At 47.9% G+C, this 144,179-nt stretch overlaps 1 protein-coding gene across 2 annotated transcripts; it reads right to left on the bottom strand.

Moving 5' to 3' along the window:
• Nucleotides 1–41,028: 41,028 nt before the first annotated feature.
• Nucleotides 41,029–123,949, bottom strand: LOC140106986 (aspartate dehydrogenase domain-containing protein-like). 2 transcript variants are annotated; one of them, XM_072131576.1, is made up of 8 exons: nucleotides 96,467–96,528; nucleotides 89,651–89,724; nucleotides 73,158–73,302; nucleotides 67,357–67,441; nucleotides 67,129–67,278; nucleotides 57,082–57,308; nucleotides 44,055–44,212; nucleotides 41,030–41,380 (listed from the first exon to the last, which is right to left on the bottom strand). In XM_072131576.1, exons 2-8 carry the CDS (start codon nucleotides 89,700–89,702, stop codon nucleotides 41,343–41,345), a joined length of 855 nt encoding a protein of 284 aa, XP_071987677.1. In that variant the 5' UTR covers nucleotides 89,703–89,724; nucleotides 96,467–96,528; the 3' UTR covers nucleotides 41,030–41,342. The 2 variants fall into 2 exon arrangements, with proteins under 2 accessions (XP_071987676.1, XP_071987677.1); XM_072131575.1 differs by lacking the exons at nucleotides 89,651–89,724; nucleotides 96,467–96,528 and adding an exon at nucleotides 123,837–123,949 and having other exon boundaries at nucleotides 41,029–41,380.
• Nucleotides 123,950–144,179: the final 20,230 nt, after the last annotated feature.

Here is a 144,179-nt window from a genome sequence, read left to right as displayed (position 1 = left end):
GAGCAGATACATGAGGAGACATGGTGACTACATGATCTCCTGTGGTAATAATTCCTCTATATATGATATATCAGCCATGTCTGCAGTGTGTGAGGTGACTGGGAGCAGATACATGAGGAGACATGGTGACTACATGATCTCCTGTGGTAATAATTCTCCTATATATGATATATCAGCCATGTCTGCAGTGTATGAGGTGACTGGGAGCAGATACATGAGGAGACATGGTGACTACATGATCTCCTGTGGTAATAATTCTCCTATATATGATATATCAGCCATGTCTGCAGTGTATGAGGTGACTGGGGCAGATACATGAGGAGACATGGTGACTACATGATCTCCTGTGGTAATAATTCCTCTATATATGATATATCAGCCATGTCTGCAGTGTATGAGGTGACTGGGAGCAGATACATGAGGAGACATGGTGACTACATGATCTCCTGTGGTAATAATTCCTCTATATATGATATATCAGCCATGTCTGCAGTGTATGAGGTGACTGGGGCAGATACATGAGGAGACATAGTGACTACATGATCTCCTGTGGTAATAATTCTCCTATATATGATATATCAGCCATGTCTGCAGTGTATGAGGTGACTGGAGCAGATACATGAGGAGACATGGTGACTACATGATCTCCTGTGGTAATAATTCCTCTATATATGATATATCAGCCATGTCTGCAGTGTATGAGGTGACTGGGGCAGATACATGAGGAGACATGGTGACTACATGATCTCCTGAGGTAATAATTCCTCTATATATGATATATCAGCCATGTCTGCAGTGTATGAGGTGACTGGGGGCAGATACATGAGGAGACATGGTGACTACATGATCTCCTGTGGTAATAATTCCTCTATATATGATATATCAGCCATGTCTGCAGTGTATGAGGTGACTGGAGCAGATACATGAGGAGACATGGTGACTACATGATCTCCTGTGGTAATAATTCCTCTATATATGATATATCGGCCATGTCTGCAGTGTATGAGGTGACTGGGGCAGATACATGAGGAGACATGGTGACTACATGACCTCCTGTGGTAATAATTCTCCTATATATGATATATCAGCCATGTCTGCAGTGTATGAGGTGACTGGGGCAGATACATGAGGAGACATGGTGACTACATGATCTCCTGTGGTAATAATTCTCCTATATATGATATATCAGCCATGTCTGCAGTGTATGAGGTGATGGGGCAGATACATGAGGAGACATGGTGACTACATGATCTCCTGTGGTAATAATTCTCCTATATATGATATATCAGCCATGTCTGCAGTGTATGAGGTGACTGGGGCAGATACATGAGGAGACATGGTGACTACATGATCTCCTGTGGTAATAATTCCTGTATATATGATATATCGGCCATGTCTGCAGTGTATGAGGTGACTGGAGCAGATACATGAGGAGACATGGTGACTACATGATCTCCTGTGGTAATAATTCCTCTATATATGATATATCAGCCATGTCTGCAGTGTATGAGGTGACTGGGGCAGATACATGAGGAGACATGGTGACTACATGATCTCCTGTGGTAATAATTCTCCTATATATGATATATCAGCCATGTCTGCAGTGTATGAGGTGACTGGGAGCAGATACATGAGGAGACATGGTGACTACATGATCTCCTGTGGTAATAATTCTCCTATATATGATATATCAGCCATGTCTGCAGTGTATGAGGTGACTGGAAGCAGATACATGAGGAGACATGGTGACTACATGATCTCCTGTGGTAATAATTCCTCTATATATGATATATCAGCCATGTCTGCAGTGTATGAGGTGACTGGAAGCAGATACATGAGGAGACATGGTGACTACATGATCTCCTGTGGTAATAATTCCTCTATATATGATATATCAGCCATGTCTGCAGTGTATGAGGTGACTGGAGCAGATACATGAGGAGACATGGTGACTACATGATCTCCTGTGGTAATAATTCCTGTATATATGATATATCGGCCATGTCTGCAGTGTATGAGGTGACTGGAGCAGATACATGAGGAGACATGGTGACTACATGATCTCCTGTGGTAATAATTCCTCTATATATGATATATCAGCCATGTCTGCAGTGTATGAGGTGACTGGGGCAGATACATGAGGAGACATGGTGACTACATGATCTCCTGTGGTAATAATTCCTGTATATATGATATATCAGCCATGTCTGCAGTGTATGAGGTGATGGGGCAGGTACATGAGGAGACATGGTGACTACATGATCTCCTGTGGTAATAATCCCTCTATATATGATATATCAGCCATGTCTGCAGTGTATGAGGTGACTGGGAGCAGATACATGAGGAGACATGGTGACTACATGATCTCCTGTGGTAATAATTCCTCTATATATGATATATCAGCCATGTCTGCAGTGTATGAGGTGACTGGGAGCAGATACACGAGGAGACATGGTGACTACATGATGTCCTGTGGTAATAATTCTCCTATATATGATATATCAGCCATGTCTGCAGTGTATGAGGTGATGGGGCAGATACATGAGGAGACATGGTGACTACTTGATCTCCTGTGGTAATAATTCCTCTATATATGATATATCAGCCATGTCTGCAGTGTATGAGGTGACTGGGAGCAGATACATGAGGAGACATGGTGACTACATGATCTCCTGTGGTAATAATTCTCCTATATATGATATATCAGCCATGTCTGCAGTGTATGAGGTGATGGGGCAGATACATGAGGAGACATGGTGACTACATGATCTCCTGTGGTAATAATTCCTCTATATATGATATATCAGCCATGTCTGCAGTGTGTGAGGTGACTGGGGCAGATACATGAGGAGACATGGTGACTACATGATCTCCTGTGGTAATATTTCCTGTATATATGATATATCGGCCATGTCTGCAGTGTATGAGGTGACTGGGGCAGATACATGAGGAGACATGGTGACTACATGACCTCCTGTGGTAATAATTCCTCTATATATGATATATCAGCCATGTCTGCAGTGTATGAGGTGACTGGAGCAGATACATGAGGAGACATGGTGACTACATGACCTCCTGTGGTAATAATTCTCCTATATATGATATATCAGCCATGTCTGCAGTGTATGAGGTGACTGGAGCAGATACATGAGGAGACATGGTGACTACATGATCTCCTGTGGTAATAATTCTCCTATATATGATATATCAGCCATGTCTGCAGTGTATGAGGTGACTGGGAGCAGATACACGAGGAGACATGGTGACTACATGATCTCCTGTGGTAATAATTCTCCTATATATGATATATCAGCCATGTCTGCAGTGTATGAGGTGACTGGGGCAGATACATGAGGAGACATGGTGACTACATGATCTCCTGTGGCAATAATTCTCCTATATATGATATATCAGCCATGTCTGCAGTGTATGAGGTGACTGGAGCAGATACATGAGGAGACATGGTGACTACATGATCTCCTGTGGTAATAATTCTCCTATATATGATATATCAGCCATGTCTGCAGTGTATGAGGTGACTGGGGCAGATACATGAGGAGACATGGTGACTACATGATCTCCTGTGGCAATAATTCTCCTATATATGATATATCAGCCATGTCTGCAGTGTATGAGGTGACTGGGAGCAGATACATGAGGAGACATGGTGACTACATGATCTCCTGTGGTAATAATTCCTCTATATATGATATATCAGCCATGTCTGCAGTGTATGAGGTGACTGGAGCAGATACATGAGGAGACATGGTGACTACATGATCTCCTGTGGTAATAATTCCCCTATATATGATATATCAGCCATGTCTGCAGTGTATGAGGTGACTGGAGCAGATACATGAGGAGACATGGTGACTACATGACCTCCTGTGGTAATAATTCCTCTATATATGATATATCAGCCATGTCTGCAGTGTATGAGGTGACTGGAGCAGATACATGAGGAGACATGGTGACTACATGATCTCCTGTGGTAATAATTCTCCTATATATGATATATCAGCCATGTCTGCAGTGTATGAGGTGACTGGGAGCAGATACATGAGGAGACATGGTGACTACATGATCTCCTGTGGTAATAATTCTCCTATATATGATATATCAGCCATGTCTGCAGTGTATGAGGTGACTGGAGCAGATACATGAGGAGACATGGTGACTACATGATCTCCTGTGGTAATAATTCTCCTATATATGATATATCAGCCATGTCTGCAGTGTATGAGGTGACTGGAGCAGATACATGAGGAGACATGGTGACTACATGATCTCCTGTGGTAATAATTCCTCTATATATGATATATCGGCCATGTCTGCAGTGTATGAGGTGACTGGGGCAGATACATGAGGAGACATGGTGACTACATGATCTCCTGTGGTAATAATTCCTCTATATATGATATATCAGCCATGTCTGCAGTGTATGAGGTGACTGGAGCAGATACATGAGGAGACATGGTGACTACATGACCTCCTGTGGTAATAATTCTCCTATATATGATATATCAGCCATGTCTGCAGTGTATGAGGTGACTGGGGCAGTTACATGAGGAGACATGGTGACTACATGATCTCCTGTGGTAATAATTCCTCTATATATGATATATCAGCCATGTCTGCAGTGTATGAGGTGACTGGGAGCAGATACATGAGGAGACATGGTGACTACATGATCTCCTGTGGTAATAATTCTCCTATATATGATATATCGGCCATGTCTGCAGTGTATGAGGTGACTGGAGCAGATACATGAGGAGACATGGTGACTACATGATCTCCTGTGGTAATAATTCCTCTATATATGATATATCAGCCATGTCTGCAGTGTATGAGGTGACTGGGAGCAGATACATGAGGAGACATGGTGACTACATGATCTCCTGTGGTAATAATTCTCCTATATATGATATATCAGCCATGTCTGCAGTGTATGAGGTGACTGGGGCAGATACACGAGGAGACGTGGTGACTACATGATCTCCTGTGGTATTAATTCCTCTATATATGATATATCAGCCATGTCTGCAGTGTATGAGGTGACTGGGGCAGATACATGAGGAGACATGGTGACTACATGATCTCCTGTGGTAATAATTCTCCTATATATGATATATCGGCCATGTCTGCAGTGTATGAGGTGACTGGAGCAGATACATGAGAAGACATGGTGACTACATGATCTCCTGTGGTAATAATTCCTCTATATATGATATATCAGCCATGTCTGCAGTGTATGAGGTGACTGGAGCAGATACATGAGGAGACATGGTGACTACATGATCTCCTGTGGTAATAATTCTCCTATATATGATATATCGGCCATGTCTGCAGTGTATGTGGTGACTGGAGCAGATACATGAGGAGACATGGTGACTACATGATCTCCTGTGGTAATAATTCTCCTATATATGATATATCAGCCATGTCTGCAGTGTATGTGGTGACTGGGGCAGATACATGAGGAGACATGGTGACTACATGATCTCCTGTGGTAATAATTCTCCTATATATGATATATCAGCCATGTCTGCAGTGTATGAGGTGACTGGGAGCAGATACATGAGGAGACATGGTGACTACATGATCTCCTGTGGTAATAATTCCCCTATATATGATATATCAGCCATGTCTGCAGTGTATGAGGTGACTGGAAGCAGATACACGAGGAGACATGGTGACTACATGACCTCCTGTGGTAATAATTCCCCTATATATGATATATCAGCCATGTCTGCAGTGTATGAGGTGACTGGAGCAGATACATGAGGAGACATGGTGACTACATGATCTCCTGTGGTAATAATTCTCCTATATATGATATATCAGCCATGTCTGCAGTGTATGAGGTGACTGGGGCAGATACATGAGGAGACATGGTGACTACATGATCTCCTGTGGTAATAATTCTCCTATATATGATATATCGGCCATGTCTGCAGTGTATGAGGTGACTGGGAGCAGATACATGAGGAGACATGGTGACTACATGATCTCCTGTGGTAATAATTCCTCTATATATGATATATCGGCCATGTCTGCAGTGTATGAGGTGACTGGGAGCAGATACACGAGGAGACATGGTGACTACATGATCTCCTGTGGTAATAATTCCTCTATATATGATATATCAGCCATGTCTGCAGTGTATGAGGTGACTGGAGCAGATACATGAGGAGACATGGTGACTACATGATCTCCTGTGGTAATAATTCCTCTATATATGATATATCAGCCATGTCTGCAGTGTATGTGGTGACTGGGGCAGATACATGAGGAGACATGGTGACTACATGATGTCCTGTGGTAATAATTCCCCTATATATGATATATCAGCCATGTCTGCAGTGTATGAGGTGACTGGGAGCAGATACATGAGGAGACATGGTGACTACATGATCTCCTGTGGTAATAATTCTCCTATATATGATATATCAGTCATGTCTGCAGTGTATGAGGTGACTGGGAGCAGATACATGAGGAGACATGGTGACTACATGATCTCCTGTGGTAATAATTCTCCTATATATGATATATCAGCCATGTCTGCAGTGTATGAGGTGACTGGGAGCAGATACATGAGGAGACATGGTGACTACATGATCTCCTGTGGTAATAATTCCTCTATATATGATATATCAGCCATGTCTGCAGTGTATGAGGTGACTGGGGGCAGATACATGAGGAGACGTGGTGACTACATGATCTCCTGTGGTAATAATTCCTCTATATATTATATATCAGCCATGTCTGCAGTGTATGAGGTGACTGGGGCAGATACATGAGGAGACATGGTGACTACATGATCTCCTGTGGTAATAATTCCCCTATATATGATATATCAGCCATGTCTGCAGTGTATGAGGTGACTGGGAGCAGATACATGAGGAGACATGGTGACTACATGATCTCCTGTGGTAATAATTCCTCTATATATGATATATCAGCCATGTCTGCAGTGTATGAGGTGACTGGAGCAGATACATGAGGAGACATGGTGACTACATGATCTCCTGTGGTAATAATTCCTCTATGTATGATATATCAGCCATGTCTGCAGTGTATGAGGTGACTGGAGCAGATACATGAGGAGACATGGTGACTACATGATCTCCTGTGGTAATAATTCCCCTATATATGATATATCAGCCATGTCTGCAGTGTATGAGGTGACTGGGGGCAGATACATGAGGAGACGTGGTGACTACATGATCTTCTGTGGTAATAATTCCTCTATATATTATATATCAGCCATGTCTGCAGTGTATGAGGTGACTGGGGCAGATACATGAGGAGACATGGTGACTACATGATCTCCTGTGGTAATAATTCCCCTATATATGATATATCAGCCATGTCTGCAGTGTATGAGGTGACTGGGGCAGATACATGAGGAGACATGGTGACTACATGACCTCCTGTGGTAATAATTCTCCTATATATGATATATAGGCCATGTCTGCAGTGTGTGAGGTGACTGGAGCAGATACATGAGGAGACATGGTGACTACATGATCTCCTGTGGTAATAATTCCTCTATATATGATATATCAGCCATGTCTGCAGTGTATGAGGTGACTGGAGCAGATACATGAGGAGACATGGTGACTACATGATCTCCTGTGGTAATAATTCCTCTATATATGATATATCAGCCATGTCTGCAGTGTATGAGGTGACTGGAGCAGATACATGAGGAGACATGGTGACTACATGATCTCCTGTGGTAATAATTCCTCTATATATGATATATCAGCCATGTCTGCAGTGTATGAGGTGACTGGGAGCAGATACATGAGGAGACATGGTGACTACATGATCTCCTGTGGTAATAATTCCTCTATATATGATATATCAGCCATGTCTGCAGTGTATGAGGTGACTGGAGCAGATACATGAGGAGACATGGTGACTACATGATCTCCTGTGGTAATAATTCCTCTATATATGATATATCAGCCATGTCTGCAGTGTATGAGGTGACTGGGAGCAGATACACGAGGAGACGTGGTGACTACATGATCTCCTGTGGTAATAATTCCTCTATATATGATATATCAGCCATGTCTGCAGTGTATGAGGTGACTGGAGCAGATACATGAGGAGACATGGTGACTACATGATCTCCTGTGGTAATAATTCCTCTATGTATGATATATCGGCCATGTCTGCAGTGTGTGAGGTGACTGGGGCAGATACACGAGGAGACATGGTGACTACATGATCTCCTGTGGTAATAATTCTCCTATATATGATATATCAGCCATGTCTGCAGTGTGTGAGGTGACTGGAGCAGATACATGAGGAGACATGGTGACTACATGATCTCCTGTGGTAATAATTCCTCTATGTATGATATATCAGCCATGTCTGCAGTGTATGAGGTGACTGGGAGCAGATACATGAGGAGACATGGTGACTACATGATCTCCTGTGGTAATAATTCCTCTATATATGATATATCAGCCATGTCTGCAGTGTATGAGGTGACTGGGAGCAGATACATGAGGAGACATGGTGACTACATGATCTCCTGTGGTAATAATTCTCCTATATATGATATATCAGCCATGTTTGCAGTGTATGAGGTGACTGCGGGCAGATACATGAGGAGACATGGTGACTACATGACCTCCTGTGGTAATAATTCCCCTATATATGATATATCAGCCATGTCTGCAGTGTATGAGGTGACTGGGAGCAGATACATGAGGAGACATGGTGACTACATGACCTCCTGTGGTAATAATTCCTCTATATATGATATATCAGCCATGTCTGCAGTGTATGAGGTGACTGGAGCAGATACATGAGGAGACATGGTGACTACATGACCTCCTGTGGTAATAATTCCTCTATATATGATATATCAGCCATGTCTGCAGTGTATGAGGTGACTGGAGCAGATACATGAAGAGACATGGTGACTACATGATCTCCTGTGGTAATAATTCCTCTATATATGATATATCAGCCATGTCTGCAGTGTATGAGGTGACTGGGGGCAGATACATGAGGAGACATGGTGACTACATGATCTCCTGTGGTAATAATTCCCCTATATATGATATATCAGCCATGTCTGCAGTGTATGAGGTGACTGGGGCAGATACATGAGGAGACATGGTGACTACATGATCTCCTGTGGTAATAATTCCTCTATATATGATATATCAGCCATGTCTGCAGTGTATGAGGTGACTGGGGCAGATACATGAGGAGACATGGTGACTACATGATCTCCTGTGGTAATAATTCCTCTATATATGATATATCAGCCATGTCTGCAGTGTATGAGGTGACTGGAGCAGATACATGAGGAGACATGGTGACTACATGATCTCCTGTGGTAATAATTCCCCTATATATGATATATCAGCCATGTCTGCAGTGTATGAGGTGACTGGGGCAGATACATGAGGAGACATGGTGACTACATGATCTCCTGTGGTAATAATTCCTCTATGTATGATATATCAGCCATGTCTGCAGTGTATGAGGTGACTGGGGCAGATACATGAGGAGACATGGTGACTACATGATCTCCTGTGGTAATAATTCCTCTATATATGATATATCAGCCATGTCTGCAGTGTATGAGGTGATGGAGCAGATACATGAGGAGACATGGTGACTACATGATCTCCTGTGGTAATAATTCCTCTATATATGATATATCAGCCATGTCTGCAGTGTATGAGGTGACTGGGAGCAGATACATGAGGAGACATGGTGACTACATGATCTCCTGTGGTAATAATTCCTCTATATATGATATATCAGCCATGTCTGCAGTGTATGAGGTGACTGGGAGCAAATACATGAGGAGACATGGTGACTACATGATCTCCTGTGGTAATAATTCTCCTATATATGATATATCAGCCATGTCTGCAGTGTATGAGGTGACTGGAGCAGATACATGAGGAGACATGGTGACTACATGATCTCCTGTGGTAATAATTCCTCTATATATGATATATCAGCCATGTCTGCAGTGTATGAGGTGACTGGGGCAGATACATGAGGAGACATGGTGACTACATGATCTCCTGTGGTAATAATTCCTCTATATATGATATATCAGCCATGTCTGCAGTGTATGAGGTGACTGGAGCAGATACATGAGGAGACATGGTGACTACATGATCTCCTGTGGTAATAATTCCTCTATATATGATATATCAGCCATGTCTGCAGTGTATGAGGTGACTGGGGCAGATACATGAGGAGACATGGTGACTACATGATCTCCTGTGGTAATAATTCTCCTATATATGATATATCAGCCATGTCTGCAGTGTATGAGGTGACTGGGGCAGATACATGAGGAGACATGGTGACTACATGATCTCCTGTGGTAATAATTCCCCTATATATGATATATCAGCCATGTCTGCAGTGTATGAGGTGACTGGAGCAGATACATGAGGAGACATGGTGACTACATGATGTCCTGTGGTAATAATTCTCCTATATATGATATATCAGCCATGTCTGCAGTGTATGAGGTGACTGGAGCAGATACATGAGGAGACGTGGTGACTACATGATCTCCTGTGGTAATAATTCCTCTATATATTATATATCAGCCATGTCTGCAGTGTATGAGGTGACTGGGGCAGATACATGAGGAGACATGGTGACTACATGATCTCCTGTGGTAATAATTCCCCTATATATGATATATCAGCCATGTCTGCAGTGTATGAGGTGACTGGGAGCAGATACATGAGGAGACATGGTGACTACATGACCTCCTGTGGTAATAATTCTCCTATATATGATATATAGGCCATGTCTGCAGTGTGTGAGGTGACTGGAGCAGATACACGAGGAGACATGGTGACTACATGATGTCCTGTGGTAATAATTCTCCTATATATGATATATCAGCCATGTCTGCAGTGTATGAGGTGACTGGGGCAGATACATGAGGAGACATGGTGACTACTTGATCTCCTGTGGTAATAATTCCTCTATATATGATATATCAGCCATGTCTGCAGTGTATGAGGTGACTGGGAGCAGATACATGAGGAGACATGGTGACTACATGATCTCCTGTGGTAATAATTCCTCTATATATGATATATCAGCCATGTCTGCAGTGTATGAGGTGACTGGGAGCAGATACATGAGGAGACATGGTGACTACATGATCTCCTGTGGTAATAATTCTCCTATATATGATATATCAGCCATGTCTGCAGTGTGTGAGGTGACTGGAGCAGATACATGAGGAGACATGGTGACTACATGATCTCCTGTGGTAATAATTCTCCTATATATGATATATCAGCCATGTCTGCAGTGTATGAGGTGACTGGAGCAGATACATGAGGAGACATGGTGACTACATGATCTCCTGTGGTAATAATTCCTCTATCATAGCTCCCAACCGTCCCGATTTTGACGGGACTTTCCCGTTTTTCGTACCCCTGCCCCGCGTCACGGGCAGCTATGATATTGTCACGGATTCTCCCCCCAGGTCCCGCTGTGTCCCGGCGCTGTGTCCGCATAGTAAATACTTTGAAAGTCTGAACTCACAGTACAGAATGGCTTCTACAGACATCGGGAGGGAATCCTTTTCAGAGAAGTGTCGGGCTTAGCGCAGAGCAGGGACCACGTCATCAGCTTCAGATCTGTCCATATATGGTCACTGCATCTCCTAGGGTTCCCCAGAGCAGACATCGGGCAGGGAATCCTTTTCAGAGAAGTGTCGGCTTAGTGGAGAGAGCAGGGACCACGTCATCAGGTCAGATCACCATCTGTCCATATATGGTCACTGCATCTCCTAGGGTTCCCCAGAGCAGACATCGGGCAGGGAATCCTTTTCAGAGAAGTGTCGGGCTTAGCGGAGAGAGCAGGGACCACGTCATCAGCTCAGATCTCTATCTGTCCATATATGGTCTCCAGGTCTTCCCCAGACACAAGCTCTTTATATAATTAAATTACATAAAGTTTTGGCCAGGCTGAGATTCGAACCTGGGACCCTGTGCACCATAGACAGGAGCTTAACTAACTGAGCTATAAGCCCAGTGATACAGAGCTGAGGATTTCTGGTAAGTAAGACATGTTATCTGCCATTTACACTGTGACACAGACTAATGCACTGATATATAGAGAGGGATCTTCTCAGAGATTATTATTGTAATTATTGAGACTATTATTATTATTATAAATTTTATTATTATGGAGATGATTATTAATAATGGTAAAAATAATAATAATCATCTCAATAATAATAATAATAATAATAATAGTCTCAATAATTACAATAATCTGAGAAGATCCCTCCCTATATACCAAGGCAGTATATAGTTCTTAGTTACCAAAATTCTCCACTTGTTAATCACTGAGGTTATAGCTCAGTGGGTTGAGGCGCTGTGTTATTATTGTACATGGACACTGCAGGTTCTGGGTTCAAATCCCAATGAGGATAATATTTTTTTTTTTTTTTTTTTTTAAATTATGATTTTTATTATTTTTAATATGGCTAAAATTTGGGGCGTGGCCAGGGAGTGATTGGGGGTGTGGCTTAGGGGGATCGCCGCGGCACGCTACGCGTGCCGCCATTTTGTCCCTCTTTCCTTTTCCCAAATGTTGGGAGGTATGCCTCTATGTATGATATATCAGCCATGTCTGCAGTGTATGAGGTGACTGGGAGCAGATACATGAGGAGACATGGGGACTACATGATCTCCTGTGGTAATAATTCTCCTATATATGATATATCAGCCATGTCTGCAGTGTATGAGGTGACTGCGGGCAGATACATGAGGAGACATGGTGACTACATGATCTCCTGAGGTAATAATTCCTCTATATATGATATATCAGCCATGTCTGCAGTGTATGAGGTGACTGGAGCAGATACATGAGGAGACATGGTGACTACATGATGTCCTGTGGTAATAATTTCTCTATATATGATACATCAGCCATATCTGCAGTGTATGAGGTGACTGGAGCAGATACATGAGGAGACATGCTGACTACATGACCTCCTGTGGTAATAATTCCTCTATATATGATATATCAGCCATGTCTGCAGTGTATGAGGTGACTGGAGCAGATACATGAGGAGACATGGTGACTACATGATGTCCTGTGGTAATAATTCTCCTATATATGATATATCAGCCATGTCTGCAGTGTATGAGGTGACTGGGGCAGATACATGAGGAGACATGGTGACTACTTGATCTCCTGTGGTAATAATTCCTCTATATATGATATATCAGCCATGTCTGCAGTGTATGAGGTGACTGGAGCAGATACATGAGGAGACATGGTGACTACATGACCTCCTGTGGTAATAATTCCTCTATATATGATATGCAACACCCTCGCCGATGCAATGGCGAAGGAGTGTTTGCGAATACGTCCCACAGCACTACATCACACCACATAGTCCGTATAGGACACAGGGGAACATTGCAGTGGTAGATCCTGCCTGGTAAGGCAGGAGTTAAGTGTGTTATGTGATGTCATATGTGTTTGCCAATCACATGTATTACACTCTATCTCTGTGAGCTGAGAGGTAATTGGAGGAGCAGCCACCACCTGACCAGTGGGAGTCAAAAAACCGCTGGCCAGGAATGTTCTAGAGAACACTCTGAGTAGTTCCAGACAGACCAGAAAGTCTGAAAGCCAGTCTAGTCAGTCAGACCAGGGCGTCTGAACAAGTTAGACAGAGAGAGAGAGGAAAGGGGTATCATCCTACCTTCAAGGGTGATACCTGAAGCAATCCAGGATAAAGCTGAAGCATCCTTCCAGGACACAGCTACCTCCCGGCCTGCCATTGCATCCAGGCTGGTGATCTATATCCTGCGGCTCCCTCCAAATACCTCTCCAGCATCCCACCAGTCTGTTAAAGGCACGTTGCTGATGTTCCTGTCGGTTCCCAATAAAGAACTGTAAGTTGTTTTTGTTCAACCTCTGCCTCCGTCTGGTCCCTGCTACTACGGCTGTCACCATCACGGGCACCCTGTCCACCACACAGAGACTCATACTCTAGATACAAAAAGGGTTGCCCTAGGGAGATCCGCTATAGCACCCTCTCCCTCATCATTTCTTGCCAACACCACGCTGCTGGAGACCTGCCAGGCTGTAGGACAGCCCTCCGGTCCCCCCCTACCAAGCACCGTGACACAAGCGTGCTTAGGCCGCAACCGCCAGCCACTCAGGTACTGGGAGCCCACGCTAACCATTGGAGACACTGAGTTAACCAGACAGGGCGTAGTGGTGACACGAGTGCCCGAAAATGGTAACTTCCCACTGGTACTGGGTACCAATGTCCTCCGCAACTGCTACCCTGAAGTGCTGAAGGCTCTCCACGACTCCCTGCCAACAGTGCCCAACGGTTCCCGGAAGGTAATTCAGGAGACTATGCAGGTTCTAGCGGCGCAACAGAAGTTTGCTGGCCCTAATGGAGATCCCCAACCTGTCCGCCTTCAACCTGGGACTGAGACGTTAGTATGGTGTCGAGCCTGCATGGGCGTTCAAGGTCAAGACTACCAGGCGATAGTAGAACCTCTACCAGCTGATGAAGACCTGCCCATTCTAGCCGCCAGGAGCCTAGTCACTGTGTCCCGAGGACAAGTACCCATTCGACTACTAAATGTGGGAGACTCCCCAGTGGATCTGAGAAAGTACCAAGCCGTAGCCACTCTCTTCAGCGTGCATCCTGAAGACTTGGTGGAAACCTCTCTGTCTGCCTCCCAACAGTTGGAACTGAAGCAAAGTGCTGAAGGTGAGCCTGCCGAGCAATCCTGGTGGCTTGAGCTCAATATTGGAGACGACGATTTTACTCCTGCAGACCAAGTACAAGGTGTCCTGGATGTCGTTATGAAGCACCACCAGGCCTTCAGCAAACACCCATTGGATTTTGGGCAGACTACCCTGATCCAACATACCATCCCTACTGGCTCTCATCCTCCTATCAAGGAACGATACCGGCCCATACCTCCAGTCCGCTACCAAGAGGTGAAAAAGCTGGTACAAGAGATGAAGACAGCCAACGTTATCCGGGAGAGTCACAGCCCATGGGCTGCCCCGCTGGTCCTTGTGAAAAAGAAGGATGGAACCCTTCGATTCTGTGTTGACTATAGGAAGATCAACAATATCACCCACAAGGATGCCTATCCTCTGCCTCGAATCGAGGAATCCCTCGCAGCCCTAGGGTCAGCTGCCTACTTCTCTACCCTGGACCTGACCAGTGGCTACTGGCAAGTGGCCATGGCGCCGGAAGACAGAGAGAAGACGGCTTTCACCACCCCAATGGGCCTGTTCGAGTTCAATAACATGCCGTTCGGGCTATGCAACGCCCCAGGCACATTTCAACGGCTGATGGAGAGATGTTTGGGTCATCGAAACTTCGAGACCGTCCTACTATACTTGGACGACATCATCATCTACTCCAAGACTTATGAAGACCACCTCCACCGTCTGGCTGAAGTCTTCCAAATCCTGACCCAACATGGGTTGAAGGTCAAGCCATCCAAGTGCCACCTGCTACAACCTAGCGTCAAGTACCTGGGACATGTGGTGAGCGCTCATGGAATTGAGCCAGATCCAGAGAAGATTGCAGCTGTCCACGACTGGCCTACCCCATCAACCGTACGGGACATCAAAAGCTTCCTGGGATTTGCCAGTTATTACAGGCGTTTCATCCCGAAGTTTGCCCAGCTGGCGGCTCCCCTGCAAGAGCTTCTAAGGGGCCTGCCAATAGAGAGCCAACGTTCCCGAGTATCCATTGAGTGGACGGCCGAACGAGAAGCTGCCTTCCAGATGCTCAAGCAACGGTTGACTGAGCCTCCGGTGTTGGGATATCCAGACTACAGTCTGCCTTTCACCCTATACACTGATGCCAGCAAGCAAGGCCTAGGGGCTGTACTATCCCAGCTCCAAAATGGAACTGAAAGGGTCATAGCCTACGCCAGCCGTTCCCTCCAAGAACCGGAGCAAAACGACCAGAACTACAGTTCCTTCAAATTGGAGTTTCTGGCGTTAGTCTGGGCTGTGACCGAAAAGTTCAAGGACTACCTGGCTGCATCATTCTTCACTGTCTTCACAGACAATAATCCCTTGGCGCATCTGAACACCGCTCGTCTTGGAGCACTGGAACAACGGTGGGCCTCCAGACTTGCCAACTTCAACTTTACCATCAAGTACCGGGCTGGTAAGACCAATGACAACGCCGACGCTCTGTCACGTCTCCCTGACCAGTGGGAGGGACCCTCCACGGATGCTCAGTGGGAAGATGTGGAGATGCCAGCGTTCTATGCCCAGTTTGTGCGTCAAGATGCCCAGAGAGTTTACTCCTTACCGTCAGAGGCAGCGCCAGCTACTCTCCAAGAAGAGTCAGAGCCCCCTGCGGAGAAGGACCTCTGGATAAGTCTTCAGGCGGATAGCCGCGCCATAGGAGAAGTAATGGACTATCTCTCTAGTGGGCGAGTACCTGAAAGAATCCGCCGCAGAAGAGCTGATGGAGAACTGTCTCAATTGTGGCGTCAGAGAAAGACTCTGAACATGCATCAGGGTCTGCTAAAGAGAAGAACTCTGGACCCTACCACTTATGACCGGCTGTACCAGATTGTGATTCCCAGGAGGGACGCCAAGATAGTACTGGATATGTACCATGACCAGTCCGGACACTTTGGCGCTCAGAAGACTGAAGCCACCCTCCGAAAGCGCTTCTACTGGGTCAACATGAAGCCCGATATCGAAGCCTGGTGTCGGGAATGCCCAGCCTGCGCCATCGCTCGAGGGGAGCGACACAATCAAAGGGCCCCTCTACATCCCATTGTGAGCCAACGGTCCTTAGAGATCCTGGCATTGGATCATGTGAAGTTGGAGCCCAGCAGATCCGGTCACAGTTATGCTCTCACGATCATCGACCACTATACCAAATTTGTGGTTGCAGTACCTGTCAGAGACCTATCTGCAAGGACCACCGCAGCGGCCCTGTGGAAAAGCTTCATCCTCCCCTATGGCTGTCCGGACCAGATCCTTACAGACCAAGGAACAGCATTTGAGTCCCAAGTCTTCCAGGAGCTGTGCACTCTATATGGCTGTAAAAAGCTGAGGACCACAGCCTATCATCCCCAAGGCAACGGGCTTTGTGAGAAGATGAATCAGACTCTAATCAATATGCTGAGGACTCTGACCCCTGCAAAAAGGGCTGACTGGCCAAAACTGTTGCCCGAATTAGTGTACCTGTACAACAATACCACTCATTGCTCCACAGGATACACCCCGTATTATCTGATGTTCGGGAGGCACGGCCATCTCCCTGCGGATATGACCTGGGACATGGAGTCTCCTGATTCCCAGTCTATACTCCCCCAGACTGACTGGGTTCACGAACACCAGAGGCGCCTGGCGGATGCCAGAGAAGTTGTGGATCTGCGGTTGGAAGAGGCCCGGGAGAAACAAAAAAGGGACTTCGATCGTAATGCCTGTGCTGAGCCTTTTGCCCCAGGAGATCGAGTGTGGCTGCGCAACAACCATCCTACCAGTAAGCTAGATGGGCGTTGGGGCGTGAGCCATACCTAGTTAGGGACAGTCTCTCCCCTGAAGTCTACGAGATTTCAAGAGGAGATCGTCCACCACTCCAGGTACATAGGAACCGGCTGAAGAGATGTCTTCGTCCTTTTGCCCCTATGTCCACACCTCTCACCTCGACCCCCAACTTACAGACCTCCTTGTGTTCACCTACCCCCAGTTTCTTAGAACTTGTGACTGTGCCTCAACTCTGTTTTGTTGTTTCTACTCCAGTAAGAGGTACCCCGGAGAGACCATCATCTCCACCGCAGTCTCCAATACTACTGCCTGTGGAGGATGATCCGGCTCCAGTGTCTGCAACCCCTGAAGCATCAGAGGCAGCTGAGACTCCGACTCCAGCGCCTGACTCAGAGGAGGACGATGAGGAGGTTATCTTCTCCAGGCCGGAACTTCGGAGGTCTCAAAGGGAGACAAAAGGTAAAGCTCCTGCGTACCTGCAGGAGTATCAACTGGTGTCGCACAGAAGGAGGAGGCAGGTACGCTTTTCTGACACCGAAGTACTTACCACCGAAGAAGATACTGAGTAATGGTGGGCTGAAAGCCTTACCAGGCTTTTGTAAATATTATTTCTGCTATCCCAGTTGGGCTGAACGCCCGCTATCCCACAAGAGCCAGAGACTTTCCTGGGACTCTCACCCTTATTTATTTCAGTCAAGAGACATACCTTGAACTGCCCACTGTCATATGCTATGATAGCACCCCTTCCTCTGCCACAGCAGAGATTCCTTCAAAGGACTCTGTCCCTCTCCACCTAGAGGAGACCCTTTGCATCTTTATTGCACTTTTCCCACCTCAAGGGCTGTACCCAGAAGATGGACTTTGATCTTAAAGACCTTCTGTGAGACTTTTGCCAACCTCAAGGAAAAGTTGCTGCTTTATTTATTTTTATATTGCACTAACCTTTTATAGGCTTTTCAGATTGTAGTGTGGCTGTGTCGGACCGTCGCTATGTAGTATAATGTTTAATTGTGTCACATATGCCAATGTAATGCATATACACACTATATATTTGTCGCTAGGGAAGAAGTGTTTATATAACAAATATACAGGCCCTGGTGCAAGGAGTGGATTACAGTACATGACACCACACCTTTCCTACTGTACAGTTTGGTTTAATGGCGTTAGCGACCAACTGTCATACTTAGCATTTACATATCCGTGTCTTAGTCCGACACCAACCCAGGTGCCTGTCTCCAGGACCATGGGCGGTTTGTCCCTACATATCCTGTAGCCTGCACTTCCCAGAAGTGCCCTTAGCTACCTCTGCACCCCAAACCATCCGTAGTCGAGCCGAGGGCGGCTCTTTCAATTGCCCCGGGGGTATGCAACACCCTTGCCGATGCAATGGCGAAGGAGTGTTTGCGAGGAGGAGGAGGAGACCACCTGACTAGGGATTAATTAACCCTTAGTCAGGGGAGGAGTTAGTGAAGTTCAGGCCCAGCTTCTGACTGAGAAGCACCACCTAAGGGCAAATGCTCTGCACACAGGCCTCAGCAACTACACACAGAGTGACACAGGACAGACAGGACCAAGCTGCAGCTTCCAGCATTGGACCAGCTACATCCCAGCCTGCCCCTGCATCCAGGCTGGTGACACAACTCCTGAGGTTCCTTCTCCAAGATCACTCTAGTACTGCCTTTGTACAGAATCGTTTAGCTTGTTGTTGCAGTTGGTTCGAATAAAGAACTGTAAGTTACTTTTATGCACAACATTGCTTCTGTCTGGTCCCTTCTACGGCTGTATCACCACCAAGGGCGCCCCATCTATCTACCAGGGACACATACTACAGACTTTAAGGGCTACTACAGGGAGAACCAGTACCACAGCCTCTCCCTCATCTAATTTCTTGCACACACCACCCGCTGGAGACCTGCCAGGCTGTAGGACAGCCCTCCGATCCCCATACCAAGCACCGTGACACTAGCGTTCCGAGGCCGCAACTGCCAGCCACTCCGGTATTCTGGGCCCACGGCTGCCTGCAGGTTCTTAGAATGGGATGTTGCAAGTAGCGTCACGAACAGGATTTCTACTTCTGTGCCTTATACTGGCACTATAGACTGTCCTTTATTTAAAAAAAATCTACTGTGCTGCCTATCCCTGCTGCTATCCTGGTTTAGGCCCAAGTGATTGTGTGCATTTCAACATTGACTGTGTTATACTGCTGCCACATGCTGTCAAGCTCCGCTCCAGCACTCAGGAGGTTATTCCCTGCAACAAAACTTTACCAGCTCTGCTACATCCGGCCCTGCAGTGCCTGAAGTGTTTACCTCAGGAGATGCTAGGTTAATTGGCTCACCTCCCAGGGAATAGCGCCCATAGCAACGGACATTGTGTAACCCCTCAGACTTCACTAGGCTAGCCCAATCATGTCAGTCCAAGACAAAGACACAGAACCGGGGCCATTCCCGTCCCCCTGCTCCTCCTCAGGGTATCGGAGCATGTTAAACCCACCGTAGAGCCCCTTCAGCCCTGCTGCAGCCAGTGTCACAGGGGCTCCCACCATTATGCCTCTGACTATGCCCTACTATCTGGGGGCCCCCTGGTTACCCCACTATGAAGGAACCAGCCTGGGCGTCTTCTGTTGAGACTGTCATTCTGAACTTATGCCAAGGGGACTCCTCTGTGGGTGACTATGCAGTGCAATTTCGTACTCGGCTTCTTAACTTTCCTGGATTGATGCATCCTTGGACACCACGTTTAAAAAGGGACTGTCTAGTCAGATCAAAGACTGAGACCGCTTCTCTGAAACCAAGGAAGATCAGAGGGTTGAACTAGCACAACCCAGAGTCCAACATTTTTCCCGTCTGGCTCCAGTTTGCCAAAGATGTCCTATGCCGTCTCCTACATCTGCTACCGAAAAGCCCATGCAGGTGGGTAAAACCTGGTTAACACCCCAAGTAGACAGGGAAATCTCTGCCTCTACTGTGCCAGCTTGGAACACTTGATCCAGTCATGTCCTGTGCGTCCTCAGCGTCTAGGAAGTAATTCACACTTAGGGTTCCTAGCAGGAGTGTCCCTCAGCGTCCCTCAGCTTTGCAACCAGTGATCCTGTTCCAGTCTTGGCCTTCCTGGACTCTGCAGGGAATTTTGTGGATGCTGCTCTGGTCTCCTGGTATAATTTCCCTATGGTTCGTTTGGAGAAGCCACTGGTCATCTCGTCCGTCACTGGGCAGATCCTCTGATCCAGTCCAGTATCGCACCGAACCAACCGCTGGGATACTTAGTGCCTGTCTCGCTGCCTCTTGGCTCTCCCACCAGTGCCTGCCAGGTCTTCTTCTGAGTCTTCCAAGCCATTGAAGGGTCTTCCTGCTGTTTATATGGACCTTGCTGACGTCTTTTCAGAGAAACAAGCCAAGACTCTGCCTCTGCACTGTCCCTACGACTGTGCTATAGAGCTGCTACCGGGCACATCTCCTCCACGAGGTCTGGTACACCCAACCTCCGTGCCCGAGTCTGCGGCTATGTTGACCTATATCAAAGAAGATCTGCAGAAGGGGTTCTTCGTGGCCAAGAAGGATGGCTCCATCCATCCGTGTATCGACTACCGTACCTAAATAAAATCACGGTGAAAAACAGCTACCCGCTACCCCTGATCACAGAACTTTTTGACCGTTTAAGTGGTGCCAAGGTTTTCACCAAGCTAGATCTCCTTTGGGGGAAGTTCTTTGGACTGCAATGTGCCTGCAGTGTTTCAGGAATTTGTCAATGACATTTTCAATAACTTGCTCTACACCTGTGTCGTAGTCTACCTAGACAATATTGTGGTGTTTTCTTTTGACCTGGAGTCTCATCAAGTCCACATACGACAAGTTCTTAGGCGCCTAAGGGCCAATCGTCTCTATGCCAAACTGGAGAAGTGCCAGTTTCAGCAGAAGAGTCTTCCGTTTCTCGGACACATCATCTCCGGTGAGGGCCTGCAGATGGATCCAACCAAGTTGTCTGTGGTACTTCAGTGGCCTCGCCCAGTAGGACTTCATGCCATACAGAGATTCCTGGGTTTAGCAAATAACTACCGGCTGTATATACCGCATTTTTCCTCTCTTGTGTCTCGTGTCAGAACGCTGATCCTTGGAAGCATTTTCCAAGCTTAAATCTGCCTTTACTTCTGCCCCTGTCCTTACACGGCCTGACACTGAGAAACCATTTCAACTTGAAGTGGATGCTTTCTCTATAGGTGCTGGAGCTGTTCTCTCCCAGAAAAGGCCCAAAGGTGAAACACTCACTTGTTGGTTTCTCTCTAAAACCTTCTTCACTGCCGAGAGGAATTACTCCATTGGAGATCATGAACTTCTGGCTATTAAACTTGCCGTGGAAGAATGGCGCTATCTTTTGGAGGGAGCTTGTTATCTGGTCTGCTTATATACAGACCACAACAATCTCCTGTACCTCCAAACTGCGCAGCGCCTCAACCCACGACAATCTAGCTGGTCCCTTTTTCTTTTCACCCTTCAATTTCCTGATCCACTTCCGCCCTGCTGAGAAGAATGTCAAGGCCGATGCTCTCTCTCGTGTCTCCGATGTTGTCGGGGAAGAACCAGCTCTGTGGCATGTTATCCCTACTGGAAGACTGATTCTTGCTGCTCTAGTGGATCTGCGGCAGCTCCCTCCTGGCAAGACATATGCCCGACATGCTTTACGGAAAAAGATAATGACTTGGGGATATTGTTCTCGAGTGGCTGGACATCCTGAGGTGCAGCGCTCAGTTACCCTTATTTCTTGTTACTATTGGTGGTCAGACCTGGTAAAAGATGTGCGGTAGTTTGTGGGTTCCTGCACCTCCTGTGCTCGTAACAAGCCATCTCGCCTAAAATCTGCTAGTCTCCTGTTGCGGTTACCCAGTTGCCTGTGGACTCACGTGGCCATGGACTTTATTATGGATCTACCATCTTCCTCTGGGAATTCCGTCATCTGGGTGGTAACTGACCGGTTCTCTAAGATGTCTCATTTTGTTCCGCTGCCAGGTCTGCCGTCAGTTTCTCGTCTGGCCAGTCTGTTCTTCCTCCATATCTTCTGGCTACATGGTCTTCCTCTGCACATTTTCAAGATTCTGCCATTCCCTCTGCAGGTCAAGCTGTACTGCCCCTCTGCATACCATCCTCAGACTAATGGGCAAGTAGAGAGAGTCAACCAAACTCTGGGTTGTTATCTTCATCATTTTGTCTCTACTTGTAAGGACGACTAGTTCACTCAGTTACCGTGGACAGAGAGAACAGATAGAACAAAAGAATGCATATATGTGACATGACCGCAGAAACACGGTCAGGCTTAGGTTTTCACCGTCAGCTGCGCTGGGCGGCTAAACGTTCGCTGGTGTGCCCAGGAAGGCCACATATAGAAAGAAGGGGGGGACAAGGTGTTTTCCAAGAGGAGAGAGAAAAAGGACTTGGGGGAAGGTTGGGAAATGGGGTGGGGAGAGGGGGGATAAAGGAGGAGGACAGAGAAGAGTGGGAAAAAGAGAAAAAAAAAAAGAAAGGAGAGAAAAAAATAAAATAAAGGGGGGGGGGCCGGGCCACAGACAGGGACCGGTAGGGTGGGGTTGGGGGGTTATGGGATTTCCAGGCATCCAGGGCAGCCACTGGGTGGGCGTCCATGTAGGTGGGCTCACTATTCGCCAGTGGCCAGGACGGACCTGTACGCGGTTGATTGCCTGAACTGAGTCCAGGGAAGCCAGGTCTTGTGGAATTTCTCAAATGTGTCATGAATTGAGGCAGTAAGTTCTTCCATGAGCATTATTTCATTAACCTTCGAAAGCCAGAGGGACACAGACGGGGCAACCGTTTGTCGCCACAAAAGGGGAATGCATGATCTTGCCACCATAACGAGGAAGCAGAGAAGCGAGCGCTTGTACACCTGGAGTGAGATCTCGCTATGTTGAAGAAGGAATAAAGCCGCATCAAGGGGCAGAGTGTAGTCATCAATCTGCCTAATCGTAGATTGGACTGCGTCCCAAAAGGGAGTCAAAGTGGGACATGACCAGAAAGTGTGAAGGAACGTGCCCTCCGCCGCCCCACACCTCCAGCATGTTGGGTCCGCATCTGGAAACAGGCTATGGAGTCTGGACGGGACCCGATACCATCTGGATAGCAATTTGTAGTTACCTTCTTGGAAGCGTGAACTGATAGATGACTCGTGAGATAGAGAGAAAATTCCCTCCCTTTGCTATTGTGTAAACGTCACTTGGAGATCTTGTTCCCACTGGGAGATGAAGCGAGGAGGGGGTTGGTTTTCTGGACATTGTAAGATGTTATAAGTAATGGAGAGGCCATGTCTCAACTGTCCGGTGCCCGAGCATATAGTTTCAAAGGGAGTAAGAGTATCGTCGTAAGAGTCTGGGGGGGGGGGGGGTAAGGTGTGCAGGAAGGACTGTAGTGCGAAGGTGCGCCAATGAATCAGAACCGAAACCCCTGAGGATTCTGCTATGTTTAGAGGGGATCGCCAAGAGTTGTTTGCTCGGAAATGTGAAACATTACAAATGCCAGCTGTCCTCCAATTGCGGAAGACCGGGTCTTCCAACCCCGGAGTGAATTTGGGGTGCCCCAAAATAGGGGACATGGACGAGTGAGCGGAGATGAGAGGGCCTCTAACAACATCTGAATGGCATACTTTTAGAGTAGGCTATATAGTCGGGTGGTTGCGCAGTCCGAGTGTCAAGGATTTGTCGAGCCACGGGGTGGCAGATAATGGTACCGTTGAGGAGTGCTGTTCAAGGGGTACCCAGGATTTACTTTTAGCGTGGCGACACCAGTCAATCACTCTCACTAAATGTGCTGCCCGATGGTAGGATCTGATGTCCGGAAGAGCAAGACCCCCCCGGTCTTTGGGTCTACATAAGACCTCCCTTTTCAGTCTCGCCGGTTTTCCGGCCCGTATGAATGAATGCTGGATGGCTTGGATTGTGCGAAAAAAGACCGACGGAAGGCAAATGGGAAACGCTTGAAAGAGGAAGAGAATGCGGGGGAGAACGTTCATTTAGAAAATTGCGCAGCGTCCTAGCCATGTAAAGGTGTTTTTACCCCAGGAATCGCAATCTGCTTTTATCGCCTTTAAGAGTGGAGGGAAGTTTAATCGATATAAGTCTTTGGGGTCCGGGGGGATCTGAGTCCCCAGGTAAGATAGTGCCTCCGAAGACCACTTGAAGGAAAATGCCCCTGCTAGATGGTCCCTCTCAACGGAGGACAAGGTCACAGCTAAGGCTTCTGACTTCGAGAAGTTTATTTTAAAATTCGACCATCAAGAGTATTCATGGAGGCATTTCATCAAGTTGGGGAAGGATGCTCTGGGATTGGTCACAAAGAATAAGAGATCATCCGCGTATGCAGCAATCTTCGATTCCTGACCGCCAATTGTTAGGCCGGAAATGTCTGGGTTAGCTCTGATGTGGCGTAGGAGTGGCTCGAGGGTCAGGACGAAGATGAGTGGTGATAAGGGGCAACCTTGTCGGGTACCGTTGCGTACTGGAAAACTGTTAGAGAGAATACCGTTGACCCGGACCATGGCCGTAGGGATTGAATAGAGGGACAGAATCCAATGCATCATATTGGACTTTAACCCAATGCTGCGCAGTGTCTCAGCCATAAAGATCCAATTAACCCTATCAAACGCCTTTTCGGCATCTGTGGATAGCAGCGCTAAGGCTTTAGAGTGCGTGCGAGCGTGGTGTATTATATTAATGGTTCTCGTGGTGTTGTCCCTGGCCTCGCGACCAAGGAGGAATCCTGCTTGGTCAGGATCTACAATTTTGACTATTAGAGGCATGAGACGAGTGGCAAGTATCTTGGCAAATAGCTTAGTATCCACATTAAGAAGTGAAATGGGCCTATAGCTGGCACACTGCGCGGGATCCTTCCCAGGTTTTGGTAGGACCGTGATGTTGGCTCGCAATGAGTCCGTGGGTGGGGGCCGACCGGAGGTGAGTGAGTTGAAGGCGGCTAGCATGTGGGAGGATAGTTCTACCGTAAGGCGTTTGTAATAGATGAGTGAGAACCCGTCGGGTCCGGGGGCCTTCCCGTTTGGGGAGTTCTTGATGGCATCCGTTAGTTCTTCCGATGTTATTGGGCCCTCTAAGGAAGTGAGATCGTCTTCTGATAATGAGGGGAGCCCTGAGCTTGCAATGTAGGCTTGTACCTGGTTTCGGAAGCCTGCCCGCTAGGTATCTGGATTTGTGCCATCTACCGAGTATTGAGCTGCATATAGTCGCGGAACTCAGCGGCGATTTCTTTGGGCAGGGAGACGCGGTTACCGGAGGGGGTCGAGATTGAGGGGACATAAGTTACGGCTCTTTGCGCCCGTAAGGCTCTCGCTAATCCCCTGCTACTTTTATTCTCAAATTCGTAGAAGAATCTGCGACATTTTGAAAGGGTACTTTTCGCTTTATCAAGGAGGACGTTTTTAAGTTCATCACGAGTTTGTGTTAGTTGGGCACGCAGTTCCGGATCTAGCGAACGTTTGTGACGCGTTTCCAGGTCCCTGAGTTGCCCCAGTAGGGATGAAATTTTTGCTGCCTTCTCTTTTTTGAGCCTAGCCCCTAGCCCCATGACTCATAAGGGTCCCTCTGGACATTATCTTGTGTGCTTCCCATGCCAAATAGGGGTCTGAAATTTCTCCCTCACATTTGTGGGCTGCTAGGTCTCGTTTGACATCCGCCAATGCGAGAGCATCATCTAGGAGGTGTGGATTGAGTCTCCATTGCCACTGGCGGGGAAGGTGGGAGTGCAAGGAAAGTGTGACCGTTGTGAGGGCATGATCCGAAAATGAGATTGTGTCTATTTGGGAGTCCCTAAGATCCGGTAAGTGCAGGTGTTTAATGAAAAACATGTCGAGTCGTGAGTATACATCATGAGGGGGTGAGTAAAATGAAAAATCCCGGTCCGTCGGGTGTAGCAGTCGCCATGCATCTACAAGTCTATGATCGTGAAATGTGCGTCTGATGTAACGTAGGGCAGGGCCTGACAGTTGAGACACTCCCGAGGATATATCCAGAGTGGGATCAAGGGCCACGTTAAAGTCCCCCCCAAGGATTACCACCCCCTCCTCGAATTCACCCAAGCGGTCCAGAAAAATAGAAAGAGCTCTACCTTGTCCGGAGTTGGGGAGGTAAAAAGATGCGAAGGTGTAGACCTGGGATGAGACACGTCCCTTCACAAGTAGCATGCGTCCCTCATCATCAGAACGAGAGTCCAGAAATTCCCAGGGCAGCGTTCTAGAGATCAAGATGCTTGTCCCCCTGGCTTTCGGGTCTGTGGTATGACTGTGATAGGCATGTGGAAAGTGTGAATCCGTCAGGCGGAATGGCTTACGGAGGCATAGGTGGGTTTCCTGTAAGAAAGCAACCTGTAATTTTTTGCTACGCAGCAAGTTAAAAAGGATTGAGCGCTTACCCGGGCTGTGAAGTCCTTTAACGTTCAAGGAGCCCACCGTCAGGGCTGATTGGGCTGCAGTGGCCATGGTCAGTGGCTGACCAGAGCTGCCGGAGGAAGAGAAAGGGAAGGGGCAGGAAAAGAGGGAGAAAGAGAAAGGAAAGAGAAAAAAAAAAAAAAAAAAGAGAGGGGGGGGGGGGGAGGGAGGGCGAGTGGGAAAGTGTGAGTATCCGGGGGGTTGAGGAGAGAGGTGGATGCAGAGGAGGGGGGGGGGATACGGGAAAGAAAGAAGGGCACAAAAAGAAAAAGAGAAAAAAAAAGAAAGGAGGGGAAAAACCCAAAACACTAGGAAGTAGAAGTTAGGTTGTGCGCCCTACCACAGAGATTAAGGGCGAAAGGAGGGAGACCCACCGGGTTAGTTAATGGGGAACGTGAGAGACTACAGGGTCGCTACCGCGAACCAACAGGGCCCAAAAGGAAAGGACAACCACGTCCCTCAGCCTGTGTGGGAGATCCCTTCCAGGCTGCGGGAGGCACATAACTTGAGGGGGCCCACTGGTCAAACGCGCCAACATTAAACAAAGGTTAAATGTAAGGCAGTTACAATTTGCATAACTAGAAAACAGTTACTGTATGAAGGCAGCTACATGTGGAGTCAGTACTTAAGCTTCAAACGGCAGAGGTGCTCATAAGTCCGGGAAGTCCCCAGGCAGATTCGGAGAGTCCGTGGCCGAAGTTCTGCAGCAGGCGGCTCAGAGCGTCTAATTGGAGTGGGTGAGCGGTCCCTTCTGCGATGCCTTTGTCGACCAGGTCCAGACGATTCCGCTGGAACTTGTAGCCAATCTGGTAGCGAGATCTGGGAGATGTTGAGGAAGGAGAAGAGTGCAGGCAGGTCCGCAGGCCGTCTCAGTGTGAAGACCTCGGTGTCTCTTCTGACGATGAGATGAAAAGGGTGGCCCCAATGGTAGGACCCTCCACTATCTTTGATCTTGGCTAGAAGGGGTTGGAGGGTGCGTCGCATGTATAGAGTGCGGGCGGATATGTCAGGTAGCAGTTTGACTTGCGATCCATCAACTAGTAGTGGTCCGTATGACCATGTAGCTTGGATAATGCATTCTTTATCTGTGAAATAATGCAATCTGCACAGGACGTCCCGGGGAGTCTCCGAATCAGGGCGGCCCAGTCGTTGAACTCTATGCACCCGATCTATTGCAAACGGAGAGTCGGAGGAGTTGTTAGTTACCAGATTGAAAATGTCTGTCACTCTCGTCTGCAGGTTATCTGATGGGTGGCGTTCAGGCAAGCCTTTAATCCTTACATTATTACAGCGCCCCCTGTTCTCCTGATCGTCTAGTTGCAGGTAGAGGGTTTGGAAGTGCATTTGGGCTGTAGTAGAGGCACGTTCAAGTGTTTCCACTCTGTCAGACAATGAAGTAAGGGCAAGTTCAGTGGCCGCTGTGCGCTCAGCTATCTCATCCACTTCCTGCCTCACAGCTTCTAAAGCCTGTTGTTGTGAATGCTCCAGGCGCGCTACTACAGAGTCCAAGTCCCCTTTAGTAGGAAGAGCCATTATGAGTTCTTTTAGAACCTGCATGTCTGAAAGGGAAGTTTCAGGTGATGGGGGCTGAGCTGCTCCTAACTGGATAGGGGGGTCTTATGGTGTCTCCCTGCTCCTTTCACTGGCCATTATGGAGCCGTTAGGGGGGGACTCCTGCACTTGGCACTGACCTGATGTGCTGCCTCCAGCACTGCTGGACCGTGGGGATGGAGCTGTGGCCGTGCTGGACTTCCCCCTTACTCCGGCGCTGGTATTCGCCTGAAGAGGAGCTGCTGCGGCATTGCCGGGTGATCCCCTCGCTCCGGCGCTAGTGGCCGAGCCGGAGTCGGCATGTGCAGGCTGTTGCCGTGTGGAGGGGCGCTGCGGCGCCATATTGGATGGTCCCGTTGCGGGAGTTAAGAACCTCCCGATGCCCGCCGTGCAAGCAGGAGACGCGTTTTGGGGACCGGAGGGGTTGTTGGCACGGCTGCCTCTTTTTGCCGGCATACAGGCGCGGGTGTTCCGGACCGGGGGCCCAAGGTAAAGCCCTGTCGGCGCGGAGCTCAAGCGCTGAGCGTCTTCACGGAGCCATAGTCAGGCCACGCCCCCGACAGAGTTCTCCTAAAACTCCTTGGATTCTGAGTGTTGGCGCTGCCCCTTTCATTATTGTCTTTTGACGAATTCCACGTGCACCTTTGCTCTGTCCATGCCCTCAGATGTCCCTGTGGTGGAAGATTTGGTGCAGGACCTCAAATCAATCTGGGAACAGACACATCAGTCTCTGCTTCAGTCGTCGGTCCGCACCATGACCCAAGCTGATAAAATGCGCAGGTCTGCTCCAGTTTTCTCTCCGGGTGACAAGGTATGATTATCAAACGTCCGGCTGAAGATTCCTAGGTACAAGCTTGGTCCACGTTTTCTGGGGCCATTCCAGGTGATAAAGCGCATAAATCCTGTGGCTTATAAACTCCACCTTCCTCCCACTATGCGCATCCTGAACTCCTTCCACGTCTCTCTCCTGAAGCCTGTCATCTTGAACCGCTTCTCTCAGCAATCTCCTCCTCCTTCTCCTGAAGCTGACTCCACTGATGTCTTTGTGTTAAAGGAGGTTCTGGAAACGAAGACAGAGAGGTAAGCGGTTCTTCCTTCTTGACTGGAAGGGGTTTGAGTCTGAAGAGAGATCTTGGGAGCCCGAGGACAATATCTTGGACCATGGCCTCCTGCAGAGGTATTTCCTAACAAAGAAGAGGGGGAGGCCAAAGGGGGGGGGGGCTGTCACAGGTGTCCCCGTGACCCACACCCTGGCTCATGGGCACACCCGTGCCTTGTGCCTGTCCCCAGCTGTCTCCCGTACTTCCTTACCTCCCCATGCTCCTGCAGCCCAACGCGTGAATCCCCGCCTCCTAGGTCGAAGATTTAAAGGGCCAGTGCACCGCTAATTGGTGCTGGCCATTTCCAGGAATTCTATAAAAGCCAGCCACTTCCTGCATCCCCCACCGGATGTTTGGGCTACATGCCTCAGAGAAAGCTTGTTTCGTTGCCTAGTCCCTGTTTGATGATTTCCCGTTGTGACCCCGATTCCGTTCACGACTTTGACTCCGTGCTACCCATCCTGGTCTCTTGCTTTGTTCCTAACTTTGATCCTGTGCTGCCTGTTCCCGACCACGATTCTGCCTCACGACTTTGTACCACGCCTTGGCCACCACCACGGGCAAAGTTTCACCTGTGGAGCGACCTGGTGGTACCACACTGCAGCAAGTCCATCCCGCTTTGCGGTGGGCTTAATGTGAAAACCAGGTGCCACTTAAACTCCACTCCCAGGTGTCGGCTTACAACATCACTCACGGTGGTACAGAAGATCCACTACCTCAGATCCTAACAGGAACACACATGTTTTGGGCTACTGAAGCATCAATTTCTTACCAGCGGTAACAGGTGTCTGTATTACAGCAGCAAAAGGTGTCAACAGCAAATGTCATCTACCATATCATCAATCATCAACAATCTGAGAGCAAGCACAATACAGTATCAGTGACTACAGCTGTATCTGAGGTAAATAAACCAGGTCTTATCTCCTGCATCTGAGCTCTGGTCCTGTCTGCTCCAAAGTTTCCCAGTTACTATCTACCAGCCAGTTACACCTTCAATTGCCTTGTGTGGGGACAGAACTGTCAAAAATTGCCTTACAGCCCAAAGCTGCAACAATCACATGTGCGGTGACTCTGTCCGGCTATATGACATGTGCGGTGACTCTGTCCGGCTATATGACATGTGCGGTGACTCTGTCCGGCTATATGACATGTCTGGACAAGACTCAGGGGAAGTTCCGTGTATCTGTAATATCCTATACATGCGGCAAGGTCTTCCTCCTGCTTAGAGACTTCCTGTAAATACCTCACGGATTAAGTGAATCCCGCAATTCACTTCAATTACCCTGGGAATATTATTGGGGTGTCCCACAGAAGCCGTGCTGCGATTTTTAGCCCCAAATCAAAAAGTGTGTTTTCTTAAAGAGACAGCGCACCTTAAAACAAAATGGATTAAAAAGATGTGGGACAATTTCCCAGTGATAAAACACAGCAAAGATAAGAGCAGGAAAAGGAAGTCCCACTTCCTGCAGATGAGATTGCACTACCAAGACGCGCTCAAACCGACACTAAAGGTCATTGAAAACGATCACACTACAAAAGATGAGATCTGTGATAACCTGGAAGATCTATGGGAACGAGTTACCTCCCTCATTTCAGGCTTTCAATCCCTCAAAGGTAATGCTGAGAGGCTACAAGACGCTGTCGCACGGCTGAATGCAGCACATGAAAGATATAAGCGACTTCTGGCAAAGTACATCACCTTCTTAAAAGAATCTAATATTGATGAAGCCTAAACAGAGCTGAACAAAGCAGAATCAGCAGACAGAGAAAGAGACGCCATGGTGCAGAATGCTAAAGCGGAACTCCATATCTCTCATTTACAGGAGACTAGATTGCATGCATCAAATTCATCCAAACATTCGTCATGTACATACTGATCATCATGCTTGAGAAGCTCAGTCCTGAGTGACAAATTACTAGGAGATGCAGAGGAATCCAAAATAAGATGTGCCTTCAGAGAAAAGGAATTATTGGCAGACGCTCAGGCTGAAAAAGAGAGAGCAGAAGCCGAGGCCACGAGAGCAGAAACCGAGGCCACGAGAGCAGAGGCCGAAGCCAAGAGAGCAGAGGCCGAAGCCAAGAGAGCAGAGGCCGAGGCCAAGAGAGCAGAGGCCGAGGCCAAGAGAGCAGAGGCCGAGGCCAAGAGAGCAGAGGCCGAGGCCAAGAGAGCAGAGGCCGAGGCCACGAGAGCAGAGGCCGAGGCCACGAGAGCAGAGGCCGAGGCCACGAGAGCAGAGGCCGAGGCCACGAGAGCAGAAGCCGAGGCCACGAGAGCAGAAGCCGAGGCCACGAGAGCAGAAGCCGAGGCCACGAGAGCAGAAGCCGAGGCCACGAGAGCAGAAGCCGGGGCCAAGAGAGCAGAAGCCGAGGCCAAGAGAGCAGAAGCCGGGGCCAAGAGAGCAGAAGCCGAGGCCACGAGAGCAGAAACCAAAAGCAGAAGCCAAGGCCAAGAGAGCAGAAGCCGAGGCCAAGAGAGCAGAAGCCGAGGCCACGAGAGCAGAAACCAAGAGCAGAAGCCAAGGCCAAGAGAGCAGAAGCCGAGGCCAAGAGAGCAGAAGCCGAGGACAAGAAAGCAGAAGCCGAGGCCACGAGAGCAGAAACCAAGAGCAGAAGCCAAGGCCAAAAGAGCAGAAGCCGAGGCCAAGAGAGCAGAAGCCAAGGCCACGAGAGCAGAAGCCGGGGCCAAGAGAGCAGAAGCCGAGGCCAAGAGAGCAGAAACCAAGAGCAGAAGCCAAGGCCAAGAGAGCAGAAGCCGAGGCCAAGAGAGCAGAAGCCGAGGCCAAGAGAGCAGAAACCGAGGCCACGAGAGCAGAAGCCGAGGCCACGAGAGCAGAGGCAGAGACCAGGAGAGCCGAGGCCACGAGAGCAGAAGCCGAGGCCACGAGAGCAGAAGCCGAGGCCACGAGAGCAGAAGCCGAGGCCACGAGAGCAGAGGTCGAGACCAGGAGAGCCGAGGCCACGAGAGCAGAGGCCGAGGCCACGAGAGCAGAGGACGAGGCCACGAGAGCAGAGGCCGAGGCCACGAGAGCAGAGGCCAAGGCCACGAGAGCAGAGGCCGAGGCCACGAGAGCAGAAGCCGAGGCCACAATAGCAGAGGCCGAGGCCACGAGAGCAGAGGTCACGAGAGCAGAGGCAGAGGCCAAGAGAACAGAAGCAGAGGCTTGGATAAAGACTCTTCAAATAGAGATGGAAGAGGGAGTTGCATTAGCCAAAGTAAAGGTACTTGAGCAAGCAATGAGCCAAGGTCTTGATCCATTTTGCTGTAGTAACAAAGGAGATCCCGGCACTCGCAGAATAATGCAAATCGTGTTTAATAGTAAGATCAACTTACAGCATGATGTGCAGGGACACAAAAACGGGAACGCGTTTTCGGCGCGATGTACAACCATACTACATAGCTAAACATCACACACATAAATACAAAGTTGCGATCTAAGCCCCGCCCACTGACGGCACATCCTACCAGAAAGGGGATCTCCGTGGTGTGACGTGGTGGCTTCAGGTATTTTCCTTGTTTTCATTGCGTTTCTAGAAAGAGAGATTAGGACAAAATCAAAGCGTTAATACATCGATATTTGGTCAGAACTTGAAAGTAACTAAAACAGAGATAAAACTTACATTTATGCAAACATAAACATGTCTCTAAATGAATCACAATATTATGAAAGATCTTTTAAATCATAATCACGATTTAACCCTTGTGGTTCCAAGGTCCCCAAGGTATGTATCCAATAAGCCCCGCGGCGACGAAGAAGAATTTTGATATTACCACCTCTGCGGGGAATTTGGATTTGTTCGATCACTTGGAACCTGAGCTGGGAGATGGAATGTTTCCTTTCGTGAAAATGGTAAGGAATAAGCAATAACCTGTTGTTACACCTAATGGTCGACTTATGCTTATTGATGCGGGATTTCACGGGTTGCATCGTTTCTCCTATGTATAGGACACTTTATGGAATAAATTACATTTCGAGAGTTACATGTAAAATAACCCTGTATCTTAAAGGGTTGGCCAGTGTGGGGATGATGTAATGTATCGCCACGAAGAAAATTAGAGCATTCAGAACAGCTTAAACATGGGAATGTGCCTCTCTTCTGTGTCGCCAAAAAAAATTGTTTTGGTAATTTTTGTGTGCCCCCCATGTCAGCCCGTAAAAGTTTGTTCTGTAAATTTGGAGCCCTCTTGTTACAAATTAAGGGTGGATTCTGACTTCAGGGAACGATGTTTGAAGTATGCGCCAGTGTTTCCTGACTATTGTGTCAATCCTGCTATTAAAGGGATCTCCAGGGTCCCCTGTGGCCCCGCCCACACGCAAAACACATAGTCGATAAAGCGACGCCATATTTTAACATGTCTTGAAAAGAGAGGTTGCGTATACACGTGTTCCTCTTCAAATGTTGCCATATAACAGTTTGCGTAGGGCGGGGCCACATTGGACCCCATTGCTGTCCCTCTCTTCTGCAGATAGTAGTTATCCTCTACGAGGAAATAGTTCTCAGAGAGGACAATTTCCAGCAGTTCCAACAAAAAGGACCTCACTTCTACAGAGATAGATGCATCACGACTCAGCATTTTTCCGACTGCTTCGATTCCCAGCTTATGTTCAATTGATGTATACAAGCTGACTACATCAATTGTAACCAATAGGTCAGTAGGTGTGATGTCGTCCAGGTGTTTGATCACATCAAGAAAAGATGTTGTGTCTAAAAGAAAAGAGGTAGTCTCCTTTACATAAGATGTCAGAATTTTTTTCCAGCACTTTAGCAGGAGGCGTCAGTACAGAGTTAGTGGAGGCCACAATCGGTCTTCCCGGTGGGTTGACCAAGGTCTTATGGACCTTCGTCAAGATGTATAAAACCGGTATTACCGGATCATGACTAATTAAGAATCTGGCCATATTGTTATCAATCAAACCCTTCTGTTCAGCCGTATTGACCAATGTCAGGAGTCTGGTTTTAATCCGTGCTGTTGGATAAGACGATAATTTCTCATAGGTCGCCTGGTCGGACAGTTGGTGATATATTTCTTTACTGTAAGCTGTCTTGTCCATAATGACAATGGCACCGCCCTTTGTAGTAGACTCAATTGGGCTGGATCCAAGTTCTTAGAAGAGATGTTGATAACTAAGCTGGGTACAGTACCTGAGACCGGGTAAGAGGTGGTTGAGGAGGAGGTGCGTTCACCGATGGGAACCGAGGCGGTGGATTGGTAGTTTCTGCGATGGTGTCTGCCCCCGCGCCGGGTTTTCCTGGGGGTTCTCTGTTCCCACCTTTGCGAAAAGGGCGACGTCTCCCTTGGTTGGTACTGCGGTCGCTGTTGGAGCTTGAGGAACGTGGATCGTGCCGTCTTCCAGATCTCGGTGCGCCATATTGCCAGCCGGAGAAATCGCGCCATTTGTAGACCCTGTTGAGTCTGTAATCCTCCAGGTCTCGCAGATATTTGTTTCTTTTGGTGTCTTCCGTATCTTTGCGGTACTTATTTATTAAAGTCTCCACTGAAGATTTTAATGTAGAGAACTCTTCTGGTTTCATGCAATCTTGTAGTTGTTGTTCAGTTGCTTCCGTTTTGGAACGTAATTCCTTAATCCCCTTTTGTAAACGAGATATCGTGAGTACGATCAAGTCCAGAGAACATGTATTTAATATCTTCTCAAAGCTATTGCGGAAGTCTTCCTCCTCAGCGAAGAGGGTTGGTCGCAAATTAACCCTTAATCCATGGGGTATACGACCGGTTTTGTAGTATTCCGCTAATGTCACGGAATGGAGTTCAAATGAGGTTAACTTCTTAAGATCCCTCTCCCAATCTCTCCTTTTGAAGACGTCCTGTGGGATATTGAGGAAATCTGTGGAATTGGTCACCTGCGATAAGATATTGGCAGCTTCATCCTCGCTAAAAGTAAGCGTTGTTGCTGACATTGGTATAGAGGTGCTCGATCCGTAAACAGGTAGAACACGGCAATGGATGGACGGCACTCTGTAGGTATGCGGTGCTCCGGGTACGGCCTGGGCCTCAGTGTAGTAACAAAGGAGATCCCGGCACTCGCAGAATAATGCAAATCGTGTTTAATAGTAAGATCAACTTACAGCATGATGTGCAGGGACACAAAAACGGGAACGCGTTTTCAGCTCGATCTACGAGCCTTTATCAACCATACTACATAGCTAAAAATCACACACATAAAGTTGTGATCTAAGCCCCGCCCACTGACGTCACATCCTACCGGAATGATCCATTTTGCTCACCACCACAGGAAACAGACAATCCAGTTGATCACACCAGTGATTATGTGCTGAAACAGTCACCTGCAGCATATCCTATTCTCAGTACTGTCAGCTCTACCTGGGGTTCCAGTGCCGTCCATAGCACCTCCACAAACTAATAATCTTCACCCTCATGGACAGTTATCTCACAAGATGGCTATCAGTTATTTTCTGGCTTACAGCATAATCATCGGTCATCAGAACTTCCAGAGGCTAAATGACAGCCCAACCCTGCAGCGACCTCATTCTACCCAGGAACGTCTCACCCATACTCGCAACAAGCAGTGAGAAAGCAGATATGTCTGAATTTGCTGGGTATATGGTTAGCAGGTAGCTGATCAACACCAGTCTCTCAAAATTTTACGACCGTGCAGAAAACTACAGAGCCTGGAAAACTTTCTTAGCCGCCATCGCCAATCTTAACCTAACCGCAGAGCAGGAGCTTGATCTCCCGGTTAAGTGGTTGGGACCAGGCTCTATAAATCGCAACAATAGCCTCTGGGCTTTCTATGCCTTCTCTCTCCTCCCTGCACCACACACTGCAGCTTCTCCTCTCCTCCCTGCACCGCACGATGCAGATTCTCCTCTCCTCCCTGCACCACACACTGCAGCTTCTCCTCTCCCCCCTGCCCCGCACACTGCAGGTTCTCCTCTCCTCCCTGCGCCGCACACTGCTGCTTCTCCTCTCCTCCCTGCACTGCACACTGCAGCTTCTCTCCTCCCTGCACCACACACTGCAGCTTCTCCTCTCCTCCCTGCACTGCACACTGCAGCTTCTTCTCTCCCCCCTGCACCGCAAACTGCAGCTTCTCCTCTCCTCCCTGCACCGCACACTGCAGCTTCTTCTCTCCTCCCTGCACCGCACACTGCAGATTCTCCTCTCCTCCCTGCACTGCACACTGCAGCTTCTCCTCTCCTCCCTGCACTGCACTCTGCAGCTTCTTCTCTCCTCCCTGCACCGCACACTGCAGCTTCTTCACTCCTCCCTGCACCGCACACTGCAGCTTCTTCACTCCTCCCTGCACCGCACACTGCAGCTTCTCCTCTCCTCCCTGCAGAATACACTGCAGCTTCTCCTCTCCCCATGCCCCGCATACTGCAGCTTCTTCTCTCCTCCCTGCACCGCACACTGCAGATTCTCCTCTCCTCCCTGCACTGCACACTGCAGCTTCTCCTCTCCTCCCTGCACTGCACTCTGCAGCTTCTTCTCTCCTCCCTGCACCGCACACTGCAGCTTCTTCACTCCTCCCTGCACCGCACACTGCAGCTTCTCCTCTCTTCCCTGCAGAATACACTGCAGCTTCTCCTCTCCCCATGCCCCACACACTGCAGCTTCTTCTCTCCTCCCTGCACCGCACACTGCAGCTTCTTCTCTCCTCCCTGCACCACACACTGCAGCTTCTCCTCTCCTCCTTGCACCGCACACTGCAGCTTCTCCTCTCCTCCCTGCACCACACACTGCAGCTTCTTCTCTCCTTCCTGCACTGCACACTGCAGTTTCTCCTCTTCTCCCTGCACCGCACGCTGCAAGTCCTCCTCTCCTCCCCCCAGCACCACACACTGCAGCTTCTCCTCTCCTCCCTGTACCGCACACTGCAGCTTCTCCTGTCCTCCCTGCACTGCACACTGCGGCTTCTTATCTCCTCCCTGCACCACACACTGCAGCTTCTCCTCTCCTCCCTGCACCAAACACTGCAGCTTCTTCTCTCCTCCCTGCACTGCACACTGCAGCTTCTCCTCTCCTCCCTGCACCGCACGCTGCAGCTTCTCCTCTCCTCCCTGCACCGCACGCTGCAGCTTCTCCTCTCCTCCCTGCACTGCTCCTTCTCCTCTCCTCCCTGCACCGCACATTGCAGCTTCTCCTCTCCTCCCTGCACCGCACACTGCAGCTTCTCCTCTCCTCCCTGCACCGCACACTGCAACTTCTCCTCTCCTCCCTGCGCCACACACTGCAGCTTCTCCTCTCCTCCCTTCCTCACACGCTGCAGCTTCTCTCCTCCCTGCACCGCACACTGCAGCTTCCCCTCTCCTCTCCTCCCTGTACTGCACACTGCAGCTTCTCCTCTCTTCCCTGCACACTGCAGCTTCCCCTCTCCTCCCTGCACTGCACACAGCAGCTTCTCCTCACCTCCCTGCACCGCACACTGCAGCTTCCTCTCTCCTCCCTGCACTGCACACTGCAGCTTCTCCTCTCCTCCCTGCACCGCACACTGCAGCTTCTCCTCTCCTCCCTGCACCACACACTGCAGCTTCTCCTCTCCTCCCTGCCCCGCACACTGCAGGTTCTCCTCTCCTCCTTGCACCACACACTGCAGCTTCTCCTCTCCTCCCAGCACCGCACACTGCAGCTTCTCCTCCTCCCTGCACCGCACACTGCAGCTTCTCCTCTCCTCTCTGCACCACACACTGCAGCTTCTCCTCTCCTCCCTGCACCGCATGCTGCAGCTTCTCCTCTCCTCCTTGCACCGCACGCTGCAGATTCTCCTCTCCTCCCTGCATTGCACACTTCAGCTTCTTCTCTCCCCCCTGCACACTGCAGCTTCTCCTCTCCTCCCTGCACCACACACTGCAGCTTCCCCTCTCCTCCCTGCACTGCACACTGCAGCTTCTCCTCTTCTCTCTGCACCACACACTGCAGCTTTTCCTCTCCTCCCTGCACCGCACACTGCAGCTTCTCCTCTCCTCCCTGCACACTGCAGCTTCTCCTCTCCTCCCTGCACCACACACTGCAGCTTCCCCTCTCCTCCCTGCACCACACACTGCAGCTTCTCCTCTCCTCCCTGCACCATACACTGCAGCTTCTCCTCTCCTCCCTGCGCCACACACTGCAGCTTCTCCTCTCCTCCCTGCACCGCACACAGCAGCTTCTCTCCTCCCTGCACCGCACACTGCAGCTTCCCCTCTCCTCCCTGCACCGCACGCTGCAGCTTCTCCTTTCCTCCCTGCACCGCACACTGCAGCTTCTTCTCTCCTCCCTGCACTGCACACTGCAGCTTCTCCTCCCTGCACCGCACACTGCAGCTTCTCCTCTCCTCCCTGCACCGCACACTGCAGCTTCCCCTCTCCTCCCTGCACTGCACACTGCAGCTTCTTAACTCCTCTCTGCACCGCACACTGCAGCTTCTTATCTCCTCCCTGCGCCACACACTGCAGCTTCTCCTCTCCTCCCTGCACCGCACACTGCAGCTTCTCCTCTCCTCCCTGCACCGCACTGCAGCTTCTCCTCTCCTCCCTGCCCGACACACTGCAGCTTCTTCTCTCCTCCCTGCACCACACACTGCAGCTTCTCCTCTCCTCCTTGCACCACACACTGCAGCTTCTCCTCTCCTCCCTGCACCGCACACTGCAGCTTCTCCTCTCCTCCCCTGCATTGCACACTGCAGCTTCTCCTCTCCTCCCTGCACCGCACACTGCAGCTTCTCCTCTCCTCCCTGCACCGCACACTGCAGCTTCTCCCCTCCTCCCTGCACCGTACACTGCAGCTTCTCCTCTCCTCCCTGCACCGCACACTGCAGCTTCTCCTCTCCTCCCTGCACCGCACACTGCAGCTTCTCCTCTCCTCCCTGCACCGCACACTGCAGCTTCTCCTCTCCTCCCTGCACCGCACACTGCAGCTTCTCCTCTCCTCCCTGCACCGCACACTGCAGCTTCTCCTCTCCTCCCTGCACCGCACGCTGCAGCTTCTCCTCTCCTCCCTGCACTGCACGCTGCAGCTTCTCCTCTCCTCCCTGCACCACACGCTGCAGCTTCTCCTCTCCTCCCTGCACCGCACACTGCAGCTTCTCCTCTCCTCCCTGCCCGACACACTGCAGCTTCTTCTCTCCTCCCTGCACCACACACTGCAGCTTCTCCTCTCCTCCCTGCCCGACACACTGCAGCTTCTTCTCTCCTCCCTGCACCACACACTGCAGCTTCTCCTCTCCTCCCTGCACCACACACTGCAGCTTCTCCTCTCCTCCCTGCACCGCACACTGCAGCTTCTCCTCTCCTCCCTGCACCGCACACTGCAGCTTCTCCTCTCCTCCCTGCACCGCACACTGCAGCTTCTCTCCTCCTCTCTGCACCGCACCTTGCAGCTTCTTCTCTCCTCCCTGCACCACACACTGCAGCTTCTCCTCTCCTCCCTGCACCACACACTGCAGCTTCTCCTCTCCTCCCTGCACCACACACTGCAGCTTCTCCTCTCCTCCCTGCATTGCACACTGCAGCTTCTCCTCTCCTCCCTGCATTGCACACTGCAGCTCCTCCTCTCCTCCCTGCACCGCACACTGCAGCTTCTCCTCTCCTCCCTTCACCGCACACTGCAGCTTCTCCTCCCTGCACCGCACACTGCAGCTTCTCCTCTCCTCCCTGCGCCACACAGTGCAGCTTCTCCTCTCCTCCCTGCACCGCACACTGCAGCTTCTCCTCTCCTCCCTGCACCGCACACTGCAGCTTCTCCTCTCCTCCCTGCACCACACACTGCAGCTTCTCCTCTCCTCCCTGCATTGCACACTGCAGCTTCTCCTCTCCTCCCTGCATTGCACACTGCAGCTTCTCCTCTCCTCCCTGCACCGCACACTGCAGCTTCTCCTCTCCTCCCTTCACCGCACACTGCAGCTTCTCCTCCCTGCACCGCACACTGCAGCTTCTCCTCTCCTCCCTGCGCCACACACTGCAGCTTCTCCTCTCCTCCCTGCACCGCACACTGCAGCTTCTCCTCTCCTCCCTGCACCGCACACTGCAGCTTCTCCTCTCCTCCCTGCACCGCACACTGCAGCTTCTCCTCTCCTCCCTGCACCGCACACTGCAGCTTCTCCTCTCCTCCCCTGCATTGCACACTGCAGCTTCTCCTCTCCTCCCTGCACCGCACACTGCAGCTTCTCCTCTCCTCCCTGCACCGCACACTGCAGCTTCTCCCCTCCTCCCTGCACCGTACACTGCAGCTTCTCCTCTCCTCCTTGTAAGTCTTTACTATGTCTTTTCTGTATGACGTAGAAAACTCATCTCTACATGTGACTAATCGTCTATTTGTGCCTCCACTTCTATGTCTCCCCTGAGTCTGGGATCAGACTGACCTTATTTGTGATCTTTGAGTTCCTGTTGTTGCAGATGACATGTAGATAATTGTTTTATTTAGACATTGGTCAATATTTCTTATCTGGATAAGGAAAAGTTGAGCTTTATTTTCTTTTTCTCATTTCACAGTTTTGCTTCTTTTGCTGTTTACATATTTTTGCACAGATTAGTTTTTATATTCAGGTTTTCTATCTTGTTTTAGAATGTGTTTAATATTTTCGCTGTTAATAAAGTTTGGTAAATCCCCCCCTTAGCCATTTCGGGGCCGTCCATATGTTTCCCCATAGGTTTCTTGGGTTCAGCTTGTGCCATGGTCATCAGTGAATCAGTTCTAGGAAAATCTGGATCTTCTTCTTCTGAGTTTGAAAGCTGCAAATCACATGGAGAATTTCACTAGCAGAAAAACACTCGTCCTCCATGACCTCGGCAAACTGCAAGATGAACAAGAGCAAATAACTCACACCATCCCCATCATGAATGGAGGTCGTATCCTCGTCACTAAGTGATATGGGAAAGGCGGTGCTCAGCCAGGACAGGTCAGTGTTCAGACTAAGAGCAGTTCTCAATGCTTCAAATCTTCATTTTATATCTATATAAATGACATGGAAGCAGCCAGCACCACCCGCGCCCCCTGCACACCTGCAAACCTGCTCCCTCTGTGCCCCCTGCGCCCCCTGCACTCCTGCACACATGCTCCCCCTGCAGACCTGTGCCGCATGCGCACCTGCGCACCTGCTCCCCTTGCGCCTCCATCGTACCTGCTCCCACTTGCCCCTGCTCTCACCGTGCTCCTGCTCCCCCTGCACCTCTGCACCCCCACTCTCCTTGTGCCCCTGCTCACCCTGCGCCTTTACGCCCCTGCTCCCCTTGTGCCCCTGCTCCCCCTGCGCCTTTGCGCCCCTGCTCCCCTTGTGCCCCTGCTCTTCCTGTTCCTCTGCACTCCCGCTCTCCTTGTGCCCCTGCTCCCCCTGTGCCTCTGCACCCCTGCTCTCCTTGTGCCCCTGATCCCCCTTCACCTTTGCGCCCCTGCTCCCCCTGTGCCCCTATCTGCTTCCTTGTCTTTTAAGTAGATATAAAATAAAGCTTTGAAGATTTTAACCATAAGTGCCGTTTTTTCCCATTAGTGATAAGTGGAGAGAAATGTAGATTCTGACAGCGCTGGATCAATGGGAAGAAAGTGAAGTGTGAAAAAGCCCATAGAAAAGAAAATCAGTGAAGCGGGGAAGAGAAACCAGTCTGTGGGGCACATTTACTAAGCGTCCAACAGATGCATTTTCATTATGCACTGAATTGTCTCCAGTTTTTGGCGCACGTGAACGAATTGTGGCGCATCGGCGCCGGCTTGAATGCGACACATACCGGGGGCGTGGACGCCGGACAAACCGACTGATTCGGACAAACCGCAGAATTTAAAAATCAAATTGTGTCGCAAGATTAGCACTCACATGCATCAGGAAGAAGAAGGTGAACTCCGGCGGACCTGAGCGGGGAAGCGACACATGCAGGAAATTGGACGCACGATCTTAGTGAATCGTGGCAGCTCCGAATCCTCGGACATTCCAGAACGGCGTCGGGTAAGTAGTTGTGCCCCTGTGTGTCCATAAACCAGAAATTTCTTCAGAGCCGGTGGCTGCTCATACTCGGCTCCGGAGGTACTGCGCATGCACAGTAGCTCCGACTACAGAACCCAACATGCGCAGCCGCCAGCTCAAGCGAGGAAGAGTGCGTGCAGCTGCCAGGAGCTCTGCGCAGGAGATATAGTATCAGGATTTGCATATTAGGGCAATTAAACATTTACAAACTTATCGCCAGTGAAAGATTGGGGCTGCGATAGCATTTATTAGAGGAACCTGCCACCGGATCTACCTTACTAGGTAGGTTTCCTTTCAAGGGGTCGCCCACTCTTTTACATAAATTTCCTGTGAGCTTTTACTTAATAATAATCCCTGAATGTTCCTCAATTGATTGATCATCCCTGATGCTTCCTTTAGTGCTGTGTGCAGACTCTCTGAGGATCTTTGTTACATGTCTGTGCACTGATAAATAGGAGGGACCCCCAGCAGGAGATAACGACTCATCCTGCTCTCTCCCCCTCCCTGTGTCTGTCAGGGACACAGTGGGTGATGCAATAAGGACGGACTGAAGGTGAGAGAAACAGGAAGTTGTGCGTGTGCAGGGGCAGCGGGGGGAGAGCAGGGAACGGCCCGGGCTCTCACAGCTACATGCAGAGACCTGTCTAATGGAAGTGGCCAACCCCTTTAAGTGTTAACACTCACCTATCCCAGCTGAGCAGCACCTGTTTGTTAGGCCTTCTTCTCTTCCTCACTGATGTCCACCACTGCTGGAGGCCCAACCCTAATGTAGACATTAATGTGATGGTGATTTGTCCCCTGGCAGGTGGTAACCTCTCTTAAAATCTATTCACACGCGGTATGACCGCCGTGCGGGCATACCACCGTGTGCTGGAGAGGAGGAGGAGGTGACCCCTCCTCCCTCCATAGAGAATAGCGGCGCACGGCCGCACACACGCCAAAAGATAGAGCATGCGCTATTGCCGTCTATGGGGACGTACATGCGGCCGCAAATTTGTGGCCACATGTACGTCCCCGCAGATGGCCATGTGAATGTGCCCTTAGAGACGGAACTTCTTGTTCTTACTCATAGGGGCAGATTTACTTACCAGGTCCAGTTGCGATCCCGCGGCGCATTGTCCGACGCTGATTCGGGTTCTGCCCAGATTCACTAAGGTTGTGCGCCAGATATCCAGTATGTGTCGCTGCTGCTCCGAGTGTCGCTGCTGCGCATGTGAGTGCTTGATCTTGCAACAATTTTTTTTAAATTCCGCTGTTTTTCCGAAACCATCGGGTTGTCTGACAGCCACACCCCCGATTTCTGTTGTGTGAAAGCTGAAAATCGGAAATATTTGGGAAATCCAACGAAAGTGCGGGTTTCGGACCCTAAGTAAATGAGCCCCATTATGACCACTTACCTCCCAAGACACTGGATCTGCAAGTATCTACATCTCTATCACTTATCATCATGTATTCAGTTCATGAAACAGACCTGAGACAAAAGGAGAACAATGTATAACCCACAAGCTCTCACCCAGGATACTGCTCCAGAATGACCCGAAGGTGGCGGCTCCGGTCACCGCTCCCGGGGCTGCTGGGTTACTGCGTCTTGTTCTCACACTGAAGACTTGAGCAGTTTTCTCATGTGCTGATCCAGTCACCTCAATGTCCACCAGATGCCAGTCAGGGAGGCTACAGAGAAGAGAGAGGTCCTGCGTTATGGTGTCGTCCACAATGATCAGCCGGGTCTATGGATTGTCAGTTATCATCCAGTATGTGTATAACTGTATTCTATATCATATAGTGGTCACCACCTCCTTCTATCATTGCGGATGTGTGATGTCCTGCTACACTCTGGAGCACTGCAGATATTTTTCAGGATCAGTAGTAATGGATTCTCTGGACCACGGTGGATGATGACGTAAGCCGACACCTGGGACAGGAGTCTAAGTGCCACCTGGTTTTCATCAGAGCCGCTGCAAAGCAGGTTGGACTCTGTGACAGAGGTTGGGGACAGACAGGAGGTCGAAACAGGCAGCACAGGATCAGAGTCGGGGATGTAGCGGAAGGTCAGGACGGGCAGCACAGAATCAGAGTCGGGGATGTACCAGAAGGTCAGGACAGGCAGCACAGGATCAGAGTCGGGGATGTAGCGGAAGGTCAGGACGGGCAGCACAGAATCAGAGTCGGGGATGTACCAGAAGGTCAGGACAGGCAGCACAGGATCAGAGTCGGGGGTGTAGAGGAAGGTCAGGACGGGCAGAACAGGATCAGAGTCAGGGATGTAGCAGAAGGTCAGGGCAGGAAGCACAGGATCAGAGTCAGGGATGTAGAGGAAGGTCCGTAAGGGCAGCACAGGATCAGAGTTGGGGATGTAGAGGATAGACAGGGCAGGCAGCACAGGATCAGAGTCTGGGGTGTATCGGAAGGTCAGGACGGGCAGCACAGGATCAGAGTCGGGGTGTAGAGGAAGATCAGGACGGGCCGCATAGGATCAGAGTCTGGGGTGTAGAGGAAGGTCAGGACGGGCAGCACAGGATCAGAGTCGGGGGTTTAGAGGAAGGTCAGGACGGGCAGCACAGGATCAGAGTCCGGGGTGTAGCGGAGGGTCAGGACAGGCAGCACAGGATCAGAGTCGGGGTGTAGAGGAAGGTCAGGACGGGCAGCACAGGATCAGAGTCGGGGATGTAGAGGATAGACAGGGCAGGCAGCACAGGATCAGAATCGGGGATGTAGCAGAAGGTCAGGACAGGCAGTACAGGAGCAGAGTCGGGTGTGTAGCAGAAGGTCAGGACGGGCAGCACAGGATCAGAGTCAGGGATGTAGAGAATGGACAGGACAGGCAACACAGGATCAGAGTCGGGGGTGTAGCGGAAGGTCCAGTCGGGCATCACAGGATCAGAGTCAGGGATGTAGTGGAAGGTCAAGAAGGGCAGCACAGGAGCATAGTCGGGGGTATAGAGGAAGGTCAGGACGGGCAGTACAGGATCAGAGTCGGGGTGTAGTGGAAGGTCAGGGCAGGCAGCACAAGATCAGAGTCGGGGATGTAGCATAAGGTCAGGGCAGGCAGCACAGGATCAGAGTCAGGGATGTAGAGGAAGGTCAGGACAGGCAGCACAGGATCAGAGTCGGGGGTGTAGAGGAAGGTCAGGGCAGGCAGCACAAGATCAGAGTCGGGGATGTAGCATAAGGTCAGGGCAAGCAGCACAGGATCAGAGTCAGGGATGTAGAGGAAGGTCAGGACAGGCAGCACAGGATCAGAGTCGGGGGTGTAGAGGAAGGTCAGGACGGGCAGCACAGGATAAGAATCGGGGGTGTAACGGAAGTTCACGACGGACAGCACAGGATCAGAGTCGGCGATGTAGAGGATGGACAGGACAGGCAGCACAGGATCAGAGTTGGGGTGTAGTGCAAGGTCAGAGCAGGCAGCACAGGATCAGAGTTGGGGTGTAGTGGAAGGTCAGAGCAGGCAGCACAGGATCAGAGTCGGGGGTTTAGCTGAGGTCAGGTCGGGCAGCACAGGATCAGAGTCAAGGGATGTAGCAGAAGTTCAGGGAAGGCAGCACAGGATCAGGGCCGGGGGTGTAGAGGAAGGTCAGGGCAGGCAGCACAAGATCAGAGTCGGGGATGTAGCATAAGGTCAGGGCAGGCAGCACAGGATCAGAGTCGGGGATGTAGAGGAAGGTCAGGACGGGCAGAACAGGATCAGAGTCAGGGATGTAGCAGAAGGTCAGGGCAGGCAGCACAGGATCAGAGTCAGGGATGTAGAGGAAGTTCCGGACGGGCAGCACAGGATCAGAGTTGGGGTTGTAGCAGGTCAAGAAAGGCAGCACAGGATCAGTTTCGGGGTATAGCGGAAGGTCAGGACGGGCAGCACAGGATCAGAGTCGGGGATGTAGAGGATAGACAGGGCAGGCAGCACAGGATCAGAGTCTGGGGTGTATCGGAAGGTCAGGACGGGCAGCACAGGATCAGAGTCGGGGTGTAGAGGAAGATCAGGACGGGCCGCATAGGATCAGAGTCTGGGGTGTAGAGGAAGGTCAGGACGGGCAGCACAGGATCAGAGTCGGGGGTTTAGAGCAAGGTCAGGACGGGCAGCACAGGATCAGAGTCCAGGGTGTAGCGGAGGGTCAGGACAGGCAGCACAGGATCAGAGTCGGGGTGTAGAGGAAGATCAGGACGGGCCGCATAGGATCAGAGTCTGGGGTGTAGAGGAAGGTCAGGACGGGCAGCACAGGATCAGAATCGGGGATGTAGCAGAAGGTCAGGACAGGAAGTACAGGAGCAGAGTCGGGTGTGTAGCAGAAGGTCAGGACGGGCAGCACAGGATCAGAGTCAGGGATGTAGAGCATGGACAGGACAGGCAACACAGGATCAGAGTCGGGCGTGTAGCGGAAGGTCCAGTCGGGCATCACAGGATCAGAGTCAGGGATGTAGTGGATTGAGTGGGCGTGGCCAGACGCAGTAATGGCTACTAGCTCCATGCTCTGAGGGAGCTCTCCGTCCCCCCTATCCCCGTACGAAGCCTGGATACGCTTACCTGCCGGCTGTGCACGCGGGGAATGTGGCGCTCCTGGTCCGTCGCCCTGGGAAGGGAGACATGTTGAGGACGGGCTGGACGCATGGGTGAAGGCACGCCGATGGACACCTCATCCAAACCCTGAACTCGGGACCATCGCACGGAGACCGACAGGTGGATCGCAGAAAAGCCCAATACAGCGGCGCGCCACGGGCAGAGGAGAGGTGCGCTGTGGCGCGGCAACGAGGTTGGTCCTGAGGAGGAGCTCCGAGCCGATCCGACACGGACCGGCCCGAGGGACTCAGCGAGCTCGGCCGGTCCCCCCGAGGTGTGCAGGCGAGCTGATGTTGTGGACCGCGTCGTGGACCGCGTGAGTGTGGGCAGTGACCGGAACCCCAAGAAGCAGGAGCAGGAAGAATTTTGTCCCGGCCGTTCTGCGGGAGCCTGCTGGAAAGGACCCCCACAGCAGCTCTAATTGTCTACAAGCCCTTTAAGTGAGCCGTGTGCATTGCCTTCCAGGCAGTGGGATCCTCATCGTCCGACGTCTGAAGCCCCGGTATAGTATCTCTTACAGACGGGGAAAGGTGGTGAAGTTATAACCCAACGGCTCTGGGGAAGTTGCCCTGTATTTATGTGTATGCCATCTTGGGGATTTAAACCGCTGCTGCGGCTGTTGAAAATGGCAAAATTCGGTATTTTTCTTGTTTCTCATTGCCCTAATGAAATTTCGCTAACTTTTCCGGGGTGCTGTGCCTATCTTGTCAGTTGCTTATGTCCGTTTTTTTTTATTGGGCATGTTTTTTCGGAATAATATCATAAACGCAGGTATAGGCTGGACTAAGCTGAAGTTTCAGACTGAATGACTAACCATCTAACTAATTTCTGCCTACTAATTTGCTACTTATTTGCTACTATTATTCCGGAATAATACCATTAATGCATGTATAGGCTGGACTAAGCCGAAGTTTCAGACTGAATGACTAACCATCCAACTAATTTTTGCCTATTAATTTTCTACTCAACAGCTTTCCTCCTAACCAACTAACAACTTATCTTCCTGGAATTAATGAACTAAGTGTATGTTTCCGCGTGGCTTTAAGCTGTTGTTGATGCGGAAAACGGCAATCTTCTGTAACCTGTCTGTTTTTTTTTGTTTTTTTTTTTCTTTCTCTCTCCGCTGAGGTCCCCTAAACTAGTCTGGAGTGTTGTGTTAGTTGTTTATGACAGCTTTTTTCTTGCACTGGCTTTCTGAATAATTTTATTAAGGCGGGTATGTGCTGGTCCAAGCGGAGGTCTTAGGCTTATTGAGTTATTAACCATCTAACTACACTCTGTCTAACCACTTGCTATGAAACTGTTTCACTTCTAACTAGTTAACAAACCTTGGAACTAATGGACTAAGCTAGTGGAAAATTGTGCAATAGTCTCTTGGACTAACCGTCTTTTTGCAGACAACAAAACAATTGCTTTTGGTGGTCATTTCTCCCATATATTTTGTTTGAGGTTTGGGGAACATTGGCTGTTTTTTTTTTTTTTTTTTTTTTTTTTTTGGTTTTGTTTCTTTTCTGGCCGGTTCATAACCAGGAAAGGTTAAGTAAGCTATCACTCCCCATATCACTGAGCGACGAAGAAAAACAAACGCTGTGTTTTCACCAATCTCACAAAATTGACCATACTGTCAACTTACAGAAGGGGGGAAATAGGGCAGACTAACTGGGTTTTTCTCAGGGCCTGGGTATAATGACGAGAGGGAAAAACCTACTAAAAAAAAACACCCCGCCTAAACTAAAAAACCAACTAACCCGCGCCCAAAATAAATCTTCTGTACGAGACCCAACTTCGAATATATCAAAGGGAGTTAACTCTTTACGTTTTAATTTCCAGCCTAGATTAACGCCCCAGATCCCCCCTGCTTCTCAGTCCGACGTCCATCCAAAAGCCATGGCAATGTCTGCGAGAGATGCGCATACTGTAACCCCCTCTGCAAATCAGCAAGGAGTACTTACAGTAGAGGTAATGCAGAGTATGCTAGACAGATTTGAATCTAAACTCCTAACAAAAATGCAGGACATGATGGGGGAATTACAAAAAGAAGTAAGATCAATTGGAGAAAGAATAGACCAGGTGGAAACTAAATTATCGGAAGTAACTGGGTCGCACAATAACCTAATGACCTCGCATACCGAAATGGAACATAAGTTAAATAACCTGGAGTTAAAAATAGGGGATTTAGAGGATAGATCAAGGAGAAACAACGTACGACTGAGAGGCATACCGGAGGCGGTCCCTGACTCAGCTCTTGAGGAATATGCAGGTAAATTTATTTCCGCAATACTACCAGAAACAAAGGAGACAGATATGCTAATAGACCGTATTCATAGGATCCCGAGACCAAAGCATTTAAAAGCAGACACCCCAAGGGACACCATCCTAAGGATGCATTTTTTCAAAACTAAAAACCTCCTAATACAAGAAACCCGTAGAAACCCAAAGTTCCCTTCACCCTATGGGAACATTGAGATTTTTTCTGATCTGTCACCGACAACCTTGAAAAGGAGACGTGAATACGGGGAACTAACTAAAATACTTAGAGAAACAGGTCTGGCATATAAATGGGGTTTCCCAGTAAAATTAATCGTTATAAAAGATAAGTCTACTTATACATGTAATAATGTCAAAGAGGCTGAAAATCTATTGGAAAAGTGGGGTCTGTTTAAATGTAAGGCTCCAGAAAAAACTAAGAGTAATATCAAACAGGAGTGGTCGGTAGTAAAATAAGGGATTACGGGGGAGCGGTAGGGACAGTAAACCCTCAATATGGAGTCACCAGGTGGAGGGGAACTTTTTCTACCTTAATTATAGGAGAGGGAGTACCTTCTTCCGGGTGAAAGTTTGCCCTCTATCCAGTCTGAGAACACTGGATCTGTTAAAATTTTTGCCGGCTAATAGTCTAGCTGGTAATTCAATGTTTTTGTTTATTAAATATGTGGTTGTAGTGGTGTTTTGTATTTATGAGGATTCCTGCTCTGGGAGGGGCAGATTATTTGAAATAAATAAGACTGTATTTATAGCAATGAAAAACGTGATTAAGATATGGTTATTGAAATAATGTCTTTGAATGTTAATGGGCTGAACACTCCACAAAAGCGCACCTCACTCTGGAAAGAAATAATTAATACTCAAGTAGACATAATAGGGATACAAGAAACCCACCTGCTTAAAAAAGATGAATCCCGGCTCCATCACCGGGACTTCCCCTTGATTATATGCGCAACAGCCAATACCAAAAAGGCGGGGGTGTGTTTGATGTTTAAAAACACTGTAATGTTTAAACTCGTAAGGAAAAAGATCGATGAAGAGGGCAGATACATTATAGTGGTGGGTAAAATAAATGACATTCCCTACACTTTTGTGACAATCTATGCCCCGAATAGAGGTCAAAAAACCTTTCTTAAAAAAATAGTTGCTCTGTTAGAACACAACGCAGAGGGGAAAATTATTATTATGGGAGATTTTAATGCCCTACCAGATGGAAAATTGGTTTGCTCTTCGAGTGCGAGAGGTGATAAAGGAGATCTCGCACAGATAATAAATGAAGAGAGGTTACATGATGTGTGGCGGTATCAACATGCGGAGGAAAGGGATTATACCTTTTTCTCCTCTAGGCATCTCTCGTACTCGAGGATAGATTTTTATCTGGTAAATAATTTAGCATTAACATCCTGCCTATTCTCTAAAATAGGTCAAATAACTTGGGCGGATCATGCCCCAATATTTTTAACTATCAAGGAAAGCTCTATTGCTTTCACGAATTCCCCCTGGAGGTTAAATAACTCTCTTCTAAAAAAAGATAATACACAAAATTTGATCTCTAGGGCTATAGAGGAGTTCATTGAAATTAATGATAATAAGGAAGTTAATGATGAATCTCTATGGACTTCTCTTAAGCTACACATAAAAGAGGTTTTTAAGCAGATAGCAGCTAGAGAAAAAAGGGCAAAAGATAAAGAAATTCGTGAAATTTTGCTACAGATAGCCATATTAGAAAATTCTAATAAAATAAACCCCTCTCCCTCTGTTAGTAATGATCTCTCGTCACTAAGAGCCATATTAAGAGCACGTATGTTATCAGACTATGAAAGATCTTTAAAGAGATTAAGGCTCCAAAATTACGCCCTGGGAGACAGAGCAAGCGGGACTCTCGCTAAACAGATTAAAAAAAAAACAGCAAAAGAGCGAATAATCCTTACTCAAGAAAGTAAGAAAACGCAGCTAAGAGACCCTAGAGAGGTAGCGGAGGCCTTTAGGAAATATTATGCTATACTATATAATTTAAAAGAGGATAAGGATACGTTGCACCCTTCTATAGAGGAAATTCGTAAATTTTTCGACTCAGTCTCACTCCCCAGTATTTCAAAAGAACAAGCCGATAATCTGGCTTTGCCCTTCAATCAAGAGGAATTAAAATGGGTTTTAAAGGGTCTCAAACCTAACTCGGCCCCAGGGCCGGATGGTTTGACAAATATGTACTATTCTAACTTTGCTCAGGCCCTCAATCCATTTTTGATAAGAACCTTTAATTTTTGGCAAAACCGGGGAAAGATTTCAAAGGCGAACACAGAAGCAATAATTAGAGCAATACCTAAACAAGAGAACGCCTGCCCTATCCCAGAAAATTATAGGCCAATAGCATTGATTAACTGCGATTTAAAAATATATTCTAAGATGCTAGCAAACAGATTAGAAAGAATAATTCCCAGTCTGGTAGCTACAGACCAAACAGGGTTTGTATATGGAAGACAAACCAAAGACGCGACAAGAAGGATGATGGACCTGATCCACGTGGCAAACTCAACAGGAGCCCCGGTTGCATTACTGTCTTTAGACGCCGAAAAGGCATTTGACAGGGTGCATTGGGGCTACCTAAAAGAGGTCCTCTCCAAATTTGGTATTGTTGACCAATTCCAAAAGGCCATCTTAGCCCTCTATTCAGAGCCGTCTGCGCGGGTTTTGATTTCAGGTTTCTTATCCTCAACATTTAATATCTCTAATGGCACTCGCCAGGGGTGCCCTCTATCACCCCTAATATTCGCGCTAGTAATGGAACCCCTGGCAGAAATGGTGAGGTCTAATTCAGAAATTGTGGGTATAACAGTGGGTAGGGAAAGGCACATAATCACCTTATACGCTGACGATGTGATTATCACGTGCCAAGAGCCGGAAAAATCGCTTCCTCACTTGCTACAGATCCTAGGGCGTTTTTCATATATCTCATATTATAAATTAAATATTAAAAAATCCGTTGCTCTCCCAATAAATATTCTACCCACAGCTTGTAGGGAGATGTCTAATAAGTGCGGCATAATTTGGAAACCGGAAGGCATAAAATACCTTGGAATTATTCTGTGCCAAACAACGAATGAGACTATTAGAAAGAACTTAACTAAATTAATAACAAATCTGAAAACAGACTTTGATAAATTAGGCAAAATTTACTTATCTTGGGTGGCAAGAATCCAGTTTTGTAAGATGACAGTTCTACCTAAGATTCTGTATGTCTTCCGATGCCTGCACACATTAATATCTAATAGAGTCTTAAGAGAGATTCAAATTATGCTTAGTAAATTTGTATGGAATAATAAATATCCAAGAGTAGCAAAGGCGACTCTGTACCTCCCTTTTAATGAAGGAGGCATGGCAATGCCAGACATTGCAACTTACTATAAGGCAGTCTCTATCGACGCACTGCGAGAATGCTGGAACCCGAGAGAAAGCCATAAATGGATAACCCTAGAACAGAGTGTCTTAGGGGGGAGACCCTTAAGATTAGTAATGGAAGCGGCTTGCTTGGGGAATGTAACAATTCCCACAAATATGCCCTCACTACAATACACAGTTAAAACATGGAACTCAGTGGGTGGCAGTATAGGTTTAAAAAGGGGACAAATGTCCATCCGTGCCTTAGAACTACTGATCCCTAATATGACACTTGAGTTGTGGGCTAATAAAGGTTTATATATAATCTCAGACCTCTATGAAGGAAATGTTTTTAAGTCTTTTGAAACCCTTAAGGACCAATTTGACCTCCCGAATAAGGTTTTCTTTCAATATTTACAAATAAGAAGCATATTAGCAAAGGGGCAAAAGGAAGGGAAACCTCATTTGTATCCCCTTAAAAAACTTTTTGAGCCCTCTGATAGAAAAGTTAGGGGTATCTCAATGGTATATAATACTCTTAATTCACAGGGGGAAAGAGACAAATTGAGATACATGAAAAAATGGGAGTTGGACTTGAATGAGGAATGGGATGTGGAGCAGTGGGCAAAAACTTTTAGGTGGACCGCTCAGTGTTCCCCCTGCATAAACCACTTAGAACAAATTAAAAAAATTCATATGAGATGGTATCTTACCCCAGACAGACTCTCCAAGGGAGGAACGTCCTCTCCTTGGTGCTGGCGAGGATGCCGAATTAAAGGAGGTCAAGTCCATATGTGGTGGTCTTGCCCTAAATTAATTCCTTTTTGGTCGCAAGTTAGTGACTTGATAAATATTGTTACACAAGCACAGAACGTCATCTCCCCTCAGTTAGCTCTCTTACATATAGGGACTGAAAAATTCCCAATAGCACAGAGATGGATCATTACTTACATCCTGATTGCAGCAAGGCAATGTATAGCGGTAAATTGGAAGACGGCACAAAAATTAAAGTTAATAGAAGTCCGCAACAGAATAAATATGTACAGGCATTACGAGATCATGTTGGCGAGAAATTACACGCATCTCTGTACAATTAAAGTAAAATGGGTCCTATGGGAGAAGTCCCCCTTTTTTGTGGATTGACTATGTGCTGTGAAAGACCCTACAAATTACTCGGTCTAGCCTCTAAGATCACTTAAAGTGCTCAGCTCAACTGAGGTAACAGAAGGGTTATGTTTAGCCCGATATGAAAATAGTTACTTAAAATATAAAACTAAAAGGTTGCCCCTCCCAGACTGCAGCCGCAGAAAATTCTTAATGGTGTATTGTTTTATGTTTGTTGTATTGTTTGTATTTGGAATGTATTTGTAATTTTGTAGAAAAAAAAAAAAAAAAAAAAAAAAAAGAAAGGCAGCACAGGATCAGTTTCGGGGTATAGCGGAAGGTCAGGACGGGCAGCACAGGATCAGAGTCGGGGATGTAGAGGATAGACAGGGCAGGCAGCACAGGATCAGAGTCTGGGGTGTATCGGAAGGTCAGGACGGGCAGCACAGGATCAGAGTCGGGGTGTAGAGGAAGATCAGGACGGGCCGCATAGGATCAGAGTCTGGGGTGTAGAGGAAGGTCAGGACGGGCAGCACAGGATCAGAGTCGGGGGTTTAGAGCAAGGTCAGGACGGGCAGCACAGGATCAGAGTCCAGGGTGTAGCGGAGGGTCAGGACAGGCAGCACAGGATCAGAGTCGGGGTGTAGAGGAAGATCAGGACGGGCCGCATAGGATCAGAGTCTGGGGTGTAGAGGAAGGTCAGGACGGGCAGCACAGGATCAGAATCGGGGATGTAGCAGAAGGTCAGGACAGGAAGTACAGGAGCAGAGTCGGGTGTGTAGCAGAAGGTCAGGACGGGCAGCACAGGATCAGAGTCAGGGATGTAGAGCATGGACAGGACAGGCAACACAGGATCAGAGTCGGGCGTGTAGCGGAAGGTCCAGTCGGGCATCACAGGATCAGAGTCAGGGATGTAGTGGAAGGTCAGGATGGGCAGCACAGGATCAGAGTCGGGGTGTAGCGGAAGGTCAAGAAGGGCAGCACAGGATCATAGTCGGGGGTATAGAGGAAGGTCAGGATGGGCAGTACAGGATCAGAGTCGGGGTGTATTGGAAGGTCAGGGCAGGCAGCACAAGATCAGAGTCGGGGTTGTAGCATAAGGTCAGGGCAGGCAGCACAGGATCAGAGTCAGGGATGTAGAGGAAGGTCAGGACAGGCAGCACAGGATCAGAGTCGGGGGTGTAGAGGAAGGTCAGGGCAGGCAGCACAAGATCAGAGTCGGGGATGTAGCATAAGGTCAGGGCAAGCAGCACAGGATCAGAGTCAGGGATGTAGAGGAAGGTCAGGACAGGCAGCACAGGATCAGAGTCGGGGGTGTAGAGGAAGGTCAGGACGGGCAGCACAGGATAAGAATCAGGGGTGTAACGGAAGTTCACACCGGGGAGCACAGGATCAGAGTCAGCGATGTAGAGGATGGACAGGACAGGCAGCACAGGATCAGAGTTGGGGTGTAGTGCAAGGTCAGAGCAGGCAGCACAGGATCAGAGTCGGGGTGTAGTGGAAGGTCAGAGCAGGCAGCACAGGATCAGAGTCGGGGGTGTAGCTGAGGTCAGGTCGGGCAGCACAGGATCAGAGTCAGGGGATGTAGCAGAAGTTCAGGGAAGGCAGCACAGGATCAGGGCCGGGGATGTAGAGGAAGATCAGAGCAGGCAGCACAGGATCAGAGTCGGGGGTGTAGCAGAAGGTCACGATGGGCAGCACAGGATCAGAGTCGGGGGATATAGCGGAAAGTCAGGACGGGCAGCACAGGATCAGAGTTGGGGGTGTAGCTGAGTTCAGGTCGGGCAGCACAGGATCAGAGTCAGGGGATGTAGCGGAAGTTCAGGGAAGGCAGCACAGGGCCGGGGGTGTAGAGGAAGGTCAGGGCAGGTAGCACAGGATCAGAGTCAGGGATGTAGAGGATGGACAGGGCAGGCAGCACAGGATCAGAGTCGTGGTTTAGTGGAAGGTCAGAGCAGGCAGCACAGGATCAGAGTCGGGGGGTAGTGGAAGGTCAGAGCAGGCAGCACAGGATCAGAGTCGGGGGTGTAGCAGAAGGTCAGGGCAGGCAGCACAGGATCAGAGTCGGGGGTGTAGCAGAAGGTCAGGGCAGGCAGCACAGGATCAGAGTCGGGGGATATAGCGGAAGGTCAGGACGGGCAGCACAGGATCAGAGTCGGGGGTGTAGCTGAGGTCAGGTCGGGCAGCACAGGATCAGAGTCAGGGGATGTAGCAGAAGTTCAGGGAAGGCAGCACAGGATCAGAGTCAGGGATGTAGAGGAAGGTCAGGACAGGCAGCACAGGATCAGAGTCGGGGGTGTAGAGGAAGGTCAGGACAGGCAGCACAGGATAAGAATCGGGGGTGTAACAGAAGGTCACGACGGGCAGCACAGGATCAGAGTCAGTGATGTAGAGGATGGACAGGACAGGCAGCACAGGATCAGAGTAGGGGTGTAGTGCAAGGTCAGAGCAGGCAGCACAGGATCAGAGTCGGGGTGTAGAGCAGGCAGCACAGGATCAGAGTCGGGGGTGTAGCAGAAGGTCAGGTCGGAAACCACAGGATCAGAGTTGGGGGATGTAGCGGAAGGTCAGGGCAGGCGGCACAGGATCAGAGTCGGGGATGTAGCGGAAGGTCAGAGCAGGCAGCACAGGATCAGAATCGGGGGTGTAGCATAAGGTCACGACGGGCAGCACAGGATCAGAGTCAGGGATGTAGACGAAGGTCAGGACGGGCAACACAGGATCAGAGTCGGGGCTGTAGCGGAAGGTCAGGACGTGCAGCACAGGATCAGAGTCAGGGGTGTAGCATAAGGTCAGGGCAGGCAGCACAGGATCAGAGTCAGGGATGTAGACGAAGGTCAGGACGGGCAACACAGGATCAGAGTCGGGGCTGTAGCGGAAGGTCAGGTCGGGCAGCACAGGATCAGAGTCGGGGCTGTAGCGGAAGGTCAGGTCGGGCAGCACAGGATCAGAATTGGGGGTGTAGCGAAAGGTCACCAGGATCAGAGTGTAAAGGAAGGTCAGGACGGGCAGCACAGGATCAGAGTCGGGAATGTAGAGGAAGGTCAGGACGGGCAGCACAGGATCAGAGTCGGGGGTGTAGTAGCGCTGGTGCTGGGTGCTTCAGCGTACAATGAGCCCCTAGCACCTCCTTGGGCAGTTCTTTTGCAGCTGAATTACTCCAGGACTTGCATCGGGACTTGTACTGTGTAACATGCTAACGCGGTAACATGTTATAGAGGCGGAGCCTGAGGGCACTTACCTGGGATCAGCTACGAGGACACCTATGACCTTGTCAAACCCCAGGGTGTGGGCAGCCATGGCGGCAGCTGCCATGGTGTTGACATTATTGGGGGCCATAGGGCACAGCTGCCGTACAGGACCCTCATACAGGACTGTGCGCTCCCTGATGACGGAGAGGTCTCTTTTGGACAGGTCTCCCTCCAGTTTAAAGCTCTCGGGGTGTTTGGTCATTGTGACTTTCAGGCCCTGAAAAAAAAGAATGAGATATAATTGTCCAAGACATCAGATTCATACAAGTGGGTGTGGCCTCAGGGACCCCCAAACCCAACTACAATCGGCCAACCAAAATATATCTCATAACGAGTCACACTACCCCAAACATGCCAAAAACCATACACCGTACAATCACCCCCTACACAAATAACACCGTGCAATCACCCAAACACACACATATAACACCGTACAATCACCCCCTACACACATATAACACCGTACAATCACCCAAACACACACATAACACCGTACAATCACCCCCTACACATATAACACCGTACAATCACCCCCTACAAACATAACACCGTACAATCACCCAAACACACACATATAACACCGTACAATCACCCAAACACACACATATAACACCGTACAATCACCCCCTACAAACATAACACCGTACAATCACCCAAACACACACATATAACACCGTACAATCACCCAAACACACACACATAACACCGTACAAACACACACACATAACACCGTACAATCACCCAAACACGCACACATAACACCGTACAATCACCCAAACACGCAAACATAACACCGTACAATCACCCAAACACGCACACATAACACCGTACAATCACCCCCTACACACATATAACACCATACAATCACCCCCTACACACATATAACACCATACAATCACCCCCTACACATATAACACCGTGCAATCACCCAAACACACACATATAACACTGTACAATCACCCAAACACACACACATAACACTGTACAATCATCCAAACACACACATATAACACTGTACAATCACCCCCTACACACATATAACACTGTACAATCACCCCCTACACATATAACACCGTACAATCACCCAAACACGCACACATAACACCGTACAATCACCCCCTACACACATATAACACCATACAATCACCCCCTACACACATATAACACCATACAATCACCCCCTACACACATATAACACCATACAATCACCCCCTACACACATATAACACCATACAATCACCCCCTACACATATAACACCGTGCAATCACCCAAACACACACATATAACACCGTACAATCACCCAAACACACACACATAACACCGTACAATCACCCCCTACAAACATAACACCGTACAATCACCCAAACACACACATATAACACCGTACAATCACCCAAACACACACACATAACACCGTACAAACACACACACATAACACCGTACAATCACCCAAACACGCACACATAACACCGTACAATCACCCAAACACGCACACATAACACCGTGCAATCACCCAAACACACACACATAACACCGTACAATCACCCAAACACACACACATAACACCGTACAATCACCCAAACACACACATATAACACCGTACAATCACCCACACACACATAACACGCACAATCACCCAAACACACACACATAACACCGTACAAACACACACACATAACACCGTACAATCACCCAAACACGCACAAATAACACCATACAATCACCCAAACACGCACACATAACACCGTACAATCATCCAGACACGCACACATAACACCGTACAATCACCCAAACACGCACACATAACACCGTGCAATCACCCAAACACACACACATAACACCGTACAAACACACACACATAACACCGTACAATCACCCAAACACACACATATAACACTGTACAATCACACAAACACACACACATAACACCGTACAAACACACACACATAACACCGTACAATCACCCAAACACACACATATAACACCGTACAATCACCCAAACACACACACATAACACCGTACAAACACACACACATAACACCGTACAATCACCCAAACACACACACATAACACCGTACAATCACCCAAACACGCACACATAACACCGTACAATCACCCAAACACGCACACATAACACCGTACAATCACCCCCTACACACATATAACACCGTACAATCACCCAAACACATACATATAACACCGTACAATCATCCAAACACACACACATAACACTGTACAATCACCCAAACACACACACATAACACCGTACAATCATCCCCTACACATATATAACACCGTACAATCACCCAAACACACACATATAACACTGTACAATCATCCAAACACACACACATAACACCGTACAATCATCCCCTACACACACATAACACCGTACAATCACCCAAACACATACATATAACACCGTACAATCATCCAAACACACACACATAACACTGTACAATCATCCAAACACACACACATAACACTGTACAATCATCCCCTACACACATATAACACCGTACAATCATCCAAACACACACATATAACACCGTACAATCACCCCCTACACACATATAACACCGTACAATCACCCAAACACATACATATAACACCGTACAATCATCCAAACACACACACATAACACCATACAATCACCCAAACACACACACATAACACTGTACAATCACCCAAACACACACACATAACACCGTACAATCATCCCCTACACACATATAACACCGTACAATCACCCAAACACATACATATAACACCGTACAATCATCCAAACACACACACATAACACTGTACAATCACCCAAACACACACACATAACACCGTACAATCATCCCCTACACACATATAACACCGTACAATCACCCAAACACATACATATAACACCGTACAATCATCCAAACACACACACATAACACTGTACAATCATCCCCTACACATATAACACCGTACAATCATCCAAACACACACATATAACACCGTACAATCACCCAAACACACACACATAACACCGTACAATCATCCCCTACACACATATAACACCGTACAATCATCCCCTACACACATATAACACCATACAATCATCCAAACACACACATATAACACCGTACAATCACCCCCTACACACACATAACACCGTACAATCACCCCCTACACACACATAACACCGTACAATCACCCAAACACATACATATAACACCGTTCAATCATCCAAACACACACATATAACACCGTACAATCACCCCCTACACACATAACACCGTACAATCACCCCCTACACATATAACACCGTACAATCACCCAAACACACACATATAACACCGTACAATCACCCAAACACACACACATAACACCGTACAATCACCCCCTACACATATAACACCGTACAATCACCCAAACACACACACATAACACCGTACAATCATCCCCTACACACATAACACCGTACAATCACCCCCTACACATATAACACCGTACAATCATCCAAACACACACATATAACACCGTACAATCACCCAAACACACACACATAACACTGTACAATCATCCCCTACACATATAACACCGTACAATCATCCAAACACACACATATAACACCGTACAATCACCCCCTACACACATAACACCGTACAATCACCCCCTACACATATAACACCGTACAATCACCCAAACACACACATATAACACCGTACAATCACCCAAACACACACACATAACACCGTACAAACACACACACATAACACCGTACAATCACCCAAACACACACACATAACACCGTACAATCACCCAAACACGCACACATAACACCGTACAATCACCCAAACACGCACACATAACACCGTACAATCACCCCCTACACACATATAACACCGTACAATCACCCAAACACATACATATAACACCGTACAATCATCCAAACACACACACATAACACTGTACAATCACCCAAACACACACACATAACACCGTACAATCACCCAAACACACACACATAACACTGTACAATCATCCCCTACACATATAACACCGTACAATCATCCAAACACACACATATAACACCGTACAATCACCCCCTACACACATAACACCGTACAATCACCCCCTACACATATAACACCGTACAATCACCCAAACACACACACATAACACCGTACAATCACCCAAACACACACACATAACACCGTACAAACACACACACATAACACCGTACAATCACCCAAACACACACACATAACACCGTACAATCACCCAAACACGCACACATAACACCGTACAATCACCCAAACACGCACACATAACACCGTACAATCACCCCCTACACACATATAACACCGTACAATCACCCAAACACATACATATAACACCGTACAATCATCCAAACACACACACATAACACTGTACAATCACCCAAACACACACACATAACACCGTACAATCACCCAAACACACACACATAACACTGTACAATCATCCCCTACACATATAACACCGTACAATCATCCAAACACACACATATAACACCGTACAATCACCCCCTACACACATAACACCGTACAATCACCCCCTACACATATAACACCGTACAATCACCCAAACACACACACATAACACCGTACAATCACCCAAACACACACACATAACACCGTACAAACACACACACATAACACCGTACAATCACCCAAACACACACACATAACACCGTACAATCACCCAAACACGCACACATAACACCGTACAATCACCCAAACACGCACACATAACACCGTACAATCACCCCCTACACACATATAACACCGTACAATCACCCAAACACATACATATAACACCGTACAATCATCCAAACACACACACATAACACTGTACAATCACCCAAACACACACACATAACACCGTACAATCACCCAAACACACACACATAACACTGTACAATCATCCCCTACACATATAACACCGTACAATCATCCAAACACACACATATAACACCGAACAATCACCCCCTACACACATAACACCGTACAATCACCCCCTACACATATAACACCGTACAATCACCCAAACACACACACATAACACCGTACAATCACCCAAACACACACACATAACACCGTACAAACACACACACATAACACCGTACAATCACCCAAACACACACACATAACACCGTACAATCACCCAAACACGCACACATAACACCGTACAATCACCCAAACACGCACACATAACACCGTACAATCACCCCCTACACACATATAACACCGTACAATCACCCAAACACATACATATAACACCGTACAATCATCCAAACACACACACATAACACTGTACAATCACCCAAACACACACACATAACACCGTACAATCATCCCCTACACATATATAACACCGTACAATCACCCAAACACACACATATAACACTGTACAATCATCCAAACACACACACATAACACCGTACAATCATCCCCTACACACACATAACACCGTACAATCACCCAAACACATACATATAACACCGTACAATCATCCAAACACACACACATAACACTGTACAATCACCCAAACACACACACATAACACTGTACAATCATCCCCTACACACATATAACACCGTACAATCATCCAAACACACACATATAACACCGTACAATCACCCCCTACACACATATAACACTGTACAATCACCCAAACACATACATATAACACCGTACAATCATCCAAACACACACACATAACACCATACAATCACCCAAACACACACACATAACACTGTACAATCACCCAAACACACACACATAACACCGTACAATCATCCCCTACACACATATAACACCGTACAATCACCCAAACACATACATATAACACCGTACAATCATCCAAACACACACATATAACACTGTACAATCATCCAAACACACACACATAACACCGTACAATCACCCAAACACACACACATAACACCGTACAATCACCCAAACACACACATATAACACCGTACAATCATCCAAACACACACACATAACACCGTACAATCACCCAAACACACACATAACACCGTACAATCACCCAAACACACACATATAACACCGTACAATCATCCAAACACACACATAACACCGTACAATCATCCCCTACACACATATAACACCGTACAATCACCCAAACACATACATATAACACCGTACAATCATCCAAACACACACACATAACACTGTACAATCACCCAAACACACACACATAACACTGTACAATCACCCAAACACATACATATAACACCGTTCAATCATCCAAACACACACATATAACACCGTACAATCACCCCCTACACACATAACACCGTACAATCACCCCCTACACATATAACACCGTACAATCACCCAAACACACACATATAACACCGTACAATCACCCAAACACACACACATAACACCGTACAATCACCCCCTACACATATAACACCGTACAATCACCCAAACACACACACATAACACCGTACAATCATCCCCTACACACATAACACCGTACAATCACCCCCTACACATATAACACCGTACAATCATCCAAACACACACATATAACACCGTACAATCACCCAAACACACACACATAACACTGTACAATCATCCCCTACACATATAACACCGTACAATCATCCAAACACACACATATAACACCGTACAATCACCCCCTACACACATAACACCGTACAATCACCCCCTACACATATAACACCGTACAATCACCCAAACACACACATATAACACCGTACAATCACCCAAACACACACACATAACACCGTACAATCACCCCCTACACATATAACACCATACAATCACCCAAACACACACATATAACACCGTACAATCACCCAAACACACACATATAACACCGTACAATCACCCAAACACACACACATAACACCGTACAATCATCCAAACACACACATATAACACCGTACAATCACCCAAACCCACACACATAACACTGTACAATCATCCCCTACACACATAACACCGTACAATCACCCCCTACACATATAACACCGTACAATCATCCAAACACACACACATAACACCGTACAATCACCCAAACACACACATATAACACCGTACAATCATCCAAACACACACATATAACACCGTACAATCACCCCCTACACACATATAACACCGTACAATCACCCAAACACATACATATAACACCGTACAATCATCCAAACACACACACATAACACCGTACAATCATCCCCTACACATATAACACCGTACAATCATCCAAACACACACATATAACACCGTACAATCACCCCCTACACACATAACACCGTACAATCACCCCCTACACACATAACACCGTACAATCACCCCCTACACATATAACACCGTACAATCATCCAAACACACACATATAACACCGTACAATCACCCCCTACACACATAACACCGTACAATCACCCCCTACACATATAACACCGTACAATCATCCAAACACACACATATAACACCGTACAGTCACCCAAACACACACACATAACACTGTACAATCATCCCCTACACACATAACACCGTACAATCATCCAAACACACACATATAACACCGTACAATCACCCAAACACACACACATAACACTGTACAATCATCCCCTACACACATAACACCGTACAATCACCCCCTACACATATAACACCGTACAATCATCCAAACACACACACATAACACCGTACAATCACCCAAACACACACATATAACACCGTACAATCATCCAAACACACACATATAACACCGTACAATCACCCCCTACACACATAACACCGTACAATCACCCCCTACACACATAACACCGTACAATCACCCCCTACACATATAACACCGTACAATCATCCAAACACACACATATAACACCGTACAATCACCCCCTACACACATAACACCGTACAATCACCCCCTACACATATAACACCGTACAATCATCCAAACACACACATATAACACCGTACAATCACCCAAACACACACACATAACACTGTACAATCATCCCCTACACACATAACACCGTACAATCATCCAAACACACACATATAACACCGTACAATCACCCAAACACACACACATAACACTGTACAATCATCCCCTACACACATAGCACCGTACAATCACCCCCTACACATATAACACCGTACAATCATCCAAACACACACACATAACACCGTACAATCACCCAAACACACACATATAACACCGTACAATCATCCAAACACACACATATAACACCGTACAATCACCCCCTACACACATATAACACCGTACAATCACCTAAACACATACATATAACACCGTACAATCATCCAAACACACACATATAACACCGTACAATCACCCCCTACACACATAACACCGTACAATCATCCAAACACACACATATAACACCGTACAATCACCCAAACACACACATATAACACCGTACAATCACCCCCTACACACACATAACACCGTACAATCACCCAAACACACACATATAACACCGTACAATCACCCCCTACACACATATAACACCGTACAATCACCCAAACACATACATATAACACCGTACAATCATCCAAACACACACATATAACACCGTACAATCACCCCCTACACACATAACACCGTACAATCATCCAAACACACACATATAACACCGTACAATCACCCAAACACACACATATAACACCGTACAATCACCCCCTACACACATAACACCGTACAATCATCCAAACACACACATATAACACCGTACAATCACCCCCTACACACATAACACCGTACAATCATCCAAACACACACATATAACACCGTACAATCACCCAAACACACACACATAACACTGTACAATCATCCCCTACACACATAACACCGTACAATCACCCCCTACACATATAACACCGTACAAACACACACACATAACACCGTACAATCACCCAAACACACACACATAACACCGTACAATCACCCAAACACACACATATAACACTGTACAATCACCCCCTACACACATAACACCGTACAATCACCCAAACACACACATATAACACCGCACAATCACCCAAACACACACACATAACACCGTACAATCACCCAAACACACACATATAACACCGTACAATCACCCCCTACACACATATAACACCATACAATCACCCCCTACACACATATAACACCATACAATCACCCCCTACACATATAACACTGTACAATCACCCAAACACACACATATAACACTGTACAATCACCCAAACACACACACATAACACTGTACAATCACCCAAACACACACATATAACACTGTACAATCACCCCCTACACACATATAACACTGTACAATCACCCCCTACACACATATAACACTGTACAATCACCCCCTACACATATAACACCGTACAATCACCCAAACACACACATATAACACCGTACAATCACCCAAACACACACATATAACACCGTACAATCACCCAAACACACACATATAACACCATACAATCACCCCCTACACATATAACACCGTACAATCACCCAAACACACACATATAACACCGTACAATCATCCCCTACACACATAACACCGTACAATCACCCAAACACACACATATAACACTGTACAATCACCCCCTACACACATATAACACCATACAATCACCCCCTACACATATAACACCGTACAATCACCCAAACACACACATATAACACCGTACAATCACCCAAACACACACATATAACACCATACAATCACCCCCTACACATATAACACCGTACAATCACCCAAACACACACACATAACACCGTACAATCATCCAAACACACACATATAACACTGTGCAATCCCCCCACACATGCACCAGGCCCTGGTACAATATGGGGGTAGAGTGCTGTGTACTGTGCATGCGCCGGCTCGCACTATGAGGACACATTGCACACGATGGTGATCACCTGGTAATCGCTTCCTCAAATTGACTGAATGAAGGACATTGATGGAGATATTTCCCTTGTGACTTACGCTGAGCGTTTCCCTATCTGCCATCCGCATGATGTCTTCTCCGCCCCACAGAGCTCCACTAGGGATGTAGAGCGTGTGGCCACACATCTTGGCTCTTCCTCTAAGTCTCCTTTCTGTGTCTTCATCGGCTAATGCTGTGGGAGATCCCACCTGGAAAAAGAGAGGGAAGAGATCACCTGCTTCCCCCAACCCAACCGCCCCATCCACCAGAAGACCGAAGCCACCTACCAGTAAATGGGCTGCAGACAGGAAGTGTTCCCCGTGAGTCCTGACTATAGAGGGATGGGCCACCTCAACAATCAGGTCCGCTCTTCTGAAAGACAAGAGGTCTCCACATCATGAAGAACCAGCTCCCCCATTGTACATCCAGGAGGTATAGTATGGGCTATGTAGTCATTGGGGGGGGGGGCTCTTTGTGTTGTGATTGGGGAAGGGGAGGCTTTTGTGTTGTCAGTGGGGGATGGGAGTATGTGAATTGGCAGTGAGGGAGGTTACTGGGTGCTGGTTACCTATGCGGCCACTTAAAGATTTCTTACATTTCCAGTCCTTTCTAAGGATGTCAGGGAGGAGATAACGGACCTGCACAAGGCTGGAATGGGCTACAGAACCAGAATGAAAACGCTGGGGAGAAGGAGATAAGAAAATGGAAGAAATACAATCCAAATCCCTCTGGGGCACCATGTAAAATCTGACTTTGTGGGGTCTCACTGATCATGAGGAAGGGGAGAGCCTAAAGCTACACAGGGGAACTTGTTACTGATCTCAGAGCAGCTTGGACCACAGGAAATCCCCTGGTGAAGACACAATGAGGAATAATGTAAATTCTCTTTGGAATGTCAGCAGTTTAACCCATGAAGAGGTACGGCGCCGCCTCGCAACCACTAAGATAGATAAATCACCGGGGCCAGATGGCATACACCCCCGGGTTCTGCATGAACTATGTACCGTGATAGACAGACCGGTATTATTAATATTTGAAGATTCACTGAGGACTGGTTATGTTCCACAGGAATGGCGCATAGCAAATGTGGTACCAATATACAAAAAAGGATCAAATAGCGATCCTGGAAACTACAGACCCGTGAGTCTAACTGCTGTGGTGGGGAAAATATTTGAGGGGTTTGTTAGAGATGCTATCCTGGAGTATCTCACTGTGCACAACCTTATAACCCAGCGTCAGCATGGGTTTATGAGAGATCAGTCCTGTCAGACTAATCTGATTGGTTTCTACGAGGAGGTAAGTTCCAGACTGGATCTGGGGGACGCTGTGGATGTTGTATATCTGGACTTCTCAAAGGCATTTGACACCGTGCCACATAAAAGGTTGATATATAAAATGAGACTGCTGGGAATAGGAGAAAATCTGTGTATCTGGGTAAGTAATTGGCTTAGTGATAGAAAGCAGAGGGTGGTCATTAATGGCACATTCTCAGATTGGGTTGATGTTACCAGTGGAGTGCCACAGGGGTCAGTATTGGGGCCACTTCTTTTTAATATTTTTATTAATGACCTTGTAGTGGGTTTACACAGTCAAGTTTCAATATTTGCAGATGATACTAAGCTGTGTAAAGTAATAAATACTGAGGTCGATAGTTTAGCATTACAGAGGGATTTGTGGAAGCTTGAGGAGTGGGCAGAGAAAATGGTTGATGAGGTTTAATGTAGATAAATGTAAAGTTATGCACTAGAGCCATGGAAACAAAAAGTATAATTATGTTCTAAACAGTCAATTACTTGGTAAAACTGGAGCTGAAAAGGACTTGGGGGTATTGGTGGATGGTAAACTTAATTTTAGTGACCAGAGCCAGAGGGCTGCTGCTAAAGAAAATAAAATTATGGGATGTATCAAGAGAGGAATAGATTCTCATGATAAACACATAGGGGGTCATTAGGGTCCGAATCACGTTTTTACGGCGGGTTACCCGAATATTTCCAATTTGCGCCGATTTTCCCTGAATTGCCCCGGGTTTTTGGTGCAAGCGATCGGATTGACGCACATCGTCGCCAGCGTGCACGTGACAGAAATCGGGGCGTGTGGGCGAACGAAAACCCGACGGATTCGAAGAAACCACTGCATTTAAAAAAAAAAAGTGTCGCTCGACACGCGCTTACCTTCATCCAGGATGGCTCGGTGAACTCAGTGCATTCCGATGCTCTTCAGCTCAACAGCGACACCTGGTGGACGTCGGCAGAACTGCCTTAGTGAATCGCCAGAAGACCCAAATCCACCGCAGAGAACACGCCGCTGGATCGCGAATGGACCGGGTAAGTGAATCTGCCCCATAGTTTTGCCCTTACACAAATCCCTGGTCAGACCTCATATGGAATATTGGGGACAGTTTTGTATAAAAACGATATAGCAGAACTGGAACGGGTGCAAAGGAGAGCAACCAGGTTTATTAGGGGAATGGGGGGACAAGAATACAAGGACAGATTAGAGGCGACCTCATTACAATGTATAAATACCTGAACGGACAGTACAAGGATCTCTCCAAAGATCTTTTTATACCTAGGACTGTGACCAGGACAAGGGGGCATCCTCTACACCTAGAAGTGAAGGAGGTTCTATCATCACCATAGACAGGGGGCATCCTCTACACCTAGAGGAGAGGAGGTTCTATCATCACCATAGACAGGGGGCATCCTCTACACCTAGAGGAGAGGAGGTTCTACCATCACCATAGACAGGGGGCATCCTCTACACCTAGAAGAGAGGAGGTTCTACCATCACCATAGACAGGGGCATCCTCTACACCTAGAAGTGAAGGAGGTTCTATCATCACCATAGACAGGGGGCATCCTCTACACCTAGAGAAGAGAAGGTTCTACCATCACCATAGACAGGGGGCATCCTCTACACCTAGAACAGAGGAGGGTGTACCATCACCATAGACAGGGGGAATCCTCTACACCTAGAGAAGAGGAGGTTCTATCATCACCATAGACAGGGGTTATCCTCTACACCTAGAGGAGAAGAGGTTCTACCATCACCATAGACAGGGGACATCCTCTACACCTAGAACAGAGGAGGGTGTACCATCACCATAGACAGTGGACATCCTCTACACCTAGAGGAGATTCAACCATCACCATAGACAGGGGCATCCTCTACACCTAGAGGAGATTCTACCATCACCATAGACAGGGGGCATCCTCTAGAAGACCTAGAGGAGAGGAGGTTTTACCATCACCATAGACAGGGGGCATCCTCTACACCTAGAGGAGAGGGGGTTCTACCATCACCATAGACAGGGGGGCATCCTCTACAGCTAGAGGAGAGGAGGTTCTATCATCACCATAGACAGGGGGCATCCTCTACACCTAGAGGAGAGTGGTTCTACCATCACCATAGACAGGGGACATCCTCTACACCTAGAGGAGAGGAGGTCCTACCATCACCATAGACAGGGGGCATCCTCTACACCTAGAGGAGAGGAAGTTCTACCATCACCATAGACAGGGGGGCATCCTCTACAGCTAGAGGAGAGGAGGTTCTATCATCACCATAGACAGGGGGCATCCTCTACACCTAGAGGAGAGTGGTTCTACCATCACCATAGACAGGGGACATCCTCTACACCTAGAGGAGAGGAGGTCCTACCATCACCATAGACAGGGGGCATCCTCTACACCTAGAGGAGAGGAGATTCTATCATCACCGTAGACAGGGGGCATCCTCTACACCTAGAGGAGAGGGGGTTCTACCATCACCATAGACAGGGGACATCCTCTACACCTAGAGGAGAGGAGGTTCTACCATCACCATAGACAGGGGGCATCCTCTACACCTAGAGGAGAGGAGGTTCTACCATCACCATACACAGGGGACATCCTCTACACCTAGAGGAGAGGAGGTTCTACCATCACCATAGACAGGGGACATCCTCTACACCTAGAGGAGAGGAGGTTTTACCATCACCATAGACAGGGGGCATCCTCTACACCTAGAGGAGAAGAGGTTTTATCATCGCCATAGACAGGGGACATCCTCTACACCTAGAGGAGAGGAGGTTCTACCATCACCATAGACAGGGGGCATCCTCTACACCTAGAGGAGAGGAGGTTCTACCATCACCATAGACAGGAGGCATCCTCTACACCTAGAGGAGAGGAGGTTCTACCATCACCATAGACAGGGGGCATCCTCTACACCTAGAGGAGAGGAGGTTCTACCATCACCATAGACAGGGGGCATCCTCTACACCTAGAGGAGAGGAGGTTCTACCATCACCATAGACAGGGGACATCCTCTACACCTAATTCTTAAAGGTTGGACTTGTGTCCTTTTCTGGCATTATGTGCCATAATACTATGATCAATCACTAAGAAAACCATTAACAACACATTATAATCCTGCCAGGTCCACCTGCTAGACAAGGCACATGAGCTGCCCGTCCTAAGGTCCCACTACTCAAGGAGGCATATGTGCTGCCTGTCTGAAGGTTTATTCTTTTTATATACTTGGGCATGGGCTGATGGGCTATATACTAGAGGAAATGGGCTGGCTTGCTATATATAGGGAGGTATGGGCTGGATGACTATATACTGGGGGCAGAGGGGTTGACTGGCTATATACTGAGGGAGGAGACTGGCAATATACTGGTAAAAGACTGGCTACATACTGGGAGCAGGGGCTACCTATATAATGGGGGCAGAGGGCTGGATATATACTGGGGGCGGGGGACTGGCTGTCTATATACTGGGGGCAAGGGGCTGGCTGGCTATATACCTGGGGCATGGGGCTAGCTGGCTATATACTGGGAACAGGGGGCTGGCTATATACTAGGAGCAGAGGACTGGATATAAACTGGGGACAGGGGGCTGACTATTTAATTGGGCAGGGGGCTTCCTGGTGATGTACTGGGGCAGGCTGGCTATATACTGGGGGCAGGGAACTGGTTATATACTTGGGCATGGGCTGGTTGGCTATATACTAGGGGGCATGGGCTGGCTTGCTATATATTGGGAGGTATGTGCTGGATGATTATATACTGAGGGCAGAGGGGTTGGCTGGCTATATACGGTGGGGGAGACTGGCTACATACTGGGGGCAGGGGCTACCTATATACTGGGTGGAGGGAGCTGGATATATACTGATGGAAAGGGGGGATGACTATGTACTGGGGACACGTGGCTGAATGGCTATATACTGAGGGGTGTGGGCAGGCTGGATATGTACTGTGGGCAGGGGGCTGGCTATATACTGGGGACAAGGGGCTGTCTGGCTATATACCAGGGCAGGGGGGTTGGCTGGCTATATATTGGGGGCTGGCAATATACTGTGGAAGGAGGGCTGGCTATATACTGGGGGCAGGTGGCTGGCTGGCTATATACTGGGGCAGGGGGCTGGCTATATACTGGAGGCAGGGGACTGGATGGCTATATACTAGGTGCCAAGGGCTGGCTATATACAGGTGGGACAGGCTGGCTATATACTGGGGGGAGGGGGCTGGCTATATACTGGTGGAGGGGCCGGATATATACTGGGGAAGGGGCTAGCTATATAATGGGGGGAGGGGCTAGCTATATACTGGGAGGGGGGCTGGCTGGCTATATACTAGGGGCAGGGGCTGCTGGCTATATACTGTGGGGAGAGGCTGGCTGACTTTATACTGGTTGTAGCCAGTGACCAATGCATTTCCCATTCTTATACTCAAGTCAATAGGTTTTCCCAGTTTTTTGTTAATATTAGGAGCCTTGTTTTTTATTGGGGTGGGTTTATTTTACATGGTACTTAGTTCTCACTGCAAAATGCTAATAAATGTATACAATGTGATTTTCTGGGTTTTAGTTTTTATATTGTATTTTCCTGTCAGTCATTGGGATCCAATCATCATTCCTCCTGTTCTGCCCGGATCCAAACCAGCGGCTCATGTTATTATTCAGGGAGAATTGGAGTTTGAGGAATTTCCTCCAGTATTTGGTGCACTGGAAGGTTATGGGAAGATCTTCATGCCGTGCCCATATATATATATATATATATATATATATATATATATATATAGATTAGAGCTTTTTCTGTGTCTCACCGTTCCTTGACTTCTTCCAGGTTGTGAAGCTGTAGGTGCTGCTTGACCCCCTTCTCCATGTTTTTTGTTGTCCTGTTCCAGACAAAGGCGAGTTCCACGTTATACTTCTCCCCTTCTCTCTGTATCTGATCCACTAAGTACATACCTGCAAGAATACAGCATGAGAATCCGGTTTGTCATTCCCCATTCTATGTGGTGATCTGTTCTGCAGAATACAACAAGTCTAAAACGAATAGAGGAGTCTAGAACAAGTCATTAGGGGGATAGAGGAGCCTAGAACAAGTCAGCGGGATAGAGGAGCCTAGAACAAGTCATTAGGGGGATAAAGGAGTCTAGAACAAGTCATTATGGGGATAGAGGAGCCTAGAACAAGCCAGCGGGATAGAGGAGCCTAGAACAAGTCATTAGGGGGATAAAGGAGTCTAGAACAAGTCATTAGGGCGATAGAGGAGCCTAGAACAAGTCAGCGGGATAGAGTAGCCTAGAAGAAGTCATTAAGGGGATAAAGGAGTCTAGAACAAGTCATTAGGGGGATAGCGGAGCCTAGAACAAGTTATTAGGGGGGTAGAAGAGTCTAGAACAAGTCATTAGGGGGATAGATGAGTCTAGAACAAGTCATTAGGGGGATAGATGAGTCTAGAACAAGTCATTAGGGGGAAAGAGGAGTCTAGAACAAGTCATTAGGGGGAAAAAGGAGTCTAGAACAAGTCATTAGGGGGGAAAGAGGAGTCTAGAACAAGTCATTAGGGGGAATAGATGAGTCTAGAACAAGTCATTAGGGGGAAGGAGGAGTCTAGAACAAGTCATTAGGGGGATAGATGAGTCTAGAACAAGTCATTAGGGGGAAAGAGGAGTCTAGAACAAGTCATAAGGGGAATAGAGGAGTCTAGAACAGGTCATTAGGAGGATAGAGGAGCCTAGAACATACTTATAGGAGAGAGAGGAGATTCCTCTTAATAAGGAATAAAAGTCTATAACAAGTCTTGAGATTATAGCGAAGTCTATAACAAGTTATTATTATCGGTAAAAGAAGCTTTGGGACACCCCTCCCACTTCCCCTCATTGTGGATAAAGGTGCCCTGGGTGTTCAGACCCAGTTATTCTCATAGCGGTAGAAGAAGCCATGGGGCGCCCACCCCCTTCCCCTCACTGCGCTTGTGGATGCTCTGGGTGCTCAGACCCAGTTATTCTCATTGCGGTAGAAGAAGCCATGGGGCGCCCACCCCCTTCCCCTCACTGCGCTTGTAGATGCTCTGGGTGCTCAGACCCAGTTATTATCATTGCGGTAGAAGAAGCCATGGGGCGCCCACCCCCTTCCCCTCACTGCGCTTGTAGATGCTCTGGGTGTTCAGACCCAGTTATTCTCATTGCGGTAGAAGAAGCCATGGGGCGCCCACCCCCTTCCCCTCACTGCGCTTGTAGATGCTCTGGGTGCTCAGACCCAGTTATTCTCATTGCGGTAGAAGAAGCCATGGGGCGCCCACCCCCTTCCCCTCACTGCGCTTGTAGATGCTCTGGGTGCTCAGACCCAGTTATTCTCATTGCGGTAGAAGAAGCCATGGGGCGCCCACCCCCTTCCCCTCACTGCGCTTGTAGATGCTCTGGGTGCTCAGACCCAGTTATTCTCATTGCGGTAGAAGAAGCCATGGGGCACCCACCCCCTTCCCCTCACTGCGCTTGTAGATGCTCTGGTTGCTCAGACCCAGTTATTCTCATTGCGGTAGAAGAAGCCATGGGGCGCCCACCCCCTTCCCCTCACTGCGCTTGTAGATGCTCTGGGTGCTCAGACCCAGTTATTCTCATTGCGGTAGAAGAAGCCATGGGGCGCCCACCCCCTTCCCCTCACTGCGCTTGTAGATGCTCTGGGTGCTCAGACCCAGTTATTCTCATTGCGGTAGAAGAAGCCATGGGGCGCCCACCCCCTTCCCCTCACTGCGCTTGTAGATGCTCTGGGTGCTCAGACCCAGTTATTCTCATAGCGGTAGAAGAAGCCATGGGGCGCCCACCCCCTTCCCCTCACTGTGCTTGTAGATGCTCTGGGTGCTCAGACCCAGTTATTCTCATTGCGGTAGAAGAAGCCATGGGGCGCCCACCCCCTTCCCCTCACTGCGCTTGTAGATGCTCTGGGTGCTCAGACCCAGTTATTCTCATTGCGGTAGAAGAAGCCATGGGGCGCCCACCCCCTTCCCCTCACTGCGCTTGTAGATGCTCTGGGTGCTCAGACCCAGTTATTCTCATTGCGGTAGAAGAAGCCATGGGGCACCCACCCCCTTCCCCTCACTGCGCTTGTAGATGCTCTGGGTGCTCAGACCCAGTTATTCTCATTGCAGTAGAAGAAGCCATGGGGCACCCACCCCCTTCCCCTCACTGCGCTTGTAGATGCTCTGGGTGCTCAGACCCAGTTATTCTCATTGCGGTAGAAGACACCATCAGCGCAAAAGCCTTGGAAAAAATGGCTGGGAAAAGTTCCTAAAATACTAACATAAAATAAAAAAAGAAATAAATGATTAAAACAAATAAAATAAAATAATAATTTTACAGTGACTGAGGTCCAGCGGGAGGAGTTGGAGGAGGAGGCCAATACTCTCCAAGTCACATAGCAACCAACCTTGCGAGCCATGTAAGGACTAACATCTAGGGCTGGATTATAGCAGGCATCCCAGGACCCCCACCAATCTGCAGGTGCGCCCACCTACCTGCCTCCCACTTGAGACGCCGCCGGTCACATTCGTCAAATATTTGGGTGGCCACTAGAGATGAGCGAACATACTCGTCCGAGCTTGATGCTGGTTCGAGCATTAGCGTACTCGAAACTGCTTGTTGCTCGGACGAGTATTTCGCCAGCTCTAGAAAATGGCATCTCCCGCCGTTGTGATTTTTGGCGGCCATAAACAGAGCCAATCACAAGCCAGGAGACTCTGCACTCCACCCAGCATGACGTGGTACCCTTACATGTCGATAGCAGTGGTTGGCTGGCCTGATCAGGTGACCCTGGAATAGACTAGCCCCTGCCCACGCTGCTCGGATCATTCTCTGTCTGGATGCCGCTAGGGAGAGAGCTGCTGCTGCTGCAGGGATAGTGTTAGGGTGTTATATTAGCTTACTGTTAGGCAGGAGTGAGTCTACATGAACCCAACAGCCCTTCTTAGGCCTACAATAGCGTTATATTTTCCTTTTTTTGGTTTGCTTGTGGCTGGGCTTGCTGGCACTAGTAGTGCAGCTAGTACCATATTGTGAGGAATTTGCTGGGAGACTTGCGACTGTTGTGTTTAGCTCTTAGTGACACACATATCCACCTCAAACACCAAAGTGGGACAATTTATTAGGGGTTTGATTGAATTAGGCACAGTCTGCTGATTAATTTTTTTTTACGTTTATTTCTTTTTATAACTCAAAGTCTTCAGGCACAGCACAAAATCCAGTTGTGTGCTGTCAGTGTAGGTTAGAAACTAGCCATAGCAATAGGATAGCATCGTTTTGTTTAAAAAAAAACACAAAAATTTTTTTTTTAAAGTTTACACTTTAATTTTGAAAATGTTTAACCCGAGGGATAGGGGTAGAGGACGAGGGCGTGGACATGGGTGTCCAACTACTGCAGGGGTCAGAGGCCGTGGTCCTGGGTGGGGTGAGACACCACCTGCTGATGAGGGAGCAGGGGAACGCCGCAAAGCTACACTCCCTAGGTTCATCATGTCTCAAGTTACTGGGACTCGTGGTAGAGCACTGTTGAGGCCAGAAGAGTGCGAAGAGGTGATGTCGTGGATTGCGGGCAATGCTTCTAGCCATTTGTCCACCAGTCAGTCTTCCACGCAGTCCACCCATGTCACCGAAATCAGCACTACTCCAGCTCCTCCGCCTCAGCCTCCTTCCCCCCAGTCTGCTCCCAGCAAAATTTAGCATTTTAACCGGCATACTCTGAGGAACTGTTTTCTGGACCCTTCCCACAGTCACAAACCACTTGTCCGGTTGCTGCTGAGCTATTTTCCGATGCCCAGGTTTTCCACCGGTCGCAGTCTGTGGGTGATGATGACATTATTGACGTAGTGGAAGAAGTGTGTATAGAGGTGTCCGACGGTGAGGAGACACAGTTGTCAGACAGTGGTGAAGTTGTTGTCAGGGCAGGAAGTCCGAGGGGGGAGCAGACTGAGGGATCGGAGGATGATGAGGTGACAGACCCAAGCTGGGTTGATAGGCCGGGTGAACACAGTGCTTCTGAGACGGAGGCGAGTCCTATAGCAGAACAGGTTGGAAGAGGGAGTGGTGGGGCCAGACGGAGAGGCAGGGCCAGAGCTGGTGCATCAGCTCCAAATGTTTCACGTAGTCAAGCTCCCGTGGCGAGGGCTAGATTTTCAGAAGTCTGGAGGTTCTTTAAAGAAACACCGCATGACCGATGGACTTTGGTGTGCAACCTGTGCCACACCAGGATCAGCAGGGGTTCCACCACTACTAGCTTAACTACCACCAGTATGCGCAGGCATATGAATGCTAAACACCCCACTCAATGGCACCAAGCCCGTTCACCTCTGGCCGGGCACACCACTGCTCCTTCCCCTGTGTCATCTGCTAGTCAGCCCCCTGTCCAGGACCCCGGCCCAAACACCTCCCGTGCGAAAACCCCATCTTCGCCTCCACGATCCTCCACAGCATCCACCAGCGTTCAGCTCTCCATACCCCAGACGCTGGAGCGCAAAAGGAAGTATAGTGCAACCCACCCACACGTCCACACCTCCAAGCTGCTTAGCCTGGAGATGCTGCCCTATAGGCTGGTAGAGACCGAGGCCTTTTGAAACCTCATGACGGCCGCCGTCCCTCGGTATTCGGTCCCCAGCCGCCACTAATTTTCCCAATGTGCCGTCCCAGCCCTGCACAAGCACGTGTCAGACAACATCATCCGTGCCCTGACCAACGCCGTTTCTGACAAGGTCCATCTGACCACGGACACGTGGACGAGTGCTGCCGGGCAGGGCCACTATATATCGCTGACGGCACATTGGGTTAACTTGGTGGAGGCTGGGACCGAGTCTGACCCTGGGGCTGGTCATATACTGCCGACGCCGAGGATTGCGGGGCCTACCTCGGTCCAGGTCTCAAAGGCCTACTATGCCTCCTCCTCCTCCCACCCTTCCTCCACCTCCTCCTCCGAATTACCATCTGTGGGCATGGCGCCATCAGTCGGTAGCTCTAGGCAGAGCAGCAGTGCCATCGCTAAGCGACAGCAGGCGGTGCTCAAACTGCTGAGCCTAGGCGATACAAGGCACACTGCCCAAGAGCTATTACAGGGCATCACGGCGCAGACTGATCTGTGGCTGGCACCGCTGAACCTGAACCTGATGGTTGTGTGTGACAACGGCCGTAACCTGGTGGCGGCTCTGCAACTCGGCAGACTGACACATGTTCCATGCCTGGCCCATGTGTTAAATCTCATAGTTCAGCGTTTCCTCAAGACATACCCCAATCTGTCTGATTTGCTCACGAAGGTGCGCCGCATCTGTGCGCATTTCAGGAAGTCCAGCACAGATGCTGCCACTCTCAGGGCAGCGCAGCGCCGCCTCCAACTGCCGGCTCACCGACTGTTGTGCGACGTGCCCACGAGGTGGAATTCAACATTAACCATGTTATCCAGAGTTTAACAGCAGCGCAGAGCGATTGTAGACTGCCAGATGTCAACTTCCACCAGAACTGGTAGTCAGGTCAGTCAGCTTCCTCAAGTCTACAATGAGGACTGGACGTGGATGTCTGATATCTGTCAGGTGCTGAGTAACTTTGAGGAGTCAACACAGATGGTCAGTGGCGATGCCGCCATCATCAGCCTCACCATCCCGCTGCTTGGCCTGTTGAAGAACTCTCTGATCAGCATGAAGTCGGAAGCTTTGCGCTCGTCACAAGAGATGGGGAAAGAAGATTCCCTTGTTGATAGCCAAAGCACCCTTAGGTCTGTTTCTCAGCACATATCGGAGGAGGTGGAGGTGGAGGAGGATGAGGAGGAGAATGTTGGCGAGACACAAGAGGGGACCATTGTTCAGTCCTTCACTGTTCAGCGTGTATGGGCAGAAGAAGAGGAGTTGGAGGAGTTGGAGGAGGAGGAAATGGACAGTCAGGCCAGTGAGGGGAGTGAATTCTTGTGCGTTGGGACTCTGGCGCATATGGCAGATTTCATGCTAAGCTGCCTATCCCGTGACCCTCGCGTTCAAAGAATTTATTCCAGCACCGATTACTGGGTATTCACTCTCCTGGACCCACGGTACAAGCAAAATCTTTACACTCTCATCCCTGGAGAGGAAAGGAGTGTGAGAATGCATGAATACCAGCAGGCCCTGGTGCACAAGCTGAAACAGTATTTCCCTTCTGACAGCGCTAGCGGCAGAGTGCGTAGTTCTGCGGGACAAGTAGCGAGGGAGAGTAGGCGAGCAGGCAGCTTGTCCAGCACTGGCAAGGGTACGCTTTACAAGGCCTTTGCCAGTTTTATGTCACCCCAGCAAGACACTGTCACCTGTCCCCAGTCTCGGCAGAGTAGGGCTGATCTTTACAGAAAGATGGTGAGGGAGTACGTAGCTGACCATACCATCGTCCTAAATGATCACACAGCTCCCTACAACTACTGGGTTTCAAAGCTGGACATGTGGCACGAACTGGCGCTGTACACCTTGGAGGTTCTTGCCTGCCCTGCCGCTAGCGTGTTGTCCGAGCGGGTTTTCAGTGTAGCTGGTGGCATCATCACCGATAAGCGTACACGCCTGTCGACTGACAGCGCTGACAGGCTGACACTTATCAAGATGAATAAAGCCTGGATTTCTCCGCATTTCCATTCTCCACCAGGTGAAAGAAGCTGAACCTGAATAATGTATGCACTCCTCCTCCTCATTGTCCTCCTTCTCCTCCTCTTTGTACACTAAAGCAGAGGAAACTGGCTATTTTTTTGCCAGGGCCAACTGGCTCTGGCTATAGTACTCTATGTATTTAATTTTTCTAGAGGGCCAACTACCCTGTCCTCTGTTTTAAACAATTTTTGGGAGTGCCACATACAGGCACTCAATCTATGTAATTTTTCTGGAGGACCAGCTACCTGCTCCTCTGGTTTGAAAACTTTTTTGGACTGCCACATACAGGCACTCAATTTATTTAATCTTTTTGGAGGACCAGCTACCTGCTCCTCTGCTTTGAAAACTTTTTTGGACTGCCACATACAGGCACTCAATCTATGTAATATTTCTGGAGGACCAGCTACCTGCTCCTCTGGTTTGAAAACTTTTTTGGACTGCCACATACAGGCACTATCCAAATTAAATTGTCTCCATAGCAGCCTCCACACGTCGTCTTTTTAGCTGCCTTCACACGTTGTCTCCATTGCTACCTCCACACGTCATCGCCATAGCTGCCTCCAAAAGTCGTCCATATAGCTGCCTCCATACATGGTCCCCTTATCAAACGAGCTGTGTCAGGCAGAATTTTGGATTGTTTTCATGGCTTCCATGTTAACTTTGTTGCCACCCTGCTGTGTAATCCACAAAATATACTGGCAAACTTTTATCATTTACCAATATTATTTCAGCACTTCTTGCGCATCTGTTTACATTCCCCTCACCCGCCAGAACCCAAACTTATAAGAACGCTACTACACTTGATCTTATACAAAAGGTTCTTAGAAGTGCTTTTTGGGGAGTAGCCTAGAGACAGGGGCTTGGATTGGCGAAAGCTCGCCTGGCAGCGGACCGCCAGCTCCATCCCAAGATCCAACTAACATAGTTTTAACTGCAGCACCTTTAATCTACTACTAGTTCACTGCCTCCATACATGGTCACCTTATCAAACGAGCTGTGTCAGGCAGAATTTTGGGTTGTTTTCATGGCTTCCACATCAAACTTGTTAACTTTGTCGCCACCCTGCTGTGTAATCCACAAAATATACTGGCAAACTTTTATCATTTACCGATATTATTTGAGCGCTTCTTGCTCACCTCCTTTGGTTCCTCTCTGCCACCCATTGGTTTGAAGCCTGAGTCCATTTAGGGTATGTCGCCATGCCACTCTCTAGCCTTCCGCTGCTGCCGCTGCCTCTGCATGCCGTCCCCTATAGTGTCAGGGTCAATTATTGGATGTTTTAGATGCTATCTAGCCTCATTCTGTCACTCTGTCATGGCCATGCTGTTGCCCATAATTTTGGCATAATGGTACGATTAAGCAGCCTCAGAGGCATCCATGCATGCTGCCCCTGCTGTTTCCTGTCCATTTCTGTGGTGTTTCCATCCTTTTCTGAGGTTCCCAGGTGCTTGGCCAAGCTTCCCTGTGCAGATCCTTGGTCCCCTTGAAAAATGCTCGAGTCTCCCATTGACTTCAATGGGGCTCGTTATTCGAGACGAGCACTCGAGCATCGGGAAAAGTTCATCTCGAATAACGAGTACCCGAGCATTTTAGTGCTCGCTCATCTCTAATCGTTAACCATGCTTTGTCTGTCGAATCTAGCCACCAGTGTTTGAGTTGGTCTAGTATTGCTGCTTTATGATAGTCTTTGAGGTCTGGTAGCCCAAGTCCTCCTATTTTCTTATGTTTTGTCATAATGGATAATGATACCCTTGTTTTTTTCTGTTGCCATATATAATTCTGAAGATTCTCATTATTTGCTTTGAAGAAGTTATTAGGTATTTTAATTGGAACCGTTCTGAACAGATACAGGAATTTCGGGAGTATTACCATCTTAAACGATGCTATACGGCCAAACCACGTTAGCTGATGTCTTGAATATTTTATATATAGTGCATTAATAGTGTTGGTTATATGGGCAAAGTTTGTGTGGTATAGTTTTTTATGGGTATGTTAGCTGTATTCCTAAGTATGTTATGTTTTGTGTTTGCCAATCTAGGTGGAATTTTTGTCTTAGTATGTTCTGTTCTGCGTCTGGGATTTTGACTGGTAATATTTGCGATTTGTTTGCATTGATTTTATAGTGTGAAATCTTTCCAAAATCTTCTACTATTTCAAAAAATTGGGCAATGAGGTGTCTGTCTTGGTCAGCGATAAAACTATGTTGTCAGCGAAAAGAGCTATTTTATGTTCTATTCTTCCTATCTTGACTCCTAAAATGTAGGGATCATTCCTAATTGATTCTGCTAGGGGTTCAATCGAGAGGGTAAAGAAAATGGGTGATAAAGGGCAGCCCTGTCTAGTTCCATTTGATAGTGTAAGTTTTTGGGATAGGGTATTATTGGTGTATACGTATGCTGCTGGGTGAGAATATAAGGCCTTGATTGCTGACATTATTGGACCTGTTAGTCCATATTTTGTCAGTGCACTGAGAGCGTATTTCCAGTTCACTCAGAATTTCAGCGGTCGTTCCAGTCTGTTTCCAGGTGTTGAGGAGAATTTCTTGTTGTAGATTTCGGATGATGGTCTGCAGTTTTTCATGTTTTCAGGATTTCCATACCTGCTTCTGTGGAGTTGATTGGTATGATGGAGTTGAATCTCTTGACTAGGAGTTTCGTGGGAAATCCCCATCTGTAGGGGATCCCTTGGTTTCTAAGGAGGGTTGTTATTGGAGTGAATTCTCTCCTTGCTTGTAGCGTAGCCGCAGATAAATCTGTATATAATTTTATGTTCTCGTACGGTTGTGGCAGGTTTTGTATTTTCCTTGACTGTAATAGCAGGGCATCTTTTACGTGGAAGAAGGTGAACCTGGCCAGAGTGTCTCTAGGGACTGTATCGGGGAGGTTAGGTGGTTTTGGTACCCACCTCGTGGGGGTGCTGAGGGAGGGGGGATCTCGATCTGACCTGGGTCAATGTCGTTCTCCTGCTCGCGTTCCGCCTGTGGGATCTTCAATGCCGCTCCTCTGCTCCTCTGCTGGCTACGCTGAGGGAGCGGTTGCGGTGAGCGCTGCTGTGTGGGACCGCCGGCGCCATTTTTAGAGTTCCCGGGCGCCGCGGAGCTGTGCTGCCTGGGTGTTCTGTCGGCTTCTTTAGCCGATCGCTTCCTGCCTGCCGCCTGCATAGTTAGCCTGCATTGTCGGGATGGCTCTATAGAAGTTGTGTTACATACGTTCAGGGGTAAAGTTTCTATAGGGGGGTCATTTATGCGGTGTTACTATTATATAGGCCTCTCTGTCACTTGAAGGCTGAGTCGACCCTCAAAATGTGAGTTTTGGGGATTTTCATGAAAATGAGAAAAATGGTACTGCACCTCGTACGATCCGAGAAAAATGACAGGTTGCATAAAATATAATCCGACATGAAGCAGCCATCCCGGGAATGTTACTTAATCAAGATTTTTGGGTAGTTTTACTTCCTGTCTGAAAAGCAGAACATTTCAAACTTGGAAAATGAAGAATTTTTATGAACTTTTGCCAAATTTTCACTTTTTTCAGACCGAAACGCAAAATGCATCACTTAAATTTTACAACTAACATGAAGAACCCCAGCAGAGTCCAAGCCCAGCAGAGTCCAAGCCCAGCAGAGTCCAAGCCCAGCAGAGTCCAAGCCCAGCAGAGTCCAAGCCCAGCAGAGTCCAAGCCCAGCAGAGTCCAAGCCCAGCGTGGTCCAAGCCCAGCGTGGTCCAAGCCCAGCGTGGTCCAAGCCCAGCGTGGTCCAGAGTCCAAGCCCAGCGTAGTCCAAGCCCAGCGGGGTCCAAGCCCAGCGGGGTCCAAGCCCAGCGGGGTCCAAGCCCAGCGTTGTCCAAGCCCAGCGTTGTCCAAGCCCAGCGTTGTCCAAGCCCAGCAGAGTCCAAGCCCAGCAGAGTCCAAGCCCAGCAGAGTCCAAGCCCAGCAGAGTCCAAGCCCAGCAGAGTCCAAGCCCAGCAGAATCCAAGCCCAGCAGAATCCAAGCCCAGCGCGGTCCAAGCCCAGCAGAATCCAAGCCCAGCAGAGTCCAAGCCCAGCAGAGTCCAAGCCCAGCAAAGTCCAAGCCCAGCGGTGTCCAAGTCCAGCGTGGTCCAAGCTCAGCAGAGTCCAAGTCCAGCGGTGTCCAAGCCCAGCGGTGTCCAAGTCCAGTGTGGTCCAAGCCCAGCAGAGTCCAAGCCCAGCGTGGTCCAAGCCCAGCGTGGTCCAAGCCCAGCGTGGTCCAAGCCCAGCGTGGTCCAAGCCCAGCAGAGTCCAAGGGGAGGTGACTAAAGCTTTCTGAAGTCAGATGATGTGACCCTTGAACGCCTGGAGTTTGGCGCCGCATAAGGGTGATGGCAGACGTGCCGTCTCGGCGGCGATCGGAAACAAGCTGCCGGTGCTTTGTATTAATTTAATGCAAAACACCGGCGGCTCGTTCACGATGGCAGGAGTTTCCATCGAAATGCCAATGCGAACGGGCCGCGTCCGCCCCGGTGGGTGTGGCTTGGTCTGCGTTTGAATTTACTCTACTTCAATGTTATCTTTGATACAATCCCTTAGATATAGTGGAATGACTGGTCTCTAAGAGTTCTAGAGCTGTGGTATTTCCATATGAGGTTGAAGCCCAACTGGTGAATGACGTCTGAGTGTCCTGGTCTGGGGGATCCGGCCAGAAGTAGCTGCAGCTACAGAAGGAGCCAATAAATGTGTTCAAAAGGAGGAAATGTGAATGCAAGTAAATGACTAAATGTAACGAGTGGATGAGCACAGTTATTGCCATGTGCTGGCTGGCTTAGGGCATTGACCTACTAGACCTTGTACAGCTCTCTGAGTGACAGCTGTAGCTGGACTCTGCAGGACACTTCCCCTCACTAGACTATCTTTATATTTAGTTGCACATTCTAACTTTCTCATCAGCATTATGTAAAGGACATCATGTGTTCTCTTATGTCACCAGTCACATGTCTATGTAGATTGTGAGGGGCCGTCCCAGGATTTCACTACATATAATAAAGATTATAATGCTCTGGGGGAAGAAACGAGATGGAGCCCTAACACGTGTCACCTGTCTCTACCCCCACTATCTCCCCAAGGGAGGGAGATGCGGCAATGCTGAGAACCACAAAGGTGCAAATTATTATAGCGTATAGCATAGTTTATAGCAAAACATAAAAGAATAAGCAAATTAATCTAGAATTGTGTTTTTAGGTGCCAGGGATCCGCAGATATTCAGGTTTAAAGTGAGAATTTCAGGTGCGATTTATATATATAACAATCACTCCCAATGGCAGATTAACAGTTAATATCTCCGTTTTCCTGACACTTAGAAACACAAATTTAGATTAATAAAAAAGAGGAGATTCTAAGTGTTACAGAGGCAAACATATCGCCCCCTGAATTGTCCCCCCTCCAGATTCATCAGGCTGCAGGGAGAATTTGCTGCACCTCAGATTTAATGTTACTACATTCTGATAATATCAACTAATATTCATGTTTTTAACCCTTCTCTATGCAGAGCTATTGTATTACGCAGCAATCTCGCACCCACATTGTGACACCCGCTGTAATGCAGCAATCTCGCCCCCACATTGTGCCCCCCACTGTAATGCAGCAATCTTGCCCCCACATTGTGCCCCCCACTGTAATGCAGCAATCTCACCCCCACATTGTGCCCCCACTGTAACGCAGAAATCTCACCCCCACATTGTGCCCCCCACTGTAACACAGCAATCTCACCCCCACATTGTGCCCCCCAATGTAACACTGCAATCTGACCCCCACATTGTGCCCCCCGTTGTAAAGCAGCAATCTCGCCCCCACATTGTGACCCCCGCTGTAACGCAGCAATCTCGCCCCCACATTGTGCCCCCCACTGTAATGCAGCAATCTCGCCCCCACTGTAATGCAGCAATCTCACCCCCCCATTGTGCCCCCCACTGTAACGCAGCAATCTCGCCCCCACATTGTGCCCCCCACTGTAACGCAGCAATCTCGCCCCCACATTGTGCCCCCACTGTAACGCAGAAATCTCACCCCCACATTGTGCCCCCCACTGTAACACAGCAATCTGACCCCCACATTGTGCCCCCCGCTGTAACGCAGCAATCTCGCCCCACATTGTGTCCCCACTGTAATGCAGCAATCTCGCCCCCAGATAGTGCCCCCACTGTAACGCAGCAATCTCGCCCCAACATTGTGCCCCCCACTTGCTCACTTCTCATTCCCGTGCAGCAGTCTTACCTTCTACTCGACATTGGCTGCAGCTCTGAAGCCGGCAAGCACTATGACATCATCACATTGTGCCTGTGGAACTGCTGCTAGTTCCTTGTGATCCTGGTCCTACAACATGTCCCCCGGTCATTGGACCTGCCAGCAGAGAGATGTTCCCAGGTCATGGCACCTGCCAGCAGAGAGATGTCCCCCGGTCATGGCACCTGCCAGCAGAGAGATGTCCCCCGGTCATGGCACCTGCCAGCAGAGAGATGTCCCCCGGTCATTGTACCTGCCAGCAGAGAGATGTTCCCTGGTCATGGCACCTGCCAGCAGAGAGATGTTCCCTGGTCATGGCACCTGCCAGCAGATAAATGTCCCCCGGTCATGGCACCTGCTAGCAGAGAGATGTCCCCCGGTCATGGCACCTGCTAGCAGAGAGATGTTCCCTGGTCATGGCACCTGCCAGCAGAGAGATGTCCCCCGGTCATTGGACCTGCCAGCAGAGAGATGTCCCCCGGTCATTGTACCTGCCAGCAGAGAGATGTTCCCTGGTCATGGCACCTGCCAGCAGAGAGATGTCCCCCGGTCATGGCACCTGCCAGCAGAGAGATGTCCCCCGGTCATGGCACCTGCCAGCAGAGAGATGTACCCCGGTCATGGCACCTGCTAGCAGAGAGATGTACCCTGGTCATGGCACCTGCCAGCAGAGAGATGTTCCCCGGTCATGGCACCTGCCAGCAGATAGATGTCCCCTGGTCATGGCACCTGCCAGCAGATAAATGTTCCCCGGTCATGGCACCTGCCAGCAGAGAGATGTTCCCCTGGTCATGGCACCTGCCAGCAGAGAGATGTTCCCCGGTCATGGCACCTGCCAGCAGAGAGATGTTCCCCGGTCATGGCACCTGCCAGAACAGAGATGTCCCCCGGTCATGGCACCTGCCAGCAGAGAGATGTTCCCCGGTCATGGCACCTGCCAGCAGATAAATGTTCCCCGGTCATGGCACCTGCCAGAACAGAGATGTCCCCCGGTCATGGCACCTGCCAGCAGATAAATGTTCCCCGGTCATGGCACCTGCCAGAACAGAGATGTCCCCCGGTCATGGCACCTGCCAGCAGAGAGATGTTCCCCTGGTCATGGCACCTGCCAGCAGATAAATGTTCCCCGGTCATGGCACCTGCCAGCAGAGAGATGTTCCCCTGGTCATGGCACCTGCCAGCAGAGAGATGTTCCCCGGTCATGGCACCTGCCAGCAGAGAGATGTTCCCCGGTCATGGCACCTGCCAGCAGATAGATGTCCCCCGGTCATGGCACCTGCCAGAACAGAGATGTCCCCCGGTCATGGCACCTGCCAGCAGAGAGATGTTCCCCGGTCATGGCACCTGCCAGCAGATAAATGTTCCCCGGTCATGGCACCTGCCAGCAGAGAGATGTTCCCCGGTCATGGCATCTGCCAGCAGAGAGATGTTCCCCTGGTCATGGCACCTGCCAGCAGAGAGATGTGCCCCGGTCATGGCACCTGCCAGCAGAGAGATGTCCCCTGGTCATGGCACCTGCCAGCAGAGAGATGTTCCCCGGTCATGGCACCTGCCAGCAGAGAGATGTTCCCCTGGTCATGGCACCTGCCAGCAGAGAGATGTTCCCCGGTCATGGCACCTGCCAGCAGAGAGATGTCCCCCGGTCATGGCACCTGCCAGCAGAGAGATGTACCCCGGTCATGGCACCTGCTAGCAGAGAGATGTACCCTGGTCATGGCACCTGCCAGCAGAGAGATGTCCCCCGGTCATGGCACCTGCCAGCAGATAGATGTCCCCCGGTCATGGCACCTGCCAGAACAGAGATGTCCCCCGGTCATGGCACCTGCCAGCAGATAGATGTCCCCCGGTCATGGCACCTGCCAGCAGAGAGATGTCCCCTGGTCATGGCACCTGCCGGCAGAGAGATGTTCCCCGGTCATGGCACCTGCCAGCAGAGAGATGTTCCCCGGTCATGGCACCTGCCAGCAGAGAGATGTTCCCTGGTCATGGCACCTGCCAGCAGATAGATGTCCCCCGGTCATGGCACCTGCCAGCACAGAGATGTCCCCCGGTCATGGCACCTGCCAGCAGATAGATGTTCCCCAGTCATGGCACCTGCCAGCAGAGAGATGTCTCCCGGTCATTGGACCTGCCAGCACAGAGATGTCCCCCGGTCATGGCACCTGCCAGCAGAGAGATGTTCCCCGGTCATGGCACCTGCCAGCACAGAGATGTCTCCCGGTCATTGGACCTGCCAGCACAGAGATGTCCCCCGGTCATGGCACCTGCCAGCACAGAGATGTCCCCCGGACATTGGACCTGCCAGCACAGAGATGTCCCCCGGTCATTGGACCTGCCAGCACAGAGATGTCCCCCGGTCATGGCACCTGCCAGCACAGAGATGTCCCCCGGACATTGGACCTGCCAGCACAGAGATGTCCCCCGGTCATTGGACCTGCCAGCACAGAGATGTCCCCCGGTCATGGCACCTGCCAGCACAGAGATGTCCCCCGGACATTGGACCTGCCAGCACAGAGATGTCCCCCGGTCATTGGACCTGCCAGCAGAGAGATGTTCTCCGGTCATGGCACCTGCCAGCAGAGAGATGTCCCCCGGTCATGGCACCTGCCAGCACAGAGATGTCCCCCGGACATTGGACCTGCCAGCACAGAGATGTCCCCCGGACATTGGACCTGCCAGCAGAGAGATGTTCTCCGGTCATGGCACCTGCCAGCAGAGAGATTTCCCCCGGTCATGGCACATGCCAGCAGAGAGATGTCCCCCGGTCATGGCACCTGCCAGCAGAGAGATGTCCCCCAGTCATTGGACCTGCCAGCAGAGAGATGTCCCCCGGTCATGGCACCTGCCAGCACAGAGATGTCCCCCGGTCATTGGACCTGCCAGCACAGAGATGTCCCCCGGTCATGGCACCTGCCAGCAGAGAGATGTCCCCCGGACATAGGACCTGCCAGCACAGAGATGTCCCCCGGTCATTGGACCTGCCAGCACAGAGATGTCCCCCGGTCATTGGACCTGCCAGCACAGAGATGTCCCCCGGTCATTGGACCTGCCAGCAGAGAGATGTTCTCCGGTCATGGCACCTGCCAGCAGAGAGATGTCCCCCGGTCATTGGACCTGCCAGCACAGAGATGTCCCCCGGTCATGGCACCTGCCAGCACAGAGATGTCCCCCGGACATAGGACCTGCCAGCAGAGAGATGTCCCCCGGTCATTGGACCTGCCAGCACAGAGATGTCCCCCGGTCATTGGACATGCCAGCAGAGAGATATTCCCCAAGAGTCTTCTTCCAAACAACACCAGTACATTTGCGAGTAGACGCTCTTTGGTTCCTCATGTCCCTTGGTCCCACAAGCATAATTATGTCCTATTCTACCTCACATGCTACAAACTGTGTGCTATGTAATCTATAGGTGAAAGGACATAACTCCTCCCACAAGACTTACCCACATGGCCGTAGCCCACAATTCCGATACGCCATTTCCTCTCTACTGACATCTTGTCTCATCAGCTGCTGTCCCTAAAGGCAAGAAAAGGTAGATGTGTATATGTGTGTGTATGTAGATAGATGTGTGTATGTAGATAGATAGATGTGTGTATGTAGATAGATGTGTGTATGAAGATATATTTGTGTATATGTGTGTGTATGTGGATAGATGTGTGTATGTGGATAGATGTGTGTATATGTGTGTGTGTATGTAGATAGATGTGTGTATATGTAGATAGATATGTGTGTGTATGTAGATAGATGTGTGTGTATGTAGATAAATAGATGTTTGTATGAAGATAGATGTGTGTATGTGGATAGATGTGTGTATGTAGATAGATGTGTGTATATGTAGATAGATGGGTTTGTATATGTAGATAGATATGTGTATGTAGATAAATAGATGTGTGTATGTAGATAGATGTGTGTATATGTGTGTGTATGTAGATAGATGTGTGTATATGTGTGTCTATGTAGATAGATGTGTGTGTATATGTGTGTCTATGTAGATAGATGTGTGTGTATGTATGTATGTGGATAGATGTGTGTGTATGTGGATAGATAGATATGTGTGTATGGGGATAGATATTTATGTGTGCATGTAGATAGATATGTGTGTATGTGGATAGATATATCTGTGTGTATGTGGATAGATAGATATGTGTGTATGTGGAAAAATATATCTGTGTGTATGTGGATAGATATATCTGTGTGTATGTGGATAGATATATCTGTGTGTATGTGGATAGATATATATGTGTGTATGTAGATAGATTGGTGTGTATGTAGATAGATGTGTGTATGTAGATAGATGTGTGTATGTAGATAGATGTGTGTATGTAGATAGATGTGTGTATGTAGATAGATGTGTGTATGTAGATAGATGTGTGTATGTAGATAGATGTGTGTATGTAGATAGATGTATGTAGATAGATAGATGTGTGTATGTAGATAGATAGATGTGTATATATGTGTGTATGAAGATAGATGTGTAGATAGATGTATGTAGATAGATAGATGTGTGTATGTAGATAGATATATGTGTATATATGTGTGTATGTAGATAGATGTGTGTGTATGTAGATAGATGTGTGTGTATGTAGATAGATGTGTGTATGTAGATAGATGTGTGTGTAAGTAGATAGATGTGTGTATGTAGATACATGTGTGTGTATGTAGATACATGTGTGTGTATGTAGATACATGTGTGTGTATGTAGATACATGTGTGTGTATGTAGATAAATAGATGTGTGTATGTAGATACATAGATGTGTAAATGTGTGTGTATGTAGATATGTGTGTGTATGTAGATAGATGTGTGTGTATGTAGATAGATGTGTGTATATGTAGATATGTGTGTGTATGTAGATAGATGTGTGTGTATGTAGATAGATGTGTGTGTATGTAGATAGATGTGTGTGTATGTAGATAGATGTGTGTGTATGTAGATAGATGTGTGTGTATGTAGATAGATGTGTGTGTATGTAGATAGAAAGATATGTGTGTATGTATATAGATAGATAGATATGTGTGTATGTAGATGGATGTGTGTGTATGTAGATAGATGTGTGTGTGTGTGTATGTAGATAGATGTGTGTGTATGTAGATAGATGTGTATATGTAGATAAATAGATGTGTGTGTATGTAGATGGATGTGTGTATGTAGATAGATGTGTGTATGTAGATAGATGTGTGTGTATGTAGATAAATAGATGTGTGTGTATGTAGATGGATGTGTGTGTATGTAGATAGATGTGTGTGTATGTAGATGGATATATGTTTGTGTATGTAGATACATGTGTGTGTATGTAGATAGATGTGTGTGTATATATATATATATATGTGTATGTAGATAGATGTGTGTGTATGTAGATACATAGATGTGTAAATGTGTGTGTATGTAGATAGATGTGTGTATGTAGATATGTGTGTGTATGTAGATAGATGTGTGTGTATGTAGATAGATGTGTGTGTATGTAGATAGATGTGTGTGTATGTAGATATGTGTGTGTATGTAGATATGTGTGTGTATGTAGATAGATGTGTGTGTATGAAGATAGATGTGTGTGTATGAAGATAGATGTGTGTGTATGTAGATAGATGTGTGTGTATGAAGATAGATGTGTGTGTATGTAGATAGATGTGTGTGTAAGTAGATAGATGTGTGTGTATGTAGATAGATGTGTGTGTATGTAGATAAATAGATGTGTGTATGTAGATAAATAGATGTGTGTATGTAGATACATAGATGTTTAAATGTGTGTGTATGTAGATAGATGTGTGTATGTAGATATGTGTGTGTATGTAGATATGTGTGTGTATGTAGATATGTGTGTGTATGTAGATAGATGTGTGTGTATGTAGATAGATGTGTGTGTATGTAGATAGATGTGTGTGTAAGTAGATAGATGTGTGTATGTAGATAGATGTGTGTATGTAGATAGATGTGTGTGTATGTAGATAGATGTGTGTGTATGTAGATAGATGTGTGTGTATGTAGATAGATGTGTGTGTACGTAGATAGATGTGTGTGTATTTAGATAAATAGATGTGTGTATGTAGATACATAGATGTGTAAATGTGTGTGTATGTAGATAGATGTGTGTGTATGTAGATAGATGTGTGTATGTAGATAGATGTGTGTGTATGTAGATATGTGTGTGTATGTAGATATGTGTGTATGTAGATAGATGTGTGTATGTAGATAGATGTGTGTGTACGTAGATAGATGTGTGTGTATTTAGATAAATAGATGTGTGTATGTAGATACATAGATGTGTAAATGTGTGTGTATGTAGATAGATGTGTGTGTATGTAGATAGATGTGTGTATGTAGATAGATGTGTGTGTATGTAGATATGTGTGTGTATGTAGATATGTGTGTATGTAGATAGATGTGTGTATGTAGATAGATGTGTGTGTATGTAGATAGATGTGTGTATGTAGATAAATAGATGTGTGTATGTAGATACATAGATGTGTAAATGTGTGTGTATGTAGATAGATGTATGTGTATGTAGATAGATGTGTGTATGTAGATAGATGTGTGTGGATGTAGATAGATGTGTGTGTATGTAGATATGTGTGTGTATGTAGATAGATGTGTGTGTATGTAGATAGATGTGTGTGTATGTAGATAGATGTGTGTGTATGTAGATAGAAAGATATGTGTGTATGTATATAGATAGATATGTGTGTATGTAGATGGATGTGTGTGTATGTAGATAGATGTGTGTGTGTGTGTATGTAGATAGATGTGTGTGTGTGTGTATGTAGATAGATGTGTGTGTATGTAGATAGATGTGTATATGTAGATAAATAGATGTGTGTGTATGTAGATGGATATATGTTTGTGTATGTAGATACATGTGTGTGTATGTAGATAGATGTGTGTGTATATATATATATATGTGTATGTAGATTGATGTGTGTGTATGAAGATAGATGTGTGTGTATGTAGATAGATGTGTGTGTAAGTAGATAGATGTGTGTATGTAGATAGATGTGTGTGTAAGTAGATAGATGTGTGTATGTAGATAGATGTGTGTGTAAGTAGATAGATGTGTGTATGTAGATAGATGTGTGTGTATGTAGATAGATGTGTGTGTATGTAGATAGATGTGTGTGTATGTAGATAGATGTGTGTGTATGTAGATAGATGTGTGTATGTAGATACATAGATGTGTAAATGTGTGTGTATGTAGATAGATGTGTGTGTATGTACATAGATGTGTGTGGATGTACATAGATGTGTGTGTATGTAGATAGATGTGTGTGTATGTAGATAGATGTGTGTGTATGTAGATAGATGTGTGTATGTAGATAAATAGATGTGTGTATGTAGATACATAGATGTGTAAATGTGTGTGTATGTAGATAGATGTGTGTATGTACATAGATGTGTGTGTATGTAGATAGATGTGTGTGTATGTAGATAGATGTGTGTATGTAGATAAATAGATGTGTGTATGTACATAGATGTGTGTATGTAGTGTGAGATAGTGACTGGTAAGGTGGAGGGAAATCGCTATATTTCCCCTAGATTTCTCTCATATGTCTTCTAGGGGACAGGGGGTGTACATCTCACCCAGGGAAAGCTGAGTGAGATGTAGAAGATCCAGGAAGACTTGATGTCCTTAGCAAGACATAGCTTGCTAAAGGATCTGGTAAATCCTATTTTCGGGCCTGGATTTTTGGAATGACTGGCAGGCTGGTAGTGGGGCTGGTCATTCCCTTCCTGTCCAGCACTGGTTTTCCTGTTTGCTTCAGGAAACCCAGGTGTTGGAGCTCAGCTCCAACTAGAGCTTTAAAAGGATTGCACTCTGTGCTTCACAAGGGGGGAACATGTGGAGAGGCAGAACCTGACTCTATTCTCCTGCACTGAGGCCTGCGAGCCTAATACGGACTGTGTGTGTCACGTGAGGTAAAACCCACGTTTTGTTTTGTTTCAGGTGGCTGGTAGTACGCCCCCCGAGTAGTCAGGGAAGACTCTGTGTTAGTTAGAGTTCAGCCGAGCAGGTGTTTATTTTAGCCTGAAGTTAAGGCTTTATGTTTTATTTTGTATGTTTTCTGCTATTAAAGCCAGGCAAAGCCCTGTTTATAGCCAAAGCACTTGTGTCACTGTCTCTGACTGCGATTCTGGACTAATTTTACCGCTTCTACCAAGCTAGTTCCCACAGTAGATAGATGTGTGTGGATGTAGATAGATGTGTGTATGTAGATACATAGATGTGTGTGTATGTAGATAAATAGATGTGTGTATGTAGATACATAGATGTGTAAATGTGTGTGTATGTAGATAGATGTGTGTGGATGTACATAGATGTGTGTGTATGTAGATAGATGTGTGTGTGTGTGTATGTAGATAGATGTGTGTATGTAGATAAATAGATGTGTGTATGTAGATAAATAGATGTGTGTATGTAGATACATAGATGTGTATGTAGATAGATGTGTGTGTATGTAGATAGATGTGTGTGTATGTAGATAGATGTGTGTATGTAGATAAATAGATGTGTGTATGTAGATACACAGATGTGTAAATGTGTGTGTATGTAGATAGATGTGTGTGTATGTAGATAGATGTGTGTGTGTATGTAGATAGATATGTGTGTATGTAGATGGATGTGTGTGTATGTATATAGATAGATATGTGTGTATGTAGATGGATATGTGTGTATATAGATAGATATGTGTGTATGTAGATGGATGTGTGTGTATGTAGATAGATGTGTGTATGTAGATAGATAGATGTGTGTGTATGTAGATAGATATGTGTATGTAGATAGATGTGTGTATGTAGATAGATGTGTGTATGTAGATAGATGTGTGTGTATGTAGATAGATGTGTGTGTATGTAGATAGATGTGTGTGTATGTAGATAGATGTGTGTACATGAAGATAGATGTGTGTACATGAAGATAGATGTGTGTATGTAGATAGATGTGTGTATGTAGATAGATGTGTGTGTATGTAGATAGATGTGTGTGTATGTAGATAGATGTGTGTGTATGTAGATAGATGTGTGTGTATGTAGATAGATGTGTGTACATGAAGATAGATGTGTGTACATGAAGATAGATGTGTGTACATGAAGATAGATGTGTGTATGTAGATAGATGTGTGTATGTAGATAGATGTGTGTATGTAGATAGATGTGTGTATGTAGATAGATGTGTGTATGTAGATAGATGTGTGTGTATGTAGATAGATGTGTGTGTATGTAGATAGATAGATGTGTGTGTATGTAGATAGATAGATGTGTGTATGTAGATAAATAGATTTGTGTGTATGTAGATAAATAGATGTGTGTGTATGTAGATAGATATATATGTGTGTATGTAGATAGATATATGTGTGTGTATGTAGATAGATATATATGTGTCTATGTAGATAGATATATATGTGTCTATGTAGATAGATATATATGTGTGTATGTAGATAAATAGATGTGTGTGTATGTAAGTAGATGTGTGTGTATGTAGATAGATGTGTGTGTATGTAGATAGATGTGTGTATGTAGATAAATAGATGTGTGTGTATGTAAGTAGATGTGTGTGTATGTAAGTAGATGTGTGTATGTAGATAGGTGCGTGTGTATATATAGATAGATGTGTGTGTGTATGTAGATAAATAGATGTGTGTGTATGTAGATAGATGTGTATGTAGATAGATGTGTGTGTATGTAGATAGATAGATGTGTGTATGTAGATAGATAGATGTGTGTATGTAGATAGATAGATGTGTGTATGTAGATAGATAGATGTGTGTGTATGTAGATAGATGTGTGTACATGAAGATAGATGTGTGTGTATGTAGATGGATTTGTATGTATGTGAATAGATAGATGTGTGTATGTAGATAGATGTGTGTATGTAGATAAATGTGTGTATGTAGATAGATGTGTGTGTATGTAGATAGATGTGTGTGTATGTAGATAGATGTGTGTGTATGTAGATAGATGTGTGTGTATGTAGATAGATGTGTGTGTATGTAGATAGATGTGTGTGTATGTAGATAGATGTGTATGTAGATAGATGTGTGTGTATGTAGATAGATAGATGTATGTATGTAGATAAATAGATTTGTGTGTATGTAGATAGATGTGTGTGTATGTAGATAGATGTGTGTATGTAGATAGATATATATGTGTGTATGTAGATAGATATATGTGTGTGTATGTAGATAGATATATATGTGTCTATGTAGATAGATATATGTGTGTGTATGAAGATAGATGTGTATATGATTATTATATACAGCAGTGATACATACCTACCAGCAGACGCACAGCTTAGCAGACGCAGGACCTTGCCCTCACAGAGCATTGTGGGAAGGCACGGCCTGAAGCTGCTGTTAATGATTGCAGAGCTAACCTCAAGCTCTTGTCAGTTGACCTCTCTACCGTAAGCCGACCCCTCCTCAGCCAGAACAGGCTGACCCTGGCAATGGCTGATGTGTGAGTATGTAGACAGATGTGTATGTATGTGTGTATGTATGTTAGTATGTGGTAGTATGTGTGTATATATGTTAGTATGTGGGATTCTGTGTGTATGTATGTTAGTATGTGGGATTATGTGTGTTTGTATGTCAGTATGTGGTAGTATGTGTGTATATATGTCAGTATGTGGGAGCGTGTGTGTATGTATGTCAGTATTTGGGAGCCTGTGTGTATGTATGTCAGTATGTGGGAGCCTGTGTGTATGTATGTCAGTATGTGGGAGTATGTGTGTATGTATGTCAGTATGTGGGAGTATGTGTGTATGTATGTCAGTATGTGGGAGTATGTGTGTATGTATGTTAGTATGTGGGAGTATGTGTGTATGTATGTTAGTATGTGGGAGTATGTGTGTATGAATGTCAGTATGTGGGAGTATGTGTGTATGAATGTCAGTATGTGGGAGTATGTGTGTATGTATGTCAGTATGTGGGAGTATGTGTGTATGTATGTCAGTATGTGGGAGTATGTGTGTATGTATGTCAGTATGTGGGAGTATGTGTGTATGTATGTCAGTATGTGGGAGTATGTGTGTATATATGTCAGTATGTGGGAGTATGTGTGTATATATGTCAGTATGTGGGAGTATGTGTGTATATATGTCAGTATGTGGGAGTATGTGTGTGTATATATGTCAGTATGTGGGAGTATGTGTGTATATATGTCAGTATGTGGGAGTATGTGTGTATATATGTCAGTATGTGGGAGTATGTGTGTATATATGTCAGTATGTGGGAGTATGTGTGTATATATGTCAGTATGTGGGAGTATGTATGTATGTCAGTATGTGGGAGCCTGTGTGTATATATGTCAGTATGTGGGAGTCTGTGTGTATGTATGTTAGTATGTGGGAGTATGTGTGTATGTATGTCAGTATGTGGGAGTATGTGTGTATATATGTCAGTATGTGGGAGTATGTGTGTATATATGTCAGTATGTGGGAGCCTGTGTGTATGTATGTTAGTATGTGGGAGCCTGTGTGTATGTATGTTAGTATGTGGGAGCATGTGTGTATATATGTTAGTATGTGGGAGCCTGTGTGTATGTATGTCAGTATGTGGGAGTATGTTTGTATGTATGTTAGTATGTGGGAGTGTGTATGTATATTAGTATGTGGGAGGATGTGTGTATGTATGTTAGTATGTGGGAGTGTGTATGTATGTTAGTATGTGGGAGCATGTGTGTATATATGTTAGTATGTGGGAGCCTGTGTGTATGTATGTCAGTATGTGGGAGTATGTTTGTATGTATGTTAGTATGTGGGAGTGTGTATGTATATTAGTATGTGGGAGGATGTGTGTATGTATGTTAGTATGTGGGAGTGTGTATGTATATTAGTATGTGGGAGTATGTGTGTATGTATGTTAGTTAGTATGTGGGAGTGTGTATGTATGTTAGTATGTGGGAGTGTGTATGTATGTTAGTATGTGGGAGTGTGTATGTATGTCTTTCACTACTTCTATGCCGGATAACTGGTGTAGAAACAGAAATTTTCTTCCTCAACGTTCTACAAAATATCGCTGAATCACATGGTAAAGCAAGAAGCTAATTGCCCCCAGCACCGACCTTCTCTTAGCCCACCTCGATTGGGGGCCTACTGAGGCTCTGTCACCCAGGGGCCTACTGAGGCTCTGTCACCCAGGGGCCTACTGAGGCTCTGTCACCCAGGGGCCTACTGAGGCTCTGTCACCCAGGGGCCTACTGAGGCTCTGTCACCCAGGGGCCTACTGAGGCTCTGTCACCCAGGGGCCTACTGAGGCTCTGTCACCCAGGGGCCTACTGAGGCTCTGTCACCCAGGGGCCTACTGAGGCTCTGTCACCCAGGGGCCTACTGAGGCTCTGTCACCCAGGGGCCTACTGAGGCTCTGTCACCCAGGGGCCTATTGAGGCTCTGTCACCCAGGGGCCTACTGAAACCTGGAGCCGACCCTGACTGGCATTCTCTAGAATTCGCCTACATGAATGTGTTAACCCCCTCTTAGCTGAGCCCCTAGCTCTTCTGGAGGTTTACCATGCTGACATCACATGGACCTCGACAGACTGAAGCTCCAATGACTAAAGATCTTCTCAGAAAATATGCAAATCAGTTAGCCAGGAGGGATAAGGAAAACCACGCCTCCTTCAGCTCCTTGTAAGGCAGCTCCCTTGGCATCAGGTGTGACCTACAAGAAGCCTCCTGACAGGTGATGCTTGATGCATAGGGAGCTGCCTATTCTGACTCAGTCGGGGGAAATAAAAATGCCGACACAAATGAAATGTGCGCCAAAATCTTACATGGACTGCGCCAGTTTTTCTTTTGATTTCAGCCTATTTTTTCCTGGTCTGTTCTGTGCCAAAAATTGCGCCTAAAAAAGTCAACAAACTACACATAAATAATGTGGAAAATATAGGCCACGCCCACTTGCGCAAAAAAAGACGGATGAGTCAGGATAGTCAGAAACATCCGTTCTTTATGGCGCAAACACATTATAAAAAATCCGCTACACTTTTGTGCCAAAAAACTTGACTTCCAGACACTTTTTTGTCGCAGATACGATAAAACATGGGCCCCACTGCGTCACTGCGCTACCATGATCGCCCGCAGGATCAGCTCTTACGACTCTGGAGGACAATGGTGCAGCGATGGGCACCGGAGGAGACGAGCCACCGTTCTGCAGACACAGGTTGTGGTTTGTAGCTCCTCGTATCTTCACTCTGTGGTGAGGTATTTACAGAGATGACTCCGGAGATTACTGCTGTGCTTGGGCATCATCTTCTCCTACATGGCAGGAAGTCAAGTATATAGGGTTTGAGTCATACAGGAAGGTGAGGCTGCACATTATGATGAGACATGGGGGGGGGGGGTTACTTTTATTTTCCCATAAACCTGCGTGACACATTCTTTTCTTGAGTTGTTTGGTGATTTTTTTTTGGGGGGGCGGCGTTTGGAGTTCATAAAAGTTACTCCATATTGTGGGTCCAGCCCCTGACTAGGGGTCTAAGGGGGTCAGACATACTAGACTGGGCGTAATGTGCCAAAAGACTCATCAGGTGACCACACAAACCTGGAGAAATGCTGACCGTGCCGTAGCATTCATCGTAAGACATGAGATCTTCCATCTACAGGTCATCTCTTTTAGAAGACCACCTCATTGCCCATCTTTTTCCAGTATATTGCCAGTTTGAGTGGCTGTGATGGTTAGAGATGAGCGAGCACTAAAATGCTCGGGTACTCGTTATTCGAGACGAACTTTTCCCGATGCTCGAGTGCTCGTCTCGAATAACGAGCCCCATTGAAGTCAATGGGAGACTCGAGCATTTTTCAAGGGGACCAAGGCTCTGCACAGGGAAGCTTGGCCAAACACCTGGGAACCTCAGAAAAGGATGGAAACACCACGGAAATGGACAGGAAACAGCAGGGGCAGCATGCATGGATGCCTCTGAGGCTGCTTAATCGCACCATTATGCCAAAAGTATGGGCAACAGCGTGGCCATGACAGAGTGACAGAATGAAGCTAGATAGCATCTAAAACATCCAATAATTGACCCTGACACTATAGGGGACGGCATGCAGAGGCAGCGGCAGGCTAGAGAGTGTCATGGCGACATACCCTAAATGGACTCAGGCTTCAAACCAATGGGTAGCAGAGAGGAACCAAAGGAGGTGAGCAAGAAGCGCTCAAATAATATCGGTACATGATAAAAGTTTGCCAGTATATTTTGTGGATTACACAGCAGGGTGGCGACAAAGTTAACATGGAAGCCATGAAAACAACCCAAAATTCTGCCTGACACAGCTCGTTTGATAAGGGGACCATGTATGGAGGCAGTGAACTAGTAGTAGATTAAAGGTGCTGCAGTTAAAACTATGTTAGTTGGATCTTGGCATGGAGCTGGCGCTCCGCTGCCAGGCGAGCTTTCGCCTATCCAAGCCCCTGTCTCTAGGCTACTCCCCAAACAGCACTTCTAAGAACCTTTTGTATAAGATCAAGTGTAGTAGCGTTCTTATAAGTTTAGGATATGGCGGGTGAGGGGAATGTAAACAGATGCGCAAGAAGCGCTGAAATAATATCCGTAAATGATAAAAGTTTGCCAGTATATTTTGTGGATAACACAGCAGGGTGGCGACAAAGTTAACAACTTTGATGTGGAATCCATGAAAACAACTAAAATTTCGGCCTGACACACCTCGTTTGATAAAGGGACGATGTATGGAGGCAGCTATATGGACGACTTTTGGAGGTAGCAATGGAGACAACGTGTGGAGGCTGCTATGGAGACAATTTAATTTGGATAGTGCCTGTATGTGGCAGTCCAAAAAAGTTTTCAAACCAAAGGAGCAGGTAGGTGGCCCTCCAGAAAAATGAAATAGATTGAGTGCCTGTATGTGGCAGTCCAAAAAAGTTTTCAAACCAGAGGACCGGGTAGGTGGCCCTCCAGAAAAATTAAATGCATAAAGTACTATAGCTAGAGCCAGTGGGCCCTGTCAAAAAATAGCCAGTTTCCTCTGCTTTAGTGTACAAAGAGGAGGAGAAGGAGGAAAATGAGGAGGAGGAGTGCATACATTATTCAGGTTGAGCTTCCTTCACCTGGTGGAGATTGAAAATTATGAGAAATCCAGGCTTTATTCATCTTGATAAGCGTCAGCCTGTCAGCGCTGTCAGTCGACAGGCGTGTACGCTTATCGGTGATGATGCCACCAGCTGCACTGAAAACCCGCTCGGACAAGACGCTAGCGGCAGGGCAGGCAAGAACCTCCAAGGCGTACAGCGCCAGTTCGTGCCACATGTCCAGCTTTGAAACCCAGTAGTTGTAGGGAGCTGTGTGATCATTTAGGACGATGGTATGGTCAGCTACGTACTCCCTCACCATCTTTCTGTAAAGATCAGCGCTACTCTGCCGAGACTGGGGACAGGTGACAGTGTCTTGCTGGGGTGACATAAAGCTGGCAAAAGCCTTGTAAAGCGTACCCCTGCCAGTGCTGGACAAGCTGCCTGCTCGCCTACTCTCCCTCGCTACTTGTCCCGCAGAAGTATGCCCTCTGCCGCTAGCGCTGTCAGAAGGGAAATACTGTTTCAGCTTGTGCACCAGGGCCTGCTGGTATTCATGCATTCTCACACTCCTTTCCTCTCCAGGGATGAGAGTGGAAAGATTTTGCTTGTACCGTGGGTCCAGGAGAGTGAATACCCAGTAATTGGTGCTGGAATAAATTCTTTGAACGCGAGGGTCACGGGATAGGCAGCCTAGCATGAAATCTGCCATATGCGCCAGAGTACCAACGCGTAAGAATTCACTCCCCTCACTGGCCTGACTGCCCATTTCCTCCTCCTCCAACTCCTCTTCTTCTGCCCATACACGCTGAACAGTGAAGGACTGAACAATGGTCCCCTCTTGTGTCTCGCCAACATTCTCCTCCTCTTCCTCCTCATCCTCCTCCACCTCCTCCGATATGCGCTGAGAAACAGACCTGAGGGTGCTTTGGCTATCAACAAGGGAATCTTCTTCCCCCGTCTCTTGTGACGAGCGCAAAGCTTCCGACTTCATGCTGATCAGAGAGTTTTTCAACAGGCCAAGCAGCGGGATGGTGAGGCTGATGATGGCGGCATCGCCACTGACCATCTGTGTTGACTCCTCAAAGTTACTCAGCACCTGACAGATATCAGACATCCACGTCCACTCCTCATTGTAGACTTGAGGAAGCTGACTGACCTGACTACCAGTTCTGGTGGAAGTTGACATCTGGCAGTCTACAATCGCTCTGCGCTGCTGGTAAACTCTGGATAACATGGTTAATGTTGAATTCCACCTCGTGGGCACGTCGCACAACAGTCGGTGAGCGGGCAGTTGGAGGCGGCGCTGCGCTGCCCTGAGAGTGGCAGCATCTGTGCTGGACTTCCTGAAATGCGCACAGATGCGGCGCACCTTCGTGAGCAAATCAGACAGATTGGGGTATGTCTTGAGGAAACGCTGAACTATCAGATTTAACACATGGGCCAGGCATGGCACATGTGTCAGTCTGCCGAGTTGCAGAGCCGCCACCAGGTTACGGCCGTTGTCACACACAACCATGCCTGGCTTCAGGTTCAGCGGTGCCAGCCACAGATCAGTCTGCGCCGTGATGCCCTGTAATAGTTCTTGGGCGGTGTGCCTTTTATCGCCTAGGCTCAGCAGTTTGAGCACCGCCTGCTGTTGCTTAGCGACGGCACTGCTGCTGTGCCTAGAGCTAACGACTGATGGCGCCATGCCCACGGATGGTCGTTCGGAGGAGGAGGTGGAGGAGGGGTGGGAGGAGGAGGAGGCATAGTAGGCCTGAAAGACCTGGACCGAGGTAGGCCCCGCAATCCTCGGCGTCGGCAGTATATGACCAGCCGCAGGGTCAGATTCGGTCCCAGCCTCCACCAAGTTAACCCAATGTGCCGTCAGCGATATATAGTGGCCCTGCCCGGCAGCACTCGTCCACGTGTCCGTGGTCAGGTGGACCTTGTCAGAAACGGCGTTGGTCAGGGCACGGATGATGTTGTCTGACACGTGCTGGTGCAGGGCTGGGACGGCACATCGGGAAAAGTAGTGGCGGCTGGGGACCGAATACCGAGGGGCAGCCGCCGCCATGAGGTTGCGAAAGGCCTCGGTCTCTACTAGCCTATAGGGCAGCATCTCCAGGCTAAGCAATCTGGAGATGTGGACATTAAGGGCTTGGGCGTGCGGGTGGGTTGCACTATATTTCCTTTTCCGCTCTAGCGTCTGGGGTATGGAGAGCTGAACGCTGGTGGATGCTGTGGAGGATCGTGGAGGCGACGATGGGGTTTTTGTGCCAGGGTCCTGGGCAGGGGGCTGACTATCAGCTGACACAGGGAAAGGAGCAGTGGTGTGCACGGCCGGAGGTGAACGGGCTTGGTGCCACTGAGTGGGGTGTTTAGCATTCATATGCCTGCGCATACTGGTGGTAGTTAAGCTAGTAGTGGTGGAACCCCTGCTGATCCTGGTTTGGCAAAGGTTGCACACCACAGTCCGTCGGTCATCCGGTGTTTCCTTAAAGAACCTCCAGACTTCTGAAAATCTAGCCCTCGCCGCGGGAGCTTCACTACGTGACACATTTGGCGCTGATGTACCAGCTCTGGCCCTGCCTCTCCGTCTGGCCCCACCACTGCCTCTTCCAACCTGTTCTGGTCGAGGACTCTCCTCCGTCTCAGAAGCACTGTGTTCACCCTGCCTATCAACCCAGCTTGGGTCTGTCACCTCATCATCCTCCGATCCCTCAGTCTGCTCCCCCCTCGGACTTCCTGCCCTGACAACAACTTCACCACTGTCTGACAACCGTGTCTCCTCATCGTCCGACACCTCTTTACACACTTCTTCCACTACGTCAAGAAGGTCATCATCACCCACAGACTGCGACTGGTGAAAAACCTGGGCAACGGAAAATTGCTCAGCAGCAACCGGACAAGTGGTTTGTGACTGTGGGAAGGGTCTAGAAAACAGTTCCTCAGAGTATGCCGGTTCAAATGCCAAATTTTCCTGGGAGGGGGCAGACTGGGGGGAGGAGGCTGAGGTGCAGGAGCTGGAGGAGTGCCGATTTCGGTGACATGGGTGGACTGCGTGGAAGACTGACTGGTGGACAAATTGCTCTAAGCATTGTCGGCAATCCACGACATCACCTGTTCGCACTGTTCTGGCCTCAACAGTGCTCTACCACGAGTCCCAGTAACTTCAGACATGAACCTAGGGAGTGTAGCTCTGCGGCGTTCCCCTGCTCCCTCATCAGCAGGTGGTGTCTCACCCCGCCCAGGACCACGGCCTCTGACCCCTGCAGTAGTTGGACGCCCACGTCCCCGCCCTCGTCCTCTACCCCTAGCCCCCGGGTTAAACATTTTGAAAATGAAAGTTATAACTTTAATTTTTTTTTTACTTTTTTTTATTTTTTTTATTTGTGTTTTTTAGTTTTTAAAACCAAACGATGCTATCCTATTGCTATGGTTATTTTCTAGCCAAGTATGAAAGCACACTGCTATGCCAGATGAGATGACGCTGAGTTATGAAAAAATAAACGTAAAATAAAAAGTAAATGTCAGACTGTGCCTAATTGAAATCAAACCCCTAATAAATTGTCCCACTTCGGTCTTTGCGATGGATATGTGCGTCACTAAGAGCTAAACACAACGGTAGCAAGTCCCCCTGCAAATTCCTCACAATATGGTACTAGCTGCAAAAAAAAAGTATAACGCTATTGTAGCCCTAAGAAGGGCTGTTGGGTTCTTTGAGAATCACTCCTGCCTAACAGTAAGCTAATAGAACACCCTAATGCTTTCCCTGACCAGCAGCAGCTCTCTCCCTAGCGGCATCCAGACAGAGAATGATCCGAGCAGCGCGGGCAGGGGCTAGTCTATCCCAGGGTCACCTGATCTGGCCAGCCAACCACTGCTATCGACGTGTAAGGGTACCACGTCATTCTGGGTGGAGTGCAGAGTCTCCTGGCTTGTGATTGGCTCTGTTTCTGGCCGCCAAAAAGCAAAACGGCGGGAGATGCCATTTTCTCGAGCGGGCGAAGTATTCGTCCGAGCAACGAGCAGTTTCGAGTACGCTAATGCTCCAACCAGCATCAAGCTCGGACGAGTATGTTCGCTCATCTCTAGATACAAGCCATTACTGTACGAATATGGGCAACTCTAGATGCCTCACATCCCTGTTCATATAAATCTCTTGAGTAAGAAGGTGGGATGTGCAAAGAGGTTTAAATCACAACTGTTTTAGATAGTGCAGATAAATTTTATTATAAAGTACAGAAACACTAACATTTAAAAACACTTAAAAACATCACAACCAAGTGTTGTGTTGCATACAGTGCATGAGGATAACATGCTCTGAGCTAACTCCCCCTCTTTTTGCAAATCTGAGTAAATCTCTACTTGGTCTCTGAAAGTAAATGAGTATTCTGTAAACATTGACTGACTGTAAACATATATGTGTTGCGTGCTAAACAAGAATCCCGAGATCAATATACAATTTACAATGCACAAATTCAGAGATAGCACAATATGGCAATTGGTCAATGTAAAAAAATAGAGTAATATCACCAAGTTCGATAGGGGGGAGATGCAGTGCCCCACGCGTTCCGCCTCAAGTGTGGCTTCCTCAGGGGTATATGGTAGAGTGTTTCCATGGAATATATATATATGTTGTCATTATTGGGCAAGTAATCTCACCTGTCTGAGTATGTGTCGCGCACTGGCTGGATACAGGAAGTGTATGTTGCCGGCGTGGGACGCCGCGCGCGCGCGCACACCCGGGCGCCGCGCGGCCGACACAATCCTCCGCCTCCAGCTTGTGTCAGCCGCGCGTCACCCGGTGGGCACGCCCCCAGCGCCCCGCCCGCCAGTTGTTGATGAAACTTTCATTACGTGAATGTAATGGAGTGAGTACATGGCATGAGTGTAATAGAGGTGAGTATATGCCACCCAATAATGGTGCATTTAGATTTGGGTAATTTTAGACTGGCCAAAGTTAATTAAACTATATGGGCTATTGTATGTTCTGTGTAGTGGTGCTTGCAGATAAATGATGTTAATAGCAAAAAATGAATGTCTCTGGTAGATGGATATGTTGTGGGGGCAAACAGACATGAAATATGGAAATATATAGTATAATATAAAATAGAGAAAGAGAAAAAAAAATATATAAAAGTGAGTCTCTGTGTGATACTGTGAAAAACCTTTCATTTCTTTCTTGCTTTCTGTCCTTTGTGTTATTGTTCTTCTTTAATTTATCTTTAATTTTCTCCTTGTGATGCGTGAATATTGGGTCCGAATTTTAGATTCTTCATGGTTACTAGTGTTCTTAGTGGTTCTATGGTGAGATTAGTTGAAGAAGTCCCATGCCGTCCCACGCCGGCAACATACACTTCCTGTATCCAGCCAGTGCGCGACACATACTCAGACAGGTGAGATTACTTGCCCAATAATGACAACATATATATATATTCCATGGAAACACTCTACCATATACCCCTGAGGAAGCCACACTTGAGGCGGAACGCGTGGGGCACTGCATCTCCCCCCTATCGAACTTGGTGATATTACTCTATTTTTTTACATTGACCAATTGCCATATTGTGCTATCTCTGAATTTGTGCATTGTAAATTGTATATTGATCTCGGGATTCTTGTTTAGCACGCAACACATATATGTTTACAGTCAGTCAATGTTTACAGAATACTCATTTACTTTCAGAGACCAAGTAGAGATTTACTCAGATTTGCAAAAAGAGGGGGAGTTAGCTCAGAGCATGTTATCCTCATGCACTGTATGCAACACAACACTTGGTTGTGATGTTTTTAAGTGTTTTTAAATGTTAGTGTTTCTGTACTTTATAATAAAATTTATCTGCACTATCTAAAACAGTTGTGATTTAAACCTCTTTGCACATCCCACCTTCTTACTCAAGAGATAGATACAAGCCATGTGAGGGGTTATATACAGGAGAGGATACATGTGAGGGGTTATATACAGGAGAGGATACAAGCCATGTAAGGGGTTATATACCGGAGAGGATACAAGCCCTGTGAGGGGTTATATACCGGAGAGGATACAAGCCATGTGAGGGGTTATATATAGGAGAGGATACAAGCCATGTGAGGGGATTATATACAGGAGAGGATACAAGCCATGTGAGGGGGTTATATACCGGAGAGGTTACAAGCCATGTGAGGGGGTTATCTACAGGAGAGGACACAAGCCATGTGAGGTGGTATATACAGGAGGGGATACAAGCCATGTGAGGGGTTATATACAGGAGGGGATACAAGCCATGTGAGGGGTTATATACAGGAGAGAATACAAGCCATGTGAGGGGTTATATACCGGAGAGGATACAAGCCATGTGAGGGGTTATATACAGGAGAGAATACAAGCCATGTGAGGGGTTATATACCGGAGAGGATACAAGCCATGTGAGGGGGTTATATACACGAGAAGATACAAGCCATGTGAGAGGATATATACCAGAGAGGAAACAGGACATGTGAGGGGGTTATATACAGGAGAGGATACAAGCCATGTGAGGTTGTTATATACAGGAGAGGATACAAGACATGTGAGGGGGTTATATACACGAGAAGATACAAGCCATGTGAGAGGATATATACCAGAGAGGAAACAGGACATGTGAGGGGGTTATATACAGGAGAGGATACAAGCCATGTGAGGGGTTATATACAGGAGAGGATACAAGCCATGTGAGGGGTTATATACAGGAGAGGATACAAGCCATTTGAGGGGATTATATACAGGAGAGGATACAAGCCATGTGAGGGGTTATATACAGGAGAGGATACAAGCCATGTGAGGGGTTATATACAGGAGAGGATACAAGCCATTTGAGGGTTATATACAGGAGAGGATACAAGCCATGTGAGGGGTTATATACAGGAGAGGATACAAGCCATGTGAGGGGTTATATACACGAGAGGATACAGGACATGTGAGGGGTTTTATACAGGAGAGGATACAGGACATGTGAGGGGGTTATATACACGAGAGGATACAAGCCATGTGAGGGGTTATATACAGGAGAGGATCCAAGCCATGTGAGGGGTTATATACACGAGAGGATACAGGACATGTGAGGGGTTTTATACAGGAGAGGATACAGGACATGTGAGGGGGTTATATACAGGAGAGGATACAAGCCATGTGTGAGGTTATATACAGAAGAGGATACAAGCCATGTGAGGTTGTTATATACAGGAGAGGATACAAGCCATGTGATGTTGTTATATACAGGAGAGGATACAGGACATGTGAGGGGGTTATATACACTAGAGGATACAAGCCATGTGAGGGGTTATATACAGGAGAGGACACAAGCCATGTGAGGGGTTATATACAGGAGAGGACACAAGCCATATGAGGGGTTATATAAAGGAGAGGATACAAGCCATGTGAGGGGTTATATACAGGAGAGGACACAAGCCATGTGAGGGGTTATATACAGGAGAGGATACAAGCCATGTGAGTGGTTATATACAGGAGAGGATACAAGCCATGTGAGGGGGTTATATACAGGAGAGGATACAAGCCATGTGAGAGGGTTATATATAGGAGAGGATACAAGCCATGTGAGGGGTTATATACAGGAGAGGATACAAGCCATGTGAGGTGTTATATACAGGAGAGGATACAAGCCATGTGAGGGGGTTATATACAGGAGAGGATACAAGCCATGTGAGAGGTTATATAAAGGAGAGGATACAAGCCATGTGAGGGGGTTATATACAGGAGAGGATACAAGCCATGTGAGGGGGTTATATACAGGAGAGGATACAAGCCATGTGAGAGGTTATATACAGGAGAGGATACAAGCCATGTGAGGGGTTATATACAGGAGAGGATACAAGCCATGTGAGGGGTTATACAGAGGAGAGGATACAAGCCATGTGAGGGGTTATACACAGCAGAGGATACAAGCCATGTGAGGGGTTATATACAGGAGAGGATACAAGCCATGTGAGGGGTTATATACAGGAGAGGATACAAGCCATGTGAGGGGTTATACAGAGGAGAGGATACAAGCCATGTGAGGGGTTATACACAGCAGAGGATACAAGCCACTTTAGGGTTATATACAGGAGAGGATACATTTGAGGGGATTATATACAGGAGAGGATACAAGCCATGTGAGGGGTTATATACAGGAGAGGATACATTTGAGGGGATTATATATGGGGCGCCGTTTGTTCACAGTGCATTTTGTGACACAGAATCCATTTTGTAAGCACAGAATAATTTTGTGTTCACAAAATATTCTGCTTGAAGACAAAATACATTACACTTGCACAAAACTACACATCTACTTTTAGTGAACACCAAATTTATTTTGTGCATACATATTAGATTATGTGAACAAAAAATGATTTTTTGTTTACAGAATAATTTTTTGTGACACAGAATTAAATTTTGTAGACACGAAACTTGTCCTGTGACACAGATTTTTTATTTTGTGGCACAGAATAATTTTTTTTAACAAAATGACTTTTGTATAAGAGTCTTTTCAAAATTACATTTCTGTACTACAAAATGCCATTCTGTGAGACAAAACTCTTATTGTGTACAACAAAAACTATTTCTGTGATACAAAATATAATTTTGTGTAACAGAATTCTACTTCTGTACTACAAAATACCATTCTGTGCGACAGAATTCTACTTCCGTACTACAAAATGCCATTCTGTGCGACAGAATTCTACTTCCGTACTACAAAATGCTATTCTGTGCGACAGAATTCTACTTCCGTACTACAAAATGCCATTCTGTGCGACAGAATTCTACTTCCGTACTACAAAATGCCATTCTGTGCGACAGAATTCTACTTCCGTACTACAAAATGCCATTCTGTGCGACAGAATTCTACTTCCGTACGACAAAATGCCATTCTGTGCGACAGAATTCTACTTCCGTACCACAAAATGCCATTCTGTGCGACAGAATTCTACTTCCGTACCACAAAATGCCATTCTGTGCGACAGAATTCTACTTCCGTACCACAAAATGCCATTCTGTGCGACAGAATTCTACTTCTGTACTACAAAATGCCATTCTGTGCGACAGAATTCTACTTCTGTACTACAAAATGCCATTCTGTATGACAGAATTCTACTTCTGTACTACAAAATACTATTCTGTGCGACAGTATTCTACTTCTGTACTACAAAATACTATTCTGTGCGACAGAATTCTACTTCTGTACTACAAAATACTATTCTGTGTGACAGAATTCTACTTCTGTACTACAAAATGGCATTATGTGCGACAGAATTCTACTTCTGTACTACAAAATACTATTCTGTGCGACAGAATTCTACTTCTGTACTACAAAATGGCATTATGTGCGACAGAATTCTACTTCTGTACTACAAAATACTATTCTCTGCCACAGAATTCTACTTCTGTACTACAAAATGGCATTATGTGCGACAGAATTCTACTTCTATACTACATAATACTATTCTGTGCGACAGAATTCTACTTCTGTACTACAAAATACTATTCTGTGAGACAGAATTCTACTTTTGTACTACAAAATGGCATTATGTGCGACAGAATTCTACTTCTGTACTATATAATACTATTCTGTGCGATGGAATTCTACTTCTGTACTACATAATACTATTCTGTGCGACAAAATTCTACTTCTGTACTACAAAATACCATTTTCTGCCACAGAATTCTACTTTTGTACTACAAAATGGCATTATGTGCGACAGAATTCTACTTCTGTACTACAAAATACTATTCTGTGAGACAGAATTCTACTTCTGTACTACAAAATACTATTCTGTGAGACAGAATTCTTATTCTGTGAGAAATATCTGTCAGTCAAACAGACCAGCCAACCAATGAAATGCTTCCTTTATTGCCAGGTCCTGGAGACAGCAGTGAAGCCCCAGCTCTGCTCTCAGGCTGGAGGTTGTGAGGTCTCCCTGGTCTGCACTGGTTGTGGTCTATAGATAGGGCAGGGACTGGATTGTGCTGATCTCCTGCACATTATATATACACAGGAAAGTGTCTGCTCTAAGAAGTTACTGTACATGATATTTCCTCGTGGTGTAAAGGACCTTTGATGACGTCATCGTCATGTGACTTGTGTGGGAGGAGCAACTCTAGAGTTACACAGAAACCATGGAGATCCCTGGTAGAAGCTGCAGCCCTGAGCAATAGAGGAGCAATGGAGGGAGAGGAGGAGGTGGGGAGCAGGCAGAGGAGGAGGAGGTGGGGAGCAGGGAGAGGAGGAGGAGGTGGGGTGCAGGGAGAGGAGAAGGTCGGGTGCAGGGAGAGGAGAAGATGGGGAGCAGGGAGAGAAGGAGGTGGGGAGCAGGGAGAGGAGAAGATGGGGAGCAGGGAGAGGAGGAGGAGGGAGCAAGGAGAGGAGGAGGTGGGGAGCAGGGAGAGGAGGAGAAGGTGGGGTGCAGGGAGAGAAGGAGGTGGGGAGCAGGGAGAGAAGGAGGTGGGGAGCAGGGAGAGGAGAAGATGGGGAGCAGGGAGAGGAGGAGGAGGGAGCAAGGAGAGGAGGAGAAGGTGGGGTGCAGGGAGAGGAGGAGGTGGGGAGCAGGGAGTAGAGAAGATGGGGTGCAGGGAGAGGAGGAGGTGGGGTGCAGGGAGAGGAGAAGGTGGGGAGCAGGGAGAGGAGGAGGAGGTGGGGAGCAGGGAGAGGAGGAGGAGGTGGGGTGCAGGGAGAGGAGGAGGTGGGGAGCAGGGAGTAGAGAAGATGGGGTGCAGGGAGAGGAGGAGGTGGGGTGCAGGGAGAGGAGGAGAAGGTGGGGTGCAGGGAGAGGAGGAGGTGGGGAGCAGGGAGTAGAGAAGATGGGGTGCAGGGAGAGGAGGAGGTGGGGTGCAGGGAGAGGAGAAGGTGGGGAGCAGGGAGAGGAGGAGGAGGTGGGGAGCAGGGAGAGGAGGAGGAGGTGGGGAGCAGGGAGCGGAGGAAAGGTGGGGAGCATAGAGAGGAGGAGAAGGTGGGGAGCAGGGAGAGGAGGAGGTGGGGTGCAGGGAGAGGAGAAGGTGGGGAGCAGGGAGAGGAGGAGGTGGGGTGCAGGGAGAGGAGGAGGAGGTGGAGAGCAGGGAGAGGAGGAGGAGGTGGAGAGCAGGGAGAGGAGGAGGTGGAGTGCATGGAGAGGAGAAGGTGGGGAGCAGGGAGAGGAGGAGGTGGGGAGCAGGGAGAGGAGAAGGTGGGGAGCAGGGAGAGGAGAAGGTGGAGTGCATGGAGAGGAGGAGGTGGGGAGCACGGACAGGAGGAGGTGGGGTGCAGGGAGAGGAGGAGGTGGGGAGCAGGGAGAGGAGAAGGTGGGAGGCAGGGAGAGGAGAAGAAGGTGGGGAGCATAGAGAGGAGGAGGTGGGGAGCATAGAGAGGAGGAGAAGGTGGGGAGCAGGGAGAGGAGAAGTTGGGGAGCAGGGAGAGGAGAAGTTGGGGAGCAGGGAGAGGAGAAGGTGGGCAGCATGGAGAGGAGAGGAGAAGGTGGGCAGCATGGAGAGGAGCAGGGAGAGGAGGAGGTGGGGTGCAGGGAGAGGAGGAGGTGGGGTGCAGGGAGAGGAGAAGGTGGGGTACAGCGAGAGGAGAAGGTGGGGTACAGCGAGAGGAGAAGGTGGGGTACAGGGAGAGGAGGAGGTGGGAAGTCAGGGAGAGGAGAAGGTGGGGAGCAGGGAGAGGAGGAGGTGGAGTGCAGGCAGAGGAGGAGGTGGGGTGCAGGGAGAGGAGAAGGTGGGGTGCAGGGAGAGGAGAAGGTGGGGAGTCAGGGAGAGGAGAAGGTGGGGTGCAGGGAGAGGAGGAGGTGGGGAGCAGGGAGAGGAGGAGGTGGGGAGCAGGGAGAGGAGAAGGTGGGGTGCAGGGAGAGGAGAAGGTGGGAAGCAGGGAGAGGAGAAGGTGGGGAGCAGGGAGAGGAGAAGGTGGGGGGCAGGGAGAGGAGAAGGTGGGGAGCAGGGAAAGGAGAAGATTGGGAGTGCAGGGTGACATGGGTGTAATGTGGGGTACAGGGTGACATGGATGTAATGTGGGGTACAGGGTGACATGGATGTAATGTGGGGGTGCAGGGTGACATGGATGTAATGTGGGGGTGCAGGGTGACATGGATGTAATGTGGGGTGCAGGGTGACATGGATGTAATGTGGGGGTGCAGGGTGACATGGATGTAATGTGGGGGTGCAGGGTGACATGGATGTAATGTGGGGGTGCAGTGTGATATGGATGTAATGTGGGGGTGCAGGGTGACATGGATGTAATGTGGGGTGCAGGGTGACATGGGTGTAATGTGGGGTACAGGGTGACATGGATGTAATGTGGGGTGCAGGGTGACATGGATGTAATGTGGGGTGCAGGGTGACATGGATGTAATGTGGAGGTGCAGGGTGACATGGATGTAATGTGGGGTGCAGGGTGACATGGATGTAATGTGGGGTGCAGAGTGACATGGATGTAATGGGGGGTGCAGGGTGACATGGATGTAATGTGTGGGTGCAGGGTGACATGGATGTAATGTGGGGGTGCAGGGTGACATGGATGTAATGTGGGGGTGCAGGGTGACATGGATATAATGTGGGGTGCAGAGTGACATCGATGTAATGTGGGGGATGTAATGTGGGGTGCAGGGTGACATGGATGTAATGTGGGGTGCAGAGTGACATCGATGTAATGTGGGGGTGCAGGGTGACATGGGTGTAATGTGAGGTGCAGGGTGACATGGGTGTAATGTGGGGTGCAGGGTGACATGGATGTAATGTGGGGTGCAGGGTGACATGGATGTAATGTGGGGGTGCAGGGTAACATGGATGTAATGTGGGGGTGCAGGGTGACATGGATGTAATGTGGGGTGCAGGGTGACATGGATGTAATGTGGGGTGCAGGGTGACATGGATGTAATGTAGGGTACAGGGTGACATGGATGTAATGTGGGGGTGCAGGGTGACATGGATGTAATGTGGAGGTGCAGGGTGACATGGATGTAATGTGGGGTGCAGGGTGACATGGATGTAATGTGGGGTGCAGGGTGACATGGATGTAATGTGAGGGTGCAGGGTGACATGGATGTAATGTGGGGGTGCAGGGTGACATGGATGTAATGTGAGGTGCAGGGTGACATGGATGTAATGTGGGGGTGCAGGGTGACATGGATGTAATGTGGGGAGCAGGGTGACATGGATGTAATGTGGGGTGCAGGGTGACATGGATGTAATGTGGGGTGCAGGGTGACATGGATGTAATGTGAGGGTGCAGGGTGACATGGATGTAATGTGAGGTGCAGGGTGACATGGATGTAATGTGGGGGTGCAGGGTGACATGGGTGTAATGTGGGGGGTGCAGGGTGACATGTATGTAATGTGGGGTGCAGGGTGACATGGGTGTAATATGGGGTGCAGGGTGACATGGATGTAATGTGGGGGTGCAGGGTGACATGGATGTAATGTGGGGGTGCAGGGTGACATGGGTGTAATGTGGGGGGTGCAGGGTGACATGGATGTAATGTGGGGGTGCAGGGTGACATGGGTGTAATATGGGGTGCAGGGTGACATGAATGTAATGTGGGGGTTCAGGGTGACATGGATGTAATGTGGGGTGCAGGGTGACATGGATGTAATGTGGGGTATAGGGTGACATGGGTGCAATGTGGGGTATAGGGTGACATGGATGTAAGGTGGGGTGCAGGGTGACATGGATGTAATGTGAGGTGCAGGGTGACATGGATGTAATGTGAGGTGCAGGGTGACATGGGTATAATGTGGGGTGCGGGGTGACATGGATGTAATGTGGGGGTGCAGGGTGACATGGATGTAATGTGGGGTATAGGGTGACATGGATGTAATGTGGGGGTGCAGGGTGACATGGATGTAATGTGGGGTGCAGGGTGACATGGATGTAATGTGGGGGTGCAGGGTGACATGGATGTAATGTGAGGTGCAGGGTGACATGGGTGTAATGTGGGGGTGCAGGGTGACATGGATGTAATGTGGGGGTGCAGGGTGACATGGATGTAATGTGGGGGTGCAGGGTGACATGGATGTAATGTGGGGGTGCAGGGTGACATGGATGTAAGGTGGGGTGCAGGGTGACATGGATGTAATGTGGGGTGCAGGGTGACATGGATGTAATGTGGGGTGCAGGGTGACATGGATGTAATGTGGGGGTGCAGGGTGACATGGATGTAATGTGGGGTGCAGGGTGACATGGATGTAATGTGGGGGTGCAGTGTGACATGGATGTAATGTGGGGTACAGGGTGACATGGATGTAATGTGGGGTATAGGGTGACATGGATGTAATGTGGGGTGCAGTGTGACATGGATGTAATGTGGGGTACAGGGTGACATGGATGTAATGTGGGGTATAGGGTGACATGGGTGTAATGTGGGGGTGCAGGGTGACATGGATGTAATGTGGGGGTGCAGGGTGACATGGATGTAATGTGGGGTGCAGGGTGACATGGATGTAATGTGGGGTGCAGGGTGACATGGGTGTAATGTGGAGGTGCAGGGTGACATGGATGTAATGTGGGGTGCAGGGTGACATGGATGTTATGTGGGGTGCAGGGTGACATGTATGTAATGTGGGGTGCAGGGTGACATGGATGTAATGTGGGGTGCAGGGTGACATGGATGTAATGTGGGGGTGCAGGGTGACATGGATGTAATGTGGGGGTGCAGGGTGACATGCATGTAATGTGGGGGTGCAGGGTGACATGGATGTAATGTGGGGGTGCAGGGTGACATGGATGTAATGTGGGGTGCAGGGTGACATGGATGTAATGTGGGGTGCAGGGTGACATGGGTGCAATGTGGGGTATAGGGTGACATGGATGTAATGTGAGGTGCAGGGTGACATGGGTGTAATGTGGGGTACAGGGTGACATGGCTGTAATGTGGGGTGCAGGGTGACATGGATGTAATGTGGGGGTGCAGGGTGACATGGATGTAATGTGGGGGTGCAGGGTGACATGGATGTAATGTGGGGGTGCAGGGTGACATGGATGTAATGTGGGGGTGCAGGGTGACATGGATGTAATGTGGGGGTGCAGGGTGACATGGATGTAATGTGGGGTATAGGGTGACATGGATGTAATGTGGGGTGCAGGGTGACATGGATGTAATGTGGGGTGCAGTGTGACATGGATGTAATGTGGGGTATAGGGTGACATGGATGTAATGTGGGGTGCAGTGTGACATGGATGTAATGTGAGGTGCAGGGTGACATGGATGTAATGTGGGGGTGCAGGGTGACATGGATGTAATGTGGGGTGCAGGGTGACATGGGTGTAATGTGGGGGTGCAGGGTGACATGGGTGTAATGTGGGGTGCAGGGTGACATGGCTGTAATGTGGGGGTGCAGGGTGACATGGATGTAATGTGGGGTGCAGGGTGACATGGGTGTAATGTGGGGGTGCAGGGTGACATGGGTGTAATGTGGGGTGCAGGGTGACATGGGTGTAATGTGGGGGTGCAGGGTGACATGGATGTAATGTGGGGTGCAGGGTGACATGGGTGTAATGTGGGGGTGCAGGGTGACATGGATGTAATGTGGGGGTGCAGGGTGACATGGGTGTAATGTGGGGTGCAGGGTGACATGGATGTAATGTGGGGTGCAGGGTGACATGGATGTAATGTGGGGTGCAGGGTGACATGGATGTAATGTGGGGGTGCAGGGTGACATGGATGTAATGTGGGGTGCAGGGTGACATGGGTGTAATGTGGGGGTGCAGGGTGACATGGATGTAATGTGGGGTGCAGGGTGACATGGATGTAATGTGGGGTGCAGGGTGACATGGATGTAATGTGTGGGTGCAGGGTGACATGGATGTAATGTGGGGGTGCAGGGTGACATGGATGTAATGTGGGGATGCAGGGTGACATGGATGTAATGTGGGGTGCAGGGTGACATGGGTGTAATGTGGGGGTGCAGGGTGACATGGATGTAATGTGGGGTGCAGGGTGACATGGATGTAATGTGGGGTGCAGGGTGACATGGATGTAATGTGTGGGTGCAGGGTGACATGGATGTAATGTGGGGGTGCAGGGTGACATGGATGTAATGTGGGGATGCAGGGTGACATGGATGTAATGTGGGGGTGCAGGGTGACATGGATGTAATGTGGGGTGCAGGGTGACATGGATGTAATGTGGGGGTGCAGTGTGACATGGATGTAATGTGGGGTACAGGGTGACATGGATGTAATGTGGGGTATAGGGTGACATGGATGTAATGTGGGGTGCAGTGTGACATGGATGTAATGTGGGGTACAGGGTGACATGGATGTAATGTGGGGTATAGGGTGACATGGGTGTAATGTGGGGGTGCAGGGTGACATGGATGTAATGTGGGGGTGCAGGGTGACATGGATGTAATGTGAGGTGCAGGGTGACATGGATGTAATGTGGGGTGCAGGGTGACATGGATGTAATGTGGGGTGCAGGGTGACATGGATGTAATGTGGGGTGCAGTGTGACATGGATGTAATGTGGGGTGCAGGGTGACATGGATGTAATGTGGGGTGCAGGGTGACATGGATGTAATGTGGGGTGCAGGGTGACATGGATGTAATGTGGGGTGCAGTGTGACATGGATGTAATGTGGGGTGCAGGGTGACATGGATGTAATGTGGGGTGCAGGGTGACATGGATGTAATGTGGGGGTGCAGGGTGACATGGATGTAATGTGGGGGTGCAGGGTGACATGGATGTAATGTGAGGTGCAGGGTGACATGGATGTAATGTGGGGGTGCAGGGTGACATGGATGTAATGTGGGGTGCAGGGTGACATGGATGTAATGTGGGGTGCAGGGTGACATGGATGTAATGTGGGGTGCAGTGTGACATGGATGTAATGTGGGGTGCAGGGTGACCTGGATGTAATGTGGGGAGCAGGGTGACATGGATGTAATGTGGGGTGCAGGGTGACATGGATGTAATGTGGGGTGCAGGGTGACATGGGTGTAATGTGGGGGTGCAGGGTGACATGGATGTAATGTGGGGGTGCAGGGTGACATGGGTGTAATGTGGGGTGCAGGGTGACATGGATGTAATGTGGGGTGCAGGGTGACATGGATGTAATGTGGGGGTGCAGGGTGACATGGATGTAATGTGGGGTGCAGGGTGACATGGATGTAATGTGGGGTGCAGGGTGACATGGATGTTATGTGGGGTGCAGGGTGACATGGATGTAATGTGGGGTGCAGGGTGACATGGATGTAATGTGGGGGTGCAGGGTGACATGGATGTAATGTGGGGGTGCAGGGTGACATGCATGTAATGTGGGGGTGCAGGGTGACATGGATGTAATGTGGGGGTGCAGGGTGACATGGATGTAATGTGGGGTGCAGGGTGACATGGATGTAATGTGGGGTGCAGGGTGACATGGGTGCAATGTGGGGTATAGGGTGACATGGATGTAATGTGAGGTGCAGGGTGACATGGGTGTAATGTGGGGTACAGGGTGACATGGCTGTAATGTGGGGTGCAGGGTGACATGGATGTAATGTGGGGGTGCAGGGTGACATGGATGTAATGTGGGGGTGCAGGGTGACATGGATGTAATGTGGGGGTGCAGGGTGACATGGATGTAATGTGGGGGTGCAGGGTGACATGGATGTAATGTGGGGGTGCAGGGTGACATGGATGTAATGTGGGGTATAGGGTGACATGGATGTAATGTGGGGTGCAGGGTGACATGGATGTAATGTGGGGTGCAGTGTGACATGGATGTAATGTGGGGTATAGGGTGACATGGATGTAATGTGGGGTGCAGTGTGACATGGATGTAATGTGAGGTGCAGGGTGACATGGATGTTATGTGGGGGTGCAGGGTGACATGGATGTAATGTGAGGTGCAGGGTGACATGGATGTAATGTGGGGTGCAGGGTGACATGGATGTAATGTGGGGGTGCAGGGTGACATGGATGTAATGTGGGGTGCAGGGTGACATGGATGTAATGTGGGGTGCAGGGTGACATGGGTGTAATGTGGAGGTGCAGGGTGACATGGATGTAATGTGGGGGTGCAGGGTGATATGGATGTAATGTGGGGTGCAGGGTGACATGGATGTAATGTGGGGTGCAGGGTGACATGGATGTAATGTGGGGGTGCAGGGTCACATGGATGTAATGTGGGGTGCAGGGTGACATGGATGTAATGTGGGGGTGCAGGGTGACATGGATGTAATGTGGGGTGCAGGGTGACATGGATGTAATGTGGGGGTGCAGGGTGACATGGATGTAATGTGGGGTGCAGGGTGACATGGATGTAATGTGGGGGTGCAGGGTGACATGGATGTAATGTGGGGGTGCAGGGTGACATGGATGTAATGTGGGGGTGCAGGGTGACATGGATGTAATGTGGGGTGCAGGGTGACATGGATGTAATGTGGGGGTGCAGGGTGACATGGATGTAATGTGGGGGTGCAGGGTGACATGGATGTAATGTGAGGTGCAGGGTGACATGGATGTAATGTGGGGGTGCAGAGTGACATGGATGTAATGTGGGGGTGCAGGGTGACATGGGTGTAATGTGGGGGTGCAGGGTGACATGGATGTAATGTGGGGGTGCAGGGTGACATGGATATAATGTGTGGGTGCAGAGTGACATGGATGTAATGTGGGGGTGCAGGGTGACATGGATGTAATGTGGGGTGCAGGGTGACATGGATGTAATGTGGGGGTGCAGGGTGACATGGATGTTATGTGGGGTGCAGGGTGACATGGATGTAATGTGGGGTGCAGGGTGACATGGGTGTAATGTGGGGGTGCAGGGTGACATGGATGTAATGTGGGGGTGCAGAGTGACATGGAAGTAATGTGGGGTGCAGGGTGACATGGATGTAATGTGGGGGTGCAGGGTCACATGGATGTAATGTGGGGGTGCAGGGTGACATGGATGTAATGTGGGGGTGCAGGGTGACATGGATGTAATGTGTGGGTGCAGAGTGACATGGATGTAATGTGGGGGTGCAGGGTGACATGGATGTAATGTGGGGTATAGGGTGACATGGATGTAATGTGGGGGTGCAGGGTGATATGGATGTAATGTGGGGGTGCAGAGTGACATGGATAGAATAGAATAGAATAGAATAGAATAGAATGCTTTATTGTCCCCATAGGGGAAATTGACTTTGTCACAACGACAGCAGCAACACCTCCATTCATAATCACAGATATACATATACAGACAGAGTAAAATACAAAATACTTTACATATAAATATAACAATTATTTAAAAAGAATCAATAAAAAAGTATAAAAAGAAGAATAACACCGTGGTTACATATTAACTACTTGCCCATGTTAACTAATGCAATTGCTCTCGGTATAAAAGAGTTTTTAAAACGATTCGTTCTACATTTCATGTGCAAAAACCGATCACTAAATGTGCTACGTTGACCCATCAGTGTGTTATGTAATGGGTTCTTCTCATTACATACAATGGACTTAAATTTGGAGAGCATACGTGCACACAAGACTGACTCCCAATCCTCTGTCTTAGTACCAACAATTGAGCTCACCTTCCTGACCAATTTCTTAAATTTGTTCAGGTCAGTCGTGCGAGCATTATTTCCCCAACATACCACCGCATAGAATAAAACACTTCCAATTACAGACTGGTAAAAGGACAGCAACATCCTACGGTCCACATCAAAAGACCTGAGCGATCTTAAAAAGTACAGTCTCCCAGACGCCTTTTTATACAATTTCTCTGAATTTATATGCCACAATAACTTATCATCCAGATAGACGCCCAGATACTTATAGTTGGTGATGCGTTCCACTGCGACACCCCTAATCTTTGTAGGCTCACCATCAGTATCACGTTCTTTCCGGAAACTGATTACCATTTCCTTGGTCTTAGATAGATTCAATTCCAAACCATTTGTGTCGCACCACTCCGAGAACACATCAATGGTCGACCAGTATTCAGACAGATCTCCCCCTTTTATGCACCCTATTATCGCAGTGTCATCCGAATACTTCTGCAGGAAACACTCACTTCTATTTTTTTGAAAATCTGCGGTGTAGATGGTAAATAAAAACGGGGCAAGAACAGTCCCCTGTGGGGCTCCAATGTTACTCACAACCACATCCGACACTGTTTCCAATTTTCACCTTCTGCGGTCTTAATATCAGATAATTAAAGATCCACTGAATTAGGCCAGGACCAACCCCCATTTTACCCAATTTCTGACATAAACGTTTCGGGATAATCCTGTTAAAAGCACTCCCAAAGTCGAAGAACATTATCCTGATCTCAGACCCCGGCTCGTCCAGATGCATGTATACCCTGTGGAGCAGGTACAGAATCGCATCCTCCACACCCAGACGTGGTTGGTATGCAAATTGTAGAGGGTCAAGATACGGTTCAACTACTTCAGCAAGATGTCTCAAAACAAAACGCTCAAAAACCTTCATGATTATCGGTGTTAACGCTATCGGGCGGTAATCATTTGGTTCTCTCGGAGCCCTGACCTTTTGGACCGGAATAATACACGACGTCTTCCATAACGTAGGAACCACAGCAGCTGAAATACTACGATTAAACAGTTCACAGAAAACAGGGCCAAGTTCCCCAGAGCACATTCGAAGGATCTTCGCGCTTACACAGTCCGGACCTGTCGACTTCCTAACCTTTAATTTCTTTAGTTCACATATTACATCCTCTTCCAAAATTGAAAGACCAACATCATTATTGGCTATACTTCCCAATATAGCATCCTCCTCGTTAGTGTCCCCATCCCAAGCAGTACATGGGTTCCCTTCCCCTGTACTAAACCGATTAAAGAAGGAGTTCAAGGCATTTGCATTATCTCTATCCCCTGAAAAACCACCCGTCTTTGCTTGCATCCCTGTTATTAGTTTCATACCCTTCCAGACCTCACTGACCTGGTTGGCAGCCAATTTGCCTTCCAGTTTCTCCTTATATCTGTTTTTACATTCACGGATCATAACTTTAACCTCCTTCAGTAATTCCCTATACAGGTCCCCATCCTTTACCTGGAATGCTTTATGTTTCTGCTTCAGCAGAACTTGAAGCTCTTTAGTAACCCATGGTTTAGAATTAGGGTATTTCCTAATAGTCTTGACCGGCACTATAGAACCCACACAAAAATTAATATAATCAGTCACCGTGTCCACACACATGTTAATGTCCCCTCCAGACTCACTAAAGAACAGGTCCCAATCCGTTGTTGAAAAGCATGACTGTAATTCACACTCCACTTCCTCAGACCAAACATTGATCTGGAAGGAACTGATTGGTTTACGGTGTCTCACTGAGTAGTACTTGGGGTATAACAGGGTTAGGTTATGGTCAGATCTTCCTAACGGGGGCAGAGTAACTGGACGATAAGCATCTTTAACATTGACCAACAACAAATCTAACACATTCTCTCCTCTGGTTGGATTGATGACATATTGCCAAAACTTTGGGAATAGTTTATTCCCGTCCACGTGATTAAAATCACCCGTGACGATTATCAGACCATCCGGGTACCTAGTTTGCATATCTCCAACCACAACTTGCAAAGTGTCACTCGCAGTTTCTCTATTTGCAGAAGGGGGGATATATGTGACAATCACCACAACTACTGTAAATTCCCTTGGTAGATATATAGGTCGGATTGCCACTGCCAAAATCTCAATGTCCTTACAACAATGCTGACCACGAATCGTTACCTGTCCCTTCGGACACCAAGAATCGTTGGTATATACCATTACACCCCCACCCCGACCTTTACCACTTAGCCCAGACCTGTCCAACCTAAAGAGACTAAACCCTGGTAGGGACACCGATGCATCACTGATGTTTTCGTGCAGCCACGTCTCTGAGAAACACAGCAAGCAGCAGTTAGAGATGGACTTTTTATACATAACCAGGCTTTGCAGCTCATCAATTTTGTTCACAATGGACCGGACGTTCCCTGTCAATATGGAGGGAATAAATGGTTTCATCCCTCTCTTTGATATTTTACACTTCCTTCCACCCTTACATCCCCTATACCGTCTCATCACTTCTTTAGGTACCCATGGTCTTCTGAGACAACCCTTTGAAATTCCTTTCTTGATACCAATTAACATGTATCTTGACCACACAATTCTTAAGTTCCCATTATCCACCTTGTTTATACTGCGCACTACATGTTCTATCCCATCAGCACGATTACAGACATTACTGTTATACCCAACCTTATACTGCTCAAGATTACTGGTGTTAGTACAATTAGTCCCCCTGACATCTTCACAAGATGACAATACAGATGCAGGTCGGCCGTACCTTGGCCACTTCAGAGTGTCTTCACAACTAAGTTCATGGACCAAACCGTAATCCTCGGACCTGGCCAGACAAGGCAGAGACCCATAATCGGAGTTTTTACCATATACCCATTTAGGAGCTAGCGGTACCCCGTCTGACCCCTTCGGGATCCCATCACTGGCCATAGTATAGTCCGTCTCGGTTTTATTCCTATGGCAGCTACCCGAACATTTTCTGTCCGGAGTATTCCCATTTAAGAACCGAGGGGCCTCATATTGATAGCCGACAGGCCCCATACAGGGGGAGGTTACATCCCGGAAACCAGGATCATCCCTTACCCCCCAAGTAGCCAAGACATTTGGGCGACCACCATTGCCCCCCAGGTTCTGGACTCTCCAAGGGCTTTTACCTTTGCTGACATATCCAGAATCTAAGGCTACGCGCTGTCCATCAAGGCACCATGCATCTCCAGATTGCCCTTCCTGTACATCCAGGTTCAATGTAGAGTCCTGCATCAATATAGAGTCCTGCATCAATATAGAGTCCTGCATCAATATGGAGTCCTGCATCAATATAGAGTCCTGCATCAATATGGAGTCCTGCATCAATATAGAGTCCTGCATCAATATAGAGTCCTGCATCAATATAGAGTCCTGCATCAATATAGAGTTCTGCATCAGTATAGAGTCCCGTACCAATACAGAGTCTGTTGGTCTGTTGGTCAAACAGCAGGAGCGATCGGCAGCAAGTCTGTTGGTCAAACAGCAGGAGCAGTAGGCAGCGGGTCTGTTGGTCAAACAGCAGGAGCAATAAGCAGCAGGTCTGTTGGTCAGACAGCAGGAGCAATAAGCAGCGGGTTTGTTAGTCAAACAGCAGGAGCAGTAGGCAGCGGGTATGTTGGTCAAACAGCAGGAGCAATAGGCAGCGGGTATGTTGGTCAAACAGCAGGAGCAATAAGCAGCAGGTCTGTTGGTCAAACAGCAGGAGCAATAAGCAGCGGGTTTGTTAATAAACAGCGGGTCTGTAGGTCAGCGGGGACAATTGGCAATAGGTCCATTAATCAGGCTACAGAGACAATAGGCACCAGGTCCATCATTCAAACATAAGGGATGATTGGCAGCAGGTCCATCATTCAAGCAGAGGGGACAATCAGCAACAACACTTCAGTTGATCCCATGGCATGAGCAGTAGCAGCCAGCAGAAACAGTTAGGACAGTAACACAGTAAAGCCCACCGTCCGCAGCCCGACGTCCATGTCCACAGCAACCTTTAGTCCCCAGCACCCAGATCCGCGGTAAACAGCTGGCACCTAGTACGGGGGACCCCCGCTGATGCCGCTGATGACGCCGGTGCCGCTGACGCCGGTGCCGGTACACTGATGCCACTGGTGCCAGCACACTGATGCCTCTGATGCCGGCACGTTGATGCCGCTAATGCCGGCACCTAGTACGGGGGACCCCCGCTGATGCCGCTGATGACGCCGGTGCCGCTGATGACGCCGGTGCCGGCACACTGATGCCCCTGGTGCCGGCACACTGATGCCTCCGATGCCGGCACGTTGATGCCGCTGATGCCGGCACAAACACACACACACACGATCCGCTAGGAGGGGAAGCAGAGCGAAGCGACGTGCAGCCGGAACACCAGCGCACAGGACAGGTTGGTGGAGATGTAATGTGGGGGATGTAATGTGGGGGTGCAGGGTGACATGGATGTAATGTGGGGTGCAGGGTGACATGGATGTAATGTGAGGTGCAGGGTGACATGGATGTAATGTGGGGAGCAGGGTGACATGGATGTAATGTGGGGGTGCAGGGTGACATGGATGTAATGTGGGGGTGCAGGGTGACATGGATGTAATGTGGGGTGCAGGGTGACATGGATGTAATGTGGGGTGCAGGGTGACATGGATGTAATGTGGGGGTGCAGGGTGACATGGATGTAATGTGGGGTGCAGGGTGACATGGATGTAATGTGAGGTGCAGGGTGACATGGATGTAATGTGGGGTGCAGTGTGACATGGATGTAATGTGAGGTGCAGAGTGACATGGATGTAATGTGGGGGTGCAGGGTGATATGGATGTAATGTGGGGGTGCAGGGTGACATGGATGTAATGTGGGGTGCAGGGTGACATGGATGTAATGTGGGGGTGCAGGGTGACATGGATGTAATGTGGGGTGCAGGGTGACATGGATGTAATGTGGGGGTGCAGTGTGACATGGATGTAATGTGAGGTGCAGGGTGACATGGGTGTAATGTGGGGGTGCAGGGTGACATGGATGTAATGTGGGGTGCAGGGTGACATGGGTGTAATGTGGGGTGCAGGGTGACATGGATGTAATGTAGGGTACAGGGTGACATGGATGTAATGTGGGGTGCAGGGTGACATGGGTGTAATGTGAGGTGCAGGGTGACATGGATGTAATGTGGGGAGCAGGGTGACATGGATGTAATGTGGGGAGCAGGGTGACATGGATGTAATGTGGGGGTGCAGGGTGACATGGATGTAATGTGGGGGTGCAGGGTGACATGGATGTAATGTGGGGTGCAGGGTGACATGGATGTAATGTGGGGTGCAGGGTGACATGGATGTAATGTGGGGGTGCAGGGTGACATGGATGTAATGTGGGGTGCAGGGTGACATGGATGTAATGTGGGGGTGCAGGGTGACATGGATGTAATGTGGGGTGCAGGGTGACATGGATGTAATGTGGGGGTGCAGGGTGACATGGATGTAATGTGGGGGTGCAGGGTGACATGGATGTAATGTGGGGAGCAGGGTGACATGGATGTAATGTGGGGTGCAGGGTGACATGGATGTAATGTGGGGGTGCAGGGTGACATGGATGTAATGTGGGGGTGCAGGGTGACATGGATGTAATGTGGGGGTGCAGGGTGACATGGATGTAATGTGGGGGTGCAGGGTGACATGGATGTAATGTGGGGTGCAGGGTGAGATGGATGTAATGTGGGGTGCAGGGTGACATGGATGTAATGTGGGGGTGCAGGGTGACATGGATGTAATGTGAGGTGCAGGGTGACATGGATGTAATGTGGGGTGCAGGGTGACATGGATGTAATGTGAGGTGCAGGGTGACATGGATGTAATGTGAGGTGCAGGGTGACATGGATGTAATGGGGGGTGCAGAGTGACATGGATGTAATGTGGGGGTGCAGGGTGACATGGATGTAATGTGGGGGTGCAGGGTGACATGGATGTAATGTGGGGGTGCAGGGTGACATGGATGTAATGTGGGGGTGCAGGGTGACATGTATGTAATGTGGGGTGCAGGGTGACATGGATGTAATGTAGGGTACAGGGTGACATGGATGTAATGTGAGGTGCAGGGTGACATGGATGTAATGTGGGGGTGCAGGGTGACATGGATGTAATGTGGGGGTGCAGGGTGACATGGATGTAATGTGGGGTGCAGGGTGACATGGATGTAATGTAGGGTACAGGGTGACATGGATGTAATGTGAGGTGCAGGGTGACATGGATGTAATGTGGGGTACAGGGTGACATGGATGTAATGTGGGGTGCAGGGTGACATGGGTGTAATGTGGGGGTGCAGGGTGACATGGATGTAATGTGGGGGTGCAGGGTGACATGGATGTAATGTGGGGGTGCAGTGTGACATGGATGTAATGTGGGGGTGCAGGGTGACATGGATGTAATGTGGGGTGCAGGGTGACATGGATGTAATGTAGGGTACAGGGTGACATGGATGTAATGTGAGGTGCAGGGTGACATGGATGTAATGTGGGGGTGCAGGGTGACATGGATGTAATGTGGGGGTGCAGGGTGACATGGATGTAATGTGGGGTGCAGGGTGACATGGATGTAATGTGGGGGTGCAGGGTGACATGGATGTAATGTGGGGTGCAGGGTGACATGGATGTAATGTGGGGGTGCAGGGTGACATGGATGTAATGTGGGGTGCAGGGTGACATGGATGTAATGTGGGGTGCAGGGTGACATGGATGTAATGTGGGGGTGCAGGGTGACATGGATGTAATGTGGGGTGCAGGGTGACATGGATGTAATGTGGGGGTGCAGGGTGACATGGATGTTATGTGGGGGTGCAGGGTGACATGGATGTAATGTGGGGGAGCAGGGTGACATGGATGTAATGTGGGGTGCAGGGTGACATGGATGTAATGTGAGGTGCAGGGTGACATGGATGTTATGTGGGGTGCAGGGTGACATGGATGTAATGTGGGGTGCAGGGTGACATGGATATAATGTGGGAGTGCAGGGTGACATGGATGTAATGTGGGGTGCAGGGTGACATGGATGTAATGTGGGGTGCAGGGTGACATGGATGTAATGTGGGGGTGCAGGGTGACATGGATGTTATGTGGGGTGCAGGGTGATATGGATGTAATGTGGGGTGCAGGGTGACATGGATGTAATGTGGGGTGCAGGGTGACATGGATGTAATGTGGGGTGCAGGGTGACATGGATATAATGTGGGAGTGCAGGGTGACATGGATGTAATGTGGGGTGCAGGGTGACATGGATGTAATGTGGGGTGCAGGGTGACATGGATGTAATGTGGGGTGCAGGGTGACATGGATGTAATGTGGGGGTGCAGGGTGACATGGATGTAATGTGGGGTGCAGGGTGACATGGATGTAAGGTGGGGTGCAGGGTGACATGGATGTAATGTGGGAGTGCAGGGTGACATGGATGTAAGGTGGGGTGCAGGGTGACATGGATGTAATGTGGGGTGCAGGGTGACATGGATGTAATGTGGGGTGCAGGGTGACATGGATGTAATGTGGGGGTGCAGGGTGACATGGATGTAATGTGGGGGTGCAGGGTGACATGGATGTAATGTGGGGAGCAGGGTGACATGGGTGTAATGTAGGGTACAGGGTGACATGGATGTAATGTGGGGTGCAGGGTGACATGGATGTAATGTGGGGTGCAGAGTGACATCGATGTAATGTGGGGGTGCAGGGTGACATGGATGTAATGTGGGGTGCAGGGTGACATGGATGTAATGTGGGGTGCAGGGTGACATGGATGTAATGTGGGGTGCAGGGTGACATGGGTGTAATGTGAGGTGCAGGGTGACATGGATGTAATGTGGGGGTGCAGGGTGACATGGATGTAATGTGGGGGTGCAGGGTGACATGGGTGTAATGTGGGGTGCAGGGTGACATGGATGTAATGTGGGGGTGCAGGGTGACATGGATGTAATGTGAGGTGCAGGGTGACATGGGTGTAATGTGGGGGTGCAGGGTGACATGGATGTAATGTGGGGGTGCAGGGTGACATGGATGTAATGTGGGGTGCAGGGTGACATGGATGTAATGTGGGGGTGCAGGGTGACATGGATGTAATGTGGGGGTGCAGGGTGACATGGGTGTAATGTGAGGTGCAGGGTGACATGGATGTAATGTGCGGTGCAGGGTGACATGGATGTAATGTGGGGGTGCAGGGTGACATGGATGTAATGTGGGGGTGCAGGGTGACATGGATGTAATGTGGGGGTGCAGGGTGACATGGATGTAATGTGGGGGTGCAGGGTGACATGGATGTAATGTGGGGGTGCAGGGTGACATGGATGTAATGTGGGGGAGCAGGGTGACATGGATGTAATGTGGGGTGCAGGGTGACATGGATGTAATGTGCGGTGCAGGGTGACATGGATGTAATGTGGGGGTGCAGGGTAACATGGATGTAATGTGGGGGAGCAGGGTGACATGGATGTAATGTGGGGTGCAGGGTGACATGGATGTAATGTGCGGTGCAGGGTGACATGGATGTAATGTGGGGGTGCAGGGTAACATGGATGTAATGTGGGGTGCAGGGTGACATGGATGTAATGTGGGGGTGCAGGGTGACATGGATGTTATGTGGGGGTGCAGGGTGACATGGATGTAATGTGGGGTGCAGGGTGACATGGATGTAATGTGGGGGTGCAGGGTGACATGGATGTAATGTGCGGTGCAGGGTGACATGGATGTTATGTGGGGGTGCAGGGTGACATGGATGTAATGTGGGGGTGCAGGGTGACATGGATGTAATGTGGGGGGTGCAGGGGGACATGGATGTAATGTGAGGGTGCAGGGTGACATGGATGTAATGTGGGGGTGCAGGGTGACATGGATGTAATGTGGGGTGCAGGGTGACATGGATGTAATGTGGGGTGCAGGGTGACATGGATGTAATGTGGGGTGCAGGGTGACATGGATGTAATGTGGGGGTGCAGGGTGACATGGATGTAATGTGGGGTGCAGGGTGACATGGATGTAATGTGGGGGTGCAGGGTGACATGGGTGTAATGTGGGGGTGCAGGGTGACATGGATGTAATGTGGGGTGCAGGGTGACATGGGTGTAATGTGGGGGTGCAGGGTGACATGGGTGTAATGTGGGGGTGCAGGGTGACATGGATGTAATGTGGGGGTGCAGGGTGACATGGGTGTAATGTAGGGTACAGGGTGACATGGATGTAATGTGGGGTGCAGGGTGACATGGATGTAATGTGGGGGTGCAGGGTGACATGGATGTAATGTGGGGGTGCAGGGTGACATGGATGTAATGTGGGGTGCAGGGTGACATGGATGTAATGTGGGGGTGCAGGGTGACATGGATGTAATGTGGGGTGCAGGGTGACATGGATGTAATGTGGGGTGCAGGGTGACATGGATGTAATGTGGGGTATAGGGTGACATGGATGTAATGTGGGGGTGCAGGGTGACATGGATGTAATGTGGGGGTGCAGGGTGACATGGATGTAATGTGGGGTGCAGGGTGACATGGATGTAATGTGGGGTATAGGGTGACATGTATGTAATGTGGGGGTGCAGGGTGACATGGATGTAATGTGGGGGTGCAGGGTGACATGGATGTAATGTGGGGGTGCAGGGTGACATGGGTGTAATGTGGGGTGCAGGGTGACATGGATGTAATGTGGGGTGCAGGGTGACATGGATGTAATGTGGGGGTGCAGGGTGACATGGATGTAATGTGGGGGTGCAGGGTGACATGGATGTAATGTGGGGTGCAGGGTGACATGGATGTAATGTGGGGTGCAGGGTGACATGGATGTAATGTGGGGGTGCAGGGTGACATGGATGTAATGTGGGGGTGCAGGATGACATGGATGTAATGTGGGGGTGCAGGGTGACATGGATGTAATGTGGGGTGCAGGGTGACATGGATGTAATGTGGGGTGCAGGGTGACATGGATGTAATGTGGGGGTGCAGGGTGACATGGATGTAATGTGGGGGTGCAGGGTGACATGGATGTAATGTGGGGTGCAGGGTGACATGGATGTAATGTGGGGTGCAGGGTGACATGGATGTAATGTGGGGGTGCAGGGTGACATGGATGTAATGTGAGGTGCAGGGTGACATGGATGTAATGTGGGGTGCAGGGTGACATGGATGTAATGTGGGGTGCAGGGTGACATGGATGTAATGTGGGGGTGCAGGGTGACATGGATGTAATGTGGGGTGCAGGGTGACATGGATGTAATGTGGGGTGCAGGGTGACATGGATGTAATGTGGGGGTGCAGGGTGACATGGATGTAATGTGGGGGTGCAGGGTGACATGGATGTAATGTGGGGTGCAGGGTGACATGGATGTAATGTGGGGTATAGGGTGACATGTATGTAATGTGGGGGTGCAGGGTGACATGGATGTAATGTGGGGGTGCAGGGTGACATGGATGTAATGTGGGGTGCAGGGTGACATGGATGTAATGTGGGGGTGCAGGGTGACATGGATGTAATGTGTGGGTGCAGGGTGACATGGATGTAATGTGGGGGTGCAGGGTGACATGGATGTAATGTGGGGGTGCAGGGTGACATGGATGTAATGTGGGGGTGCAGGGTGACATGGATGTAATGTGTGGGTGCAGGGTGACATGGATGTAATGTGTGGGTGCAGGGTGACATGGATGTAATGTGGGGGTGCAGGGTGACATGGATGTAATGTGGGGTGCAGGGTGACATGGATGTAATGTGGGGGTGCAGGGTGACATGGATGTAATGTGGGGTGCAGGGTGACATGGATGTAATGTGGGGTGCAGGGTGACATGGATGTAATGTGGGGTGCAGGGTGACATGGATGTAATGTGGGGTGCAGGGTGACATGGGTGCAATGTGGGGTATAGGGTGACATGGATGTAAGGTGGGGTGCAGGGTGACATGGATGTAATGTGGGGTGCAGGGTGACATGGATGTAATGTGGGGTGCAGGGTGACATGGATGTAATGTGGGGGTGCAGGGTGACATGGATGTAATGTGGGGTGCAGGGTGACATGGATGTAATGTGGGGTGCAGGGTGACATGGGTGCAATGTGGGGTATAGGGTGACATGGATGTAAGGTGGGGTGCAGGGTGACATGGATGTAATGTGGGGGTGCAGGGTGACATGGATGTAATGTGGGGGTGCAGGGTGACATGGATGTAATGTGGGGGTGCAGGGTGACATGGATGTAATGTGGGGGTGCAGGGTGACATGGATGTAATGTGGGGGTGCAGGGTGACATGGATGTAATGTGGGGGTGCAGGGTGACATGGATGTAATGTGGGGAGCAGGGTGACATGGATGTAATGTGGGGTGCAGAGTGACATGGATGTAATGTGGGGAGCAGGGTGACATGGATGTAATGTGGGGGTGCAGGGTGACATGGATGTAATGTGGGGGAGCAGGGTGACATGGATGTAATGTGGGGTATAGGGTGACATGGATGTAAGGTGGGGTGCAGGGTGACATGGATGTAATGTGGGGGTGCAGGGTGACATGGATGTAATGTGGGGTGCAGGGTGACATGGATGTAATGTGGGGGTGCAGGGTGACATGGATGTAATGTGGGGGTGCAGGGTGACATGGATGTAATGTGGGGGTGCAGGGTGACATGGATGTAATGTGGGGGTGCAGGGTGACATGGATGTAATGTGGGGGTGCAGGGTGACATGGATGTAATGTGGGGTGCAGGGTGACATGGATGTAATGTGGGGTATAGGGTGACATGTATGTAATGTGGGGGTGCAGGGTGACATGGATGTAATGTGGGGGTGCAGGGTGACATGGATGTAATGTGGGGGTGCAGGGTGACATGGATGTAATGTGGGGTGCAGGGTGACATGGATGTAATGTGGGGGTGCAGGTTGGTCCTGGTGGATAGAGGGAGCCGCTCCTTTAGCCCATTAAGATTTAGCATCTTCTATATAAAGCAAACTAAATGCTGGATGGCAAAACCGGGTCCCTGAGCCCACAAGGTTTTGGGTAGTAAGAGATTTCCCATGAAATAAGATTCTCACATCTCAATGTTTACACAATAAAGATCATTTTAACCCCTTACTGTACAATGTTACTCAGTTGTTATTGGTGTTTTAGCTCCTATCACTCAGTGATGGTCAGTGTAAGACTCCAGAGTGTGAGCGGGGACTCTCTGAGCAGACACTTCATGATTCCTCTGTGCTGTGAGGGGGACTCTCTGAGCAGACACTTTATGATCCCTCTGTGCTGTGAGGGGGACTCTCTGAGCAGACACTCCATGATTCCTCTGTGCTGTTAGTGGGGGCTCTCTGAGCAGACACTTCATGATTCCTCTGTGCTGTGAGCGGGGACTCTCTGAGCAGACACTTCATGATCCCTCTGTGCTGTGAGCGAGGACTCTCTGAGCAGACACTTCATGATCCCTCTGTGCTCTTAGCGGGTACTCTCTGAGCAGACACTTCATGATTCCTCTGTGCTGTGAGCGGGGACTCTCTGAGCAGACACTTCATGATCCCTCTGTGCTGTGAGCGGGGACTCTCTGAGCAGACACTTCATGATCCCTCTGTGCTGTGAGCGGGGGCACTCTGAGCAGACACTTCATGATCCCTCTGTGCTGTGAGTAGGGACTCTCTGAGCAGACACTTCATGATCCCTCTGTGCTGTGAGCGGGGACTCTCTGAGCAGACACTTCATGATCCCTCTGTGCTGTGAGCGGGGACTCTCTGAGCAGACACTTCATGATCCCTCTGTGCTGTGAGCAGGGACACTCTGAGCAGACACTTCATGATCCCTCTGTGCTGTGAGCGGGGACTCTCTGAGCAGACACTTCATGATCCCTCTGTGCTGTGAGCGGGGACTCTCTGAGCAGACACTTCATGATCCCTCTGTGCTGTGAGCGGGGACTCTCTGAGCAGACACTTTATGATCCCTCTGTGCTGTGAGCGGGGACTCTCTGGGCAGACACTTCATGATCCCTCTGTGCTGTGAGCGGGGACTCTCTGAGCAGACACTTCATGATCCCTCTGTGCTGTGAGCGGGGACTCTCTGAGCAGACACTTCATGATCCCTCTGTGCTGTGAGCGGGGGCACTCTGAGCAGACACTTCATGATCTCTCTGTGCTGTGAGCAGGGACTCTCTGAGCAGACACTTCATGATCCCTCTGTGCTGTGAGCGGGGACTCTCTGAGCAGACACTTCATGATCCCTCTGTGCTGTGAGGGGGACTCTCTGAGGAGACACTTCATGATCCCTCTGTGCTGTGAGCGGGGACTCTCTGAGCAGACACTTCATGATACCTCTGTGCTGTGAGCAGGGACTCTCTGAGCAGACACTTCATGATCCCTCTGTGCTGTGAGCGGGGACTCTCTGAGCAGACACTTCATGATCCCTCTGTGCTGTGAGCGGGGACTCTCTGAGCAGACACTTCATGATCCCTCTGTGCTGTGAGCGGGGACTCTCTGAGCAGACACTTCATGATACCTCTGTGCTGTGAGCAGGGACTCTCTGAGCTTACACTTTATGAGTCATCTGTGTTGTGAGTTCCTGTGAGCTCACAATGTGCTTAGATTATAAGGGTACAGGGTTTATCTACACTTTCATTTACCTTCTGAACATTCACTAGTATCTGACACATAGAAAGAGATGAGACAGATCAGAGCTGATGAGATCCATGAGATGCCTATTACACACAATGGGGCTGATTTATCAAGCTGTCTAAAAGTCAGAATATTCCTAGTTGCCCATGGCAACCAATTATAGCTCAGCTTTAATTTCACCAGTGCTCATGAATATTTTAAAGGGAGCTGTGATAGGAATATTCTGACTTTTAGACAGCTCGATAAATCTTCCCCAATGACACTCTCAGCTCTGCTACATCTCACACACACAGTCAGCCCTGCTATATGCCTCCCCTCCCCTTGATAAAGATCTTTTTAGGTAGATCTATTATGGTAGGTTTCCTTTACCAAATCTCAGATAGCATACGGCTGCCGTGAGGTGATTGAAATGTATGGGGAATGTATATATGTGGTGTATATACACTCAGCGGCCACTTTATTAGGTGCACCATGCTAGTAACGGGTTGGACCCCCTTTTGCCTTCAGAACTGCCTCAATTCTTCGTGGCATAGATACAACAAGGTGCTGGAAGCTCCTCAGAGATTTTGCTCCATAGTGACATGATGGCATCACACAGTTGCCGCAGATTTGTCGGCTGCACATCCATGATGCGAATCTCCCGTTCCACCACATCCCAAAGATGCTCTATTGGATTGAGATCTGGTGACTGTGGAGCCATTTGTGTCCAGTGACCTCATTGTCATGTTCAAGAAACCAGTCTGAGATGATTCCAGCTTTATGACATGGCGCATTATCCTGCTGAAAGTAGCCATCAGAGTACATTGTGCTCATAAAGGGGTGGACATGGGCAGCAACAACACCATGACACCAGCACCACCAGCCTGAGCCGCTGATACAAGGCAGGATGGATCCATGACACCACCAGCACCAGCCTGAGCCGCTGATACAAGGCAGGATGGATCCATGACACCACCAGCACCAGCCTGAGCCGCTGATACAAGGCAGGATGGATCCATGACACCAGCACCACCAGCCTGACCCGCTGATACAAGGCAGGATGGATCCATGACACCAGCACCACCAGCGTGACCCGCTGATACAAGGCAGGATGGATCCATGACACCACCACCACCAGCCTGAGCCGCTGATACAAGGCAGGATGGATCCATGACACCAGCACCACCAGCCTGAGCCGCTGATACAAGGCAGGATGGATCCATGACACCAGCACCACCAGCCTGAGCCGCTGATACAAGGCCGGATGGATCCATGACACCAGCACCACCAGCCTGACCCGCTGATACAAGGCAGGATGGATCCATGACACCACCACCAGCCTGACCCGCTGATACAAGGCAGGATGGATCCATGACACCACCACCACCAGCCTGAGCCGCTGATACAAGGCAGGATGGATCCATGACACCAGCACCACCAGCCTGAGCCGCTGATACAAGGCAGGATGGATCCATGACACCAGCACCACCAGCCTGACCCGCTGATACAAGGCAGGATGGATCCATGACACCACCACCAGCCTGACCCGCTGATACAAGGCAGGATGGATCCATGACACCACCACCACCAGCCTGACCCGCTGATACAAGGCAGGATGGATCCATGACACCAGCACCACCAGCCTGACCCGCTGATACAAGGCAGGATGGATCCATGACACCACCACCACCAGCCTGACCCGCTGATACAAGGCAGGATGGATCCATGACACCACCACCACCAGCCTGACCCGCTGATACAAGGCAGGATGGATCCATGACACCACCACCACCAGCCTGAGCCGCTGATACAAGGCAGGATGGATCCATGACACCACCACCACCAGCCTGACCCGCTGATACAAGGCAGGATGGATCCATGACACCCCCACCACCAGCCTGACCCGCTGATACAAGGCAGGATGGATCCATGACACCACCACCACCAGCCTGACCCGCTGATACAAGGCAGGAGGGATCCATGACACCACCACCACCAGCCTGAGCCGCTGATACAAGGCAGGATGGATCCATGACACCAACACCACCAGCCTGACCCGCTGATACAAGGCAGGATGGATCCATGACACCACCACCACCAGCCTGAGCCGCTGATACAAGGCAGGATGGATCCATGACACCAGCACCACCAGCCTGACCGCTGATACAAGGCAGGATGGATCCATGACACCACCACCACCAGCCTGAGCCGCTGATACAAGGCAGGATGGATCCATGACACCAGCACCACCAGCCTGAGCCGCTGATACAAGGCAGGATGGATCCATGACACCAGCACCACCAGCCTGAGCCGCTGATACAAGGCAGGATGGATCCATGACACCACCACCACCAGCCTGAGCCGCTGATACAAGGCAGGATGGATCCATGACACCACCACCACCAGCCTGAGCCGCTGATACAAGGCAGGATGGATCCATGACACCACCACCACCAGCCTGAGGCGCTGATACAAGGCAGGATGGATCCATGACACCACCACCACCAGCCTGAGCCGCTGATACAAGGCAGGATGGATCCATGACACCAGCACCACCAGCTGAGCCGCTGATACAAGGCCGGATGGATCCATGACACCACCACCACCAGCCTGAGCCGCTGATACAAGGCAGGATGGATCCATGACACCAGCACCACCAGCCTGAGCCGCTGATACAAGGCAGGATGGATCCATGACACCACCACCACCAGCCTGAGGCGCTGATACAAGGCAGGATGGATCCATGACACCACCACCACCAGCCTGAGCCGCTGATACAAGGCAGGATGGATTCATGACACCACCACCACCAGCCTGAGCCGCTGATACAAGGCAGGATGGATCCATGACACCACCACCACCAGCCTGAGCCGCTGATACAAGGCAGGATGGATCCATGACACCACCACCACCAGCCTGAGCCGCTGATACAAGGCAGGATGGATCCATGACACCAGCACCACCAGCCTGAGCCGCTGATACAAGGCAGGATGGATCCATGACACCACCACCACCAGCCTGAGCCGCTGATACAAGGCAGGATGGATCCATGACACCACCACCACCAGCCTGACCCGCTGATACAAGGCAGGATGGATCCATGACACCACCACCACCAGCCTGAGCCGCTGATACAAGGCAGGATGGATCCATGACACCACCAGCACCAGCCTGAGCCGCTGATACAAGGCAGGATGGATCCATGACACCACCACCACCAGCCTGAGCCGCTGATACAAGGCAGGATGGATCCATGACACCACCACCAGCCTGAGCCGCTGATACAAGGCAGGATGGATCCATGACACCACCACCACCAGCCTGAGCCGGTGATACAAGGCAGGATGGATCCATGACATCACCACCACCAGCCTGACCCGCTGATACAAGGCAGGATGGATCCATGACACCAGCACCACCAGCCTGAGCCGCTGATACAAGGCAGGATGGATCCATGACACCAGCACCACCAGCCTGAGCCGCTGATACAAGGCAGGATGGATCCATGACACCAGCACCACCAGCCTGAGCCGCTGATTCAAGGCAGGATGGATCCATGACACCACCACCACCAGCCTGACCCGCTGATACAAGGCAGGATGGATCCATGACACTACCACCACCAGCCTGACCCGCTGATACAAGGCAGGATGGATCCATGACACCAGCACCACCAGCCTGATTGTTTCTGAATTCCAGTCCTGGAACGGGGTGCGGTGGCGCTTATCACGGAATAAACTCCCCGGTAGGTCTTGTTAAAAGTGCTAAAGTTTATTGCTACGCGTTTCGTCAGGCATAAGAATACATTACATTTAGAAGGGGCTTATATACATATGAGAAATATACATGAAAGTGAGGCTCATAGTGGTTTCCGGTCATGTGATGAACGGGGCTCGGCGGGTTACCGGGCGCCGTTCAATATGGTCTATTAGCAGGAAAAATCTACCACATTATACTTGGGAACACAGCATAAACATATTTTATAATGAACAGTGTATGTTATTCCCCATTGTTTGTATGTGGAGACAGCTACATAACATACCGGGAGATGTGGCGTGTCTTGGTTCCCATGGCAACTAGATCTACTCAAGGAGTATCAGGAAGTCGGGGAAGTCCGTAGCAGGCCTAATTAGAGAAATGTCTTCTAGGCAAGTATATTATAGAGAAAGTGGAAGGATGCAGTCAAAAGGACTTATTGTAATTTAAATTGCTCTATTGTGTGCTTGTTTAGCGCAGATTAGTGAAGCCACCATAGCGGTAGCATGGGCCCCGGAGTTGTTTTGAGGGTTGGCTTAGCAACATGATACGCTATGGAAGCCGTGATGGGACAAAAGACCTGTAGTTCTTCGGTGAGATGATTAGTAGTTTCTTTCTATCGGCTGCATGAGGTAAGTATAAATAGAGTCTCGGGAGTCGTCTAGAGATCATCTGAACTTAAAGGGGTAAGTTTTCATAGATGCCCCATTTATTAAGGTTTTATTGTCCTTGTGTGTCATTGTTAGAAGTCCTATGTGGAAGTGAGATGTTCATCTCTTATTATACCGATTCTATTGTTTCGTTTAGCCCGTAGGGGTGAAGAGTATCTAGTCTGAAAATCCAGTAGGATTCTCTTCGGTTTAATGTTTTAATTCTATTCCTGGTATCTCGTGGAATTTGTTCGATCGGGGTAACTTTAATTTTTCCAAAGTCCCTCTCGTGTAGTATAGCAGTATTATGTCTATGTGTAGTATAGCAGTGTTATGTATATGTGTAGTATAGCAGTATTATGTATATGTGTAGTATAGCAGTGTTATGTATATGTGTAGTATAGCAGTGTTATGTATATGTGTAGTATAACAGTATTATGTATATGTGTAGTATAGCAGTATTATGTATATGTGTAGTATAGCAGTGTTATGTATATGTGTAGTATAGCAGTATTATGTATATGTGTAGTATAGCAGTATTATGTATATGTGTAGTATAGCAGTGTTATGTATATGTGTAGTATAGCAGTGTTATGTATATGTGTAGTATAGCAGTGTTATGTATATGTGTAGTATAGCAGTGTTATGTATATGTGTAGTATAGCAGTGTTATGTATATGTGTAGTATAGCAGTGTTATGTATATGTGTAGTATAGCAGTATTATGTATATGTGTAGTATAGCAGTGTTATGTATATGTGTAGTATAGCATTGTTATGTATATGTGTAGTATAGCAGTATTATGTATATGTGTAGTATAGCAGTATTATGTATATGTGTAGTATAGCAGTGTTATGTATATGTGTAGTATAGCAGTGTTATGTATATGTGTAGTATAGCAGTATTATGTATATGTGTAGTATAGCAGTATTATGTATATGTGTAGTATAGCAGTATTATGTATATGTGTAGTATAGCAGTGTTATGTATATGTGTAGTATAGCAGTGTTATGTATATGTGTAGTATAGCAGTGTTATCTATATGTGTAGTATAGCAGTGTTATCTATATGTGTAGTATAGCAGTATTATGTATATGTGTAGTATAGCAGTATTATGTATATGTGTAGTATAGCAGTATTATGTATATGTGTAGTATAGCAGTATTATGTATATGTGTAGTATAGCAGTGTTATGTATATGTGTAGTATAGCATTGTTATGTATATGTGTAGTATAGCAGTGTTATGTATATGTGTAGTATAGCAGTGTTATGTATATGTGTAGTATAGCAGTGTTATGTATATGTGTAGTATAGCAGTGTTATGTATATGTGTAGTATAGCAGTATTATCTATATGTGTAGTATAGCAGTGTTATGTATATGTGTAGTATAGCAGTGTTATGTACATGTGCAGTATAGCAGTGTTATGTATATGTGTAGTATAGCAGTGTTATGTATATGTGTAGTATAGCAGTATTATGTATATGTGTAGTATAGCAGTGTTATGTATATGTGTAGTATAGCAGTGTTATGTATATGTGTAGTATAGCAGTATTATGTATATGTGTAGTATAGCAGTGTTATGTATATGTGTAGTATAGCAGTGTTATGTATATGTGTAGTATAGCAGTATTATGTATATGTGTAGTATAGCAGTGTTATGTATATGTGTAGTATAGCAGTGTTATGTATATGTGTAGTATAGCAGTGTTATGTATATGTGTAGTATAGCAGTGTTATGTATATGTGTAGTATAGCAGTGTTATGTATATGTGTAGTATAGCAGTATTATGTATATGTGTAGTATAGCAGTGTTATGTATATGTGTAGTATAGCAGTGTTATGTATATGTGTAGTATAGCAGTATTATGTATATGTGTAGTATAGCAGTATTATGTATATGTGTAGTATAGCAGTGTTATGTATATGTGTAGTATAGCAGTGTTATGTATATGTGTAGTATAGCAGTGTTATGTATATGTGTAGTATAGCAGTGTTATGTATATGTGTAGTATAGCAGTGTTATGTATATGTGTAGTATAGCAGTGTTATCTATATGTGTAGTATAGCAGTATTATGTATATGTGTAGTATAGCAGTATTATGTATATGTGTAGTATAGCAGTGTTATGTATATGTGTAGTATAGCAGTGTTATCTATATGTGTAGTATAGCAGTATTATGTATATGTGTAGTATAGCAGTATTATGTATATGTGTAGTATAGCAGTGTTATGTATATGTGTAGTATAGCAGTATTATGTATATGTGTAGTATAGCAGTGTTATGTATATGTGTAGTATAGCAGTGTTATCTATATGTGTAGTATAGCAGTATTATGTATATGTGTAGTATAGCAGTGTTATGTATATGTGTAGTATAGCAGTGTTATCTATATGTGTAGTATAGCAGTGTTATGTATATGTGTAGTATAGCAGTATTATGTATATGTGTAGTATAGCAGTGTTATGTATATGTGTAGTATAGCAGTATTATGTATATGTGTAGTATAGCAGTATTATGTATATGTGTAGTATAGCAGTGTTATGTATATGTGTAGTATAGCAGTGTTATGTATATGTGTAGTATAGCAGTGTTATGTATATGTGTAGTATAGCAGTGTTATGTATATGTGTAGTATAGCAGTGTTATGTCTATGTTTAGTATAGCAGTATTATGTATATGTGTAGTATAGCAGTATTATGTATATGTGTAGTATAGCAGTGTTATGTATATGTGTAGTATAGCAGTGTTATGTATATGTGTAGTATAGCAGTGTTATGTATATGTGTAGTATAGCAGTGTTATGTATATGTGTAGTATAGCAGTGTTATGTATATGTGTAGTATAGCAGTATTATGTATATGTGTAGTATAGCAGTGTTATGTATATGTGTAGTATAGCAGTGTTATGTATATGTGTAGTATAGCAGTATTATGTATATGTGTAGTATAGCAGTGTTATGTATATGTGTAGTATAGCAGTGTTATGTATATGTGTAGTATAGCAGTGTTATGTATATGTGTAGTCTAGCAGTGTTATGTATATGTGTAGTATAGCAGTGTTATGTATATGTGTAGTATAGCAGTGTTATGTATATGTGTAGTATAGCAGTGTTATGTATATGTGTAGTATAGCAGTATATGTGTAGTATAGCAGTGTCATGTATATGTGTAGTATAGCAGTGTTATGTATATGTGTAGTATAGCAGTGTTATGTCTATGTTTAGTATAGCAGTATTATGTATATGTGCAGTATAGCAGTATTATGTATATGTGTAGTATAGCAGTGTTATGTATATGTGTAGTATAGCAGTGTTATGTATATGTGTAGTATAGCAGTATTATGTATATGTGTAGTATAGCAGTATTATGTATATGTGTAGTATAGCAGTGTTATGTATATGTGTAGTATAGCAGTGTTATGTATATGTGTAGTATAGCAGTGTTATGTATATGTGTAGTATAGCAGTGTTATGTATATGTGTAGTATAGCAGTGTTATGTATATGTGTAGTATAGCAGTATTATGTATATGTGTAGTATAGCAGTGTTATGTATATGTGTAGTATAGCAGTGTTATGTATATGTGTAGTATAGCAGTATTATGTATATGTGTAGTATAGCAGTGTTATGTATATGTGTAGTATAGCAGTGTTATGTATATGTGTAGTATAGCAGTGTTATGTATATGTGTAGTATAGCAGTGTTATGTATATGTGTAGTATAGCAGTGTTATGTATATGTGTAGTATAGCAGTGTTATGTATATGTGTAGTATAGCAGTATTATGTATATGTGTAGTATAGCAGTATTATGTATATGTGTAGTATAGCAGTGTTATGTATATGTGCAGTATAGCAGTGTTATGTATATGTGTAGTATAGCAGTGTTATGTATATGTGTAGTATAGCAGTGTTATGTATATGTGTAGTATAGCAGTGTTATGTATATGTGTAGTATAGCAGTGTTATCTATATGTGTAGTATAGCAGTGTTATGTATATGTGTAGTATAGCAGTATTATGTATATGTGTAGTATAGCAGTATTATGTATATGTGTAGTATAGCAGTGTTATGTATATGTGTAGTATAGCAGTGTTATGTATATGTGTAGTATAGCAGTGTTATGTATATGTGTAGTATAGCAGTGTTATGTATATGTGTAGTATAGCAGTGTTATGTATATGTGTAGTATAGCAGTGTTATCTATATGTGTAGTATAGCAGTGTTATGTATATGTGTAGTATAGCAGTGTTATGTATATGTGTAGTATAGCAGTGTTATCTATATGTGTAGTATAGCAGTGTTATGTATATGTGTAGTATAGCAGTGTTATGTATATGTGTAGTATAGCAGTGTTATGTATATGTGTAGTATAGCAGTATTATGTATATGTGTAGTATAGCAGTATTATGTATATGTGTAGTATAGCAGTGTTATGTATATGTGTAGTATAGCAGTGTTATGTATATGTGTAGTATAGCAGTGTTATGTATATGTGTAGTATAGCAGTGTTATGTATATGTGTAGTATAGCAGTGTTATCTATATGTGTAGTATAGCAGTGTTATGTATATGTGTAGTATAGCAGTATTATGTATATGTGTAGTATAGCAGTGTTATCTATATGTGTAGTATAGCAGTGTTATGTATATGTGTAGTATAGCAGTGTTATGTATATGTGTAGTATAGCAGTGTTATGTATATGTGTAGTATAGCAGTGTTATGTATATGTGTAGTATAGCAGTGTTATCTATATGTGTAGTATAGCAGTGTTATGTATATGTGTAGTATAGCAGTGTTATGTATATGTGTAGTATAGCAGTGTTATCTATATGTGTAGTATAGCAGTGTTATGTATATGTGTAGTATAGCAGTGTTATGTATATGTGTAGTATAGCAGTGTTATGTATATGTGTAGTATAGCAGTGTTATGTATATGTGTAGTATAGCAGTATTATGTATATGTGTAGTATAGCAGTGTTATGTATATGTGTAGTATAGCAGTGTTATCTATATGTGTAGTATAGCAGTGTTATGTATATGTGTAGTATAGCAGTGTTATGTATATGTGTAGTATAGCAGTGTTATGTATATGTGTAGTATAGCAGTGTTATGTATATGTGTAGTATAGCAGTGTTATGTCTATGTTTAGTATAGCAGTATTATGTATATGTGCAGTATAGCAGTATTATGTATATGTGTAGTATAGCAGTGTTATGTATATGTGTAGTATAGCAGTGTTATGTATATGTGTAGTATAGCAGTGTTATGTATATGTGTAGTATAGCAGTGTTATGTATATGTGTAGTATAGCAGTATTATCTATATGTGTAGTATAGCAGTATTATGTATATGTGTAGTATAGCAGTGTTATGTATATGTGTAGTATAGCAGTGTTATGTATATGTGCAGTATAGCAGTGTTATGTATATGTGTAGTATAGCAGTGTTATGTATATGTGTAGTATAGCAGTGTTATGTATATGTGTAGTATAGCAGTATTATGTATATGTGTAGTATAGCAGTA

The sequence above is a fragment of the Engystomops pustulosus genome, unplaced genomic scaffold, assembly GCF_040894005.1.
Source record: "Engystomops pustulosus unplaced genomic scaffold, aEngPut4.maternal MAT_SCAFFOLD_94, whole genome shotgun sequence".
In the NCBI taxonomy this organism is placed as follows: Eukaryota; Metazoa; Chordata; class Amphibia; order Anura; family Leptodactylidae; genus Engystomops; species Engystomops pustulosus.
The sequence above is the reverse complement of the archived record's forward strand: the minus strand, read 5'-3'. Positions and strand labels throughout refer to the sequence as shown.

What these genes read in the sequence shown, in the direction of transcription:
- LOC140106986 (XM_072131575.1), bottom strand. Translation starts at nt 123,942, where the DNA reads ATGCAGGACTCTACATTGAACCTGGATGTACAGGAAGGGCAATCTGGA. An exon ending in TTCTGGATATGTCAGCAAAG is followed by an intron (nt 73,303 to 123,836) that starts GTAAAAGCCCTT and finishes GTATTCTTGCAG; the next exon opens with GTATGTACTTAGTGGATCAG. An exon ending in ATTCTGGAGCAGTATCCTGG is followed by an intron (nt 41,381 to 44,054) that starts GTGAGAGCTTGT and finishes TTCATCTTGCAG; the next exon opens with TTTGCCGAGGTCATGGAGGA.